This window comes from Rhipicephalus sanguineus, chromosome 6 (genome assembly GCF_013339695.2).
Source record: "Rhipicephalus sanguineus isolate Rsan-2018 chromosome 6, BIME_Rsan_1.4, whole genome shotgun sequence".
In the NCBI taxonomy this organism is placed as follows: domain Eukaryota; kingdom Metazoa; phylum Arthropoda; class Arachnida; order Ixodida; family Ixodidae; genus Rhipicephalus; species Rhipicephalus sanguineus.
Genome location: NC_051181.1, coordinates 134,375,388 through 134,489,211, shown reverse-complemented (window position 1 = coordinate 134,489,211; position 113,824 = coordinate 134,375,388). Strand labels below are relative to the sequence as shown.

Below are 113,824 nucleotides of genomic sequence, written 5' to 3'. Positions count from 1 at the left end.
GACATTGCAAGCTTTTTGCACCTCAGCTCGTTTTGTACAGCATTCGTGATCGGCCCCCCTTTGACCAAGCGACGATTTCAAGTGATGACTACATCACGGGACGTCACGTTATGAAATGTAATGATGACGTCACGAATTTCGGCTATCTGTGACGACATGATGGCGTCATATGGTGGCGTCATCACGTGATGTATTTTTGCATTACTCGTGTTGACGCCGACGCCGCGGGACGCTGTCGCCACCGCTGACGGTCAATTTTCGCACTTTATGAGGCATCTAATTCCTTCGCCCTAATGAAGCCCTGTGTTTTGAACCTATGCTCGGATACAAGCTAAGAATAAATGTAAGCTCCGCCAATAGCCGTTGCTGCGCAATGCCGGGAGAATTTGCATAAACGCCCCGTCCTATAGCAATTCTCAAGGCCAAACCCCATATGAGCGAAAATTTACACGACGGCGACGAGCGACGTGAAAAGTAAAAACTTCAAAAGTTGCCGCGACACCTCCTTCCTGAATTGTCTAGTTGAGTTGAGTTGAATAAACTTTATTTGCCCAACGGTTGATATTGTGCCCGGGGCTAGGCTGCCAGGGATCCACCATTCGAGGAACATCTTTCGAGGCCCTCGGCGACGGCCCTGGCCCGCTGGACGGCCCACTCGTTTCATCGTGGTCTAGTGACCACGATGAAACACGATACCATATACGACAGTGTGAATAAATCTGTCCGCTAGAATTGCCAGTACTTGCCTTTCTTGTTCAAGCGGAACACAACTCGTGAAATTAGGTATAGTAATTCTCGATGCGAATGGTATATCATCTCAATGTATTTAAGCTTGATTTCCCGACATAGATCTTCCCCTTCCATTGCGATAATTTTTTTTAAATTCGTAGGGATTTGTGAAACCTAAGGTGCGTTCCATTTTTGTTGTTGGGAGCATGTCTCAAATCGTTCGAATCTTTTCAAGACTTTTCGAGTTTGCCGAAATACGGTGGGCGTAATCGAAGATCTCTTAGAATCGATTACTGCCCCTTCACTTTTCCTTCAAATGGGGCAACTAGAGCTCAAATCTATTCACTTGTCAAGAAAAGGCAATCTAATCTTTTTTTTTCCCCTATAAAAAAAAAGAAGAAGCAGGCTTTTCTCCTCTTTATTGTCAGACGTTTGTAGGACTCAAATGCAATCAGAAAGCCATCACAATACAAGAACAGTGCTTCAATTAAGTCAGCAAGACTAATTCGCGCATTACAATGAAATATTGCACTTACCTGCAGAAATTACCAGTCGAGACGAATCTTCTTTTCGACCTGCCTTGAATAGGCTTTTTCTGTGTACCCAACTGATAAACTGAAGTAGTAAATGCTTTAAAAGTGTGATTGTTAAGGCGGCTTTGGCTGCCACGTTGAATACGTGCTTAGTCAATCGAGAAATTAAAGTATCAAGTTTACAAATCTACAACAGGACAAATTGAGCTCCCTGAAATCGAGCTAATTTACTTATTTCACTTTACCTTTATCTACACTGCTTTTTCTCTGTTTGCGTAGCGCACCAAGAAAGATTGGTGTCTTGTTGCTTCGCCACTTTCTCCCTTATCTCTGAATAACACACATTTCATGAAATGTTTTCTTCGCTTTCCATTTTTTCGAGACAGCCAGACAATCAGAATCTTCTCGTAAGCTTACAAGCGAATTGTTACTCAAGGCCTTACAGCTAAAGAAAAGAAAGATCATTGCCCGGCAACACACAACAAAGGACACACATGCGTTCTACTCCGTTTGCGAATCGGTGTGGTAGCAAATATTGAAAAGTACAGTTTTTTTTTTCTTTTTACACAACGTCAACGACACTTAACTCGGACCTAAATGCTGAGCAAGAAGCGAATCGCGGCAGTGATATCTTCGTCCTTCGACTTCACTACGATCTTTGTACAGCCTCAAAGGAAATCGCAGAACTACAATGCAGTATAAGCAGTGCAATTGAGCGCGTTCACACTGCGCGCGGCGATTGTTGGCTGTGGGAAGAACTCTCCTCCAACGCGCCGTTGAATAGATGATCAAGAGATGGTTTGACGAGCCTGGTGACCTGTCCTTCCTTGGGGTAGAAGTAGAGGAAGGAATCTGACAAATGCGCCTGCTCAACTGGGCCCGTATTCACAAAAAAACGCCTTAAGTTGAAAATTTTCAGTAAGAGAATATTTCAGCCAATCCCGATGTGGGACATATCATCAGCGAAGCCGGCAGGCCAATGGGCAAATGAACTTACGAAAGAGAAGTTTTGTGAATTCGGCCCCAGTTCTTGATGGGCAAGCTACAGGGAACTGTCACGCGCTCACACAATTTCGCAGCAATCATACTGTGCTTGTCACTTCCTCAATGGGTGTCATGGTCGACCGGAAGATGAGCGGTTCGTGCGAGCACCGCGCAACGTGCGTCTTCTTGGGCGAAACAATCACGGTTCGGTCTCTGGAACGCGCACACTCGCACAGCTGTCCCGCAGCCATCGCACCGCACACAGCGCACCCACCAGCCTCCGCAGGCGACCCTGTCATCCACGATGCGTTCAGAGAACTGCGGAGGCCCCATCCACGACGTCGGCCACTTCGTCTTCGAGGCATTCAGCGTCCAACGAGAGCGCGGCCAGCGCCGGTTGGTCGAGAAAGTCCACAGAAGTCGCCCACGACATTGTCCGCTGGTAGCACAGCAACGACCCGCGGCAGGTGCACGGCGTATTGTTGGCCACGACGACGTCGGCGGCGTCCGCCGTGGGACTGGCGCCCTCGAAGCTTCCTTTGTTTGGGCTTTCGTTGCCGGGGTGGTGGTGACGGTGCGCGCGACAGTAGTGGGCCGCCGGCGTAATACTCTGAGGGACGCTCGCCGCAGCAAGACGTGTCGTGCGAGTGGCTGCTGTCTTGACGCTGGCGCTGCTGCGCGGCGTGGTGGTGGCACAGCTGGGACTCGACCCTGGCGGCGTCCGGCAGGAAGAATAGGCTCGTGGCGCCGGCGAAAGTGCACGCGGCCGAGAAATAGAAGCCCGCCTTGGGGTCCTCCCGCGACTTGCTGATGTAACCTGCGTTTGCGTGGGCACCGTATCAGGCTCCGCGAATTATCGCAACTCGGCTCGAATTCGCTTTCTTTTGTGAGCTTCGACGTTGAACAAACAAAGCCGAGCACGTACGCCAAAGCACGAAGGCAACACTTACGAGACCACATCTCTCCTTTGGTTTTATTTGTTTTTGTGATCACTCGTGTCCACTTTCTTTCATTTTCTTTATAGAGAAGCTGTCTTAGACTAGTCTGTGCAGTACTACCACTACTGCTAGTACTACTACTACTAGTAGTAGTATTAGTAGTAGTAGTAGTAGTAGTAGTAGTAGTAGTAGTAGTAGTAGTAGTAGTAGGCCCGTAGCCAGGAATTTTTTCCGGGGGTGGGGGCACTTGCTGAAAGCCTTGACTATTTGAGAAAAACGCCTATTTTCATAATTACTTTCGATAAAACACCATGTGCCATCAAAATTTCGGCGAGGGGAGGGGGGCGGGCCCCCTGCCCCCCCCCCCCCCCCCGGCTACGGGCCTGAGTAGTACTAGTAGTAGTAATAGTAGTAGAAGTAGTAGTAGTAGTAGTAGTAGTAGTAGTAGTAGTAGTAGTAGTAGTAGTAGTAGTAGTAGTAGTAGTAGTCGGCTTCCGCAAAGAACTCCTAGCGGGTTCATTGGCTGAGTCATTGACGTAGTCTCGCTTTAACCAATCAGGAGTAAGCGCGCACATTTCTAATCTAGTGGCGAATTCACGATATCACGTGATCTCTCTAGCCAATCATATAGACACACGCGCGCCTTCCTAACTACAAGTGGTCTCGCTAGCCAATCGTATAGACTCGCGCGTATAGATGCACCGTGCCGAAGACACAGCGTTGCGAGCCCGTGAAGCGGAGGCCAAGCGCTAAAGGAGAGCCGATGACTCCGAAATGCGAACTCGTGAGCCGAGGCAACACGGCATCGAAGGGTTACCGCCACTATTGTGGGTAGGAAGGGTCGCTGCAAGGAATGCCGCAAGAGGATTGTCGCGCATAGAAAGCTTCGTTGCACGACCATCTTCACGGAGTGAATGCCCCGTAGATGTTTTTTTTTTTTTTTGTAAGCCAGGCTGGAGAACGTAATAGCTATATGATTATTTTTCTTGTTTGCCGATGAACGCACAATGTGAGACACTTGCACTATAAGCGAAACTGCGGACGATTTAGAACCCATCCACACTTGGGCAGCGCACAGCAATACAACACACGAGAGAGAACACTGGACTGTACATTGAATTGTCTCTTACGTACCCAGTTATTTTTTTGCTTTTTTTTTTGTAACCACATCTCCTCATGCAATGTTCCCGTGTTGTTGCTCTGAGGTCTACAAAACGAAATACAATAGATAGGAAAGCAATGTACCTGTAACGGGAACTCCTACGAGTACCGGCAGGCACTGCGCCCATTGGACGAAACCCCATGCGCGGCCAAAGTGCCTGGCCCTCAGCCGCTCGAAGACGAGCATGCTCAGCGCGTACGCCACTCCACCGGCACTGGCTCCGTACACGGCAGCAAACAGCGCGTAGCCAGCGAAGCCGTTCAGGGCTCCAAGTGCCAGCATGGCCAGGCCGGCACCAAGTAGAGACAGCTGGCAGAGGCAGCGCCGGCTGAGCATGCACTGCGTCGGATGCCGCACCAGCAGTAGTCCAGCTACACCAGCGCCACCCGCGGAGGCGAGGCCGAGGAGGGCCTGCAACGCCCATGCTCCTTGGACACCTTCGGCGGCGCTTAGGGGCACCTGATTAGTGAAAATAAACAAAGAAATTGCAATAACGACAAGAAAGAGGCTAGAAATCCCACACATTCATCTAAATAGACACGGTATCCGCGTCACGGAAAGCAAGCAGACACGATAACAGTATCCGCGTCACTTTACTGGAGCAACATAGGCGTACGCAGGCTTCCCAATTTAGGGGGGGGGTGCAAAGTTTCATCTTAGCGCCCCCTCCCCCTCTCTACGTTGGTCGTGGAGGAGGGGGGTGGGCGTGAGTATGTCGTTTGAGTCATTGAAATCCACATACAAGTAATCATAGTAGTGATGTTGTGCAGATGAATTGCTTAGAGGTCATCGTGACAATATGAAGATGACAGGCTGACAGGAGCCCAATGCACAGCGCGACAAGTCGATGACAAGGGATAAAGCTGGACATAGTCGAAAAGCGAAACAAAATAACGGTTGAGAAGCCTATAAGAACCGATACAGTGAGTAACTGCGTCCGCGACGTCTCCTTAAAGCTAACTATACGTGAGGCACAAGTTCTTACGAGGCAGAAGAAGGGGGTGTAGAGTCCGGCTGCAGCAAGAGCGGCGGTTACCATGACGACCCTCAGCGTGCGCGTACGCAGCGCGGCGAAGTCGAAGAAGGGCGGCTTTTCGGTGCGCGGTCTCTTCTCCTTGATTTTGCGCCGCTGGTTCTTGAGGTGCAGGATGGCACGGCGCTGCGGGTGGTACAGGGACGCCGACCGGTAGAAGGCACCGAGCAAGAAGTTCAGAGACACCAGGCCCGTTGCGGCCTGAAGACCGTGGCGCCAGCCCAGGGTCCTGCACTCCCAAGAGAAAGTACGAGCGCAGAACTATACTTTTCTGGGAAATATCACAATGTAACTTATAGGTAGGAATGTTAACCAGGACAAACACCCGGCTTGCTACGCTACACTGCGGGTGGGGTATGGGACTGGCATAACAAGAACGAAACGGAGGGAGATACGTACAGATCACGTGGGCACAAATTACTGCTTTTCACAGCATAGTATTACGCTTGACATCACTGTACAATAGCTCATGCAGGTTTGTTATTCGTAAGAACTGCAATACCGTATTCGGATAGCTCTTCTCTGTGACAGTTTCTGAAATTAAAAGAAATACTGAAGTTACTGCGGTACAGTAAAGTCGTCATGATCGCAAATGCACGATTTCAGAGCTCACCGCGATGTATTCAGTGCATGCGTCTGTGTCTTGCAGATTTCCATGATTCAGATATACATTCGTGTCAACGAATCCAACAATTATCTTTCTTGAAAATCGTTTCTGTGAGTAGTTGGAACAAGGATTTGAAACAAGGTTAACGATGCCCGACAACTCGGTAGCGCGAGAACTAGTGATCGAGCAATTTAAGTTCGCGAAAGATACCAAGGTGGATTAAGATGTCAGTTTGGGCGAGTAGGTTGAAGTCCACGGCGTACATGCCGAGCAAAGCACACCGTGATGATATGCAGGCGAACAACACAAGTGCTGTTTCTCTGCTCGTCAGTGCTCTGCGCTGCATTCATGCAACGACCGCAAGGTGAAAGCGACTTCATTAAAGGAAGAGCAATTTATTTACACGTAGTATCATGGACACTTACTCAAACGCCAAGATCACCTACTTTGTTTTGTTTTTTTTTTTTTTGTTCTGGAGGGGGGGGGGGGAGCGAACTCCTCGTTTCACCTTGATATGAATTCTGGTGAGCACTCTCACCAAGCGAACACCAGCATCAGGCGACGTGTTGTCATTTCAATTTACTAGCAAGGACAGAAAAGAGACGCCGCTCGCACAACAGAAATCTCAATGGTGAACACCCTGCGCAAACTAAAGCCCCACCCCAAACTGCTCTCGGCACGTATTTGATAAACATGCTTACCGGCTTACTAGAGTTCGCGCTGCAAATAAAAAAAAGCAAGGCTAGTAAAGTCTTGCTCGTAGCACGCATGTCCCAAATACCCAAGCCCGCCCTGTTAAACAATCCTAATCTCTCGCACGTGCGTGCGGAAGCCTTGTGGTTAGAATGAAGACGTATATTCCCTGTATACGGTGGCGTCCACCATTAATCAGTATACTCAGATGCTATCCCCTAACACCCTTTCTTCTAACGGCACACCTAGAGGCCCCTAGTAACTCGCTGAATGCACAAAACAACTAAGACAACAAAGAATAGTTCGAAATGAGCGCCTCCCTTGTGCTGCTCCGTTTAATGAACCCTTTCAAACCATTTCGCCTTGTGTATACGGTTTCAGCGATTTGCGGCGTTTACTTTTTTTAATACCGCTGCCGGCCCTGTGCCCGAGAGAATTCAGCGCTCGGGGAACCAGATAAGCGTTCTTCCCTGCCGACAGTCAACGAGCGGTCATTTTTAAAGCGCGCGGAAAGCGACGATTCCATTAGCGAGACTGCGACGTTCGTCCGTCCATCCGGTTGACGCCCACACGGCTGCTGCAACGTGCTGCTGAAAACGAATCTGATACGGCACAGCGGGTTCTCCTCAAACGCCGCATTATCTTTTTCTGTTTTTTTTTTTCAGCCTGAGGAAGAGTTTCTGAGTGATCACGTTAACAAGGCGAGCGCTGCCTCACGCGTCGTCACGCTCTGGAGCTCAAACAACGACCAGGCGACGTGTCCGGGCAGTACGTTGAAGTGCGGAAACCAATGTGACATGTTTCCAGCATCGCTCGCTTCGCCGCTGCGTAATAATATTATCTGGAATTTTATGTGCCGAAACCACGACATGATCGAGAGGCACGCCGTATTGGAGGGATCCGGAAATTTCGAACATCCGGTGTTCTTTAACGCCCACTGACATCGCACCGTACGCGAACCTCTGGCATTTCGCCTCCATCGAAATGAGACCGCCTCAGCCAGGATCGAACCTGCGACTTTCGGTTCAGCTGCCGAGCATCGTAACCCTTGTACCGCCGAGGCGGACGCTTGGCCGTTATGAACACCAGCAGACTACTCGGAGTCAGAAGGTTCGGAAGAGGTAACAACTCTAAGACGTCAGCTTAACAACTCAGCATTGTTAAAGTAGCTTCTTACTTATCTTTAAAAACACATTTTCTCTATCTCATTCTCACGCTCAGTTACCTCTCGCTGCAGTATTATAGGTCAACAGTGAAGCACGCATCATATTAATAATATTAGAGCAAATATGAATGGAGATGGATCTCATAAATTAAAGGTCACGTCACCGCACCCGAGCACCGAGTGAAAGAACGCCGCCATGGCCGCCGTTCCCAGTCCGGAACCGGCACAGGCGACCACCTCGGCGCAGTGGCGGCGTCGCTTGAAGTACTGGCCGAGCACCAGGCTTCCGGCGTCCCGCGCCATGCCCAGGCCCAGGCCGAGCACCAGGCCCTGGCTGAACAGGCCTTGGTGCAACTGCGACGCGAACGATGAGAAGAGGCAGCCCAGCGCGGCCACCAGGCCACCTAGGACTGCCGTGAGGACGGACGCTTTGCGTCGACACCAGGCCACCACCACTGGAGACACGAACAGCGAAGAGGCTAGTGACGCGGAACCCAGCCACGCTGCAGTGGAGAAGGCAAACGTGACAAGACAGTAAGGTACACCACCTTAGGCAGTCTATATGCAGCTGGCGCCAAAAATTGCAGTTGTCAGGCGAAAATCTTTGCGTCAGTGAGAGCACGATACACTTTTTTTTAACAGCGAAGCTGTTTAGCAAATCGTTCCTTGTCCGGCGAACCAAAAAACCCATCAACATAAGCGGGTATGTGCCACAGAAATTGGGCAAATCCAACTACTCACCACTGGTCCACTAAAAATGAAGAAGGCAACAGTTAGCCCAACAAATGGCTGCGAAGCGACGGCGGCGAGCCGAAGACCCCGAGTGCGTACACAACGAGGGAATACTAGGGAACGCGAAAGGCAACGGTGGCTGCGAGAAGACCCCGAAGCGATGGAAGGCCTTCGCCAACGACGACGTGCCCGTAGATCTATGAGAGGTGCGAGCGCTCGGTTTCAGCACGAGTTTCTGTCTCTGAAGTTTGGACAACCGTGTCGAGTATGTGACTGTGGCTTAAGTCGAACGTCCCTCCGCTGATAATCGACGTAGAAACAACCTAGCATCACCTAGCTAAAGCCTAGAAACAACCCAGAAGCAACCTAGAACCTGCATCACCTACAGCTGAGGCCTAGAAAAATCCTGTAGAGGCAATCAGATTAGTCTTCAGAATCGTCCAGTTTCGCGGTTTCAAGCCTTGCGCGGCTTAGTGCAAGCATCGCCAAATTTTATCAAACTTGCATTGATGCAGTTGGGTTTTTCCCGTATTGCCTCCCACCTTATGTAATGCCACGAAAGAGGGCTTCACCATTATGTCATACCACGAACCAGTACACTTCACTGTTCAAAAGAATATATATAGGAGTACATGAGAGCGCAGTTTAATAGAGAAATGTAACATAATACGCGAATTCATGCAAGCGCTCGAAACAGCCCTGAGTGCAAGCGTGGTTGTAAAGTAAGGCTAAAGAACGAAACACAAGAACAAGGAAGTGTTGTTCTTCCTGCCCTGTGTTTAGTTCTTTAACATTATTTTGCGCCATGCTTATTATGTATAATTATTGTGTGGTCACATTGCCATGAAATGAAGAACGGGAGCGAGATTGTTCCGACACAAGGGACTCATCTCGGCCGGAACAATAATAATGACAACAAAGCACACGTGTCAACATTCTACATTCATCATCAAACGAAAGCACTCCGTCGCTTGATGACAGCAACGCCACTCACAATAATCCCATTCCCTCATTCTTCAATATTATTCATTTTGTCAGAAAAGAAGTCCCTACTGTAATCTGCCGAAGCGAAACGAAGCTTTGGGCTTCAGCCGAGCCAACAAAAAACAATAATACAGTTTTGATGAAAAAGTGCTCTGGATGTCTTCTTATGCAAAATTTTTGATTTTCTTTTCTGAGGATACGTTTCCTCGGTGAAACAAAATGCTTGCTACTGTTGCAACGGAGACGTACTTGGCCAGGAAGGCTTGCGCAAACGAAAAACGTTTACGAGGAAACCACGACTTAACTATTCAGATGCTGACTCACTGAACGCACCTTCTTTATGTTAGTCGGCTAAGAGAGCACTTCAATAAGATTTGAGAAAAACCTTCTTACTATAATTCGCCTAGCTTTTTACACGACTGCGTTAAATAACGAAGCAACGATGTTATTTTTCTAGTCGTGACAGTTGAATGTCTTGTCGCCACTCGCATAGGTTCGCCAAGTAGGCAGTCTTTGCAGAATGAAGCCAGCAAAGTAACCACAGATTTCCCATGGTGTGCAAAGCAAATTCACGCTTGAAGGACTCCGTTTCTTCCGTTATTTTTATTGTTGACTCACGTCTATTTTAACCACAGCTAGCAAAACAGTTCACGGGTCATTTATGACAGCAAGCTCAAGAGAGGGTTTTTTTCTTTTGTTTGACAGGAATAACCAAAGCGAAATCAAAATACAAAGAAATCGTGCGCGTTCATAACGCTCTTGATTACGTCTTTCTTTCTTAGTTGTTTGTTAATTCAGTATCCTTTTCATTATTTTGGGACAGTCGGCTCTGAAAGCAGTCTACCTCCTCACGTTTTCACAATTAAGAAATAAAATAAGAAACTAGCGTTTAATGTTCTGCTAATGCTGTGCTTTCTGAAATGCAGAACTGCACATAACAAAGTTTCAAAATAAAAAAGACGCTGGGTCACGGTAAGTACAAGTGCAGTTTTCTTTCTTTCTTTCTTTCTTTCTTTCTTTCTTTCTTTCTTTCTTTCTTTCTTTCTTTCTTCTTTCTTTCTTCTTTCTTCTTTCTTTCTTTCTTCTTTCTTTCTTATCTCTTTCTTCTTTCTTTCTTTCTTCTTTTCTTTGTTTCTTTCTTTGTTCTTTCTTTCTTTCTTTCTTTCTTCTTTCTTTCTTTCTTTCTTTCTTTCTTTCTTTCTTTCTTTCTTTCTTTCTTTCTATGTCTCTGTATGGCTCGCTTCTTCTTTCTATCACTTCACGCAGTCTTTCCATTTCAAAGATTGATATGAACAGAATAGCACGGCTTGGACTTTACGAAGTGTTTAGTATAACAAAACGCATAGGTGCTGTGTCCTTCATCGGCTTCCGAGTACAAACCTAAGGCCATTTCTCTAAATATTGCAGCGTTGTTACCAAAGCTTCCCGCTCTCTTTAGAACAGTGACGCGAGGAAAGCGAGCCGAAATAAACCCAACGACGGTAAAAGAGGGCCTAGAAAGCCCATAGCCGATTGTAAGTACAGCTTATCAATGCGTGCACCGTCTTCATTGAATTACTGAGTGCCTATTCGTCGTCGCTATAGAGCGCACGCACAGCCAATCGGCATATTCAGCTTGTGCGTATACAGGGGTTTAACCTTCTCCGTTGAACGACACTCTTAAACAAAACACGAAATAGATGCTGGAACCCCAAGTTGTAAAGCACGCGCGAAGTGAATTTAGAGAGCTGCGTGAGTGGTGCCGCCGGAAAACGTCTCACTTGTCACTCGTTGGGCTCTTTCTACTGCTTCTTTTAAAAATAAAACTAGTTTAAAAAAAAAACATGAGTGATGTGCTGGTTTTTTATGGAGGCCATAAAAGAAAGCTCGTGAAAAACGTGTCTGGATTTTCTTCTTGCTTTTGTAAAACAATTTCTTATTCAACGTTTGCTTTTCTTTTCTTTTTTAAATATTTACTCGTTACAGTCTTCAACGAACACCTACTTCGGAAACGAGCTGTTGAAAGACATACGACATAATTTCTTTCTTGTCACGCGAATTCAGTCGGGGAAAGGCGTGCTGAGAAAAGGTTCATCGCTTCCTGAAAATTTATACTTTTCAGAATGTTTAATATTCCAGTCCAACGCTGATCTAGTGGGCTACAAATGAAAATAAAATACGAGGCTTCATGCGAGAGAAGCAGCGAAATAAAAGAATAACAGTTGGTGAATCTTTAAACTGGAGCACCGAAATAGATCTCAGTTCCGAGCGGTGCTTCTCTATAGCTACCGCCGCTTTAGTCTGTCGTCCTTTTGTGCGCGTCACATTGATAATGAACAGCCACCACCAATTCGTCCGATGTCCAGTCGTTTCGAGATATCACAAGGACAGTGCCTCTATCGAAGCCAATTTAGATCATGTTTATCTTGTGTCGAGTCAACATAGCGATGGTGTCAGGGAAGGCGTCATCTCGATCGAGTTACTGAATTTGGAAGCAACAAAACATCCTTCTTACATGCGTTGTCTTAAAGCATTGTGTACACCGTATACGGTGCTAGTTCAACCGTTATCTTTTTTACTAGCATGTTTCAGTTACTCGATAAGTTTCTTGTTCATTTCTCTCGTATGCATTCTACACTAAGTATATGGCTTGTGTTTAGCTTATACATTCATTGTGCACGTATATCAACTTCTCCTTGCATGTGCAATACTTATTTGTACATCACAAAACCTCCTTGAATTGCTTTGCTGCCTTCGGTAGAACACTTGCGCACGCATTGTGCCATTGCCGCGTCCGTTACACTGATCACCGATTCATGCAGATCGGCGCTGAGTGTCTATCCTTGCTTGTATGGGTCTGTTCATCTGACATGTTCATCGGTTTGTTCATCTGACAACCAAGCTTTGTGAAAAAATTCGGCAGATCCCACGTACCGTGGGAGTACCGTGGGAGTTCTATGCACGCGACCTTTCTCTTGTCGCATGCTAATTTTCCATGCTTTCTGGTGATACGAATTTCGGATGATACGAATATTTTTGGTGGTCCTGTGAGATTCGTATCACCGAGGTTTCACTGTACACAGCCGAGTGGCACGCGCAGGCGCACTGCACGTAGGTTACAGTCACAGTTACAATTGTTATGCTTATACTTGTCCGTTATTACGGAGAACGCACGCACGTTTCACGAACCCATGTGTATGTGTAGAAGGGGTTCTTGACAGTTCTTGAACAAGGTCATCGTCACCAGGATCAGTGTGCACCAGCAGCTGGACCGGACTTGTTAATCGGATTCGTTTGTGATCGCGGCTATGAGGAGGCAAGTGTAGTGAAGTACGAGGTATATACAGCGGATTACCAAAAAGATGGGGGTCGCGTACATAGAACTTCCAAAGGAATATTGGCGCTTAGGTGGTGCTTGTCAATGCCCTCTTTACGGACTCTCGGACCAAGTGAGAATAATGATTCAAACTATTCATCACTACACCGCCAGGCGCCATCATTCTCCGCCCCTCTTGTTTGTCTTCAGAAGAACGCGTCACGATATCGCCATACGAAGGACGGGGTGCGAAGAACAGGCTCTTCTTGCAGCATGACTGTATCCGTAAGTCAGTAGGGGTGAGATAAAGATAGCATTAGCGCAACATTTGTTGCTGCACACCTTCATGTATCGTCTTTCAGGAGGCCGTTTTGCATTAGTAAGTGATCGGTAGAGCAGTTCGCGGGTAGCTCTGGAATGCCCCCGAAAAAACCGGTTTCTAAAAAGACAACAGCCTCCTCCACGGTTGCTGTGGGTATGCATCAAATATCCAATAACGAAAATACCAAGACGATGTGAATGGAAGGCCCCAAGATGAACTTCTAAGTGGCGCAGTTCAGGAGGCGGAAAAAAAACTGCAAATAATTTGCGAGCACTTCCAGAATTTCTGCACTTTCATGCGTACACCTTGACGCAGAGGCTGAACGTTCTTGGTAAGACGCCGTTTGTCGGCAGACTTGCGGAACCAAGATATATAACTACACAAGTTGTTTATGATGTGCACGTCCACTTCAACAAATGCGACGAACCCATTCCATCGTTTTAACATGGATGTGAAGCCAGACATTGCTCTTTAACTTCCAAAGTACTGCTTTTTATAATTCTTTAATTACAAGGTAGGGTTGTCTCTAAACCAACACGGAAGACACAGACTTCAGTCATGCAGTCGTTTCTAACTTTTTTTTAAACCTTTTAAGCTGAGGGTAAGGAGGCAAGCCTCTTTGGCTCAACAAAGACCATTCACCTTGTAAGCCGTGTTTACAGAACGGTCCGCGCGCCTTCGCGCATTCGACTGTCGACGGCCGCCAACGCTTTTAAGCAAACACACCCGCGATGTAGGAACATGGATCCAGGGAACACTAGCGTGATTTACGAGGCATTTCGCGCGGCGACGCCACCACGCTACCCGTCTTCACGATGGGACGTGTTCTATCTCACCTTGCTTGCTATAAGAGCGGTTTGTGCTTGCTCTGCTCAAAGAAGCGACGAAAGATTGACGTAGAATGATGTCGGGCCAGAGCTCGATAGGAAGCTTCCTCCAGCGAGGAATGCGGTGGGGTTTGAGCTATTCCTGTAGCAACCATTAGAGGTTGTCGTTGGGAGACCGGCGATCCCGAAGCTTCGGCACACGTCACCCATAGACGCAAAGTGCACCGGGCACTTAACGAAAAGTTCGTCCTTGCGCAAATGCTCTGCGGGAGCGACGTGCTTCGTTGGTATGTTTATAACTTAAACACGGCCAACGCGGAAGAGAGCAGAGTGTTTCCGCTGTGCTTTGCCCCTTGAGTATGTAGTCAGGATAAGTAATCGCCGCACATAGTACACCGATATCATGCAATAACTGTATTATAACGCGTATGTTTACCGAAGTGCCTGGGTTTCCAATGTGATGGATATCTGCTACAGTTGACGTCATCGTGACGTCACATATTGGGAGCACTAAGAAGTGGTGAACAATAATAATCATTGCTATCGCTTTAACGAGCAGCATAAAATGAAGTCTAAGCGTAGACCAATAAATTAAATGTCAGCTCGAGTTGAACATTAAGTTGGTTCAGTTTAGGTGCCTAATCAGATGATTCCTAGGTATATATGACATGTACTTTAATGCAGAAAATGGTGTTGCGATCGACCTAAACATTGCTCATATTACTGTCTGATCTGTTTCTGCGCAGTTTTCCTGAACTAAGCAATTAATGGTGCCGTTTTTTTCTAAACTATTAACTATTAAATGCGAACAATAAGTTCTCACAGAAAGTCATTTTCTTTTTGCGTGATTACATCTTATAACTTGCTACAAGTTCTTTCTTTTTTATAAACCTTTATTTGTCGAGGAAGTAACCATAAAGAGCACAAAATGAAATTTGACCAGCTACCTTCCCATGCGAAGCATATTCGTTTGGAAAGAAATGTAAGCTGGCTGTTAATTAAACGAACCCCAACTGTGGTTCTGGAACGGTTTAAAAACTTAAGAAACCGGTTCTGTAGGGAAAACAATTTTTAGCGGACCGACGGTATACATCATACGAAACCTGATATCTCGCTCAACGGCCCCACCGAACAGAGCGCAAGAGGAGATTGTAAAAAATAAAAATTCGGCAGATCCCACGTACCGTGGGAGTCGATGTTATGCGAAGCATGCGGCGGGTAGGTGACTGTGGCGTAACTTTTTTTGCTGAGCGACACGTTACAAATTGACGCTAAAGTACGCACACATATATATGTTGAAGAGCCGCATATGTATTGTATAACCAGTTGTTTACGGTAGGTAACGCTGCCAATGGCAACGTGGTTATTACCAACACCAGAAGCGGTAAGCTGACATGTAGTGCTTATACGCGTCCTGAGAACGCACGCACGTTTCACGAACCCGCGTACATGTGTGCAAGAAGTTCTTGACAGTTCTTGAACAAGGGCATCATCACCGTGATTAGTCAGCACCAGCAGCTGGTCATGACTTGTTATAGGATCCGGTACTGATCGTGGTGACGAGGGGTCCATGTGCAGTGAAGTATGTGGTATAGTAGAGCTGTTGAAATTCAATGCCTCGGTCATTTCGTCGACAAATTGTGTGTCGACAGAGCCGGCGACATGTCGGAACCTGAAGCCATCCTTCGCGCTTGTGAGGTATAGGCCGTCGAGGCTGGTAGGCCTGGATAGTGCTACGTAGACCAACATCAGTGGATCGTGTTTGTCGTATTCCTAGACTGCCTGGGCTTATGTGGCCTACGGAGCCTAGTCTACAAAGCGGCTGTCAATCAATCTGGCATCATCCTCGGTCAGCATGAGGCCATCGCCCAGCCTCGTAAGAAATGAAGAGGACACTGCGTCGTTCTGGTGGACGAAGTGCACTTTACGGTGCGGTGATGTGGATATCATATGCAACTTTCGTTAATGTATTCCTCCGGGGTCGAGCAATGCTTCAATATAGCTTGCTGAATCATAGGAATACAAACGTAATGTTTATTAGACTGCTATAAAAGCGGAGCCAACACTGTAACCACAGACGTTAATCTGATATGACGCCTGTATCGTATGAGTATACGCATCGTAGGAGTATCATGTTGTGTTTATTGCGCTCTTGTAAAATTAGATAACCAGCACCACAACCCCAATTGACGTTGCATATTACGTTGCATATTACGTCTGTGTAGGCTCTTTTTCCAAACCAGTTTATAGACCTGGCGTGGCTCAGTGGTAGAATACCTGATTGCCACGCAGAATGCTTGGGTTCGATTCCTGCTGGGATCCTAATTTTCATTCGTTCCATGCGTTCAGTCAACGCTGCCGATGTTGGTTTTCCTTAACGCTGTAGCATTTAGGTTACAAATGTCTGTTCTCGCCGTTCCTGGGTAGATATAAACTGTCAATCACCTGTGGCGCATACCCGTACACCGCGGCCCGTGGTAAACGGGTATGTGCCACACGTGTCTAGTGGAAAGGGTTTGACGACATACGCGACAGGATTTCAACGTTATTCATGTCATGACCCGGCAATCATATTCGTCAAATCCTCTTACCCTCTCATGCAAATTTTGGTCTACAACAGGTTAAGGAGGCGATCGTGAAAGCACCCAGACGTAGGCGGCTAGATAGATAGATAGATAGATACGTAGATAGAAACGCTCAAAGTGCCAGAGGTTCGCTAAGAAATGCTTCGCATTTAAAAAAATGGTAATCCCGACAATTTTGATCTGCAGTAGCTATTTTATGCATACCTTGGCATAGAACTTTTTTTTTCACCTTGTGCAGTTCACACACCGAGCCTTCGCACACGAATGATGTAGGCAGCCCGGCTTCGTGTCACAGGACACCACCTTGCCGTAGAGTCCACCTTATGGCGTAACCTTCGAGATTATAGTTTAGGAGCGCAAAACGGGTCGCTACGCTTTACTACTTTCTCACCGCATTTGAGCTGCTGAAACGTCGGAGAACGAACTAAAAAACGAAGGAAAAGATGTTTTTGACCGCATTTTGGCAGAAAGTGCAGCCTCAGTTTGTCTCCTCGGTTACTATAGTTTCCGCTGGCTGCGCACCAAAGTGCTATCATAGTACTCAAAGCGTCTGCAATTCGACCGAAGCGCCGCTTATGTGCTGACTGCATAATATTTCGCTCTCTGGCAAGCAGAAAAAAAAATATTAAGCGTGAGGGCGATTGCTACCTTTTATTTTTTCTCTAGTTTGGAATACCTGCTTTCTTTCTTCGTTTTTATTGGTTTATTTTTCTAGCAACACCTGCGTCATCTTGAGGACGACAGGCTCGTGCAAACGCCTCTGACTAATGGTGGTGCAATCGCACACGCGTCAGTGAATTCCCTCCCGATTTCCTTCGTTCTCTCGATCCTTCCTCCCTCTCATCTTTCTATTATCCTTTCCCAGTCCCCCAGCCTACGGTAGGCAATGAGACCGTTTTCTAGCTAACATCCCTGCCTTCTGCCTTTCCGTTTCCATCTTCATCTTTAAAGGCAGCTAAGAGTTATCTTTACTGGTAATTTTCATCACTCATACATCATCAGTCGAATGAAATGAAGGAAGAAATTACCTGCAACCCCTCTGCTGATGCCCCAAGATAAATAGTTTATTCTTGTCTACAGCGCAGCCTCTGGTCACACCCAGGTAGCACACATTGTCTAGAAAACGTTTTTTTTTTGGGATAAATGGGATAAAACGGATTCTAAACCAATTTCGACGTTTTAAAAACGTCACATAAAATCCGTATTATATCCGTTTTTGATAACGTCTAGAAAACGCATTTTTTAAGACCATTTTGGTCTGAAATCTATATTTCAAGACGTTTGTTCGATTCTAAACCAATTTCGACGTTTTAAAAACGTCACAGAAAATCCGTATTATATCCGTTTTTGATAACGTCCAGAAAACGTATTTTTTAAGACCATTTGGTCTGGAACGTATATTTCAAGACGTTTGTTCGATTCTAAACCGATTTCGACGTTTTAAAAACGTCACAGAAAATCCGTATTATATCCGTTTTCGGTAACGTCTAGAAAAGGCATTTTTTGAGACCATTTTGGTATGGAACTAATATTTCAAAACGTTTCTTCGATCCTAAACCAATTTCGACGTTTTAAAAACGTCTTGTTCGTGACGTCTAGAAGACGCACTTTATAAGACGTTTTGTCGCCCAGCAGCGGAGTGCGCGCCACTTGGCCCATGCATGCATGGGCATGTATGAACCACCGCGAATTGAAATTTGAACTCGAGCCTGCGCACGCCATCTCTCATTGCGATAAAGAAAGTAACGCGCAAAAGGATAAAGGCGTATGGTGTCTACATTGCATCAGCAATAATGAAGACTTCAAAGTTCGTTAACCAGTAAACTTTACGTAATTTACTGTAATTTACTCGCAGCGATAACCGTCTAACTTCCGCACGAAGGCCTTAGCGCTGACTGTATCCATCCGCGCGGCCGTTGCTTCTGCAATGTCAGTTAAACTCGCCGATTTCGCATGGGCGGTCGAAGCTCACCGGTCATGCACTCTTTTGCTATATTTCGTGCTTGTGTCGTGGTTCGTGGAGGCTATAAACGCAGCTGTGAAGAAACTATACTTCGCTGCGTGTTAGACTTGTGGACCCGAATGCAAGTATGTCTGTTGGAGCGACTGTTACGCTGACTGACGGTTAGAGTCCCGTAAGATTCTCTGTGGAAAACTTCACTCATCAGCTTGCGCGCGGGACGCGCTCGCAACTTCCTTTCTTCTATGCTCGAGGGACGGGCGTGGTTACTTTGATGTGCGATTAGTTTTCTGTGGATTTGCGGATACTGTAAACCACGGGCTTCTGTCATTTTTGAAGGTAAGTTCATTTTTACTGCATTTGCGCTCAGTATTTGAGAACTATGACAAATGAAAAAGCGTGTTCCGTTGCATCACGGGCTGCATGTGTGACATGTTTCAGCAGTACGTGATTGCGGAATTTATTCAGCATACATGATAAGGCTGTCGAAACGTAAATGCACGTCATGGTTTCCGTCCATGTTCGAACGAACATGAGCGAAAACCGTATGTATATTTGTTAACCCAATTTCAGCACAATGACTATGTTTTTTTCTTCGCCGCTTGATGAGGTAGTTTCAGTATATACGTTAGCTTAAGCTACGTGTGCCGCGTAAGAAGCAGTTTTAGAATGGGGTACGCAAAGATAGCGTTCGTTGGGCGCATATGCTATTTCCGCCACTTAACGTGAGTACGCAAGAGGATGGCGTGCGACGCATGCGGAGTAGCCAGTTTTACAATGGGATACGCAGATAGCGTTTGTTATGTACGTAGCGTATAATGCATGCGCAATGGCGATGAACGAACGCAAAGCTTTGCGCACCCAATTTTAAAACTGCATTGTTGGAAGTTACGGCATGTGTCATCTGTTTTATTGTGTCACTGAAGTTTGTGGATGCGAGAATCTTTGCAGCGACAGCGTACTGGTTCATGGTTTCTTCCACAGTACTAGCTGCATGTAACGAGAGGCTGGTCACGCTTCTCCGTTAGTTGCGAATTTCTGAGGGCATTGAGTGTCAAAGACGCATTTCACGGGAGGAGTTCGGCATTTTTTCTCAGTGCTGCCTTGACTATCTCGATGCGCTTTCGGACTTCTGATTTATGTTTCCCCTACTCTGTTAACCTCCTCCTTTCTCGGTAAAGCCTGCAGCTCTTAGCAGAACCAAGAGGTTCTCTTGCGCGTCTTTTGTGCCTGGTTAAATATAGCAGGCTCGCTCTCTGTCGCCGTACGGTGTTATCGAGTTTTCAACTTTTCACACCGTCCTATAGGTATATTAACAAATAATGAAATGATCTTTTCTACTGTTTATTGCACATGGTACTTGCCCTAGATGTTTAGAAACAAAGGCTACACCAACTAAATTATTACTTTCTTCTTTTTGATGGACTGACTGACAGGTTTTAGTATGAAAAAAGATGGATGTAAAGAGATTGACATTTTCCTCTTTTCCTTGGAAGCTTTCAAAAACAAAAGGTCACAGTTTGTAAAGCAGTTAACTTTTTTGAGCGTCTTTGTTTGTCGGCATCTTCAAGAAACCGCACTAGGGCTATTGTGCTAAAATATATTTGACGTGGAACGCTGCCCTATGCTGCTAATGGCACAACAACTTTCGTGTGTATGCTATTTGTAGTGTTCTTTGCAGACTTCCGGATGTGCCTAGTGATTTCCACCAAGTACCTGTCATGAAGCCATGTGTTCAGTCTGACTTGCCACACATTGTGATATTTTGACACTGAGAAATGTGATGTACTAAGTGCAATACCCTGATCTGCCTCTGACAATACTGAGTTTACAGCTGTGTGCTTATTGAGTAAAAAATGGGGAAGAGTCCCAATTTCTTTAGCTGATGTGTCTTATAACATTAATTTGTTCTTTTAGCCTGACGTTTTCTAATACTGGGCATCATAAAAGAATCATGTTTTTTTTTTATCAGGCTGGTATTTTCATATTCCTAATTTTTATTTATTCATTTTAGTAAGTGGCTCATTCATTGTAATTTTTGCGGTCGTTTCGATTAGTTTTCTGTTCATACATTTTGTTTTCGCGCTACAGTTGGTTTAGTTGAACTTTTTGTTATATGTCGCTGTAATTTACAGTGCTCATATTTTCTGCTAGCCATGGCACATTTAAGATTAACTGTGTGCTCTCTAGGGATGTCAGACCATAATTTCTGTGATAAGTTTTGTACGCTGCATTTCGAAGCCTGAAGCCGTTACTTCTTTAGTGGGCACCGTTGAAACACGTACTGCATCCACAAATATTTTTAGCTAACGTCTAAAATGGCGCCTTTTGTTCCCAACGTCTATCTTACTTCTGTAATGATGCCAGAGCTTTTTCCAAAATTTTTTCAGTGAGAAATGTTCCAACAGAGGCATGTTGTAAGAACGTTCCTAAAAGTTTCATTTTGTGAGCAATACACTTCAGCAACAGTGATTTTGCAAGCAATTTACGTTCTTTTTTCATTACGCATTCTTGGCTCGGTGGGCCAAATATTATTTTGCAGTTTTGTTTAGTTCTTAGTGATTTCAACACATTGGAGACGATTTCCTTTAACTTTAAGTAGCGCTTAAGTAGTCTTAAGTAGCGCTACTGAACGATTGTTTTGAAACAAAGGGAGACACACACCAGGTGCTTGATGCATGCCTCCTTTCCTGCTTGGAATGCTGTGTTGGAGCAAGATGGCGAGTTGGGCCTGTTGGTTTACGTTCATGTTTGGAAAATTAGGTTGAAGCACACTGAAAAAAAAAAAACGTGGACAGTAGAAGTGGTCAGGAGTAAGTGCTGTCCTGTCCATTTCTACTGTCCATGTCTTTTTGTTGTGTTGCTGTGTTGGCTGTGGCTCGGTGTAGCGTCTTCTCATTCACCTATCCGATTGGTAGGGCAGATTCATCAATGTGTGATAACTGCAACTGCATAGAGACTATCGATCGTCATTTGCGCCGCTGTATGCTATTTCAAACACATCGCCGGACTCTCCAGTGTGCCTTCAGGAGACTTGACGGTCGGCCTTTTCCCGAAGGAAAGATCTTGGGAGTCTGTCTTCATAGCAGATCAGCCCAGAAAACCACACGAGCCCTCCTGCAGTACTTCAAGGCACCAAACTGAGTGACCACCTGTGATACACTCCTCTGTGAGTGTGTTGTGAAATGTGTCTCTTTCTCTCTATTTTTACTCCCTCATTCTCCTCCCATGAGTAGGGTAGCAAACTGGACGCTATTTAACCTCCCTGCCTATCCTCTGTTCCTTCTCTCTCTCTCTCTCCTTCCTACAAGAAAAAAGTTCAGCGGAAGATGAAGCGTTGAGGAAACGTTTCATCATGAATGCTTGTCTTCGTCAGGGCCCTGACGGCAGGGGCGTAGCCGAGGGGTTGGGTGGTTCAACCCCCCCCCCCCCGAAAATTTTCTATTTTGCTCGTGTTTATATACACGCACACATACAAACGCACGCACGAACATATATAAAGTATGGTTGAACCCGCCCCCCCCCCCCCCCAAAAAAAAAAAAAAATTTCTGGCTACGCCCCTGCCTGACGGAAACTAGCCCCCTTGTCGAGGCGTTGGCTTCAGCGACATTCCCTTTTCGACAATTTCTGTTCACTTCATCTTTGCGTTTGATTAAGTAAAGCTAATGAGTCGACGCTTACATATTGCAGAATGGCTGTGCCAGATCCTAAATTTTGTCATATTGCACTGTTAGTTGTTTGACAACAATTTTGCGAATGATGAATCATGCAACAAAAAGTGTTCTCGAAGGTTGGATACTATGTAGCTGCATTTTAATTACCGCGATATTTTGTATTCTTTTGCCGCTTCTGAATAATATTATATAGTCGCATGCTATATCTCATTTCGTGGTTTTTACGTTTCTATGCTGTACAGGAATCGTTGCTGTTTTACATAATAAATTATGACATGACGACTTTTGTCTGTGAATCTACTGAGCTCTCACTCTGTAATAGTAATTACGGAATAAAGTAACTGTAATTACTATACCAGAGGGGGCTTCCTAAAAACGTGCACTAATATAATTGCATGCGCAAAAACAAAATAGCTAAAAGAAAAGAGATCCTGCATGACGTCTTAAAAACGTTTAGAAAACGTCTTTTCGAAGACGATGCAATGGGATATTTTTATTTTTAAAATGGGATTTTTTGCGACGTTTTTAAAACGTTTTCTAGATCGTCTTAAAAACGTTTAGAAAACGTCTTTTCAAAGACGATGGAATGGGATATTTTTATCTGTTTTTAAAATGGGATTTTTTGCGACGTTTTTAAAACGTTTTTAAAACGTTTTCTAGAACGTCTTAAAAACGTTTTTTAGATCGTCTTAAAAACGTTTTCTAGATGGTCTTAAAAACGGATTCTAGCCGGACATTAGACGAGATATAAAACGTTTTCTAGACCTTTAGCTTCTATTCCGTGACGGTTTCTAAACGTTTTTATCGTCTCGGATAAACGTTTATAAAACGTCAATTATCCATTTTGTGCTACCTGGGCATATGCACCTGCGTGCTGCTGCATATCGCCCCCCCCCTCCTCCTCCTACTTCGCCACCAGATTGCCCTGCATGACTCTGCATAGCTTTTACGAAGAACGCAAAATAATACACTAGGATCTAACCCAAAATTTGCAAGATGAAAATGTCCCGATAGACAAATTCCGGCGTAATTCCTCGCAAACGCGCTATCACAAACACAGGCCCTGTATGTTCGATAACTCGTTAATGGCACGTAGTATACGCGTTCCTTGTCCGGCTGTTACCAAAACTTGCCTTACTATACGCAGACTTGGTAACGTCACTACTCATTAGCTCGGTCTCTGTGCTTATTCGGTATGCTAATTTCCAGACTAAGACATTTACTGAATCTCTCAACTAGTTTAATCTTCCTTTTTTTTCATTTTTCTTTTCTTGTTTTCGTCACTAATTAGACAGAATAGTTGACTGCTCCGTTATTTTATATTCAAATGAGTCCCCCCGCTCCGAACGTAAAGCGGTAATTTCCTTGGGAACATTATACGAATTCTATACGTGGAGTACAGCAGCTGAGTAAGCTCGTACGAGCAAGCGGGAAAAGAAGCGAAGTATAAGGAGAAACAGCATATCGTCAGCCTTCAAGTAGTGAAGCTGCGTACGCGTCTGTGTGTTTGTACCATTAAACCATATACAGCTATGCAAAACACTACAACCGAACCTCGCTATTTGTCGCGACCTGACCCGCCTTACACACCGTTTGGACGCGCCTGTAAACTAACCTGTCCCGATAGCATTCTCCACGCCGATGTCGCGGCGTCAGGGAGCGCTCTCCAAACTGTGCTAAGTATACAGCACGGAGTGCCATCAAGAAACCGAGCGCAAGAAATAATAAAAGGAAAGAGAAATCGATGCCGAGATTACACCCAAGGCGCCAAGATGATTAATGGCGACGGCCGTCAATGCCAGCCGGTCGGTTCGCCGACAACCGAGGCTTGCTCGGGAGTCGCTTCGCTTGACGAAAAATCTCGTAGGTTCCATCGTGAACGCGTAGATTGAACGTTGCAGCAGAAAGGTAGTGATGATAGTAAAAACATAAAATGACATTTGTAAGCTTCTGTGGGTCCCAAGGCCCGAACGGAATAATAAAGGTACACCTCTACCTCTCTGCGGGGGAAAGTGATGAAATACTTTTCTCTTTCTTAACTATTAGGAGTCATTTTCCCAACTTGGCCGGAGCCCTATGGCTGTGGCTTCAGCACTTGATAGGTCACAGAAAACTATGTCTTGGCGTAGGATTTCCATCTGAAATCCCGTTGGGCTAGTTTGCCTTGCATTATAACGAAGTCAAATTAGCGCTAATGAAAAAGTGTGTCCGTCATCATTTCGCTAATTCGACTGTCATATTGCTATGCTATGAAATCCCACACGCACAGTAATAGTCTTCAGAGAGTTATTTCTGGCTAACGCTCTGGAATCGCAAAATTTGCTAACGCGAGCGAACGGAGGTAAAGATAATCATTTACGCGTAGTTCTGTGAGGTAAACAGCAGCTTCTCAATAACAGAATTTTCAGCAACTTCAGAGCAAAAATAAACAAAAAAGAGAAAAAAAGAAAGAAAACTACTTTTGTGTATTTCGCACACACTCGAACCTTCGTTCCCTAATTTGCTATCGTTCCAAAACGAAGCGTCCAGTGTAATTCGAAATTTATCCTATAACAGATAAGCGGCATATTAATGTGAAACTCAAAAACTATGTGACTACGGATGTGGCACAAAAAAAGACGCACATTTCAGGATTGCGCAAGTGCCTATATATTAAGCAATCTTAGCTCGAGAGTTTATCATATCTGCAGGCTTCGCCGCAGAAAAAACTTGAGCTCCGTCGTTCCGCCTCAGCATAGAAGACACTAAAAACACCGCCAAGATACGTTGACCCCGAGGAAAGGTTTAATGTGAACAAAAATAAGATACAGTACTAAGGCCTCAGAGAGTTAGTAACGAGGTTCAAGTGACGCTCAATGTTCAACAAAGAAAACTGAGACCTGAGATGATACAAAAAGAACTGAGAAGTCACGGCCTGCCCCGTCTAGGTATCGCTAGTTTCCGTGGAAAGGACTACAGTAGGAACTCCAGCGCTGAATGTTGTTGCAAGGCTTTATAGGCGAGCATCGCACTACATCAGAAAAAAAAAATGTTTAATGTGAAAATTAAAATGAACCCTACTCCACCCACGCATACTTGGTTAAATATGATTAGCTAACAAGCTCTTCTTCTCTTGCCGGAGAACATTCCAGAAGCAAACAGATCGTGGCCGGCGCTGTTAAGAATTCTGATGTTGTTGAGTAACCAAAAGCACCAGCGACTTTTGCGGGCAGCGCCTCTGACATTGTCTAAACTATAGGATTTTTTTGCGCTTCCTGAACTAGATCAAGAAAGACTGCACTTTGGTATTCCTTGCGCACAGTGAAGCCACCGCGACAATTGCGTGTTCTCGAGAATTTCTCGTTCGATACTGTGCCAGAACTTCGTGCGAAGACTATACTTCACAGCTTTTCCAGCTCTTGCGAATGACCTAGTGCAGACGTGATGTATGGAAGATTCGGAGCGCATGATGCGAGTTAAACGCGCATAAATTCCACCAAATCGTATTTTATTGGGTTTTATCAACGGGAAATAAAGTTGGCTCCAACATTGGTGCAAGGTAGATTCGATGGCTGAGTTTTTAGAGACGGTCGAGCGCAGATAATCTTTAGATCTTAAGGCTTTTTATAGGAGCATCAAGCCCGTGCTCCGATGCCTTGCGCGCGTAAATATGAAGTTGTCGAACAACCTGTTTGGACAAGAAGCAAGAAACTACCACCTACGCCTGGCTCTGTAAGTTACTTTCTACTGATAATCAGCCTGATGGATACGATATCAGAAGTATACCAAAACCAAAAAGTACGCGCGCCAGCCGGCCTACGGCAGTTCAACATAAAATTACAATGTGCTGTCTCGAATTATTGAGAACGACGCCAGGCTTTCGCCAATTTCAAGCTCAGCTGCTGAAAACATTTATCTTTCTGTCCCCACTCTCTGTCGTACTTACGATTTATTTTGTTAGCCCAATGTGCATATCTTGGAGACATGAGGTCATTTGACATTAGGTAACGTTAGGGTTACGACCTTTGAATTTGTTTTATGAGCGACGAGACCTACAGCTCATTAATAACTACATAGGCTTTTTTTTTTTAGGAACATGCGCTTATCACACATGTGAGGCAAACTGAGCCACAGTCCGCACACTTGCCCAGTGTGAAGTTTAGATACCTTCGCATATTTGCCGTAATCTAAAACGGGGACCACTTGATCCTGACGCAAAGCCTACCTCTGGTATCTTTAAAAAAATCACAGTTTCGCCGCATGGGCGAAGCAATGAATGCGATAGCAGCAAATTGTATAGTTATACCAAGGAAGGCTAGCAGCTAACTCTTTTGGATCAGATCTCGCGTAACTCTACAATTTATGCGTGGCTTTAATTGACGTACGTCGTAGGGGCTAATTGACAGCGGAGCTGAGGGGACGCCTCAGCGGTGAAATGCAAAGTGATGCAAAGCTAGGCGAACATGGGCATGGTTTAGCACTGGAGGAACCTCCTCTCCGCTTGACCACCTGCATGTCTCTAACGTCCGGGCTTTAATAGCTCCACTGTAAAACGCTGGTGTAAGGGAATACGGCCGCACTAGGGAGTGAAGCGGCTTTCGTGTAGCCTGCGGCCTCAACGCGAAGCGGTGAGGGCACAGCGCGTAGAAGGGCATACGAGCCGTTTGGCAATACCTGCCGAGATAGCACGCGCGCCAGCGCTCGGGACCGCGCCTTTATGAGCAAAGTCCACACTTGCTGCTCGAGCAACCCAGCGCCTCTCCCCCCCACGTCTCCCCCGGCATCCATGCTGTTTCGTCCGAGGAAAGACGGGCGGGGCATTTCCTCTCTGCTTGAGGAGCAATCGACGGCAGGCCTTGCACGCGGCAGGCCTTGCGGGGCGATGCTATCGATTTGTACTTCATGCCGAACATGACGACGACGGCGACGGTGAATACCCGTTGAGAGTCCCCGTGTAACTGCTATCGCTATAAAAAAAACACAAGCGTCCCTTATATATTCGCCTAAGACGACTCGAAGGCGAAAGCCACCTACTTTTTTTCTCTCAGTCGATGTACTAATCCTCCTCCTCCCCCCCCCCCCCCCGCCTCCCGCCCGCCCAAAGCTTGCTGCACCTAACGTGCTTTCGCACTGCCTCCAGGATCCTAGGCAGTGCAAGCTTTCCGCATCCCACTTGATTTTTCACTGCCACCTGGATCGGACTACCTTTGACCAGGCAACGATGTCTTGTGATAACTTCATAAGGTGACGTCATCGCATGAGGATTTCTCGCACCATTCGTGTTGACGCCGACGCCACCGACGGTCAATTTTCGCGTTTGATGAGGCATCTAAGGCTCCCATCTTAATAATCAGGACCTTTAAAAGAAACTGTCGTCACTTTAGTTTCTTATATTTAGCGGTCATACCGTCGTCAGGCACAAAAGCACATAAGCTAAAGCACGTCAAAGCAAGACGGCGCGGCGACAATCCTTGCTCTTTCGCAGTGCGTTTCGTAGCTCGCATAGTTCTCCCCCTGAGATCAAAGAACGAATAGCCGCGCGTGTATCACAGATCGCTAGCTTCGTTTCATCAAATTCAAACAAGACTGGGCGATGTATTAGGACGCCGGTATGCAAGATACTCATCGACGCAGCAATTTTGCTCGCTAATTTCACGGGTGCTTGACAAAAACGGAGCGTGTATTTTTTTTTTTATTTCTTTATGATCCAGCCTGTGACATCTACGATGCGTGACCTGCATGCTGCTATCCAAGATGAAAAACTCAATTTTGCGCCCGAATGCCCCTCGTTTTTTTTTATCCTGCAAATCAGCATTCTCATTATTGCCCAGCACTTTGCTTCTAAAAACTACGCATAAGCGTGAGCTGCAGCCTCTCAAAAAATTTTCAAACACGCAACAAAAACTCGCAAACAGAGGGTATCGACAGAAAAGCCGTTCGTTGACGTCATCAATCCTCTGAAAAAAAAAAAAAACAAGAGACAATCTCAGCCCCCCTCACCCCTTTCCAGAGCGTGTACAACGCGCAATTAAATATCGCTACTTTGAACTTAGCTTCGTTGCCCTAACTTCGACTTAACATCTATATTAAAGAAGTATTGCTGATTGGGCAGGTGGGTGCACTATAACTGTTGCCTGTCGTTTCCTTCTTTGCTCGTTCCTTTATGCTCAAACTGAGCTGCGCTGCAGCAAAACGACCCCAAAGGAGTACTGACACCAATTTTCGAAGCTGATTTTACGCCGCTATACAAATCTCAAATATGAATAGCAGACGAGCCTATGCTAACTTCGTCCTTATCACTTTCAAAAGACTTTACAGTCTTTATCACGTTCAAAAAGATATTGCGTCATAAATCGCAAAATGCAATTTCCAGGTGCTACCGTTCGTGTGGTTTCTGGGAAATGTGCTTCGCCATTCTGTTATCGTTCATTGTTCATTTATTTACTTATTCTGACAATTATTTATTTATTATTACTATCTTGCGCATAAAAAGCCGATTCAAATACACGCGGTTGTGTGTAGCATGGCAAATTTAAGCGCATCTTATAAAACGAGCTACATAAATGCTTTTTAAAAACACGGCTGATTGCTCCATAAAGGCACGCAGATACGTGAACAAAAATATGATATAAACGCGCACAACTGATCACGAAAGAAAAATAAAAATTTGAGCGAACTTTCCATTCGCGAAACAAGCGCGGTAATCAATAAAAGCAGTTTGAGCAGATGCGCCCCAGAACTTTGGCCCGTTTTGTCCCGAATTCCGGAGCGATGAATATTATTTATGGCGACTCTTCTCGGTGAACCATTTACGACCATAAGTGAGAGAGAGAGAAAGAACAGCGACAGCTCGTTCAGCTTCCAGCGCCATCTATCGATTGTCGTCACGCTTGACGAGAAAAGCTTTTTCGTGATACGAACTCTCTTCAGCAGAAAGCAGAGCGTGTGATAAGGCAAAAAAGAGAGAGAGGGAGAGACACTAAATCACAACTTTGAGTTCTATGACGTGAAGGAAATTCGGCAAAAATATATACACTGTTGCGAAAAATTTAACATGCGGCCCCTTCGCTACGCTTTGAAGGGCAGGAGTGCGCGTAGTGCATACCCGCCCTGCATCGCGAGTTTTTTGGGGAAAAAAAGAAATTGTGATGTATGAACTTATCGGTATGAGTTTCCCGGAGCATTTGATGCGAGTCGCGAACTCCCGCGAAGCTCGCGGAGCACACGCGAACTCCTTGCGCGGTAGGTTAGTTCATTTGTGCGCTATAGTATTTATTGAATTGAAGAAGGTTCGACTGAATACCAGTCCTCAGCAGCGGGTATGCCTAGGAATGTTTTCAGCGACTAGAATTTGCATAGAGCTACTGTTTCTATATGTTTTTCACATGTTCCTTATTTTATTGATTTTCTCGTGTAGTAATCTCTCGCATTACAAAAAAAATCATTCCACGCCAAGGGAGTGCTGTTTGAATAAGGAAAATAGCGACACTGTTTTGCTTTTTTTTTTAAGCTTATTCGTTTACTTGGACTTTCTTGCAGCTAGTACTCTAGCTTTCAAGTGCACTTCTAAACTCAAGCAGTGGCTTCTAAGTGAGGCCATGCTATGTTGACGGCTTGACGGCACATAGTAAAGAAACTCCTTTGAATGCATTCGTGAGGACAGTCCATAGAAGCGAATGCAGCTACCACGGCCGGGAATCGAGCACGCTACCTCGTGCACGCTCTGCAACAGAATGTATTAGTCACTGAGGCAACGCTACGAGTAATTGATAAATAATTTTGCAATGTAACCTAAATATGACTGCCAACTATGCATTGGAACAGTCGGCTCTAATGTAGCCTACCTTCCCGTCTCTGCGGAGTTATTAAACAGGAGCAACGACGACGACAATGATGATGATGATGATGATGACAACTGTGCGTTTTTTATTTATTATCATCTTTGATCTAGCGGACGAAGCTTGTATACACGGCGTCGGCTACTGCTCTTAACCAGCAAGACATGCACAAAACGATGAGATTGTTTCACTTGTAGTTCTTGCATCCTCTAGCTTGCTTCGTGCAGCATCAGGGCTCGCCTATTGTAGGCGGTCTTTTGCGGTATGTGCGCAGTAATAACTAGGTGTATACTGGTCTCCGGTTAATTGGCTAGTGCTGTGCTGGAGGGTACACCTTGCCAGCAGCGCCACGCTGGAGACCTACCCACTTTGTGAAATTGCCTTAAACATTACCGTGATCTGCGCGACTTTTTCTCTTGCAGTTTCATTCATTATTTCTGCTTCTAACCCCAGTAATCTCCCAAAAACCCAGTGTGAGGAAACAGGCAGCCGGTCTCGACTAAAAGCCGCGCTGCGACATACCGCACTATTGCAGGCAGATACAGCACGCCGCCTGCGCGCAAGCGTTGCTTCGGGGTCTTATTTGTCAATTCGAGCCCATTAATATCGAAGAAAGCTGCAATTACCGCGGAACCGCACCGGCCTCCCGGTTAATTGTGACTTCTGCTGGGGCCCTAATCGACGGGCCGGCTCGATTTTTCACGGTGATCTACTGCCTCTAAAGCAGAATGAAAGGAACCGTTGGGCTTCCTTACAAAGTTGCCCGCTTAATACCCCGGCGGGACACGCTAATTAAATTGCTCCGGGCTATCGTGGCTACTTGGCAACCGGCGCTGATGTCTCTTTCAGCCAAACCATGATGATGCCTTTATGTTAATTTACCCTCCTCATTAGGGCAAATCAGGCAAAGAAAGCATAAGGAGATAACGAAGTAGAGAGACCATTACCGTCCTGTGAATTTATCGCTCTGAGCGTGGGCAGCTGTAGGCATACCGTAACCAGGTAAACCCGTAATAATACTCGCGCACAGTATCGAATCTCCCGCGGCCTAGATCAAAAGATTCGCAATAATCCGAAATTACGTACCTTTTAGGACGCGGTCGCAGATTACTGGTACCAGGAATTGACCTGTTTAATGCCATTGCTTCCTTCCTTTACGTTTCTCGAGTTCTCGAGCCTTAGGTGATACCTATAGCGGTAACACCGGTAATGCTGAAAGTGCCTTTCCAAGCTGAAGCGTTCCGTGCCTATAACCCACCAGCCATTCGCGCCGGTGCTGCGTCGGTTAATACAGTCGTGCTCAATATGACCAGCAGCACGGGAGCGCATGGCCTCACGAGCTCAGAGATCACCCGTGGCTACTACTTTCCTTTATTTCCGCAGTTCAACGCTGTTCTCTAACTTGGGGGGATCCCAAATAAGAAAGTATCATCTTTCTTTTTTTTTTGCACAATCTTAGCTTGTGAAGCCACGCGCTCGCGTGTTGCAAGTAATTTTGAGTGCGACTCTACCTCGCTGGATGTTCCGGTTTGTACAGCACGGAATCTTCGCTGACGAGATATCGGGACTAAGCGCCGCACCTACATGCAGTTCTGGTTAAAAAGCGTTAAATCTTCAACACCTTGCCACGGTGCAATACGAGCGGAGTGTCAGAGACGAAGGTCACGACGAGGTCAAGGAAGACGACGCAGCGTGCTGGTAGACAGTTTCAGCTGTACTGGCCGTACCAACGATACCTTTCATAGTAAATACGTTTTCATTAGTCTTTTGTATATCTCCCTTTCGATACAGTAACGAAAAACATTCTTTCTGAAATCACCAAACCTTGTGTTTCGATTCAGAAGAAAATATAGTTTTGCCATTGTGTTATCAGATACATGCCAGGTTTGTTATGAAAAGTAGAACCTGACGATATGTATGGCAGCATAGATTCTAGCTAATCCCAGCTAATCAAGCATTACGCAGGCATAACGTATGCAGAAAGGTTCTATGAATGAACGACTACACAATGGCACGTAAGTTCTAAGACAGGCAATTATCACGCTTGTTGCCCTTTTCTTTTTGTCAACGGGAAACACATTGTCACACCATATGACGTGAGGTGACAACGAAAGTGTGACGGAGTTCTAAAACAGGCAATTATCAGAGTTGTTGTCGTTCTTTTTCTTTCTTTCGTCAACGGGAAACACGTTTTCACACCGTATCAGGTGAAGTGACACACAGCGTGGTAGAAGCTGGGACAAGCTTTCGAGAAGATGACACGGCAATGTGCTCTTGCACACTGGCTAAGACTCCTGCGTCACGTGGTTCGTATACCACTACCACGTGCATGTACAGGATTCTTAAAACACCTCTGAGCTTCGATCCGGTCAGTTCAGGTAGCGCTCAGGTCACTCGCGGAAACGATGCAGATTGAGCGTTGCCCAGACAGAAAATTGGCCCGGAAATTGCGGGGCCAGGTGTGGCCGAGAGCTTGGAGCGGGTTTTTTGTCGTGTGTGCTGTTCTCCGGATGGGAGTGCGTACGTAAGCGAAACCACCTCTAAAACCTGCGCATTTGCACGCGACCCCATCCTACAGTGCTTGCGCTAACAATTCCCGGTGTTAATGCCAAACCCTGTGCACTGATGCATAAGCGCCTCTATGATAGAAAGGAAGCGATAATCAGCAAATACTGATTAATGTGCGACGTGCCTCTTTGGTTGCGTATCTAATTGATACGATACGCGGCGGTTCACAGGGCTACCACCCATTGAGCTTGGTAAGCACCTCGTCCTACTCATCAGCGGGCTTGGCGCATGAGAGGATTCACGACTTTGCTTGGATCGGCAGCAGAACAGGCCGCACCCAAATACGTACTGCCTTCAGCAGTGGAGTGCCGAGGATGCGTTGAATCACGCGCATATGCTTGCGTATTCCACGGGTTCGTTGTGTGAGGTGCGGCTGTGCTGTTAGGTATAGTGTATCGATGAATTGTTGATGATAATGAGGGCGGCTGTAATAGGAAATGAGCTTTATGGCTGCTCGATCGGTGCAGTGGCCATCTCTGTGCATAGCATCGAGGTTGCTTGCGTATATAGCCGGTTCTGTTTAGGTTTAAGTGGGCGCGAGATCAGAATTGAGTGCTCTTAGGGTCATTGCATGCACGCCATTACAACGAGCCCCTGAAGAGCTTCTAAGGAAGTATGGTGCCTGCTCATCAGTCTGGACAACAGTTCACGCCTATATTTTGCACTTAGGCCTCACAAATTCTGCCATCACTGACGAATTAAACCACCTCACGGGAAAGGACACATAATCAGACTCTCATTGCTGTGACGTCTCAGAGCTTCTGTAGAGCCCTTCGATTCCTTCGAGCACTCGCTCACGAGCACTTCGCAAGAAGATCAAAGGGTGGACGAGGTAACTTTGCCATTTCCATAAACGTGACTCTTTTATTACCAAAAGTTCTTCGCATTGCCCCGCTGGATGGAGATTGTCGTAAGGCGTTTTCCTGTGGAGATGGATGGATGGATGCAAAACTTCAATAAGGTCCTGAGAAACGCGACCTTCTATCGCGCAGTGGGCCGCTCCCACGTCGCGACGGGCAGGCCCACCCTGACCGCCACGTCATGGGCTCTCTGAACGGCCCAAAGCTAGACCTTCATGTCGGGACCGTGTAGAGCAGAGTCCCATCTTTCCTACCTGAGGTCCATGGTGTCCTTTAACGAGGGGCACCGCCCCAGCAAGTGCACGTTCCAAATCTGCTATGCCGTTGCAGAGAGTGCACGACTTGTTGTACGTGTCTGGGTGCAGTGTGTGTAATAAAAGCGTGCTTGTGTAAACCCCGGTTTGAAGGAGAAGAAACTGAATTTATTTTGATTAGCAGATCATTCCGACCAGCACTTGTATTTCATGCGAACAGAGGTTAGCAGAGAGAAGAACAATACGACATTCGCGCGTACACGCATAATCGCGCTTTTACTGCTCAGTCGCACGAATCTCCATTGTATAACGTTACAGACTATTCTGGTTAATATGTCTTGTCTTGTTGATACCTACATTACGTTCTCTGCGGAGAAAGGGGTAATTTCAGTTTCTTAAATCTCTTCGTTGCGATAGTAGCCGGCTCTCACCTACCCTACCCTATACCTACCTAAATAATCATTAAAGAGCAAAACGCTCTCGCGTGGGATCAGCTATCTTACACAGGTTATCGCAGTCCTTGGATACCACACAGAAAGACGGAATAAGCACGCTGAATCTGGCGAAGCCGATTTCGATTCACTCGAAACGATGAATGAGGGAGATGCAATGCGCGAGAAAACCGCTCCGGTGGACGCGCAACGGAGATTTGCGCCAACCAGCACGGTCAACCTGACTACAGGGCGGGATGCGGCGTAATTAGCGGCAAGCACCGTAAACGAACGCTTATTCATTACCGCGCTCTCGCTGCGTAGAACAGGTCCGGCGAGAATCCAATTAACGAGTAGCGCACATTTAGCGGTGCATTTCACGGAAAGTCGTTTCGAACCAGTACCGGGCAACGTAAGTGGCGAGTATTCAGAGGCTGTGTAACATTTGATCGCATGAGGTAAGCAGCCTCCATGCGTGACTGACCCGTTCATAGTCGGGCGCACAAAAACTGTTAATCCTCCAAAAAAAAAACCGCCAAGCCTGCGCTGAAACCGCAGCACAGTCACAGCGAAAGCTGGAAGAGCAGCGTTTCTAGAGCCCGTTAAGCTCTCTTGGGGCTACAAAACAAGTACACTAGAAAGGTACCCACTACGCCATAAATCACAATTTTTTTGTGAAGTTGGGAAGCACCTACTAAGCCATTATTCGTCATTCTGCGGAGAAGCGAGGCACCAGCTACACGTCAGTAAGGCATCATGTGCACTTTGTTGACGCGACGACTGATGACGATGAAGAATTATGGCTCAGACCTTTGTAATGGGTTGGAATCTTTAAACGGCCCACCATTTATGTAATTTGCATTGGGTGACGCCCGGTCACTATTTCCCTCTCCCGTCATGCTGTATAACATACGTTGACCTGGGAGAGAGACGGGGGGGGGGGGGCGAAGAACTTTACTGAGACCCCGAGGAAATGTATCATGCGCTTATGGGCTTCCTTGGCAACCAATACAAGTGCACTTGCGAGGAACCCACTACGCTATAAATCAGTGTAATTTTACTGAGACCCCGAGGAAGTGGATCATGCGCTTATGGGCTTCCTTGGCAACCAATACAAGTGCACTTGTGAGGAACCCACTACGCTATAAATCATTGTAATTTTTGAGAAGTAGGGCAGCAGGCACTGTGCCATTTTTCGTCATTCTACGGAGAGCGTTGGTACCTGCTATACGCATGTAAGGCATTATGCGCACTTTGTTGATGCTGTGCCTAATGACGATGAAGAATTATGGCAGAGTCCTTTGTAATGGGTTGGAAGCATTCAACAACCTACTCGTTGCGCAATTCGCATTGTGTGACGCCTGGTTACAGAATTCGCGTTGTGCGACGCTTGGTGCTTATTTTACTATTCTACCACGCTATATTGCATATGCTAATGTGGTTCCTTTCCGACATGAAGCCTGTATAGGACCTTTTTGCAAAGCAGTTTCAAGCACCGGCATGGCTCAGGGGTTGAATACTGGGCTCCCACGCAGAGGGCCCAGGTTCGAACCTCGTTCCATCCTGGAGTTTTTTCTTATTTCGTTTTTTTTCTTATTTCGATCGATACTGGTTACGGACACCGGCGGCGGCGGCGGCGGCGGCGGACAACTACGGCGCCAAAAACGGCCGGTGAAATGATCTCATAACAGCTTTCGCTGTAAAACATACAGGGGACAACAACTGGTGTTGTGTGCTCCAGCATGTGAATTTGGATTGTGCACTTATCCTAACCCGGCCTTTCTCTGTAAGCTTTATCCTGATGTGTGCTAAACTTATTTACCAAATGTGGCGGTTTGGCCACCTTACACCACGTGCTCTGGGAGTGCCCTTCGATACGTGGTACTGATACAGCATCGAACGGCAAGTGGAGCTCTGTTCTGAAGAGTCCGGACATATAGGAACCTTGTGCTGTCTATAGGGCCCACGATGCGGCGGTAAGTCTCGGCCTGGCTGTCCCGTCGTGGGAGAGGCCCCCCGGCTGCTAGGGAACACCCCTCCGGACTTTTATCAATGAAGTTTTTCCAAGCCAAACCAAGCCAAACTTGTAGCTCGTGTCACGACGTGCGAACTTTCACTCGCGGGAACTTGTTTACGAGTGTTTTCTTGTGATGCTCTGTTTTTCTCTGTGTTCCTGTTTCTTTTTTCCTGTTTTTTTTTTCGTTTTCATCGAAGCAGAAGAGTAGCAGGCGCCTTTACGAGGCGGCATCTTCTTACGCACAACTAATAAAAGAAGCAATCAAGTTAGCTTTATTCGCAGGTAATTTTAGTCATTCTGTAAAGATCTATAGGTTATCTTGTAAGACTTACCTGTTGTGTAGAATGTCCCCTAAATACCCGAATCCAAGTATACCCTCTTCTTCCAATATTTAGTCCATTTAGTAAGTGTGTCGGATCAATTTGAAGGAAGGGAATCTCAAAATGAGTTACAACGTAACTTAGGCCGAGTCGAGCTTGAGGAGCATCAAAATACGACGTCACATTTAGAAGTGACAATACACAACCTAGCTGCCGCAACCGCTATCTTGTCCTCCAGAAGTCGAGTGCGCTCGCTCATGGAGAGAAAATTAGCCTGACAACTTGCCCGAGCTTAAGCCGATGGTGTGCTAGCTTTATATTTTTCTAAAAGGAGATTTAGAACTCCCGTTGTAGTTTAAGAGTGAAAGAAGGGGTCAGCGCTAAGTAAACGCATATTCTTTTTTTTTTGTTCTAGCGGAATGGAGTAGTTTCTACAGTTTGAGGCTTTAGTTTATAAGCAGGTATAGAGACAGCGGCGCGCGATGAACGACGAGTCTGTGCGGAAGCTGGCCGAAATAGTGCAGTTGTCGATGCAGCTGCACCCTTCGCCGCTGTCGATGCTCCATATGCGTGTCCCCGTTGGCTTGGGAATACCACATAGAGCGGCCGTATGAAATGCAGCTTGAAATTCATCGACCGAAAGAAGAGAACTTACACTTCCTACTCATGGTGTCACTGATGGCCTGTCGTAAAATTTACAGCACCCAACCGGACGTGGCGCTCTGACAAACCGCTGCCACCAAACGTTTAGTAGTCGCCACTTATGCACCGTTGACTTCCTGATACCTAAGCCCGGCAAAAAAAGATCGAATTGTTCTATGCACGCCAATTTTAGCACAACATTTTTCGTTCATCTTAGTACATTCAGTGGCAATCATAAAAACCGTAGCCTCGGGGACTGTCTCGCGCGCGATAGCAGCTTGACATGACCTCAAGAGTCCCAAGCAATACTGTCCCGATGGCGTTGAAATCAGGGCTGGTATAATGCAAGGATTCTTTTCGCTCGATTTCATTATTTCCTCGTCACGCGCTATTCATTATACCGAATGATCCCAATGATAAACCGTGAGCAAACGCCGCTGCCACCACTGGCGTAGCTAGGTAAAGAAGAGCGTATGAATAAAGTCACTGAATTTTGCCAGCCTAGCATGCTCGCGACCCGTCGCTCTTTAGCGTTTTGCATAAGGATCAATACAACAAGTAATTCATACGCTCGTAAATGTTTTCTGCTCTTCTGATTTCGCGTTAAGCACCATTTTAAAAAATATTTTTTGTTATTTATCGTGGTATTCCTACATTATGTGCGAGAGCCCGAAACTGCTTGGTCCGAGAAATGCAAATTCAGCGCAATGCACGCTATATCAGCTAGTGTCGGTTTACAAGTCAAGACGACAAGGAAATAACAACGAAAGAGGCCCACGCACTTTCCTGCAACCGCTGCCGTCTTCAGGCGTACACACCTTAGAATCTGCTCGTGCTTTATACGCCCCATATTGCATATGTACATAGTGCTTCTGATTGTTTTTATTTTCATATTCTTTTATTCTTCCTAATTTTCTTGTGTTTGTGTATTTCTTCAATAATACTATCATGATGATGGGATAGCCGGCTCTAACGTAGCCTACCTTCCCATATTTTTTTCCTATATAAATAAAAAATATAATTTAAGAAATAGCATCACTTTGTTCTTGTTGTTGTTCTATATTGGTAAACGCCGAAGTAATGGATGAATTACGAAATTGCCCGAAAACGTAATTCATATAAGTAATTAATTGCACCGAACTCACTAGGCACAAGTCTGAGAACCGAAGCACCACAAGAACAGACGATTCAATTAGCTCGCTTTCTAAGTCCAAACTCGCCTTTTACCCGGGCAAACAGTTTGTTTTCTCTTTGAGCTAAATACGACAAACGGGGTCGTCACTTGTAGTAGTTCCATTCGTCTAGACGCATGCAGAGGCGCGGAACATCATTTGGCGGCTCGTGGACCATGGCTTGCCCAATGTAAGCAGCCGAAATGTGTACTGCAAACATACAAATGTCCTAGCCGGCCAAAGCAAAAAAACAGAGAGATAGAGAAAGAGAAAACAACTAAAGCCGTCAGGGTTGTATTGCCACGAAGTCCTTGCGCAGCTTGCTGAGTCGGCTTTAGCTGGAAATAATTGCAATCTAATTAGTCCCACGCGAAAGCTCGTTGCTGTAGCTCAGTAGCGTGGCTCGGGCCAGTGGCAGAGCGTGCATAGAAGCAGTGAACCTAGACCGCCACGGAACGCGTGGCGTGATAGCGTTATGGTGATGCATCATTGCACTTGGATGCCTATAGCTGCTTGCGACGGCAGAGCTATCCGCTATCATTAAGCGGTGTGGTTGTACACTTGTACCGGGAAATGATGCCAGTAGCATTCTGTTGAGCTTTCTGCAAACCAGTATGGCTATGTGTGGCTGTATTACGTACTGCTCGCATGAGTGTAGCCAATGCGTTGTGTTCATAGATTAACACTGCCTTTTAGAACACTAAAAATTCTCGTAGCATGACCAACATTAACTAATCCTCGTGAAACTGGACGAAAATGAGGACTGAAATAAAGTTCTGCGTGAGCAAACCTAACCTCATAGTAAAACAACTTCCCAGCAAAGGGAGAGAGAGAGCGTAAAAAGAAGGAGCGATCGGGTACTAATGCCACAACAACAACATAATAATAATTGTAGGGGTTTAACGTGCCAGAGCCACGATATGATTACGAGGAATGCCATAGTCGGAAACTGTATATTCATTTTGACCACCTCGGGTTTTTGACGCGCCCCTAAATCTAAGTGTACACGAGTGTCCTCGCATTTCACCCCTGCCGAAGTACGGCCGCCATGGCCAGGATACGAACCCACCTCCTCGAGGTAACTGGCATGACATCTTACTTGCTGATATACCACGGGCGGTTACTACAAAAAAACAAGAAAAACAAAATTTAGCATAGAATTCTTCATATAAGTTGAATATGCCGCGCTGCTATGCTCGAGGACGCGGGTTCGACACCCTGTCACGGCAACCGCATTTCAGTGGGGACGAAAGGAAAGAACACACGTGTACTTATATCCCCGGAGGTCAAAATCAATCTAAGGTACCCCACCACGGTGTTCCTCATAATGATGTCGTTGCTAAGGCACGTAAAATACCAGAAATATTTATCAATTCATCATTTAGCTTCTAGCCGTGTTTATTCAGCCGATAAAACGGCATCACGATGAAGAATCGCTTGTTCTCAGGCAGTGTTTATAGAGTTGAAGATACTTAAGTGTTATTCCAGCGGTTGTGTGGAATTAAAGAAGTCACTGACCTCCATAGCCCGCAAGCCTAGTTCGCGAACAGAGAAAAACACGCCCATTGTCCTGGCACACGCTAAGAATGTGGACTTCGCGATGCTGTTCCTTAACCCGGAAATAATGCAGTCGTGAATATACGCGGGAGCCTTCTTTCTTTGTGGGAACAGCAGTCTGTCCACGAACGTTATCGTTTGAGTGAATGTTTCAGTTTTTTTTTATCGGTTGATCGACTGTTTAGTTATCTGTCTCTGGTCGTGCATTCGTTTCGTATTCTTCTACTGTTGGTAACCAGTGGCTCACATTATGAAACATTCAAACTTCTCATCTCTGCAAGTACAACCGAAAGCAAGAAAAACACCTCTGGTGTTATGTGAGCAACAGATCGACGGCAGTTTCATTTCTTCAAAGTATCTTAAAAGGACGGTTATCAAGTGAGTAAAACACAAAGTACGCGCTCGTTTTCAGGAGGCGCAGTCGCCACGAGGAAGTCAGCGTATGGACTTCCTGAGAAAGAAGTATATTTGGATGCTGCCTTGCTGGCTTCGTGAGTGCGTTGCTATTATATTCCGTTTTTTTTTTCTTTTGTAAAGTGCATCACTAACTGCGGCTCATATGCATTTTTTTATTTTACTCCACTCTCGAAAAACGTCCTCCTGACAGCCCTGTCTCCCTAAACCATGACTGAAGTGCCATGAGGAGAGGTCAACAACAACAACAACAAGCTAATCACTATCTGATACCATCAGATCACTGATCACTGATCAGAGATGATCAGTGAAGTGAAGGGTTGTTGAATATAACTACATTGGCCACCAAAAATGGTGACCTAACTTGAATTCCAGGGGTCATATATGCCACTAATTGAGGTGCTCGTACCAAAAGCGTCTAATTACCTGTCACTCTCGATAGACTGAAACAAAGCATCAAATAAAAACGAGCAGCCTTCGCGGTATTCGCAGCATTGCGCATCTTTGTATGGCTAGCTTCACTCGCATTAAAAATGCAGAAAATTCACAGCCCCATGTCAAGCACATCTTACCCCGAAAAAGAAAACGAAAGCCTACATGCAAGAACAAATTGAACCCCTTTTCTTCAGAAAGAGAATTAATTCTTTAAGAAGACACCCTCCGATTCATGGCCTATCCCCCGAAGTGGGTTGCGCCAAGTGTCTAAAGAACAAAAACAACAACCGTTAAATTAGCAATAGCAGGATCACCTGCAAAGGCAGGAACGCACACTAGAAAAACTGATTAGAGAAGTGACAGGCCACGTGCGTAAGATTTTCAATGTATTCATCGTGTGCGCGTCATATGAACACGAAAAATAACCTAGACACGTGGATCCGCTATATGTTTTTATTATATAAGCGAAGCGCTGCACTTAACCATGCGCACTGTAGTCTCGACTTGGTATCATTCCATATAATGACTAAAGTCTAAGAAAGAAAATTCAGGACAGCCGAATATTTCAAACGCGGTCGTCGATCAACGTCCATCAATCTCCCACACGAGACGGAGCGGCCGCATGGGCCATCTGGCATTCCGTTTACACGCGAGGCAGCCGGCCGAGCCACGGCGCTTCAGAGACGTCGATCAGTATTGTATGACCAGGTGCGTCTGAGGCCATGATCGAGTAGACAGCCACAGCCCCCGTTGTTGCCGATGCAGCCACCGAACCTGACCTGTGGCCACTGAAGTCGCCGTACGAGCGCTGCGTCCCAGCACCCGAGCCGAATGCTTCTTGCTTGACCACCACTGGTAACCACTGCGTTGGCGTTTAGCACCATAGCGGTGACGTCGCTCCCGTAGCCGGCACAGCCGCATTATGGTGACTCGACCCACTCGCCGCGACGGCCACTGCTACCACAGCGGAATAGCGAGAGCCGCTCACGCTGATGCCACCAACAGCAGCAGGCTGGTCCCTGACGCCTCCTAGCTCGTCAGCGCCCACCTTAACACCGCCGAAGGACGACGCAATGTACTGGCGCATCTCTTCGGCGGAACGCTTCAGCCTGACGCAGTTGACGAAGGAGTACGTAAGCACGCAGGCGCATCCCGGGATGGAGACGCCCAGTACGGCGATGATCACGTACAGGCCTTCGGGGTTCGTCAAAACCACCGGCACGACGTTGACGTGAGCCCACAGCTCGGGATACATCGTGTTGCAAGTTCCGGTGAGGGACGTTGGTGAGTAGAAAGGTGCGGTTTGGACACGGTGGAGAAGGCTTGGACACGACCATTCCGCGTCAGGAAACTCGGTCGTCTCCAGTGCTGACCAGACGTCTTCGTTGCCGCCTCTCTGCTATAACCGGCATCTCGAATATTCGGCACTGCAGGCTGTTGTTGTTGTTGTTCCTCAGACACTTGGCGCAACCCACTTAGGGGGATAGGCCATGAATTGGACGGTGCCTTTCTAAAGAATGGATTCACTTTTTGGAGGAAACGGTTTTAAAAATTAATATTTTATGCGTTACACATAACCAGTACAACTTCATAAAGCTTAAAGGGGAAAAACGAAACGAAAGAAAAACGGCCATAAATACCTATATATACAGCTGTGATTAGAGAAAGCGATGCTCGTGCTCCCCGCCACGAGACTTTATCTTCTTCGCTAACGAATGTCTTTTTTTCTGTATATTGATTACGCCTTTACGGCGTGTTTATGCCGCTGTAAATAGCTTCGTATAAAGCTTGTATGAAATAACTTTGCAAAACCTTTGCGTAAGTCATTCGATTATTTTTATTTATTAGCGCATTTACTCTTCACTTTTTCAACTGTAAATATATATCGTGATGTGTCATAATCATGCACGTTTTGCTGTGTATTGCCAAAATTGCCAAAAGCTTTGCCTTTAAGAGTTGAACGCGATAGCGATATCAGGCCCCATCCTCATCGCGCTGTTGTTTTGCTTGCCATTATGTTGAGTCGCCCAGCCAGCCAGCCAGCCAGCCAGCCAGCCAGCCAGCCAGCCAGCCAGCCAGCCAGACAGCCTCCGTAACCGCAAGAGGTCTCCGTAACCGCAAGAGGGACGTCTCTCGCCTACAGTCACGTAGTGCGACTCCTAGTGTGAATAATCAGAGACCCACAATGTAGTTTGTCACTACCACACGCGGGCGAGTTTTTTACACGAATGAGAAAAAATAGTGTGCGTTTAATCAGATTCCAACCTGAAGTCTTACTTCGAATCATTTTCACAACAACGGAATCACTGCGAGCGCCAATTTATTTAAAATTTTGAGAACAGGAAGGCTATCATTTATGTACTGACGTAATGTCAAACAAGGTGGGACTCCCAACACTACTGAGCACCCATGCCGCCTTCTCAGATACGATACATTCCGCTTCTGAGATACGACACATTTCGGCCTCTAAACTTCAGCCTCTGCGTTCGGTGTCCACGGTAAAACAGTGGGACACAGTGGTTTACTGAAAAAAAAAAAGAACCCACTAAGTTTTCACATTAACACCACGATGCATTTGACCACGCACCTGATCGAGATGACATACCTCCTTCAAACAAACGACAACCAAAGTCAGCATAATCAACACTTTATGATAACCTAATATATTAAACGCTTCCATCGTTAAATCGTTCAATGAATATCAGTCTCTGCAAAATAATGCGACACCGACAGGCGACAGAGCGGCTGCACAGGTGCCCGTGAATTTGGTCTGTGCATCATACACTGCCGGCCTGTCTACGGAGCTTCGACGATTCAGTTCACGATAGCACTCACGGGAACGTTGGCGGCCGTGACGGTAGCAGGCAGCCACGGTTCCACGATTGTCAAAGTTGCCGTGTCCTCGTTGGAGCCGCCGTCTTGAACCACGTCCGGACGCTGCTTGCCGGACGCCCTCTGCCTTGCCAACACAGGGAAGGTGTCGCTGTTCGGCCGCGCCGAGGACACGTCGATCCTATTCCCGGCCCTACCATGCTGCGTCGCCAGACTCCTTGACCCGTTCACAGGACCAGTCGTTGCCGGGATGACGACGGTAGATGAGAGGGCGTCGCCTATCTTGTTGCCACCAGCAGCAGCAGGCTGGTCCCCCGCGCCAGTCTTCTGGTCAACGGCCACCTTGGCGACATCGGAGGACGCCGCGATGTACTGGCGTACCTCCTCGGCGTTGCGCTTCAACATGGCGTAGCTCGTGAAGGAGTACGTAAGGACACAGAAGCATCCCAGGATGGAGACGCCCAGCTCGGCGATGATCACGTACAGGCCCGCGTGGTTGATCAGCACCACGGGCACGTTGACGTGCGCCCGCAGGTCGGCATCCATGACGTTGCAAGTTCCCGAGAGTGATGCCGGTGAGTGGATATACGCCCGATGTGACTCGGTGAAGTCTGTCTCAACGCGACTGCTAGGCCAGCAACGTCAATCGTCTCCAGTACTGACCAAGACTGCTTCGCCACCACGTCGCTGATATAACCGGGCTCTCGAATGTTCGGAGTTGCGCGTGCAGCTCGCGTGCTCTCCGCACGGGGCTTCTTCGTCTTCTTCTTCAACGAGAACCTGCGAAAGGTGCTTCACGCGCTAAAATATCCAATGACTATTGGCTATAGTCAAGCGTTGCTCGACTACCGGTGGAATACACAGCCACCGGCGACCGCTACTAATACTACGCAAATTGGTGCACCGTTGTGCGCACATCGCTTCGCTAAAACGCGAGTTCTGTGCTGTAACGCCAGCGCCGACGTTCAGTTCGGCCACGAGTTACCAGCCAGTGTAGTCGATATGCCTGGTAAACCCGCCGATATACGCTCGAAGTACAGTTGTAACACATCGATCGATCTCGTAACGCTTGACTCAAAGCAAAGCAAAAGAAAAAAAATTACAGCAGCTTCGCACTGGTGCTGCCAAGCCTGAAGGAAGTGCGCAGCTGGGTTGCCTTTCTTGTTTCTCTTTATTTATTTAGGTCTTTTTTCTTTCCTTTCTTTCTCTTTCACTCTGTTTCATGTAGCTCTCTTTTGTATGTTTCTTTCTATTTCTTTCTTTCTTTCTATCTCTTTCTCTCTCTTTTTCTCTGTGTCTATGTTTTTCTGTATTTTTATCTTTTCATGTCTTTATTCCCTTTATTTTTCTCTATTTTCTCTTCCTCTTTCTTTTTATCTCTTTCTCTCTCTCTCTTGTTCACGTGTTCTTTTTCGTTTGACACTCGCACCTGCTGTACACGGTAGTGGGGCTTGCCCAATTCCTGTGGCGCATACCCACCTAAGGAGTTTTGCACGACGGAGCACAAATTACCGATAGCCTAAACAGAATCACTTTAAAGAGAATGAACAGAGCGCGTGCCGGTTCATGATGATGAAAAATAAACAGCTTAGCAGTTAAAATGACATAGGCTGCTTGCTGCTTGCTTGTCGCCGTGTACTTCACCCACTACTCGGCCAATCCCCTGTATTGGGTATGTACCACGGCCAAAGGGCCCCAACAAGAACAACAACACCGACTGCTTCGTATGAAATCGATTCCCACACTGCGTGGGATCTGTCGGAATTTTTGTTCCGTGCGCGCTTGATTTCTCAGCCCACATTTCTTTTCACGTTTATGCCGTTTTTGCGTTTGATTAGAATTCGCCGTCGAGCCACCGGTGACTCTTGGTCACGAAGGTCCGCGAGACACACTGAATATAAAATCATTAGGCTAGCCTAAACGTTTCCCTGTGGCCTCCAGAAAAACATCTAACCACCACATCTAACCACGCGCGGCCCATTAACGCGATAGCGTTAAAGAGCTCGTTTCGCAGAAATTCCGGTGTCCGCGTCAGTGTCGGCGTTGTTGGTTGTGAGCGAAAAATCGTAAAAAATGCAAATAAAATAAATAATAAAAAATATTCGGTTCGAGTGAGAATCGAACCCACGCTGTCTATTTATTTATTTATTTATTTATTTATTTATTTATTTATTTATTTATTTGATTTGCATACATAGATACACAAGGACACAGAAAAAAGAGGGAGAGAGCAAGCTGGCAACTGCCACCTAGAGGGGCACAACGCCTGCCTACTCTTCCGGGAGGAGGGAAGGAGGAGAGAAAGAGGAAAGAAGATAGGAAAGTAAAGAAACAAGATTGACGAAGACTTGGACAAAAATAGGTTAAACCACACACACACAAACAAAAAAAGTACGCCATCTCCCACTAATGGGAACCATGTGGGGATGCGAAGCAGCGCATGGGTGATTGCTGAGAGAGTGTAAGGGGGAGAGGCCACAACGTCTTACCCAGCCCCTTACACAGGCCCGAACGCGCTAGCGCGTGCCAGCACACCTGGTTCCCGAGCGGACTGTCGCCAAGGGACGGACGCAGGCCCGAGCACCAACTATATTCGCAGCTAAAAGAAACGCTTATAAACGGGTGGCCAGATCTGTTTGGTCCATAAAGGTTAGCAGAGCTCGATGGGCCTGGTCGCATCAAGAAACACAACCTCTCGGAAAGAGTCAATCGTCAATGGTCGCGCACTTAGATCCGCGGAACTTAATCAGCAAAGCCCGCTGCGTAACAAACGCGGGGCAGCGTAATATAAGATGCTCAAGCGCTTCACAGGAGCCACAAGCTGCACACAACGGACTGTTCACACGTCCTCGACGGTATAAGCGCTCGCGCACCAATACAGAGCCGACTCTTAGTTTATATAACAGTGCTCTGGAACGAGGAGGCAAGCCACGACCACAAACACGGGGAGGGAACGATCCGTTCGCGACACGCTGGTTGGGTGCTGCTTTAGGAGGTGGCCGCGTATAAGCAGACGAGCGTTGTCGATCCATCATAGAAAAAATTTCCGGGCAGTCACAGTCATCGCGGTTACAAGATGAAGCAAGGCGATCAGCCTCTTCATTTCCAGCAATGACCACGCGCGAAGGTATCCACCGGGCAGCTAGGGACACCCCAGGTGGCAAGCAGGTGCTCTACCACAGAGAAACGCCAATGCTTGGAACTGCACTGAAATTAACTTTCATGCTTCACAAACATACGCGTCCTGTGTACAAGTGTCACAGTACAAGACGTACTATCGCAGTAAAACGGGGTACAATCGTACATTGCAATCGGGCGTCACACCATGTGAATTGCATAACCAGTTTGTGGTTTAAAGCCGGCCACCTTATACAAAGGGCACACACATTACTGCGCGTATCCCCTTACGAACACGCCGTGGGTGCATCGCAACTCCGAAAAAGTATCACGCGCTTAACTACCGCTGGTTTAAAGCATGCCACCCATTACAAAGGGCATACACATTAGTGCGCGCATTCTTTTTCCCACACGTAGTGGGTGTACTGATGTCCTAAAAGTGCTGCTGAAAAGGGCGCAAAGCTTTACCTTTACTATAGTATAGGTATGTCATGTGTGTGCGTGTGTGTGGCTGGCTGGCTGGGCGACTGAACATAATGACAAGCGAAACAGAGCGCGATGAGGATGAGGCCGGAAATAGCTATCGCGTTCAAACCTTAAAGGCGAAGCTTAAGGGTCCCCCAATTTTTACAGCGAAAGCTGTTATGACATCACAACAAGGGCCGCTTTGGCGCTGTAGTTGTACGCCGCCGCCGCCGCCGCCGGTGTCCGTAACCACTATCGCTCGAAATAAGAAATAAAAACAAAATAAGAAAAAAATTTCAGGATGGAACGAGGTTCCAACCTGGGCCCTCTGCGTAGGAGCCAAGTATCCTACCCTCAGGGCCATGCCGGTGCTTGAAACTGCTTTGCAAAAAGACCGTATACAGGCTTCATGTCGGGAAGGAACCACATTAACATATGTAATAGAGCGTGGCAGAAGAGCAAAATAACAACCTAGCGTCACACAACGCGAATGCTGTAACCAGGCGTCAAACAATGCGAATTGCGCAACGAGCGAGTTGTTGAATGCTTCCAACCGATTACAAAGGGCTCTGCCATAATTCTTCATCGCCATCAACCACAGCATCAACAAAGTGCACATAATGCCTTACAGGTGTTTAGCAGGTACCGCCGTGCTCCGCAGAATGACGAAAAATTGCACAGTGGCTGCTTCCCTACTTCACAAAAATTATGATTTATAGCGTAGTGGGTTCCTCCCAAGCGCACTGCTATTGGTTACCAAGGAAGCCCATAAGGATCCCATGATCCATTTCCTCAGGGTCTCAATAAAGTTAATTCCCTCTCTCTATCTCTTTCTGACGTTAGCGTATGTTATAGAGCGTGGTGGGAGAGTGAAATAACGACCAGGCGTCACACAATGCAATTTATGAAACTAGTGGGTCCTTTGAAGCTTCCAACCCATTACAAAAGGCTCAGTCACAATTCATCGTCATCAACCGTCGCATCAACAAAGTACACATAATGCCTTACAGATGGCCCTCGCTTCTCCACAGAATGACGAATAATGTCGTGATGGGTGCTTCCCAACTTCACAAAAAATGCTGCAGTGGCTTAGCTCGGCTATGCGATAACGTAGCATTAGCAAATGTTCAGCTGATTGTTCTTAGCTTTCCTGATTGTCTAGGATTAGCTTGATTATCATGCTTACTGCTGCTCCAATGACACACACATGGTATACATATTATGTGGCACATGTATATTTACTTTGCCAGGCAACTACTTCGGGGTCCGATGAGTTAAGCTTCTCCGCTCTTCTGTGCCATTGAGCAGTATTTGCGCTCTCCTTCTCCATGGCTAAACCACACTGGCAAACGCCAGTCATAGGCGCTATCAAGCGGCTCCAGCGCAGTGTCAGACGGCGACTGCACAGCGAAGGCGAATAGCTGCGCGCGCGCCGGTGCCAGTACGTCTACCTCGGCTACGACGTCACTGGAAAGCGCAGACCGGCGGCAGCGAGTCCCGCGCGGCAGCGGCGGAGTGTGCGGGAGGTGCCGGCTCCGATGCGCCAGCTGTGTGACATCACTGATCCTCGCGCATGCGCAGCACAGCTCTTGAGGAGTCACGCGAAACTGGCTCGGCTAGGCCAGTGTAGCTAACGCTACAAAATTATGATTTGTGGCATAGTGGGTACGTTGCTAGTGTACTTGTATTAGTAACCACAAGAGAGTTTATAACGGGCTCGACAAGCACGACGGGGGAGCTAGGGGTTTAACCCCCCTTAATCAAATACCCATCACTATCCACAACAAAGACGGATACGACATCCCACGAGTTGATTCTATTAAGATCTTGGGTCTTGTGATAGATGCAAAAGGATGTAATGCCAGGGCCATAGCTCATCTAACCACTAAGACGGAAAACGTCATTAGGCTAATCATGAGTTTCCGGTAGGAAAGGTGGAATAGGGGAGGACATGCTGCTTAGGGTTCATCATGCCTTCCTTATGAGCCACGTCAACTACATAGTATCGGCTCTTAATTGGACAAAATCAGAAAATAGTAAGATACACTCATGCGCAAAAGTATCAAGAAAGTGCTCGGTATACCAATTACCAATTAAATACCAATCTGAGTACCAGTACGGAAGCTCTTATGAAGTTAGGGGTCCATAATACCATGGAGGAGCTAGCAGAAGCACAAAGGACGGCACAAATTATCAGATTATCTGTAACTAAAACAGGAAGGGACCTGCTACTTGCCGCAGGCCTGCAACCCGGCATTAACAAAGGCGAGGCTATTCAACTAGACAGTAAAGTCAGGGAATCCTTCATTGTTGACCCATTCCCAAGAAACGTCCATCCACAATTCAATAAGGGTCGAAGGCTTGCGAGGGCCAAAGCACTCCTGAAGAACCCAGTAGGTACAGAAGCCTTCGTAGACGCAGCCCGTCAAGAAAACGCTTGCAGATTTTCGGTCGCTATAGTCGACCACGAAGGAGACCTTCTCTCGTCAGCCTCACTTCGCACATCAATGGCAGAAGTAGCTGAACAAGTAGCTGTGGCTATGGCACTACTGGATCCGAAACGCACCACCGTTTACACTCACTCACGAGCTGCCGTCAGGGCTTTTCAGTCGGGTCTAATCTCAAGAGAGGCCGCGAGGGTCCTTAACGGCAGGCCCTTGCAGGACGTAATTCACCACATTGTCTGGTTCCCGGCTCACATGGGTCCGGACGTAATACCGGGCCAACCGAACCCCAACGAGATCGCTCATAATTGTGCGCGAGGATTCGTATGCCGCGGCGATGTGGGGCCCTCTAATGGTTCGCAACAGCTCGAGTTCGGCGATCCACTAGTCACCTTTCACGAGATTACCTCGCACTACAGGGGGATTAGACGGGTGTTTTCATCCCCTCACCACAAACTCGGTAGAGCACAATCTATCACGCTGAGAATGCTCCAAACGGATTCATATCCTTCAAGGAGCTTCATGAGTAGGATACATGCGGAGATAAATTCAACATGCCCAGACTGCGGTGACGTTAGCTCATTGGAACACATGCTCTGGCGATGCCCTGCGTTGCAGGACTACAGTCAAGAAGCCTGGTGGACCGCTGCTATCAACGACCCCAGCTACGACGTCCAGCTCATGGCTGTCCGGAAGGCCCGTGAGAGGGCGGAGAGGCTCGGTCTCCCTGTCCCGACATGGGACTAGCCATGAGTCGGATGTATAAACATCTCATACTCTTCCCTCCGGACCAAATAAATGTATTTGCTCTCTCTCTCTCTCTCTAGAAATACCGCTCTTCCAGCTTTCGCTGCGACTGTGCTTCGCTTTCCGCGCAGGCCTGGCGTTTGTTCTCATGTCTTCCGAGTTCGTATTATTTTCTCTCCATTGTACTCTTACCACGCATGACATAACCAAAATAAGCCTTTATCACGTGCCCTTAACTCATTAACATAGTTATGCTCTACCGCCAGTTATCTACAGCTTTACCGCCAGAAACTTACGTGCCAATTCTGTCTTAGCGGTATGCGCTCTAGCGCGGCGCCTCCCTGTCCATCAGCCTTTTCACTTTAACAGGTATGCTCAGGAAATATTCATCACAGGCTCATGACGCGATATATATCAAGACATGTACGCGCATGTAGATAGGTTGACCACACACTTGTCAACCTACACTACGTAAAAATCGACTAAGTGCTTTCGTCAATAATGGCACTTTCCAATGGACATGCGCATTGTCGACTTAGTATTCATTTTTCAAGAGGAAACGGTGATCAAGAGAAGAAGAATCAAACATTTATAACTGAACATACAAAACGTTGTCAGTGCTCAACGAATATACACTTAAAAATTGCGCGGCATCGACAGCATGCATAGCGGGTGCGCAGGCGACCAGGCATTACGCCGACGTGCTAAAGCGCAGGCCTGTCCACCAAGCTTCGGCGAAGCCGTTCAACGCGGAGTTCCCGGTCGCGTTGGCGGCCATGAAGAAGTAGACCGCCGCTGGTCCACGGTCTTCAGGTGGCCACGGCAGCTGAAGAATCGCCGTTGGAACTGTCATCCTGGATCACCCCAGGGTGACGCCCGCCCACCACTGCGACGAACGCCTGCTGCCTGGCCGACACCGGGAACGTCTCATCGGCGTTCCTTCCCAGCGAAGAGACTTCGCTCCTGCTGAGCCACGAAGCCTATACGTGAATAGCTCGCACGAACATCCGGCTCCTGTAACGCTTCCGCTGTACACGAGTGGGCGTCGGCCATCGCGAAGCCACCAGTAGCAGCAGGCTGGTCCCTGGAGCCCCCCAGCTCGTCAGCGCCCACCTCAGCACCGCCGAAGGACGACGCAATGTATTGGCGCATCTCTTCAGCGTTGCGCTTCAGCCTGGTGTTGTTGGCGAAGGAGTACGTAAGCACGCAGGCGCATACCGGGATGGGGACGCTCAGGACGGCGATGATCACGTAAAGGACCGCGCGGTTGATCAGCACCGCCGGCACGTTGACCTGCGCCCGCAGATCGGGATACATGATGTTGCCAGTTCCTGAGGGCGGAGTAGGCGAGTTGATAGGCATGGTGCGGACACGGTGAAGACGGCTCGAACACGACCGGCTGGTCCAAGAACCTCATTCGTCTCCAATATTGACTAGGCTGCGCTGCGACGCTGACACGTCGCGAATGTCACCATGGCGTCAAGTGTTCGGCGTTGCGCGTGCTGCTCGTGCTCTGGGTTGCGTGGCTTCTTCGTCTTCGTCTAAAATTGTCTATGAAATGCGTTTGAGCAACACGACCTATAGTCTGTCACAAACGAAGAATAAAGCTAAGCCTTCACTCCTAGCCACCGCTGTCCAACTCAGAAAGAATACGCATAGATGCCGCACCCAATTGCATTTTCTCCTTTAAGTGACGCAATTGAACCTCTTGTGAATTTCAGGTAAGTGACTTTCCCATACAAACCTATGTGCATGCCGCTGCGTTTCGGTCGAAAACTTGAACTTCTTGGCAAATTTGACCAAACATTCCGATATTATTGTTCAGCCAAACATAATATTTTAAGTAGGAGTGTCGAACTTTCGGTTCTCAATGTGTGTAGTATTTACATTAGAAGTGAACAAGTATACTCATGGTTAGAACACGGCTCTCTTGCGCAGATGAATGGCAAGCGCGCCTTTGTTTCTGTGGCCGGAACTTTTATTTATGTTTGGTTGTAACCGACTTTAGGTCGTGTTTTCTTGACACGTTCCATTATTCATTTGGTTAATCCAACTATGTCTAGATGACCCCAATAGAGCGCAGGTAGACACCACGCTCGGAAGGAACATTGAAAAAAAAAAAAAACGCCCCACTTTCCTTTACGTTATATATCTCATGTATTTCACTTTACCGTCACCATGGCGACATCACACGGTGGCAGTTTATTGGCACGGTGCGAGGACGGGCACATCGGAAATAGAAAGTACGGACGCGCAACAGCCACCGCAGTAAAACGACAGTCTTCGCTTCAGTCAGCAACGGCAGAGACATCGAGGCAGCCCAGCTCTGCAGTATCAATAAACTGCAAAACGCTTCCTAGTCGTTCTTACAAACGTGCGCCTTTTTTTTTTTGTTCATTGATAGTAGTCGACGAGAAAGCTACAGCACTCACAGCATTGCGACATCCGAAGCCCACTGCTGGCAGAATTCATTGAAAACTTAGCACTGTCGAGGCAACGGGGATGAATGAGTTTACTGCCCCGTCGAAAAGTGAAGGCAAAACAAAGCTAAAAAGGAATGGCCAAATGAACACGCTCAAATAACGTCGTCGAAAGACAGTAAACGCGAGAGCCGGTAAGCAGTACTCGGCAGACTGGCTCGCTCAAACGTGGGCGTCGAGCGTTGGTCAGGCCTTCATCTTGTCGTGTTTACGCTGTAAACAGTGTTTACTGCAAGCACTCCCTCCCCTCTTCACTGCAGCTCCGCATGCGACGCATACCGACGACGTCGGAAGCCCGAGCTGGGACCCGAGCTCATAATTCTTCTTGGTCAAGCTGCAACGTAAGCAAGAAATAAAGGAAAATACGGGACTTGTTTGTTCTTTATACGCGAGCTGCTTCGTCGTCGGTCGTCTATCGCCTCGTCGTTGAGTTGTGTCAACAAATAATCCGGCGATATTGCGCCTCGCCTCGCGGCGAACGCTTTTATTTACGGCGCTCACTTGACGTGACCTTACTCGAACGCTTATTTCTCGATAATTTACGGCGCGGCCAATCGAAATTGTATGCCCGATAACTCTCGCCAGTTTTCCGCAAACGGTATCTTTTTTTTTTTTTTGAACGGTGGTTTTTCATTGGCTTACGTTAAAGATATCATAAGCAGGCGGTACCGTGAAGATTCAGATATTTTGGGTCATTTTTTTTTTTAAAGGAATCTAGTTCAAGACGTTCATCATCATCAGCATCATCATCAGCCCTACTACGCCCACTGCAGGGCAATGCCCTCTCCCTTGTTTTGCCAGTCAACCCGGTCCTGTGCTTGCAGCGGCCGCGTTATCCCTGTAAAATTCTTAATCTCATCTGCCCCCCTGACTTGCTGCCTCCCCCTAGCAACATGCCCTGCCCATGTCCAATGTTGAATACATTAAACTTGCTCAAAAATTAATGCTTTGTTCAGTGGCACGCGAACCTTTGCATTACACTGCTTGGTCGATACTAAGTAGGACATCATAGGGTGTGCATACAACAATAAGTGGTGCATAATCATTGGCGGCAAACAGCCGTCTAAAATACTGCTGCACATTTAAGAGCGTGTACTTTTAAACGGTTGTCTGAAAACAGGTAATGTACAAACTTCATGAGACCACAAAAACAGTTTTAAGCTTATGTACGCATTTTTTCCAGGTCGCATTACGATAATGACCGACTTCTCAATGAAAAAGGAAATCTGAAAACAATTATATGAAAAATAAGCTAAGTACAGTAAAGGAAAAGAATGCATTTGTTTTTGTTTTTTTCAGCTTCGTCACTGATTATATGATGAACGAAATCGCCCGCCTCGGTGGTACAGCGGTTACGGTGCTCGGCTGCCGACATGAAGGCCGCGGCGCTCGCATTTCGGTGGAGCCGAAATGCTACAGGCACTTGTACTGTACGATGTCAGTGCATGTTAAAGAAGACCACATTGTCGAAATTACCAGAACCCTCCACTACGGCGTGCCTCATAATAATATCGCGGTTTTGGCATGTAAAACCCCAGATATCATTATTATGAAGGGAACAATCAGGTGGAAGCTTCCTTGCGATCTATTTCGCGAAGGCAATTTGTTGATGGCTGGCTACGAAGGGAGTCCGTCTTTGTTGGCATCATTTGATGCGTGTGCATCGATTTTATATCTGCCCCTGCCTCGGCTACGACAAATGCGACGTCTAGTGTTTCCCCGGATGCAGCTGCGCGATCGGCGTCGTGGTGACAAGATCCCGTTGCTTCGTACACATTGTGGAGATGTGACCTATAGATGCGAGTGGTTTATATGGTCATTGTGACGCCAAGAGAGGCTTCTCACGATGTAACAGCGCTCACGTGAATGAGCGTCGGGCCAGCAGAGTAATAACCACGTTGGGCTTTACGAGCCACAGAGTGCTGACGCAGAACACAGATAACTGTGCTATGAATTGATACAGAACTAAGAAAAGAAAAAAAAACGTTACGACATTGCTGACTCCTCGAGTTATTTTATACCTTTCGACGGCGGTATATAGAGAACGTATGTAGTACTTGAAGTTTGAACACCACAGAAGATTCGATATTTATTAAGGCGGAGGCCTTAGATGCCTCACCAAACGCGAAAATTGACCGGCGGCTTCAACACGAGTGATGCAAAAAATTATTTGATGACGTCATCATATGACGTCACACAACGTGACGTTACGTGACGACATCATCCCATGACATCGTCGTTAGTCAAAAGTAGATCGATACCGGCGGCACTGCGAAACACTGAGGTGCAGAAAGCTTGCAGTGCCTGCGGTCCCGGAGGCCGTGCAAATCCACATAAGGACCTGAAAGCTATCGGGGAGGGGGGGGGGTATAATCGAGTGAGATGAAAAAGAGGACGGCTTTGGCCTTCGAGTCGTCTTAGGCGAATGGATAAGGGACCCTGCGATTTTTTTTTTCTTTTCAAACGTCTCGACAAGGCAGGCATATTTAATAACGGCCAATTAACGAATGACGCACATTAAACTATTCGCATCTTTATACTTTCTTCCCGAAAAAAATGTTTCCATCTATTAATTTATATTTTCTGGAAAGTACAACAGAACAAAAAAAAACAGCTTTAGCACTAATCCTGTCCTGTAACTCTGTATCCCCGCGACAAAGTGCACGTCACAGAAGCAGTGTTATTAAATTATTCACAAGAAGTGCTTACACGAGCAGCAAATCGGCTTATCTTCTTAGCATAACATATTAGCACTCTCAATTAAGAGTCCACTTGAATCATACTTTCAACAAGACGCGAAACTGGGCTTAAAGCTCGGCCTTACTTCCAAAAGCGGCCTCAGTGCATATATGCATACTTTGAGCGTTTTGTGAGGACATTATTTCTGGAACTGTTACGCTCATTTCATGTAGGCCTAATATCTTTGTTTTTCATTACGTGACGGCTTCATAAATAACATTTCGCACACTACAAATGGCTTGGTACACGATCTTACAGGCTATTCTAATGTAGAACGAAGTACAAACTTTTTATTCTGTTAAAAGGAAACCAACGCTGCAATGCGATTTTCGTACGCCACCTATTCGACCCTTGTCTCGGAGATAGAGCAGTGCACCGGCGCTCGCACGGCGCCACTTATGATAGCGCTCGGCGTGATAGCGAGATAATCACCGCAATAGCACACACGTAGGGCAGGTTTCGCTAATGTGCGCGTTGATTTCCGAGTCTGGTAAATTGGCTGCACCCTGGTGGTTGTATAGCAATCACTGCAGATACCTCTTAAGCATGTACACCATGCATAAACAGCGGCGCGGAGATACCGTGATACTTCGCCCCAAGTCACCGGCAATATGCATGCACTCAAGTGCGGAAGATTGCTTCCTGGGTTGCCGCATTTCCGATAGAGCGCGCGCTTAATTCTCCCTGCCCACCCTGCGCACGCACCCGGTGACGTATTCATGAGACTGACTGGGTGGAGCAATGCAACCTAGACAAGGCCCGCACAGCGCAGCCTGTGTGAATCTCAACAGGCGACCCAGCCGCTCCTGTTAAAGATTGCGTTCGATTAGAACTCCCTAATTGCGCCGGCCTTGCCCCTGTCTTCTTCCTGGGCGCCCGATTGATGGCTGACTTCCAGGTGCCGTGTTCGACCGAGAACGCGCGCATGAATTCGCGGATAAGCCTTCCTCGCGAAGAGCAACGCGGGAGCTTCGCTCTAGAGGCCATATTATGCTGACTGGCAGAGGCACAGCACGCCTTCGTGAGTGGGAGCGACGGCAAAATTACCGAGCTTCACATAGATGAATTTTCGTGTGCTATATAGACGCATCTCATTCTTCGCCATGGCTACTTATTAAGGCGAAAGCCTTATATGCCTCATCAAACAAGAAAATTGACGATCGGCGGCGTCAACGCGAAGCGATGCACAAAAAGCATCATCATGCGACGATGTAATCATGAGGTCACAGGTCGACAAAATTTGTGCCGTCATTCGTGATGTCACATAAGGTAACGTCCTACGATGACGTCATTACACGACACAGTCGCTTGGTCAAACGTGGGCCGATCTCGGAGGCAGTGTTGCAAAACCACGTGAAGTGCAGAAACCTCGTTAGGTGCACAAAGCTTTCGGGGATGGGGGGATGGATGAATACGATCAACTGAGAAGAAGAAGGAAGAGGAGGCTTTCGTCTTCAAGTCGTCTTAGGCGAATGCATAGGGGACCGTGCGACTTTTTTCCATAGACATTTCGGAGAAAGAAGCGAAAAGACTTAAGTCGTTAATCCTTATCGGTCTTGATTCCTAGTGGATTTATATACTTTCACCAAACGGTATTTCGTACGTTAGACGTAGCGGCATACCAAGGACAAACAGACGGGAAGAGATTAAGACACGTTGAAACGCTTCGGGGAGATCGTTCCTGCCGTCCATCGATCGCACATCTCTTAAGTAAAGCATCGTTGCCAAATGACTCCCGGTGTTCGCGCACAGAAAGCGCAGTGCTCCCAAGATATTTAGCGCTCGAAACAAAGATGAAGAAAAGAATGGTCAAGAATGGACATGTGTGCGCGGCCTCTGACATAAAATGCGTCGTGTGTGCAAACGTGCGCACACACACTGCTGCTTTGTTTTACTTCGGAGTCTGCTACTCTCTTTCTCTCTCTCTCTCTCTCTCTCTCTCTGGCTGTCAACCTTGACACAATAAACGAGTGAGTCGAAGATCTTTTCGTCCCTGGAGGTCATGGCAACTTAAAGTGAAAAGTCACCCACTGCTACGCGACGGACTTCCGCGACATGTCTGCGAAAAGGGGGCAATCGAAGACGAAGAAAAAACGGCCATCTCTCCGGCGCCGCGTCGCGCATCGGTGAGTTTATATGAGTTCATCGATGTTTATCAGAAGTGCTCGCGAGGATCTAGAACGGGGACAGCTCCGATCGTGGTTAGACTTTACAATGAGTCCCCGTCCGGCCGATTCACAACAAATAAACTTATAGGAAACTAGACAGCTGATAACGAACACATGGAGAACACCGAGACTTGAGAAGATAACTATAAATGAACGCAAAACAAAATCGTACAGGAATGAAGCTTCGAAGGCGTTCTAATTTTTCGCAACTACTATCTGTATACGGTGATTTTATCGCTTCGATGCGAGCGACAACAAAAGAAGAGTGTACTCTGCTTTCTACATCGCGGCACGAAGGAGGTTGAAGTATCGGATAGCGCTTACTGGTAAGCGCATATCAAATTGACACATTGCAAAACAGCTACTGCGCATGGACGAGCAACATTGCTATTCGCACGAACAGCCTCGATCACAGAATAGCAGACAAACAATTTTTTTTTCACTCAACATTCGTCCCTGCCTTTCCTTTCTTTCGTTTATCCCTTTCTATCTGTACACTACAGAGTTTACTATGAAGCGTGACATTCAAGCAGTAATCTTTGAAAAGCCTGTGTGTGGTGCTCACGCTTAGAGTGAGAAAAGCAGTCTGGGAAAGAGAAATTTGGTGTGGAATATATTGTTGCAGGAAAGCCAACTTACAGATCAGAGGAGTAGCCAGAAATTTCTTTCAGGAGGGAGGGGTTGGGGGGAAGGGATTCAACCATTTGTGGTTTCTTGACTTCTCTCTTGTGTCCGTGTTTGCACGCCCTGTCTCCTTAACATGGTTAAAGCATACTTCATGTAGGTTCGTGCTTGCGTTTGTATGTGCGCGTGCATATATACACTGGATACGGAAAGTAGAAGAGTAGGTCTGAAAATTAATATGCATAAAACTAAAGTAATGTGGAACAATCTTGGCAGAGAACATCGCTTTGCGATAGGTGGCGAGACACTGGAAGTTGTAAAGGAGTACGTCTACTTAGGACAGGTAGTAACCGCGGAGCCGAACCATGAGAGTGAAATAACTAGAAGAATAAGGATGGGTTGGGGCTCATTCGGCAAGCATTATCAAATCATGAATGGTAATCTACCACTATCGCTCAAGAGGAAGGTATATAACAGCTGCATCTTACCGGTACTTACCTACGGAGCAGAAACCTGGAGACTTACAAAGAGGGTTCAACTTAAATTGAGGACGACGCAGCGAGCGATGGAAAGGAAAATGATAGGTGTAACCTTAAGAGACAGGAAGAGAGCAGAGTGGGTCAGGGAACAAACGGGGGTTAAGGACATCATAGTTGAAATCAAGAAGAAGAAATGGATATGGGCCGGGCACGTAGCACGTCGGCAGGATAACCGGTGGTCATTAAGGGTAACTGACTGGATTCCAAGAGATGGCAAACGCGTGAGGGGGAGACAGAAAATTAGGTGGGTAGATGAGATTAAGAAGTTTGCAGGTATTACGTGGCAGCAGAAAGCACAGGACCGGGTTGATTGGCGGAACATGGGAGAGGCCTTTGCCCTGCAGTGGGCGTAGACAGGCTGATGATGATATATACACATGTAAATTTGAAAATTTTCGAAGTAGGTTGGAACCACCCCCTACCAGGCTACGCGTTACAGATGTTGCAAAGATTGCGCTAAGAGGCGCTCCCTATTTTGCGAAATGTCGATTCGGTGTCAAGGTATATCATCAAATCTTACTCTCTTTGTTTCTTACTTCTAGACGCCTAGAGTAAGCTACTCAAGCTTGCCCTTGTAGCTAACTCACGTATTTACCGTGTAACAAAATTTATGTTTTCGTAAATCTTCGCATCGCACAACCCGTTGACTTCCTCGTCACACAACGGTGCGTTGCTTGCGCGGCCAACGGTCAATAAAAACGCTTCCGTGGCACGCCTCGCTCTACTACAAGGGCCACGCAGGAACAGCTTCAAGGCACAAGCCCCCTCTCAAAGCTACTTTCTGACTTCTTCCGGAGGGGAGCAGCCCGTGGGCCAGTGCCCGTTGCCATAAAAGGCAGCTCATCAGCCTAAGCACTTCCGTGTCAACAGCCCATGAAAATGGCTCTTGCCTCGCCTTTACACACATCCCTGCTATATTCCTTCTTCCAGGTTTTTCTGTTATGAAATTATTGGCCGTGCGTACTCTATTCTCCCTTTGTGAAGGAGCCTACTTGCACAGGAACTTGCGTGATGACTTCAACACAGCTGAAAGTGAAAGCCAACAAGATCAAGGCAAGCGAATTAGCGGGCTCGTTTCATGGTGAGTGGAGGAAGCGAAAGCCTTGTTAAGATTGTATCTTTCGAGGTAGTAGGAGGTCCAGCATATTGGGGGCTGTAAGTGCAAGGGGAGCGTGCTGTGCATATACTGAATAAAACAAAAAACCCGGGTGAGGGAGCAATACTATAACACCTGTGTGTGATTGAATGGCTTTGAAAGAGCTATAGAAACGAACACAGACAAGTGAACAAATAAATAAACTAATACCTTCATGATTCAAAATGTCAGCGCAGGAACTTATACCGAAGTGCACATCGAACACTAGAAGCAATATTTCCAAGAATCAATGCTGACCTTCATCGCGTAAGCAAAATAACAGCTATAACGGAAGAAATATTAAAGTATGTGGGAGACACCAATGGAAGAAAGCGGTAAACTTCGCATGGAGATGTCCATGAAGAAAGACGTGAAAGCTTATGTGCAGGGCTTTACTAGGTTACGTGAAGATCCAACCTTCGGTCCACTTTACCCACATACGTGAAACGGTTGTTGACGAACAAAGTAGAAAATTATTCTCATCTGAAGCAACGCACTACCACAGGCACCAGTAATAACATTAACGCACGCCTTAGCATTTGTGATGCACGTATGGGCTCGAAGATTCGCGGCGTTCTTCCTTTTCTACGCTGCTCCTGATTTCAACGTCTTCGTCATTACGACCTTCCTGAATCAGAACTATAGCGGTTCGCTATGGCTCAGAGAACTACCATGTGAACAAATTGGGTATCATTCCAGGTTTTTCTTGTCGCGATCATCGTTGCCTACGCGTTCTTCAAGCTTGGCTTCAAGAAACCACCTTCTCCTAGGTGCTTTCAGGTCCTCTATCCCTTTTCCTATGCAGATAATCATACAGGTACCTACACAAGTGCCAGAAGAAATGTCTGTTCTTCGACGAAACCCTTTCGTTCTCCCATAAGATCATCACTTAATCTACGTATGCAGGCCGACATAGCGCACAGCATCAGGACAAGTTAAAGAGATTAAGTAGTTCTTTGTCGGAGCCAAACGCGACGATGGAGGGTTTCCGGATCTCCTTCGTGGTCGAGAAATCGAGAACAGCCATCAATGAAACCCAGCCCACGCGTTAAGAAAAGAAGTGAAGGCATCGACACGTTAACACAAGCAGCAGCAGAACAAGAGCTGGAGGAGGAGTTGTTGAAGAGGCCGCGCGTGTACAAGAGATATACGCAAAAGACGGAATGTCCAGTCGCGTCCTTTACAAAACAAGACAGTGACAAGCGCGAACGCTGCGACCTTCGTTAACGCATACAGCTGGCTGGTGAGTGCTCTAGCACACGCAGCGTGGCACGAAAGGCCCGTACCAAGATTCAAGATTGGGGAGAGAACAGAGGCGCGTCCCTATTTCGCTCATCGAATAAGCAGCAAGCGTCGGTCTCGAATCCAGAAGTCAGGGCTGTTCGATGCCTGCAGCGTCATTGTGAGCGAGCTGCGGGGGCCTCGCAAGCACTCATTTCCTTTCGCCGCTTTCACCAGTGACTAATGTGCGGTCGGTCGAACAAGCCCTAGAGGGAGAGAGAGAAAGAGAGAGTGAACCACGTACTGTGTGAAGCCAGAGGAAATGAACGCCATCAACGGCAGGAAAGATGCGGCGAGTGAATATACGAATCACCACGCTGAATGCGAGAGCAAGCCAGATGAGGTCGACAGACAGACAGAGTAGTGGCTAGATGGGAAGAAAGAAGGTTGGACGAGGAGTAGGTAATGGAGCCAACGGGAAACACGGTCAGACGTCGCGATGAGAGCGAGAGGCGAATGATACGGCAGAGGCAGAGAGAGAGGGAAAGCATTAAGGAATGGTTCGCAGTTAATGGCCAATGAGACAGAATGGGACGAGACGTCATCACTCACGCGGCCACAACTGCCGGCACGGTCTGGTCACGAGCCCGAAAGTGTGCCTGCTGCCGTCTTTCGTACATCGGGCCGTTGATCGATTGAAGAAGATCGAAGGAAGCTGGCCGGCTCACTGTAAGGTGCCTCTTCCGGTCAAGAAGAAGAAGAGGCGCCGCGAGCGTTGTGTGCACTTGCGGTGATCCGTGAAAGCCAAAAGACCTCGCCGCGTATAAACTGCTGATGTAAACGAAGGAGACTTGAAGAAGAAGGAGAGAGCTGTGCTGTGCTGCCCGCGTGTCGGTGGCTGACCACTTCAAAGTGAGTGCGCTGGCCATCAACGCCATTAACGCTTTTGCAGTAATTGACGGGACAACGCAATGTGATACAAACGACGGATCGGTATACAGGGCAAAGAAGTCTGGGAAATGCACAAGCACGTGGCTCTGACATCAACAGCGTTGGCTCAGTGGCAATGAAAGTCATGCGCGCCCAATCACGTGCGCCACTGCACCGTCGTGCAACAGCCATGGAATACTTCGCTAAAAAGCATGCTGGTGTTACTTACAGAGATATTCAATGAACCAATGTACAACCAGGTGCATACTACAAGTCGGGGTATACTGGGTCCCGCATCGGATGTGTAAATATAGTAACGTCATGATTTTCAGGGCTCATTCATTATGCACTAAGAATCTGTCATGTGTACATGAGGTAATATTATTTTAGTACTTGCAAGATGTCTCTAATTTATTTGTTCACAGAATTAATGACTCGATGTACGAGTAATCGTGGTACTGCACCCATTGCAAGAAAGAACCGCGGTTTCCTTGCGCAAGCTTGTACTTCAGCGCTGCCACGACATATCACCGTGTGAGATCTGCATGCATGGGCAATAGACGCGCAGCACTTAGCGCGCACGGTTACACCTAACGATCATTACAAGAGTTGCGCAAGAATGCTTACGGGTCCGCAAAAACGCTCGTCTTCCGTGACGACAGTAATAAATTCTCATATTCACTAACATGTATTTTGGCCGCAATAGATTGGTAAGTTTTACGCGCGATAAGATTAGATCTATACATGTCACATTGCTAATCTCAACTCACTTCCTCAGACTGCTGCAGTTAGTAAGATTCTTGCTTGTTTCGGCTGTTCGACATCACAACCACGCACTGCTTTTCGCTCACTTTGATGACTAGCAATTCGTGTAAGCGCTTCTATGTCAGCTCAAAGCAACTCCAAAGCTAATTCACCTGGAATGCTTGGACATCACAATTTGGGACTCATTCACAAAGAGTCGGACCTGTAATTTCGCAGCGGATGGTGATATTTAAGATGAGTCAGAACTCCAGTTACATCCGAAGTTTCATGCTCGCTCCTCTCGAGGCTAAATAAGGGCAATAACGCCAGGTCTTGAAGGAACCGCGATAATTACACCAGCATTATCGCGCATTACAGTGGCCGCTAAGAAATGCCCACGTCGTGCACAGATGCTCACACGACGGCAGTTGCCAACATGTTAACGAAGCTGACTCAAGCCGATAATCAGTCTGTGTAGTAGGCGAGGTGTCTTGAGATAAACCACGCACAGTCGATGTTTTATGAAGGCGAGCTTATCAGTCGCATCTCTCGACACGCGTTGAACATGTGCGTAAACATTTTCCTCTTGGGTATGTAAAGCAAAAGAGCACGCAAGCGAAGGCGCAACGATACCTGGTGCGGAAGAAGAATTCGCATGACGTAGTGGAATCTTTTTTTTCCCTCTTGTAAAACGGCGCCTTTTATTTAATTAAGGGCACAGGGTAGGCCCTACACCTCCCATGTTTTTTAAGGCTTCCTTAAGACCCATTTTCTCAGGAACTACTACATGTGCAGCGTTAGAATTTGTTTCATTTTATTTGTTGGCGTCTTTTCTCGCAATTGAACTAGAATTACAATTGCATTTTAAGTGATGACATTTTTACAATTTTTTTAGCAAAGCAGGTAGTTCTTGTCATTTTTTAAATAAAACTGCCAAAAAAGTGAAACCTATTCTGCATACGTACACCCCTCTAATTGATATTTCGTTTATTGTGTTTACAAATCAGTCTTCTGGTTCTTCTAGTTGTTTTGATAATGGGGCAATGTAACAAAAAGTTGATTTCGAGATATTGTTAGTTAAAGAGGAAAAACAAGTTTATTTCATGCTTTGTTCAAAAAGATGATGTGCTGAACAATTTAATTAATAGCAACGTGCCATACAGTCATCAGACGAATCACCTTTTTGCTTCTTTTCTTGGTTTCCTGGCTTGTTTTGTCATACCTTCTGTGTCTCTATTGGCCAAATACTGTCGGTGGCAGTCGATCCCATCCAACCATATCACAGTGCTGCGCCTCGGTGATATGAAACGGCGTTGAGAAAATTTACTCGGGTCATGTATGCCTTTTTGAAAGTCAGAACGGTTTCATGGGTGGCAGTTCTAAGCGTTTCCATTCCAAGGAACATAATCCATTGTGTTCTCTACGAGTCCCAAGGCTCCTCCGCATTCTGTGCAGACACAGTTACTCGTAATCGCAGTTTGTAGAAGATCCACATAAATCAAAGCGTAGCCATTGTCACTACAGGTAACATTTTGTCCTTGCGGCGACGTGGAATGAGGACAACGCTTACTTGCTGAAGTGCTCGCACGACTGCTCCCGGTCTCGTTTCTGTTAGTAGCCGAGGCGTATCGATTTCCAATTATACCGCGCGTTATAAACAGTTTCTTTGATTTGTCAACACGAGACTATCTTTTGCCGCCGCAACAAAATCAACAAAGGCGCGACTAAGCTCAAAATAAATGCACAGAACCCCGTCTCCATGCGGGTCTCACACACACAAGGCAAGTGGACTCGGTAAATCCCACGCGTGTTAAAAAAAACTGCACCCTGTGCCTTTAGGTAGACGGAATACTTTTTTATAAACCTCCTAAGCTCAGAGAAACCAGTTTCAATTTTTCAAAAGTTTTCTTGAGACACAAAGCTCGGGTTGTGCACGGTCTGAGAAAATGGGGCTTGGCTGCTCGTCAGTTGGCCTCGAAAATCTGGTCATTTTGGCTCAATCAAAACATGCAAAAATGTGTGGGGCACTGGATTTTGTTAAGGAAGTCCTTATCATTCCAAACAACCAGAAAACCAAATTTCGATTTTTTTATAGTACCTGTGTCTTTAAATATTAACAAGTTCTTTTCTTTCTTCCCCCTCAAATGCAAGGATAATCTAGTGTTGTTGAAATTAGGTAAGAAATAGCAGCCCGTAAAACATTCTTTTCGTCCCTAAATAATTATCTTTCTCGCTGATTCTTTCTGAAAATTCTGTCTGGTCCTTACTGTAATATTGAGGTGCACAATTTCACTTTTAACAATTTAAGGCAGAGCGTCCAACTCGCCCAACAGACCACCCTTCTGAACTCCAATCAGAGTCTGTGACATATTTCGTGCCGCCAGTTGTCAAGTATTTTAAGAAGAAAGGTCAAAAGACGTCTACACAACATCTCTATGACGTCGGAAATTCTAGTAAATAATCATTGTTTGGGTTTTACGCCCAAAAAGCACGGTGTGATTATTAGGGACGCTGTAGTGTAAGACTCCAAAAATTTTGACCATTTGATGTTCTTTATTGTGCACCTAAATCTAAGTACACAGGCCCCTAGCATTTCACCTCCATCGAAATGCGGCCGCCGCGGCCGGGATTCGCTCCCGCTACCTTCGGGTCAGCAGTCAAGCACCATAACCGTTAGACCACCGTGGTGGTTCCTTCATCTCATTTCTGAAAATCCTGTCTTTACCTCGCTGTAATACTGAGATGCAAAATTTCACTTTTAAAAATTTAACGCGGAACATCCAACTCGCCCAGCAGACCCAATTTTCTTGACTCAAATGTCTGCGACAGATTTCGTGCCACCATTGTCAAGTATTTCAATAACAACGGTCCAAAGGCCTCTTCATAGCTTCTCTAACTCTGACGTCACGAATTCTAGTAGCAAGCAAAGTTCAATCATTGAAATAACAAGAAGTGAGATACATATGCACTCAGCAACTCACGGGCTTCGTCGGCGCTCTCCTCGCCGAACTGCTGGACGGCCGCGGCGTGCATGACTCCGTAGTTGAGCTGCATGCCCCAGCTGAGGGCGTTGACGAGGCACACGCAGACGCACACCACCCATCCCCAGCCGCCCTCCGGGTAGTAGTGTTGCCGGATTGTTGCCGCGATGCGCTGCTCGGCGCTGCTCAGCGGGCGCGGTGGATCGGATCGCGACGAAGGCCTGTCCGGGCGTCCGAAGCTGTCCGCTCTTCCTTGAGGACGATGCTGACCTTTGGCGTCGTCGCCGTCGGGTGTCGCGCACTCTCTCCCGTCACCTGCGTCTTCAACTTCAGGCTCGGTCTCCGCCTTTATCTCGTCGCAAAGCTGGGACTTTGCAGGAAACGTGATCGTCCTCGACTCCGGCGAAACGACGGGCTTGGACGCTGTAGAAGACGCGCTGGCCATGCTTCCTACAGTCTTCGTTCCCATCGAACCAAGTATTTCTGGACGCCCTCTAAACCGGATATCAATCGTCACGCCAGAATTTATCTATCGATCACGGAACATCTGTAAAGGCTTGTGCAAATTGGCCTGCTTCTGATGTAGCTGGGTCGGGGGCAAGACATACCTTCGCTGCCAAAACGCGCGTTCAGTTGGTTAATGTTTTAGGGTGGCAGTAGACGCTCGAGTCGACACACCGCGTTCTGGCTTGGAGCCGGTGACGTTTGCAACGTTATGTTTTCTTGCAGTACAAGCGACGCGTGCGTTGCAGGCTGCCGTTGGTATGGGTGAACGCTGAAAACCTGCGCCGGATTCACTTCAGTTTCCACTTCCCTCACTCGTGTGCGCACATGACAAAGTCGTCCAGCGACAACGTTTCAGATTTCTCACTCACACTTTGCGTACGAGGACAAGAAATGAAACGGCCATAGATAACTTGTGCCACAAACGCAGCGACGTCAGCTTCACATATTCGCCTAACTAGTTGTCTAGCTTTTAAGTACGGTAACGATGGTCGCTGTGTAACGTTATAGCTATGAAAACGTGCTTTGACGTCACGACATAACACGTGGACTAGTTGCGAAACTAAACGTCACGCGATGATTACCAGATACCACGCTACTATTACGAGCAGGATTGCTTACAATGAACACAGTGAAGTGGCATTTGACACGGCGGCGTGTCAGTTTATCGGCACCTTTCGGAGTGTCTTAAGTTCACGCATGTAAACATACATTACTCAATGCAATCTCTAAGGTATATCCTTGCAGCTCCGTATCCCTTACACGTTAAACAGTGGTTTAACGAGCACATCTTAAACTTCCTTTTGTACTACGCGGATATGGTGCATGATGGAAGTAGAGAACGCTTTTTTTTATTAATAAATAAAACGTTCAGCGCATATACTTTACTTGTGACGTTATTTTGCGCCAATCCATACACAGCACACGAAGATAATAATCTGTACAGCCTGAGACAGATAGCACGTCGTCCACGTCAAATTGTAGCAAAGAAAGTATGTTACACGTTTTCTACGAAGATGCCACTTGGCGCAAAGAAGGCCAGTAAATTGCACTGAGGCTGCAAGACTAACCGTGTCAGTATGCATATCACCTGAACACTACCTTGCGAATAATCCGTAAGGTATTCTTCGAAAAGATTAACCTTCCTTCCTTGTCAAGTAATCCAGGGCACCATTCCGATAATGCGGAGATAGTGCGCCGGCTAGAGTCCGGTGGGTCGAACCAATGCCAATAAATATTACAGGTGCTGCTATACGGAAACACCTGTACTATATTAAACTGCACGAACGGCAGCCGTCTTCTCTGAAAAGTGCGATAACATTTGAAAACGACGCATTTGAAAAGAGCTAGCCGTCTTATAATCAGTAACACTGGTGATGCGCGACAAGCTCATTGGCAATGAACACGCTTGAAGTTTCGCGTTGGCTACAATTCGTTCTGAACTCGCTTTTTGATCAAGACGTTGAAAAGATTCATTGCCGCTTTGTTTAGTTTCGGCATGTAGCAATTCTGGCAAGGTGACCATGCTGCTGACTGTTTCCCTCATTTGCTAAGAGCAAGACTACATTTTAGCCAGAAGCGTCAGTGATGGTTCGAAATATGAATTAACGCTTGATTCCCAAACGCATTTAGTCGTGTAAATGTGAAATGTGTTTTTTTTTTTTTGTTCACACGCCTTTCGACTTTCTTATTTTTGTGAGGCTGGCAATATTCTTTCGGGCGTTCGACAGTGACGTAGTCTTCTTCAGTTCAGCTCACCTGAAGCTGTTCACTGACTTTGTCGCTGCTAAGAACTTCAAACTCACACCAACACTATAAACACACACGCACACACGTTTAAGGGTCGCGTGCAGCATCGATACCTCATCACAGGAAACAACGCTGGCAGCAATTTTGGTTCCAAGATATCATCGGTGCTCGACCGACAAGTGCTACAAACTGCCTTGTTGCCGAAGATACGCAACACCGCACAAACACACGCGCACACTACACAGATGAAAATTCGTGTCTTTCCGTTGAACGTGGACAGTATTACGCTTTCGAAAAAGAAAAAAAAATATATATATATATAGGTCGTGGAGAGTCAAGAAGAACAGCACTGGCGATTAGCGGACCACAAAGTGCAGTTTCGAGAAATGCGCTTCAACAGGGGGTGCTCGTCTTTCAGCGAACACAGTTACAGGCACACAAACACAGAGTGCAGTGACCTTTTGAGCCTGCAGGAAACCTTATATCTTTGTACCTTCGGGACTTTGCCGCAGTGATCTTTTCGTCTTGCGATCCTATAAAAATAGAAAATCAGTTCCGTTTGAAGGGTCACGTTTCTCTTAGAGTTACCGGAGCAAGCTTCTCAATCTCCCAGGCACGCAGGCAGGTTAAACCCCGTCGCAGTTTATGCAGACACCGACGAGACTACGAGAACTTCAGGAAATGCTCGGCTCGCGAGCCCCGTACACGTTCCCCAGTTCGCCTCTATACCGCGCTGCATAAAAAAACACGTGTCTGTTGGACAAGCGTAGCCGTCGCCCACGGTATTGTTCCAGGCCGCATCACCTCTCCACGCCAGCTGCGCATCTCTTCCTCACTGGACGGATAGACACTTGCGGGCTTCTTTTCAAAATCCTCAGACACTGCTCGACGCACAGGTTACGGAGCCGGCACCACGCCGCGGCGTCTTGCGGCGAAGTTTCGTACGTACTTGGCGAAGTTGTAGTGGGCGCGTTCCTCTAACTTGCCCGGGACGCCGAAGAAGTCCGAGTGGTGGCCGGATACCCCTTCGACCGCCCCAGCCGGGTAGGACGATCCTCTCGCGCCGCTGCCGGAGCGCAACTGATGTCGGCCGCCGTTGCCAGCGCTGCGCTTGCTCCTCGGAGCCGCGGCAGCGTAGAGCTGCGCAAGCGCGCGCGCCTGCTACCGCGCCCGGCTCTGGACCGCCGCCACTGCTGCGCTGCTTGCCGCGTAGCACGTGGTTGTTCTCCCGCTTACTAGATGCGGCTAAAATCGGCCGAACGTCGCGTTTTTTGTAGCACTGTGGCACGTATTATACATTAAAGCCCATTGTGACGTTGTGTATGTGTGTGCGCTCTCTCTATCGCGCGTGTTCTTTACTCTTGTATCTTTCAAACTCCCCCATCCCTTTCCCTAATGTAGGACAGCATAAAGATTATTCAAAAGCGGTTAACATTCCTGCCTTTCCACTCTCTCGTGTTTTCCTTCTTTCCTTCTCGCAAACTTCGTAGCAATAACAGCAACAGGGGTGCACAACTCAAGAAACCTGCCGGTTTGTTATGAGTTTCCTTAACTTTCCTACTACTTCGTGCAGCGATTGATTGATTGATTGATTGATTGATTGATTGATTGATTGATTGATTGATTGATTGATTGATTGATTGATTGATTGATTGATTGATTGATTGATTGATTGATTGATTGATTGATTGATTGATTGATTGAAGGGAGAAGCCGTGGTGGAGGGAACCGGACTGTTCTTGATATTGGACTATTGTCCAGCGCCAAAATGCACAAGCGTGCTCGCGTTTAGCACGGGAATCGAACTCACGACGTAGCGACCTGCAGCAAGATGTCATAGGGCACTGACCCACTGCGGTGAGGGCGTCATGAGGACAGTTGGTTCGTTGATCTCAAATAGAGACTGAGAGAGGGAGAAGCAAAGAAAGGCATTGGGGTTAACCACACGCACGTCCAGTTTGCTACCCTGCAACGGGGGAAAGCGATAAGGGAACGAAAAGAGGGTTATGCGGGGGGGAAAGGAATGCAAGTAAAATTATATAATTCATTACGGCGTATAGCAAATGTCACGGATGAAGCGATGACATCGTGTGGGAGCTTGTTTTATTTGCTACCATTACCATCTTCATTCTCCCGAATGAAACGCTATCAGCCCCATGCAATGGTGCAAGCAGTTTACTGGACCGATCCCGAATGTTGTGAACACGTCTTACGCGCGAAGAAGGCCGGAAAAAAAGAAATTTAATGAAGACCCTACAATGGGTGCAACGAAAAGAAGTCACATGTCCCAACCCGATAATGTCCAAAAGCCACTCGTAAAAGTATGAGTCGGAGCGCCGTTCTTAGTGCTGGTTTGTCTCAAGCGCAGTGAACGCACACGCTGCTTGCAACTGCCCCAACCATACCGAAATTAATTTATCCTGTCCTTGCGAGCAGTTTTATTGGGTGGGGTGTGGCGTATTATGAAACGCAATGCTTCTAGACAGGACTACAGAGATCGGAATATGCGTGAAAAACATCGTATAAATGGTTAACTTCCGTGTAACGTGCGACAACGTCCCCGATTGTATTCTGCAGGAAGATCGCGTGATGTATTACTGCGGGACAACGAGAAGGCGACAACACAGCCTCAGCGCAGTCGTCTTCTAGTCCCGTATTATTGTCCGCGCTGTTCTATACGCTAATGTATAACTAACTAGCCAAGTTAGCGCTCTTGTAACGAAAGAGTAAACCCTGCAAACGCAAAGGAGATTATGATTTCAGCAGCCCATTCATCCCTCAGTCGGCAATGACTCTGCCACCACCCCTCCCCCTCCCCTCTCCCCCCTCTTACTTCCATTTCTCTCTCGTGAAACCCCTACTTTCTGCAGAGTTAGCAATGCTAGCAGCAGCACATGTGCGGCCTCAGTGCATGTTGCATACGCTCGAATGCCAACAGGTTTCTGCCGTGCCGTTACCTATTTTCTGTTGCGTTTCCGTCGTGCTCGCAGCATTGTTTTTTGTTTTTGTTTTGCGCTCTCTTTGCTGAGTGCGATCTTTTGTTTTTTACTTGGCGATTGAATATAGATCTCCGTTGGTTCTGGTTTCCGGGGGTAAGTCGGTCAGACGGTCTGCCGAACGTCCTCTATTGTTCGTTCTAGGGTTCCACGCGGATGTCACCTGAACAGCCACCGTCAGCATGTACACGATGACAGTCACTCGATTGCTTGATCATCGCTTTCATAGGCGGATCGTTCGATTGTCCATTCGTTCGCACACCACTCATAACGTAAGGTGGGCTGACGACTAAATATTTACGAAAACAAGAGAACAAACTAACATGCCTCGCTACGGCAAGGGAACTTCTCGTTGTTCAGACATATTATGCAATTCATTCAATCGTCTCTTGGTGAGTCTACAAACGCAAATGTCTACGAAGCATAAATTCTGTCGTCAAATGGGTACAGCTCTCAATGACAGCGTAGGTCAGGACTATATGCCCCACTCTTAAACGCGGGATGAGCTCAAAGCACTCAAAGCATCTTTGAATAAGGACGCCTCCGACCTATACCTATCTCGAAAGCTTCTTTCTGAAAAGAAAATAATTAATCTCTCTTTCTCTCTCTTACAGGTGAAAGCCGTCACCTTGCTAAAGTTTACCCTCGCCTACACTTGTGACGCATCGCTCGGTGCCATTCGGCCATGGTTTTCTCGGCAAAACGCGAATTTGGAAGGAAAACAAACGCATGGAACGCATTGCTAGCGACCCGCGTGTTTCGTCAAAACATTGCAACCACTGAAGCGCGTTTCCTGCGCTCCCGCATAACGCGATGCATACGACCTGGACACGCAAAAAAGTCTCGCTGTCGCGTCCTTCCCGAAGCGAACGTCGTTAAAGAGCAGCAGGTCGCGGCTAATTGCTTTCTAAGTGTGGCCTGCGATTGAGTTATGGCGTTTCAACGGCTTCTTTTTTTTTTCCCCTCTGTGTTTCTGCTCAAAGCCTGCGGCCATGTCTCGTTTCTGAAGACACGGTCGGCAGTAACGCGGCACGCTTCTTCACGGGCATCGTCATTCCCCCTTGTTGGTCCTTCGCTCTTTTATTTTGACGTAAACTAACCTAAGCATTTGTCTGGAGTCTGTGCCGTGAGTGAAAAAGAAATCGTGACCCTAATCTTCTTTCTTGACAGTACTTATTTAGACAGTGTACGGACGTTCGTGCCCTCCTTTTGCTGTTGTAGCTCGGCTGTTCTAATAATATCTGGGGTTTAACGTCCCAAAACCACGATATGATTATGAGGGACGCCGTAGTGTAGGGCTCCGGAAATTTCGACCACCTGGGGTTCTTAACGTGCAGCTAAATCTAGGTACACAGGCCTCAAACATTTTCGCCTACATCGAAAATGCAGCCTCCGTGGCCTGGATTCGATCCCGCGACCTTCGGGTAGCCCGGCTGTTCTAGCTCAGCATTCTGTCTTCGCCGAGCTGTTCTAACGTGGCGCGAAATGTGTGGTCGTACACGAAAACTATTATCATCATGAACGTGTATGTGCCACACAATTTCAGCAAATCCCGATACTCACCTCTACAACGTAGCCTGTAATGAACCTAATGGGTGAGCGAACGAGTACAGAGAGAGAGTGAAAGAAACAGAGAGACGGAAAGAAAGATATAAAGAAAGAGAAAAAAAATTTCTTCACGAGGCGGGATTCGAACCCGCGTACCCTCGATCCGAAGGCGAGCGTCCTAACCCCTCGGCTATCGAGGCACGAGAGCAAGGCATAGTAGAGCCTTATATAGTATAGTGTAGCAAGGGGTGGGAAAGGGAAGTGAGCGTGAGAAGGAGAGATGCGATGGTTAGAAGGAGGGAAAGGAGGAGGGGAGAGGGTAAAGCGTAGCACAGAAAGAATGAGAAGGAGAGAAACAGAGAGAAACAAATGCAGAAAGAAAAAGACAGAGAGAAAGACAGACCAACAACGAAAGAAGAGAAAGAAAAGGAGAAATAAGAACGATAGAAAGAAAGAGGAAGCAAGCATCCCGTTGTCTAGCTACCAGATACCGCACCACCTGGTCAACCCGCGCGTGCGCAGTAGCTAAGTCACGCCCACCGACGGAGACATCGCGCGCAACCTCTATAGTGCGTAGCCTGGCTGCGCCCGATCGTGTCCAGAGAGTCACGGGGCGTCCTAAGAAAGTGCGCACTCCCGAGGAGAAAGCAGCGCATCTCGAAGCTAGACGTGTCGGTCGATGGGGGGTACGAGTGGCGACGGGCCCGTGCCTCGCTCTGCCAAGCTTTGCGCGACTTAGTGCAAACTGCCCACATTTTTTTTTCACGAATACCGCGGAAGATTTTTTAGTCGAACTTCAAATACAAACAACCCGGCTAATTCAGTGAAAAAAAAAAAAAACAGGATGTCAGAACGAGAGAGGTGCCCTGTTAGTCAGCCTACAGAGGGACTTCTGTATAACTAGCACCTCCAAGTGTGCCAGTTCACCTTATCATATACCATATATACTGTATACCATATCACAAATATATTCCAGTATATTATATACAATTATACTAGTGACCATATAACATATACCAGTATACCATGTACAAATATACCTTAACCAACTCACGACACGGCATAAGAAAAAAGCAATATCTATAGGTCGCTCCTCAGCGCTATAGTGAAATAAAGAACAGGAACCAAGAGTCACGCTTGAGGTGCTTCGGTGGCAGTAATTGTAGCGGTCGCTTAGATACGTAAAGGGATGTCACCGTCGCTTCAGTTCCGGTCGACAGCGTAATTACGGCACGGGCGTCAAAAGGCGTCAAGTCAAGAGCAGGGACCCGCGCAAGAGCGTAAACAAGAGCGTCCATACTCGGAGCAAAGCTGGCGAAACGTAAAGAACGACGGACGCGAGAGACTCGAGACGAACGCGAAAGAACCTTACGCGCGGTTTTGCTGTTGCCGCGGGGATGGCAATCGGGTATGGTCGGAAGGTTATCCCTTTTCTATATCCCTTCCGTCCAACGGTCATAGGGGTCAACGTTCGCGGAGGTGTACGGATTAGGGATTGCACACGCCTTACACGCACGACGTGAAGAACTCGAATATATAAAAAAGGACAAATATGTGACGTAATCGCTGTAGGAAAAGATGCTGCCGCCACACGACTCGATGTTCATTTCCCTTCACTTCCGCAGTGAGCTTTCCTCGAGCAACAAATCGATGCCTTCGCGAAATCTTCCCGAAATCTGTTGCGGCCGTAGGCCCTCATTTATTTGGAGCAGTGATTCCGAGCAAGCGTCCTCGTGGAATGATAGGCCTTCGCTTTGGAAGAAGCGTCCGCAACTTGTCATTCGTGTGTACGTCTGCAGAGACGGGAAGGCGTAGTCTTCACACTTGTGTAAGTTGCTTATGTCTAAATATTAATGAGAACTAACAGACAATAATGCCCTTAAAAGCCATCCTCTTTCCTTTACGTCTAAATGTCATTTGCGCGGCTCTTCAACGCGAAGTGTGCTGAAAAAGCAACCCCAAAAAGTAGGCAGACAACGAGAGCAGGTCACAAAGCAACGCGCGTTTTAAGCAAAATTACAGGAACTCGGACGACGCTTCTCCCCGCTCTCCTAATTACCGTACTAAGTGCGTAATGGTGGCTGTGCAACATGTTTACACCCTGATAACGGAATCCTTTTTACGGCGTCGTTTAACGTATTTCCCAATAAATTACGTATTTATGGACCAAAGCTGTGATTTACCGACGCCCTCAAGCACATTCCGGCTAATTACCGAACATTTTTATGAAGGAATAAGCAGTACACGAAAGTTGTATCTTCCTGCCACTCTTCGGGTCGTTAGAAGCTCGTGTGAAAGAGATTTAGCCTCACAATGTTTGGGCGTCTAAATGTAATTAATTAAATGTTAGCAAGGAGACACTTGGAGGCAAAAAACTGATTCGTTACTGACGATAGAAGATAGACTGAGTGTCGCCGAATGAACTGCAAGTGAAAAAGTGCGATCACCCGGTCCCGTCGTCGCAAAATATATTAACCACCACTGGTATTCCAGAGACAAAGCGGAACAGAACTCACATTCTTTTTGGTGATGGGTTCGTATCAGTAGCAGTAGCGTAGCCAGAAATTGTTTTCGGAAGGTGCGAGCGGGGGGGGGGGGGGGTTCAATCATGCTTTATGTATGTTCGTGCGTGAGTTTCTATGTGTGTGTCTACATATACACATGCGAAATTGAAAAATATCGGGTGGGGGGAGGGGATTGAACCCCCCCCCCACCTGGCTACGCCAGTGATCACTAGGGTTGTATTATAGCCTAATATTGATTTCTTTATTACGATAATCTGTTCTATTCGATCATTCACCGGCTGACACTCCACATTGCCTTTACGAAATACTTCAAGCACAAAATCAGGCAGTCGGACTCGCCTACGTGCACTACATGTAATACTCGGAAAGATTGAAAGATTTAAAAGACGTCCTCTGAGACTGTTCCCGTTACGACGCAGAACGACAGATTCTGAAGGCAGCAATTCATTTGCAACGCGGTTTGAGTTTGGAGCTCCAGCACCTTCTCGGCCCGTCGCAAGACAGCGGTTGCGAGATGCGCAACACAAAAGCGCTGTTGGTTTTTTTCAGGAACATTCGACTTAACAAGTTGGTGAACGACTCTTTTGTGTATATATGTGTGTTTGTGACTGTACGTACTATTTGTATGAATATGCGATCATTGTATATATCATAGCAACCATCCGACACCAGGAGTAGCAAGCCAGGCGATAAACCAGGCTAACATCTCCGGGAATTTTATTAAAGATTAAAATCTCTCTCTATCTCTCATTGCGATCAACTGATCAACGACCATTCTGAACAACGATCATGGTGATCAATGATCAATGTGCTCATTGTGAATCATTAGCGCAATAAAATCTATTCGATCATTGCGATCTATTGTTGTGGTTAGATGTTGTTGTTGTTGTTGTTGTTGTTGTTGTTGTTGTTGTTGTTGTTGTTGTTGTTGTTGTTGCTGTTGTTGTTTAGATGTCGACAAATGGGAAAGTATCTGCGTTAGAGACGGCTATACCAACCTCATGAATATCGAATCAATAAACAAACGAGAAAAGGAAAAAAGTAAAGGGGAAAAATGGTGGAAGGTGGTGGTTGTTCTAGTCCCAGATAGCTGTAGCGACGCGCGCGCTCACGTCCACAGTTATTAGCGCGCAAGGTAAAACCCATAATTTATTTCGATTTCATTCCTTCCGCAGCAGAAGAACAATTATGAACGGACGAGTGTGGAGGAGGACAAGACGCAACTGTTCGCTGCACACAACTATATGGATTTGAAGACGAGACGAGGCAGCGTACTTCGCACGGAATCGGCATCGCGCTCGCTCATTTCTCCGAAAAAAAACGCAAAAATTAAGCTAGCAGCACCGGCATTCTGCCTCGAGTCATCTTTAGAATTCGTTGCGTGTGATGAGGGGTGACTTGTCCTTTGCTGGTCGTTGTCTGCAATGCCAAGTGACGTGAACGAGTGTTGGTGCGCCGCCGCACCAAGGGCAGCAGTCAGCGTAATCAGACGGCCGCATTTCGCTGAGAGTGTGTATGTCGAGATACGTGTTAGTTTGTAGGCGTCTCCAGTAAATGTATATCCGGCGTGTGAGTTTAGGATGGGGTGACGTCATTGTCTGCCGGGCACGTCTTTGCCTCACGGCAGGACCTGGGAAGCGAGCTGGCAACCTTGGACCAGTCCGTGCGAGCCGCTCGAGCCAGTGGGCCCCTGGGATAGGGGATCCACCCACGAGAACCTCAGTGTGCTGTTTGAATAAAATGTTTGTTCCTCCTCCTTGGGGCATCTGCTGCTAGTCCTACGACCACGCACACCGAGGCGTCCTTCTCAACCCTCGTCGCTTTCTTCAAGCGATGTTTACCGGAGGGGACGTGGCGGCCCTCATAGCGTGTCTAATCGCTCATGTTTGCCTTCAAGTGTTTATGCGGGGAAGAAGCGCCGACGTCTAATAGGCGTCCCGCGGGCGGTCCGCGGCTGCCGCGGTCGGTCGGCGATCGTAAATCTCAACCGAGCGCCCAAGTCACGCTGCCGCGGCGGAATCTCGCGCCGCCGGCCCGTAACACGCCTGTGGCGTGGCGACGACCTCAGGGACGCCCTCGGGGGCGAAGGAAAGCGGCTGTACCCAGAAGGAAGCCCGAGGAAGGAAGAATTCACAAGGTCCCTTATGCATTCGCCTAAGACGACTCGAAGGGGAAAGCCATCTTCTTCTTTTTCTTCTCAGTGGACGTATTGATCCTGCGACGATGAACCAAGCGACGATGTCGTGTGAGGACGTCACAAATTTCAGTGATCTGTGACGTCGTGATGACATCATATAGTGACGTCATTAGGTGATGGTGATGGTGAACTGACTGGATTCCAAGAGAAGGCAAACACGCGCGGGGGAGACAGAAAGTTAGATGGTCAGATTAGATTAAGAAGTTCGCGGGTATAACGTGTCAGCAGCAAGCACAGGACCGGGTTGATTGGCGGAGCATGGGAGTGGCCTTTACACTGCAGTGGGCGTAGTCAGGCTGGTGATGATGATGAATTTTTGCGTCGCTCGTGTATGCACCGCCGACGGTCAATTTTCGCGTTCTTCGCCTTAATACAATTCGAAACACTAGGAAGGAAGGAAGGGAGGAAGCAGAAAGACAGAAGGCAGGAAGGTTATAACCAGAAAAGCTTCCGGTTCGCTACTGTGCACCGGTGACTGGAGAAGGGGAATAGAAAGATGGGAGAGAGAGAGAGAGAAGGGGTAAAGAGACAGTGAATTCACTGTCGTGTGTCATAGTCAAGTTATATGAAATGTAGTGAACTCACTGACATATGTCAAAGTCATGTTCTATGTAAGTGCATGTAAAAATATATCTGTACGGACTCTACCCGCGGTAACTTGTGTGACCACCCTGCGTGTATTGGTATCTGCCCTTAGAGATATTCTTTATACATCAGATGTCGCATGGACACATAGTACTTCCGATTATCTCTTTTTCCTTTTCTTATTATTTTATTCTTTCTTACTTTTCCTGGTTTTGTGCTAGTTTTTTTATCATTATTATCATGATGATGGGATAGGCGGCTCTAACGTAGCCTACCTTCTCATGTTTTGCGTAAATAAAAAATAAACAAAAACACAGTATAGTTTGAGAAGAACCGTATTATACTATACGGTGTTGCAGTTGTATTTTAGAGGCGTGCCGCCGTGCGAGGCACTGCTACCGGCAGTCTCGATTCCAGAAGATTGCGGGGAACCGCTGGCGCGTACGGAAATTGCTCGCCGACCCCGTTACAGGGCGAAAGTGAGCGCTGGATGACACTGCGCCTTTTTGAAACGACCGTAGCATGCAGCAGCTGGCTGAAATAGACCCCGTAGCAACTGCAGCAAAAAAAAAAAGAGAGATAGAGTGAGAGGGAAATAAGAAAGTAGAAAAACGTTTAACTTGCAAACAGTGTGCTTAAGGGGAGGAATATCAGAGAAGGAAAAAATAGTGGCGTGAGTGAACAATGCAAGTAACATACTAGTTGACACAGTGCGTTGTTATAGCAACGCAACAAGAGAGAGGATAACAGAATAAGGAAAATTTAGTACAGGAAAAGGGCGCTATCCTTGCACTAAAAAACCAACAACAACAACAATAAAACTGTGAATCTATCATACGTTCGTGGGCCTCCAAAACGTGGTGGCGATAAAAACGAGTAGAGAACAAAAGCAGAAGGTTGTCGTCGTTGTTGTTTACGCTAAAATTAACTAAGAGCAGACTTTATTGTTTAGTCTGAATTATTTCTCAGAGATTTTCACTACAGAAGAGTACAAGCAACAGTCGCAAGATAATTCATTGACAACGTATGCTTTTTTAGCTGCAAAATGTTATAGAAAAAAGTTGCAAAACAGTGTTACGGCTCACAACATAAATGCTATGTAAATTAACGAAGTATTGTGTTCCTACTTGAGTAAATAATTACCGACTTTGACATAGCCAGCTGCAACGCAATTTGCCTTTCTTCAGTTTTCTTATATCTAAAGAAACAATATAATACGAATAATTTCTTGAGTTTTACCCGCCAAAACCACGATGTGATGATGAGGCACGCTGTACTGAAGGACTGTGCATAATTTCGACCACCTGTGGCTCTTTAACGTGCACTGACATCGTACAGGACACGGTCCTCTGGGACTTCGCCTCCAGGGCGAAGTCCCAAAGGACCGTGTCCTGTACGATGACCAAGGGGCGGGTTGGGGGGTTCAAGTTGGGGTTCAACCCCCCCCCCCCGCCCCGAAACTTTTCAATTTTGCTTGCGTATATATACACGCACACATACAAACGCACGCACGAACGTACATAAATTATGGTTGAACACCCCCCCCTCCCGAAAAAAATTTCTGGCTGTGCCTCCATCGAAATGCGACCGCCAGGGCCGGGATCGAACTCGCGTCTTTCGGGTCAGCAGCCGAGCAACCAAACCACGCGCCAGCGCTGCTGCCAGATCTACCGCTGTGGCCAGATCTAAAGGAACTAAAAAAGGTCTTTCATGGCTTCTTAAGTACCACTGCAAAAAATATCTCGCGTAAGTAAATCAGCAGATGACCCCCGCTACGATTCAGCAAGACGTGTTGACGACAGCTCGTCAATAATTACAGCGGCGCCTATTTGGTGCCCTAACCACCGTGAACATTATTCATTGGTTATGCGCCTATAGCTTTATCGTTATTTCAGCATCTCAATCCGCCGACTAAGTTCTTTCTTTTTCTCGCCTTTTAAGAGGTGCTACGATAACATCTGTACGTCAGAAACTACGCCGGGAAAGTGGTCGTTTTGCCAAGTTTGAAGATGAACGAAATAAGCGTAGGCGATGTGATCAGGAATCAGGCTGCCTCACTGTAACCACCAGCTTTTACGAGGAGCGCACCCGTTACTCATCTCCAATCATCGAGTCACCCTAAACAACCGTTCGAGCTGCTGGCTTTTGGAAGGCTATTTATAGGTGGAGAAATTCATGTGGAGTAAAATGCACTGTGATTACTTCCATGATGCTTTCTTTCTTTCTTCTGTACTTTTCTAACATTTTTTTCTACCAATTTAGAGTAAGATGCCAAAGTCAAACTCTTTATTGACGACTATATTACACTGCACCCAATTTTTTCTTATATGCGATAAATTGGGCATGTAGACTGTGTTAGAGCCGGCTTTCAAGAAATCGTGATATTGATGCTGAAGAAACAGCGGATAAAAAAAAGAAATAAATAACCATAAGCATTATGCACACATGTGGATAAAAATTGGTCTGTCTTGCTTGAGTCCAAAACATATAGAACGGGCAACTGCGAATCCATACGAATCCATACAAGATGACCATGAAATCAGTCCGCTAACCGCACAGTGTAATGCATAGAAAGACTTGTAATAAATGCAATAAAAGCTTGTATACATCTCTCACTTTTTTTACTAACATGCATACAGTGTCGAGTTTAAAGAATGATTTTAATTTTTTTCCTTATTTTACGGGCTTTGCATTTCATTGATTGTAATGGTATCATCGTCATCCTTCTCAGGATCTCATTCCTTAATATGTTCGACAAATGTTTTTACTAACCCTGATATCAGTGACAGCAACTAAATTACTTTGTTTCTCATTAATTTGTTCCGCTGTTCAATACTGCATTCGTGTCATGACCATAGGTCGGCAGTAAAAGGTGGAGCTCACTCAGACTCACTCAGGAAATACATTTTGCGCTTTGAGATCACTCGGACTCGGACTCGGACTCGGACTCACCACTATCTTCCTCAACCGGGCTCACTCGCATTCACATTCACTAAAATTTTCCACAGCCGGGCTCACTCGGATTCAAACTCATCAAGATATTACTCATCCGGACTTACTCAAACTCAGACTCACGGCCCGACCTGAGTCTGAGTGAGTCTGAGTGAGTCAACTCATGACTGAGTTTGCCGACGTATGGTCATGAAATGTCCTTTGTACACCCTCCCCCCCCCCCTTTGTAAGGCCTTTAAAGGTACAGTAAATGACGAATGATGATGAAACAGTAATGTCGGTTACAAACAGTTCAAAAGGCTTGCGTTTGCTAAAAAAAAAATCGCAGAGGGCACTAACTACGCCCCTCTGCATTTAACGGCATAGCCATATAGGCCAAGCACTTGGATAAGTGTGAGAGGTCCTCTATTGAGGATGTTCAACTAATCCCGCAGCCGAATGCGCTGTTCTTCGTGTTGCGGGTACTCTATTGAGACATGTTCTATTGATGTGCCGGAATTATCACAGTGATTGCACTGTGTAGGCGTTCTTCGTTTCACACGACACAAGTGTGTGGGCTACGTGCATGTAAGCGTAGACGATGTTGTAGTGTTTCAAATGTTCCATCGACCTACTGATTCGGGCATAACTGTAGAGACAAATACACTCTGTACAAGAGTGGAGATATTGTACTTTCAGTGAACCCCGCGTCATTTAATAACTTGTAACGCAGTATTGAAAGAACATTCTTGGCTTTTGAAAGAGTAAAACATCGCGAGTTCCAAGACACGATATCGTTGACTTGTTTTTCTCTCTCCTGCATTGCTTTTGGGGTAGGCTACGTAAGAGCCGGCTATCCCATCCACATGATATCAGTATTGAAGAAGCACACGGAAAAAAAAGCTATAACGAATAAAAGAATAAGAAAAGAGAGAAATAATCAGAAGCAGTATGTACGTATACGATATGTGACATGTTCATGATATACATACGCGTAAACATGCAGCAGCACTTAGGTTTCTTCTGAAAGCAAGAAAGTAGTGATAAAAGCTGACTTTTCTTTTTACAAGCTCCCTTATTGTCGCATTGGCTGTACAGCCAGTCTAAAATATTTTTTAAAGAAAGTTTCATTGTTGATGCGTCAATTTAGTTCTTTCTATGCTGTGCAGTGCGCATTACGTGATCGTGAGCACCATATATATAGGTTGTTCCGGTAACAAAACCCTCATAGTGTTTAAGCCAAGTCATAAACGCGAACTTTGATTCGGCAAACAGGAGGTTAAATTTCGGATCCTACTACAGACTTTGCATGTGGTCAGAAAAGTAATATTCCGTAATTTGATGCAATAGCCTACCAAGCGGTGTAAGAGCCTTCCCGCGTGCGAACAAGCCGAGCCTACCAGCTATTTGCATGAAACGATTATTCCTCGCAAGTGCTTATTCAATAATTGACCCTAGCTTCCATTTTAAGACACCTCCTTGAAACAAATTTACCTACGAACGGCGCACAAAGCAACTTTCGTCAGCCCAACTCGCAATAAACAAACAAAGCGTGTTCGGCGAACTGTTCTAAATTCCGACGATTCGGCAGTGTCTTCATTTCTCATATCAATCGAGCGACGATAAAAACAGCAAACCCCGAGGTGCACAAGAATGCACTCAGGTTGGCTAAACCTATAGCGTGGGTGAGGTTGTGCTGGCGGGAACTTCCGCCCTTTCAGTTTAAGGTTAATGAAGCCGGCGGGCTCAGCCTAATGACCCTGCGAGGCACGATTGAACAGTCCAAAAATTAAAAAAGAGAGAGAAAGAAAGCGAAGAGGGTGATTGCGGTCTTTTGTTCTCGGGGGCTGGCGGGGCCTCAACTCTCCATGAGGCACAAAGATCCTGGAGACCCAGCCTACACTGTGTAGAGGTTCGGGAGACCGCGCCGCTTAGGCGAGGAGGGCGCAGATGTTTGCGCCCAGCACAATGCAAACTTTGGCTGGCGTGTGAGTCATCCTGAAGAGATTAAGAACAATGCCGGGAATGCCGGCGATGAGGAGAGAAAAGAGAGGTGATTATTTATTTCTCGAAGAATATTCGTTGCTGTTGTTCACGCTTCCGCCCTTCGCCGGATGCGAGGGCGGTCGCACCAAACAGGAAGACGAGGTCGTGTCGCTTCCCCCTGAACAAACTTCGTGTACAAGGGTTGCGTTGAAAGGTGATGACCTGAGCCTCACGAGCTTCGAAAACTGGGCCGACTGCTTGTAACTACTTACGATCGCTGCACGCACTGCCTGATTACTGCTGAAGGTTTAAGCGACCTTCTATAAGATTAACTTAAATGTCCTGAGACCTTAAGTATACTATGTGTATTACGTCGGTGCATTTTCCTTAATGCAATGCCGTCATCACCATGGAGTATATAGAGAAAGCGCCTCGTGAGTAACCCAAGTGTGCGCATAAAAGAGACAACTCACTTAATGAATCCATAATACTATAGCGAGTGTGTGTTCGCTAGCTATCATGGATTCATTAAGCCACTACCAACTAGCCCAGCTAAATGCAATCCTGAGTTACTCACTGCCTCGTCGAGCTGCAGTCAACTAACCGGTTGTCGCCACGAAGTAACCCACAGAAAAAAATACAAGCATCATGTAGAATAGAGGCCGTGTTTCTGACGAATCCATTTCGGTGTTATGAATTTCGATAGCAAGAGAAGGAAGGAACGAAGGAAACAGAAAGGCGAAAGGCAGGGAGGTATCCAGAAAAGCATCTGATTGGCTACCCTAGGTTGGGAAAAGGAATAGTATTGGTAGAAAGGAATCGAAGTATTAGAGAAGGGGGGGGGGGTGGATAGTGAGTTTGCTGACGCGTGGAGGACTTAAGCATCAATTATGATTAGCAGAATAAAAGTGGCACACTTTTCTGCACGGCTTGGCGCCACAGGGAAAGGGTAAGGGAATAATCTAATAGATGAGAGGGGAGATGGAAGATTTGAACCAACGTGCGAAGCAGGCGTCCGCGACCTCCATCGCCCAAGCGACGAAGTTGACTTTGAAAACGTTATGATTAGCTAAGCCATTGATACCACGCATGTCACTCCAGTAGGAAATGCTTACCATCACGTCGCTTTAGACACATATGTCAAACTATTCCCTACAGCTTTCAACCGAGTATACGAGTACAGGCCTGACGCACTAAAAGGCCTTCCTCCTGATTTGTGTGAATAGTATAGATATATAACGGCAAAAGGCATTGTCCTCGTTCCCGTTTCGGAGTCATATCTTATTCCTCATTATCGTCACAGCAGGCACGAAAGTCCACAAACGCCTCTGCCGCCGGCAATAAATTCACCGTCGTTTCGCCTGTTCACCGCCATGCGCCTGTTCAAGGACACCCACGTGCCCTCGGCAACTCGGAGTAAAATTAATTCCATCCGCCATTGGTCAGGTCGGCCCAAGTATTCGAGCCATTCGACACCCCTGTCAGCACTGAATGTATGCGTAGTCGAGGTTTGAGGCGCGTCTCTTCACAGGCCACGCGGCAGCAGGAAAACTGTTATATTTTGTTTCTTCGACGTCAGTCGTAGCGGTTGACCAGTTAAGCTCCAAATATCCATGACATCTATGGAGGCGCGTTGGGCTCTACTCTCCTACCTCGTCATGTGTGCAATTACGGGCGTCCCAAGCTGCAAACAGTTCCGGACCTGTGAGTTTCCAGATAAGATATCCTCAGGTTCTAGTGACCGACAAAAATCTTCACTATATCGGTATCTTCGCTATAGACCTGACCATTCGCCGAGCCATTAGCGCCGCGTCACTGGGAGTTAATGACTGTTAGAGATCCTTGAATTGTAGGTAGACACAAGCCAGTGAGGAACGCGGCAAAACTGTGACGAACCAGGACGCCGGTTCGAGTACCGGCCAACACGAAGGCCACGTTGTGAAGGAGCGAAGTGCAAAAAACGCTTATGCATGTAGATTTAGGTAAACGCTAAACAACTTCAGGTGCTCAAATGTAACCTGCCGCCTTCCACAACGGCGCCTATAAAAGGTTGCTTTTGGCCATTTAAATCTATGAATTAACCGGTAAACAGAGAATAACTAATCATGTGGCTACGAAAAGTAACGCGTCACAAGCACTCCATTGCGGCGTGACTCTCGCTTTTTCTTTCCCTCAAAAAAAAAAAAAAAAGAAAACGATTAAGAGCCAAAATTATCTAGGTGATTAATCATGTTAAACATTTCGTGTTACCGAAAGGACCTCATCTCTTAGTATTTACGACGCTTTCAACGCCGTATGTTACAGTGTCGGGAAAGCGTGCGCTGGAAGCGAAGGCCTACTTCGGTAAAGCCATGAGGGACTGCAGTAAAGAACTCGCAAAAATGGCTTCGTTCACACCAAAAAACAACGTTGCCCAGGTATGGCAATCTGAAGGACTTGTAGTTTGTCTCGCAGATCGACTGTCCGAATATTGTTGGCTTATAACATACGATTCTCTTCAAACCTTGTTACATTCAAGCAATAGTAATTCAATGTGCCGCTATATATAGAATATAATTACGGAAGGAAGGAAGGAAGACAGGGAGGTTAGCCAGTACTTAGACCGGCTGGCTACCCTGTGTTGGGAGAAGGGGGATAAAAGATACGAAATGTTACTAAACTTATGACTAAAACAGATGGAAAACTCGACCATTTCTAATGCAGCATCACTGAAATTTATTCTGCAGAATAGCACATGGTGCTATTAAAAATGGTTCTGTTTTCTGTGATTATGCTTTCTTCTAGACGTGAAAATTGTGTTTAGGGACTACCGTGGCCCCTGATGGGCTGCAATATGTAGAAATAAATAAAGTAAACGAAAATGAATAAATTCGATGAAATTGATGACTCACGTCTGCTATCTCTCAGTGCAAGGTTAAGCATAGCTTATCAGTTAATAGAACCGTTTAGGGACTACCGTGGCCCCTGATGGGCTGCAGTATGTAGAAATAAACAAAACAAATGAAAATGAATAAATTCGATGAAATCGATTACTCGCGTCTGCTTGGCTTATCAAGGAGAACCGTATGGTCGCACTCTTGGCGGGACTGTGTAACGAAGGGCGCGTGCAGCTTCTAATATTAACTCCGTTTGTTCCTATTCTGAAACCACTCAGACGGCATCAGTTTATTGCGCCGCATACGAGAGCTGCGCTCGTGAAATGAACGAGAGGATAAAAGAAGGCGTCCAGCAGAAGCCTCAGCAAATGGTAAGCGGTCCACATATACCGTAGTACTCAGCAATGATCGACCGATGAGAAATAACGCACGAGACTTCAAAAGTTATTAACAGAAAACGCATGCCTTACCGGCTATAGTGTCGAGATAGCGGCAACAAAATTGATAAAGCAAGCACGCGGTTTCGGACCCAACACTTCTTCAAGCAAAGCTTGTATTGCCTAACAAAACGCCGTTGTAGGTGTCACCTCAAAACAAAAAAATAAGAAAACAGCGCCCGCCAGCGTATACAGAAATGCAGGTGTACACAAATGAGGCCCTCGCGGCTTCGCCGGTCACTCGCGAATTTGCACGCGCCGTTTTTCAATAATTGATGCTTTCTCAATCGTGGGCTTGCCGGCGACCAGCCGTGTCTGATGCGGCAGTCTGACCTTTTATCCAGGTTATCGAGGTGACTTGTCTTTTCTCGTTGGCGCATTTCATTGTCGCCTGTGTATGAACGCACGACCGTCGTTGTTGCCGGTAGAAACTGAAGTGTTGCACCACTAAGTACGTGAATGAAGGTCCTATTCCCGGCATGGAGGTAGGAAACAGTTAGGAGGAAGCACTGCGCGATGCGAAAGAAAGAAAGAAAGAAAGAAAGAAAGAAAGAAAGAAAGAAAGAAAGAAAGAAAGAAAGAAAGAAAGAAAGAAAGAAAGAAAGAAAGAAAGAAAGAAAGAAAGAAAGAAAGAAAGAAAGAAAGAAAGAAAGAAAGAAAGAAAGAAAGAAAGAAAGAAAGAAAGAAAGAAAAAAAAGTAGTTGAGGCACGCACACCTCCAAGCTTCGCTTGTCCCCATTTTTCGATAAGGCGAGGGCTCCTGAATTTTCTCTCGGAAGAATTCGCGAAGTACGGATCCAATCGTTACGAGTTTTTGTGCTCTGTTGGGTTCTAAATGAGAATCTCAACCAGTTCATGTTGCCTGCTACCCCTCTGTACTGTCCTGACCAGCATTTCGTGTTCCCGCAGCTTCTCGACTGCGGAGTGAGGACCGCACAAAACAAGGTAAGTCGCGGACGGCCTTTCAAGTGTACAAAAACAGCAATAAATGAAAACACAGCAAAAGCAGTGTACACGCGCAATTCTAAGCTGCCCGCAAAAGCTGACGTAATCGCATGGTCTCTTCAGAGTTCAGAGTTCTACACAAAGCTCGGAGACGTCGAGAAACTGATGAACGGCGTGCAAGAGGCACTGGCAAGTACTTTCCGAAAAGCCTATTTTTCCAGAAACTAATTGTTATTATCGACTGTTGGCTTCCGTGTGGAAGTCGCAACTCTAAAGTAAATATATTTTCACATTGGTCGGCATGTTTCGAAGTTTTCACCAATGTTTCATCCCGACCAGACGAGATTTCGTCAGACCCTTGACCTCGCCAAACTTCTGTTTTTTTTTTTACTAACATGAACTCAGAGCTTTCTTTTCTTATAAATCCACGGGATTCTTTTTTTTTTTTTTTGTATCACGTCGCTTTCGGGTAGATGGTGGGTTTCCACTTCAAGCGGATTCGACAGCCCGCCTTGAAGGAGAGGGTTTCCACGACAGCAGGAAAAGCGTATAAGAACGGGAAGTTAAATTTTGGCTTCGGCTAACGGAAAGTAGTAGTAGTAGTAATAATAATAATAATAATAATAATAATAATAATAATAATAATAATAATAATAATAATAATAATAATAATAATAATAATAATAATAATAACAGTAATAATAATAATAATAATAATAATAATAATAATAATAATAATAATAATAATATCTGGGGTTTAACGTCCCAAAACCACGATATGATTATGAGGGACGCCGTAGTGGAGGGCTCCGGAAATTTCAACCACCTGGGGTTCTTCAACGTGCACTTAAATCTAAGTACACGGGCCTCAAACATTTTCGCCTCTATCGAAAATGCAGCAGCCGTGGCCGGGATTCGGTCCCGCGACCGGTTCGGGTCAGCAGTCGAGCGCCATAACCACTAGACCACCGCGGCGGGGCGGCTAACGGAAAGTCTAGCGCACTATAACGATCGGTATGCAGGGAATCAGTCGTACATAGGGCAACTGCCCTATTGTGATGCATTCATTTAGAGCATCAGTCAAAAGAGCTGGGGCGTTGCCACTTAAAACCCGGGTCATTCTCAGGCTCATCCACTCTCCCTTGCAGGTGTGCTTCAATCGGACAGGAATAATGGATTTGCCGTTGGAGACAATCGACGACATCGTCACCACAACGAAGCGGTTCTTCCTAACTTTCGGTTGAAATATAGAAGTGAAAGAAAGTGGTTCACCACCCCTTTCTCTGGTGTTCAAGAATCATTTACTACTATCAAGGACGACCACCGAGAGATAACTACAGGATCGACATTCTCTTCTGTTCACAAACTGTTTATAAACACGCCTTCACTTAACGCGCCTCTCTGTCTACGCCCAAGCGGGTATTAGCATGGTGGTCACGTGCTGCGGATCAATGAGGATTATCGTAGTAATTCCAGAGCTACAGTTTCGTAAGCTCACACACACTTTCAGCGTTTGTGAAACCGCGTATATTAGAACGAAGCCACGAACTTATATCTGAAGTATTCAGCCTCTCTTTTTTTTCCACTGTAATACAGAAATAATAAGAAATCAGTGAGAAGGAAGTGGACGTAAGTACACACTGCTACTGGTGCGAGCCACGCCTAGCATTGGGTTGTAAGGGCCTGAATATTGCCATAGACCACGGGTTACTTGTTCTATACTATATACTATACTCACTGCACGGACAATACTATACTATGTTGTACTGTACATTATACTATACTATACTATACTATACTATACTATACTATACTATACTATACTATACTATACTATACTATACTATACTATACTATACTATACTATACTATACTATACTATACTATACTATACTATACTCACGCTCCCTGATTTACGAAAGCACTGTAGCAGGCGTGCATCTGATAGAAAGGATCCAATTACTAAAGGAGTTCAAAATCGACTTTGCTATTCTCTCGCACGCCACTTTCTTGCGAAGAAGTGATTATAATAATTGTTGGAGTTTTACGCCCCAAAACCGCGATATGATTATAGGAGACGCCGTAGTGGAGGACTACGGAAATTTCGACCATCCGGGGTTCTTTAACGTGCACCTAAATCAAAGTACACGGGCATTTATCATTCCGCCTCCATCGAAATGCGGCCGCCGTGGCCGGAATTCGATCCCGCGACCTTCGGTTCCACATTCGAGCACCATGACCACTACAGCACCGCGGTGGGTTTCTCGCGAAGAAGAACGGTGACTCATGAAAGGCACCGTCCTCCATACTGTCATCTACTCAGCTGCCCAAGAGCGTGAGGGAAAAAAAATAGATCAGGAGGTGCTCCCAAGTTGTGTGCCACCGCGCCCGAGACGTAAACGGGGAGGCACGTGCTCGCACGACACAGCGTGGGAGGAGCCACTGTCCACGCGAGTTGCGCTGGAACAGAGCCCCCCCCCCCTCTCCCCCTTCACTACCAGCGCCGAGATTTGGCGCCCAACTCGAGATGGATGACCCCGCTGATTAAGAACTGCGCCTGGTACGCGGACGCGTGGCCCGAAAGAGCTAGCGTGGTCATTGTGTTCCGGAAAGCAAGGCATTTCTTGGCGGTCAGCGTAGGCACCGTGACCTCTCGTGACCTTTCTGTTGTTGCACGAGTAGCTTCCAGATTTGCTCTGTTTCAGCCACTATGTCAGTAGGACACTGTGTACTTCACTACGCTGTGTCAGCGCGTGCAGTGTATCTTGCTGAGTGAAAGTAACGCGGATTAGATTACTAAGGGTTTGTGAATAACCGTAAATGTTAAATACGAAACGGCATCTGCTTTAACGCAATATGAACTTAAGTTCCAAGATTTCGACCAGATTTTTTTTTAATATCAGATAATTTCCGACCATACAGGCCTCTCTGACTATTCAGGCTTACTCCACAACGGTTGTTTCAAGTATCGGTTATCGTATAATCAGGAACAGCGGTGACTCGACTTTTTTTAGTCGGACGAAGAAGTTTACTTGAACAGACTTATTACACCGTCGGGTATCTTTCGTGACATTTATCCTGCGTTTCTCATTCATTTCCTACTTGTCGAAGAAAAATACCACTTGGTGTCCTGTTCTAAGTTTGAGACCTGCACCATTTGAACATGCTTATGTTATGGGGCTTCATCGTTTGTATACTTTAACACTCCAACGAACACCCCTAAGCTCTAAGAAAAATATAGACTATGTGTTACTATTTTCGATCAGTTCAGACTTGTCACGCATATGACTGTCTTTAAGGAGACACCTGAACTCTCTTTGCAAATCATTTTACTCTCGTCGGTGAACCGTGAGACCCAAAATAGAGTGAACGCGCCTTTTTCAAAGAGAGTCATATACGTGGCAGGTCAGTACTCACTGAAAATAGTAACAGATACTCTATTTGTTTAGAGTGTACATATTTGTAATCTTCTATATTGAGGTTTAATGGGCCAACCTCCGTCCTGCAATTCACATAAAAAAGACAGATGATTATGACTTGCAATCTCTATCTGTGCACGCGTACGTCTCAACATATTAGCAGACTGCTCGGTCGATTACGCTGACCTTATCAATATGCATACTTGATTATAAGAGTAGTCATATTGTCTCTTTGTTGTCTGCAGCTAGTACTTGCGAAGACGTGTAACCTAAAACGTAAAAATACAGGCTGCATAAAAAAGGTTGTTACTGCACGGCCTCTCTAAGGAAGGGTGAGAAAGGAAAGGCAGGCGGCGAGGAGCCGCATCATTGCGTGCTCGCACCGAGATTTAGCGCCTGCCCAAGATGGATGACCCCGCTGATTAAGAACGGCACATCCAGTGGAGAAAGGAAGTCGGGGCAACGGGGCCAGCCGTGTCATCGGAAGAAAGACCGCCTCACGCACGGAGCGGGAAGGGGAAGAGGGGCAGCACTGTTTCCTCGAGTCTCTGCGATTGTCAGACTCATACAGAGAAAAGTCATTTTTGACGGTTTCCCATTATGTGCTTCGGCTCGACTAATTGTTTCCGCTTTCTCCCGCGACACGAAGGCAGCACTCGTCTTCGCTGGCCGGGACAAGAATGAACATCGCATGCGAGCTTAAATGAGATGCTCTCCTGGCGGTTCTCTTCTGCAGATGCCGTGCTGCTCACCTGTGCTCGAATTTTTGAGTGATTGAAAGCTTATTGAGGAAATTAAGCGGAAACGTACCATCTCACACGAAAGCGTTAAGGATCTGAGATTTGCGGTAAGGCTGAATCCTCGCTTTGTATGAGAACATAGCCTCTAATTAAATGTTTCACCCTGCAGTATAACTGCTACTATCTGCACACTTTTCCGTGAAATTAGAGGGGTAGGAAGAAATCTACGTTTATCGTGGACACTTTTGTCAGCGGGAGTACATGTTGAGTACTTCGTTAAGCAATAAAACAAAAAGCAATGTACTATCGCAACATTTGTGCGCACATGAAGGGTTAGGAAAGTGAGTGAGTGAGTGAGTGAGTGAGTGAGTGAGTGAGTGAGTGAGTGAGTGAGTGAGTGAGTGAGTGAGTGAGTGAGTGAGTGAGTGAGTGAGTGAGTGAGTGAGTGAGTGAGTGAGTGAGTGAGTGAGTGAGTGAGTGAGTGAGTGAGTGAGTGAGTGAGTGAGTGAGTGAGTGAGTGAGTGAGTGAGTGCGTGCGTGCGTGCGTGCGTGCGTGAGTGAGTGAGTGAGTGAGTGAGTGAGTGAGTGAGTGAGTGAGTGAGTGAGTGAGTGAGTGAGTGAGTGAGTGAGTGAGTGAGTCAGTCAGTCAGTCAGTCAGTCAGTCAGTCAATCAGTTAGTTAGTTAGTTAGTTAGTTAGTTAGTTAGTTAGTTAGTTAGTTAGTTAGTTAGTTAGTTAGTTAGTTAGTTAGTTAGTTAGTTAGTTAGTTAGTTAGTTAGTTAGTTAGTTAGTTAGTTAGTTAGTTAGTTAGTTAGTTAGTTAGTTAGTTAGTTAGTTCGCCCTCAGGTCAAAAAAGGAATAGTGTGATCAAAACGTCTTCCACTAGACGAGCGTTAGGATCGGCCTTGACGATAAGGCCAATATAGGATTGTTTGAGCGCAATTACAGCAAAGTCTGAAGTACGCGTACAAAGGAGTTTGCTGTGCTGAGCAGCTTGGTCAGTGCTACGCAACAGCGGTAAAGGCGGGGCGGAAAGTACACATCAGTCACCGCGTTGTGTCTGTCTTCTATAAACGTTTTCCCATCATTTGTGCTATTCGATACCCCGCATATGCACAAAAGCGCTAGCGAGTACTTGCGATTGTCCACTTGCTTGTCCTGTTCGGTCATTGCACTTAAACTTTCTTAACAAGGGCGTATCCAGTGAGTTAGAACAACCCCCCCGCCCGCGGTTACGTGCGTGTTTCTTAACTATGTTTTTCTGCAGCGCACGCTCTAAAACTTGTTTCCAGCCTTCTTGCCGGTAGCGTACATCACACAATGTGTCTTGTAATTCGAAAAAAAAAGGATAGAAGTTCTGCAAGCGTTATTTTCGTTTTGGCGTTATACTTTCTCCGTACTACCGCATCCCACAAACCCTCTCTTTTGTTTATTTTTCTACAATCAGATTGTGGTTTTCAAACCTGAGATCGATTCTATACGCGCGCGGCGTAACACATTCGGAACCAACTCCCCGAGCGGGCACGCTAATTTATTGTGGCCGTGTTTTTGTTGGGAAAAGGGGACAAGAACAACGCGGTGAAGTGTTCTCGCATGGAAGGAGCAGAGTAGTTGCTTTCGAAGAACGCTTTCGCAATCGTCGTCGAGTGCCGTTGACCTCGGCTTTGACAATGACGATAGTCGCTGGTCTTGAGCAATCGCTCAAGCCTCGTCTCGAGGTCTCCAACTTTCGGGAGAGCTGTGCGAGACCACCCTCGAAGTCGCGTTGCGTTCTATAACTCGCCGAGATTTGATCGATTGTGCGGTGTGCAATGAGCGCGCCCGACAGTGAAGAAACGCCCTGTACGATGAGATCTTTCAGGCTGTATTTATAACAAAGCCGTAACAGGACCAAAACTCGGCGTACACGTTGAGTGCGACGACTGGGAACCAGCGATTGATAGTAGAGCAGACCGTTTGTCAAGGAAGAAAGTGGACACCGATCATTCAAGCCCTACAGAAGCAAAGCAAAAGCCTTAACGGGACGCTCAACACAAAGGCTAGGTTAGTTTAAACTGATAAAGTATTGTATGAAAACGCGCTTGTCATTGATATCACTGTGATAGGTTTGTTATTAGAAGAGAAAAAGAAGGTCAATGTTAATAAGAACTTGTTGTTGGGCGAGTTGGTGAGCGCTAAACCACGATGTTAACATCGTGGTTTAGCGCTAAAGAAAGACAGACACAAGTGAGAGACAGGACAGGCGCTACTAACAACTGGTTTATTGCAAGGGTTGCAATGGAATAAATACCACACTGGTGCGCAAACCCGCGGACTATTGTCCGCGGGTTTCCCTGGACCGGTCTTGGTGGCGGTGGCTGAGGCCCTACTCCGAAAACTGAAGGGCAGCGCCAAGCGAAAAACAGCGGATGAGGGAGCACCGGGGAAGAAACCTGAAGTTGTGCGGTATGTGCACAAGGTTTCGCACAACCTGAACAACATTGCCAATAGGCATGGGGTCCCGCTTGTTTTTTCGGCACCCAACAAGCTTGCACAGCTGTGCCCTCGCACAACAAAGGTGGGCTGCAAGAATAAAGGGTGCTCAAAGAAGCATGCCTCGCCTTTTGTGAAATGCGTGCAAGGAGTGGTCTATGACATACCGCTGTGTTGCGGTAAGTCGTACATAGGGCAAACAGGCCGATGCCTTAATGACCGGTTAAGGGAGCATGCGCAAAATCTAAAGAAAGTAGATGGGGCCCATCTTTCGTCCCACTGCCGAAAATGCATGTGTGAGCCGATATTTCGAGAGGCTAAGATTCTAGGAAGAAGCTGGAACAAATCAGCCCGTGAACTCTGGGAAGCGTATCATATAAAGAAAAAAGGTACTAACTGTGTTAGCGACACATCTATCTGCTTGTATAGAAATGAGATTAGGCTTTTTGATGCCACATGCCTGTAGCCTGATAAGTCGTGACGTCTTGTTACGCGTTCGTCACGTCTGCGCACCAGTGTGGTATTTATTCCATTGCAACCCTTGTAATAAACCAGTTGTTAGTAGCGCCTGTCCTGTCTCTCACATGTGTCCGTCTTTCTTTAGCGCTAAACCACGATGTTAAGGTCAATGTTGTACATTTCGAGTCGTAACCACACCACCGATACGTCATTGTGACGTCATACGAGGTTATAACTAGAATCTAGTTAAATATTCATAAGCGAATAAAAGGAAACATTTTCAAGCAATAAGTTGCAAGGAGAAGTACACTTGACGCCTTTTATGGCTTGCCAAGAGTCATCTTAATGTAAGAGTTGTGTTTGTGGTATTGTGCAAGAATAATTTAATAACGGGTAAAGTCCTGGTCCTCTTTAATGTAACCTCAATTAGATTGACGGGATTCGTTTAGTACGCGTTTTCTTACGCAAAGGTGAGACGAACAAAGCGACGGTTTTCAAAACCATTCTAACAAGCCTTTACAATGATTGGGCGGACTAATTTTTACAGCGAAAGCTGTTGCCTGCCTGCCGCCGCCACCGGTGTCCGTAACCGCTTTCGCGCACAATGAGGAAAAAAATATCAAGGATCGAGCGGGATTTTAACCCAGGCCCTCTGCGTGGCAGCCGAGCGTTCCACCATAGAGCCACGCTCGGAAACAAAAAAACAATAAAGGCGTCATGTCGGGCAAGGAGTCGCGTTAACAAATGTAATATAGCGTGGTAGACGAGTGAAATAGCAACCAGGGGTCACATAATGCGAATTTCGTAACGAGCGAGCGGTTTAAAGCTTCTCACCCATTAGAAAGGGCTTAGCCGTAATTCTTCATCGTCATCAGCCTCAAAGTGCACACAGTGCCTCACAGATAGCGGGTACCTCGCTTCTCCGCAGAATGATTAATAATGACATAGTGGGTGCTTGCCTACTTCGAAAAATCACAATTTACCGCGTCGTGCGTATTTTGCAACTGTACTTGTAGTGGTCATCCCAGAAGTGTTTACAACGGGCTCTTAAAAAGCCGCTCCTCTAGCTTTTGCTGTGACTGTGCTGCGTGTTCCGCGCAAGCCTGGCGTTTCTTTGTTTGTTTGTTTGTTTTGTAGTTTGCTTGCTTACTTATCTGCCTGGTTGTTCATGTGTTTTGATTTGATTTGTTTTTTTTCTTTATTTGTCGGAAGGCAACATCCCGAACTGTATCATTATCTAACAGATATAAGGCGAAGGCACACGGCAAAATGCTATAAATGCAGTACGGTGGTGCAGAACAACTTTCAGCCACGATATCTTATCATTCTGAAGCGCCCGTGTTATGGCTTTGCCGAAGAAGCCGACCTGCGACAAAACTTTATTACGTCGTTGCTTCCACACATCTTTAGAGTTCCTTCTTACATTTTTTTTCTCTTTCCTGGTGAACGGTTGTTAACTTGTGGAACACAGTTTGAAGGCTTACGGCAATGAGCGTCTCTGTTGAAATCGCCTCAAATCTATAACAGAAAAAGAAAGACAAGAAAATTGAAAGAAGACATCTCCACGTCGTTTGCTCGGCAAACGTTATCGTTACGCTCGCTCGTTCGCAAACTCTTTTGAAGCGACGTGACCGAGCTACCGTTCAGGAAAGCCACATAACAAGCCTTACAAGCAGCAGCAGCAGCGTTCCTCACCATTTCAACTATCGACGCGCAACGCCAATAAAATGATGACACAACCCGATATTCTTGGTGCTCTAAATCCTCGTAATCCTCAAAGCACATAACGTCCTGCGAAAAAAAAATAAAAAGAGAGGTTTTGTAGCCGGAAGGTGAACGAGGGGGCGCTAGTGTATGTACTTTTATTTTGATGTACAGTCGCCGTCGAAAGTTTAGAGACTACTAGGTCTTAGAAAACATTGAATTTATCAGCACTTTGCGAGTGTATTCGGTCGAACTGCACTGTATATGTTGTTAGCGCGCTTTGGAACAGGCGCAAATCTAAATTCAAGGCTGCCTGCCGAAGAAGCGGGAATATTGAGCTCTTTCTTGGGTCTCGTGGTCTCTAAAGTTTTGACGCCGACTGTAGGATAAGGAAACCAGTGTAGTCGTAATACGACGCGTCTCATATGACGACCTTTAAAAAGCCCGAGTGCTTTTTTTTCCTTTTTTAAAGCTAAACCGTACATTGCGCGCAACACTTTAAATTCCATAGAGCCCATGCATGTGTAACCTACGGTAAACGATGCTTGTTTCGATCCTTTCAATTAAACGCCGTGGAAGGGGAAAGATAATGAGCACAACTTTATTTTCTGCCCATGTAAATATTTACACTTGTGCGGCCGCGAAACCTGCTCCTTCCCTTACAAAAATATATGTAGACAGTCTATAGACTGTCTAAAAATGGGTTCTTGTAAGGATCCGTTTTTGTAAGGGTTCGACCATATGCTCTGGATGTGCCCATTTAACGTGGGCTCCACTCTCCACGACGCGACCAGCCGAGATGAGCCACTGCGCAGTCCCGATCTCACGCATCGACTCCAGGCCGTCCAGAGGGCTCGTGTTGTTGCCGATAGTCACCATCTTCCGGTGCCGACGTGGGTGGAGCCATCGACTTGACTAAGGAGGTATCTTCGCCTCTTTTAATCGTGTCCCTCGGGACTGCAATAAAGTTCTTTGTACGTATGTATATCTGCTGAGAGGCATTCGCACAATTTCATGGTATGCAACATCAATGTCGCGAGGACATGCAAACTAATGCGACATACGACAAGTTGTGAAGGACAACATGGCCAGCATATGTGCAGAATGTGTGTGTGTCGCGGAAGGTATTCTGCCATGTGGAATTTTCCGCGCGAAGCAAGCTTACCTAATTAATGTGTCGGTTGACGTCAACGCACATGCTCGCGCGCACACGTATGCACATATATTATGCACACAGCTGTCAAAGACCTCGTTCACGGCGTCGCTAGCGCGCTACTTCGGTCGTATCGCCCAAAGGCTCCATCGGGGAGGCACAGCTTCTCTCCGTAAACATAGTAACGTTTATTCATATTACCTCGTAAGAATGTCAGGTTATACAAATTCAGCTTATTTACTCTACACGATGTAAGTGCATTCAGCTATACCCAAATGCGTAAGTCCGCAAACGCATCGTAATACTCATGAGCGTACGTCATGAGGCAGCGTTTTGTTGCGGATTTGGCAAAAACGAGACAGCAATGCGACTACGCTCTTATAATTGCTTGTAACGTCGTGTGCGCAGCGTTTAACCTTGACAGAAAGTAAAGTCTTCATGGACGCGGGTGCTGCGACAAATCTATGGCTGGGACGCTGACGCCGCGTCTCACGTCTGCGTGAAGCGAAATTAAGCAGAGAGCACCACTTCCGACACAGACAGAAAAACTTTATTAGCAAGTGTGTTTGGACCCCCCCCCCCCGGGTCCCTGGACCACTGCGTGGTCCTACACCACGTCTACACGGTCATTCCTCTCACCGCGATGACATGGCGTCTACAGCTCTTATGGACGAGTGAAACACGTGAAAATTGCAACGCAGAGGCTTCTAACTTTAGCTCTGCTAAGTGATATAACCAGCGCCTCCATTAACATAACGCACATGCGCGGCTTCTACTGCTCACTTGGAGAGACTGCAACCAGCATGGAAGTAAACATCCCGATAAAATCGCACGCGATATTGTGTGACATGCCAATCTTTAAAAAAAATGCATCTGTGCCAACATGCCGATGCACTTTCCTTTAATGACATCGAGCAGCACTACAAGCAAGCGCAATAAGAAGCGCGAAAAACAGCGCGCGTAGCATTCAACACGTTAATAAAGGAACATTGCACATGTAAATAAAGACAAAAGTAAGAAAAATGTGCAAATTAATGAAAGGTCACCGGAACGAGTGTTTATTTTATCGATAGCTGGTATCATATGGCATACCAACGTAGTTGTTCACCGCAGCACGCCAGCGTTCAAATCGTAAACATCACGTCCGCGTACTTTAGTTATGGGCGCTCAAGTCCATGCAGGCCTGGTATCCCTCCGCAAATAAATCAAACACATAAGCGTTTAACAAGCGTTCTTCGGCACCATTAGTGAAACTGTCACTTCATCGGATCTCCACAAATCAAGAGGCACAGCTACAGGTCGCTGCCTTCCACCAATTCTGTTCATCAAGTTGCGTCACGTCTTTCTAATCGAATTGAAAAAGCTGTCTGCAGTTCCTCTGCAAAACACCCTACCCGATAGGAAGCTTGAACTTTCCCGAAGGACGATACCGAAGAGCAATAGATCAACGCTCACTTGGTTTCTATCGCAACTAATAATTCGCGACAAGCAAAGATGTGTACGTTAAGCGACGTTCCAGATCGACGCTAACTTGGTTTCCATCCAAAAAAAAAAAAAAAAAATACGCGACAAATCAAAGATCATATCTACGTTCCATATAAACGCTAACCAGGTTTCCATCTCGTCAAATACGCGAACCATCACGAAGGCCGATACCAAACAGCGAGATGAACGCAGACTTTCTACCCCAACAAATAATTCGCGACAAATAAAATATCTACGTTAAACAACGTTCCAGATCAACGCTGACCTGGTTTCCATCTCAACGAATAATAAGCGACAAAAATAACATATCTACGTTTAACAACGTTATACGTCTAATTGCGGAAAATGCTCTATGAGCGATCAATCGAATACGCACATAAACGTCTCCATTACGCGCGCGTAAGACAACCGAGCACTAGCAAAAGCCCACCCCGCACAGCATTCCACCGACGCTTTAAAAAGCCGACCGGTTAAGTCGGCTTCAGCGAAATAGTTCGGCTTTGTGCTCCTGCGTCAGTTCTCCTCCGAGCTTTAGTGGGCCGCCAAGGCGTCTACAGAGCTGGCTTCAGCCGATGCAGCCGCTGCCTCATCACATTCCTCGTCATCTTGAGACGCATTCGCCGCAGCGCCAGACGCCTACCGCCAGGAAACCACCGACAGGGTGTCGAAGCCACATCGACTCTCGGTGGAGACGTCGCATCTTCTTCCGTCACGCTCCTCACTGCCTTCGCAAGTCCGCGCCGACTTTGCTCCCAGTATTCACCAGGTCAATGGAGCTCGATACCGACGAGACTACGCCGCCGGCCGTCCTAGAACCATAAGCTCCAGAAGTCTGCCAGGAGAAACCGGCGTTCCTCTGGTCAGTGGACACGTTGACGCCACCGAAGAACGCGCCGCAACGTATTGGCGCATCTCTTCAGCGTTACGCTTCAGCCTGTTGTAGTTGGCGAAGGAGTACGTAAGCACGCAGGCGCATCCAGGCAGGGAGACGTCCAGCACGGCGACGATGACGTATAGGCCCTCGCGGTTCATCAGCACCACCGGCAGGTTCTGCGCCGGCAGACCGGTATCCACGACGTCGCAGGTTCCTCGGAGTGAGGTCGGCGAGTGAACAGCCGCGGTATAAAGACGGCGAAGACACCTTGTACACGACGACACGGGCCAGGAAGCTGCAGGTGCCGTTCCGAGTGCCGGGCGTCGCCCTTCGTGATGCCACCAGCAGCAGCAGCGGGCTGTTCTATGGCACGCAGGTCATTGGCCGTCTTGGCGTTGCCGTAGGACGCGGCAGTGCATTGGCGCGTCTCCTCAGCGTTCCGGTTCGGCACGCCGTCATCGGTGTAGTACGTACGGACGCAGATGCACCCCGTATCGGAGACGACCAGCGCGACGACGATGACGTACAGGTCTTCGCGGTTCATCAGCACCACCTGCGGCCGTTGACCTGCGGCCGCAGCTCGGGGTACTCGACGTCGCAAGTTCCGACGGCAGAGGCTGGGGAGTAGACAGGTGCCCTGTCACACGGTGAAGACGCCTCGAGCACCGTGGATGTTTCAAGCTCGATCATCTGAAGCGCCGCTAGTACTTCGAGAGTGCCACGCTGCTACTGAACGGCAGTCTCGAACGTTCGACGGTGCGCGTGCTTCACGTGCTCTGCTGGCTCTGCGCGCCAGGAGACTTCTTTGTCTTCAGCTCAAGCTGCTACTCAAGCGCCCTCTCGCGTGAATTATTGCGTTGCGAGCGGCGCCAACAACAGGATCCAGTAACGTTGAGCGGCGCACCGTGGCCTGTGCAATCGTCGCAGGTGCGCAGGCGGATGATCACAGAGGCAGCGGGTGGACGTCAGTCCACGGCAGGCTCGACTCGACTCACACATTTAGATGCGAAGTATCTTATGGCGGAGCTCAATCCGGTGGTGGTGGTGTGCGGCGTGACCACCCTTACTGCGCATGCGCATACACACTAAACATTTTTACACCCTTAAGGGTGTAAAAAGGGTGTTAATGACATTAACACCCTTTTTTCCATTGTACAACACCTTTTTTTCTTTATATACACCCTAAGAGAAGGGTGTGCGCGGAAAAAGGGTGTTATTGTCTTTCATAAGGGTGTTAATGGAAGAAGTGAAGGGTGCACATTGAAGCAGTAAGCTGCATCCATGCACGCATATTAAAATCGCGTGCATTGCGCAATGCGTCTGTTGTTGTACTGCCTTTTATAACGTTACGATGTCAGTGACATTACGGAAACAAGTAACTGGTGGAGCCATTGGCACAATGTTAATTCTCGTGATATTTTATTTTCACATACGGTCCCTACGTGGGAGCAGCCCGCTGCCTGTTGAGACACGCCCTGCAGGACCTCAATCAAGTTTACCATACCATACCATAGACAAATGACGAAGTATCATTGCTTCACAAAATACTGCAAGACTCGAGAAAATGTACAAGAAAATCAGCAAACACTTTTTTTTTGCACAGGCTCGAGGTGTGCCTTACCGTTTCATATTTTCCAGTATACATATCAACCGCATGAACATTTATACGAGGGCGCATATACAAATGTAGAAGCAATTTAGAACAGAAGTTGAAATCATTACAAAACCTTTCTGGGTATAAAGCTGTAAGTGGGACAGAGAACTTCCCGCCTGCATGAACACTTTACAAGTTTTGGTATGAACACTTTTAATTGTTCACTTAGCCAATAAGACAGACAAAAAAGAATTACTTTGAACAGGCCAAGATATAGGCTAATATAGTACAATTGTACATGTGGAATGTATACAACATAGAGCACGCAATTCTGACTTACGTAATTATGCATACATTACACACTCATGCATAAAGTTTCACGACCCACTTGTTTACGTGCGTGCAGTGGAAAATGTATCTGTGGTATGAATTTTTCGTCCACAAACATTAGAGTAAGCCGAGGCCTCACTGAGGTTCATTAAACAAGATGGGATACAATGACACTTGCCTTGTGGTACTAATTAGGCAGCTTATGTAAACATTACGGAAGCTAACACTTCAACACCCGAATTCGTACCACTCATCCATGCAAGGGAAACCTGCAGGGAAATCATTATCGGTTCCGTATAACCAAGCCAAAAACTTGCTGCACAATTTCTCCACGTTAATGATTTCCGCACAGAAGCACTTGGAAAAGGTAAGCAAAGACTGGGAAGGAAATTAATGTCACCTTAAGGGGACACACATGAGTAACAATAATGTTAGCACCTCGCTACCGAACAAGGAAAATGAGAACATAGGCGTGCTCAGATTTCTCCATCAGGGGGGAGGGGCAAGTCTCACTGCAGCACCCCCCCCCCCCTTTTGCACTTTGTCGAGTCCGAAAGGAACAAAACAAGCTCAACCATGGATGAACCATGGACGCAAAAATGAAAATGAAGCGATGGCGTGCTTCTCCCGACGGCCACCAGGGGTAAAAAGGTTGGAGGTAAATTGCACTTCGTATTCACCATCGAAGGTCCTCCGTTGACATTATTGTCGAAGAGCATGCGCAGCCATAACCCTGCGCATTAAAGATGACTCGAGAGGTTCGACAGAGTAAATGTATGGGGCAGAATTGGCGCCCCCTTACAGTTTACTTGAGAAAGCGGCCGCCCCCCTTCCCCCTCCCTGCGCTCACCTTTGCATGAGAGAGTTCCTAGGACACACGAACTCCATGCATGTATACATGTCGCCTCACATGCTGCGCCGATTTAGCGCAGCGCATGCATGACCGCGCATGCTCGTAAAACTTACGGCATGACAATAAGTGCAAGTCATATGCTGTAAACCCGATGATGGCTGGATGCACGGCACGGCGCACGCACTGCCAACTCCCATCCCACTGCTCAAGGGTGAGAAAAGACGAAGACTACGGCAACTGCGGGAGGGAGCGAGAACTACGCACGCTATGACATCGTACTTGAAGTGTAAGGTACCATGGTAAGGTACACACACAGAGCGCCACTTTCAACAATGTTTACTTCGAAAACAGCACAGTTTATATGCCCATCACGTGCTGTCACAAGCGTGTGCGTACTGTCCGTCGTCGTTACCGCGCCTTACACTTCAAATATGCTAAACCGACACGCCCAGTCTGCCATTCTTACAAACTACGCCGTCGCCTCCGAGATAGCGCACCTTCCATCTCGGAAGCCATGGAAGCCAAGGCTCCTAGCGCTCCTGGCGATGAAAACAGTCGGCAGTCACGTGATAGCGCGCAGAATCACGTGGGGTGCTCTTAGCCTGGAAGCCAGAGGAAGCCGCGCCGGCCGCGCTGGCTGTGCTTCGTTCTCGCTTGGCTGTGGTTGTGCGTCGTCGTGCGGTATAGTTTGGTTTTTGTTCGCGTACAGCGATGTGTTAACTTATATGTTGTGCAGCTGTGATTGATATGCGCGTGGTGTGATCTAAGATGTCGCCCCTACGTTGTGCGTTAGCCATGCGTCTTCTCAGGGAAAGTAGGGAAAGTGGCTGTACGCTGTCGAAAATGGATACGTCTAGATTCAGCCGTGCCATTGTGACGCCATTGTTGGCAGTATGGGATCTTATCATCACGAATGTTCCAGGCGAGTACCTGCTTTCTCTTTTATGTTGTTGTGCTTAGCGTTTGTGTCTTGTTTGAGATGTCATTGTATGTACAGAGCGGTTCACTGCTGAATGGAACAGGGAAGCTTGGCGGCCGCTGCCGCCTGCGACGAATTTCGCGCAGGCGCAGCACCCGTTGTTCTGAACTCTTTCGTCCTTTCGTTGTTTGCTGGCGCGCCGGCCGCGCTTCGAATCCGCGCCTTGTTCTCTGCCTTCGTGAAGCGAATCGTTTCAGCGTCGAAAGTGCGCCGTCCGCGGTGTCGGGCAGCGGCTATTACGCGCTTCATGTTACATTTGGCTGTGGACCGCTGCGCACAGCCATTTTGTCACTATACCTCAAAGCGCGTGTGTAATACTCGGATGTAAGTGAATGTCTGCCTGAGCTCGTACAATGCGGCGGGACACCTACCTAGGTTATATAATGCAACAGGGTCGACAGTTTGGCTACTTGGGGACTCAGTACGCCCGCGTTAAGCTGCACACAAAACAAGAAAAATACGAAAAAACTTAAGTAAGCGAAACACTCGCTGCTGCTGCTGTGCTGTTTCGGGTGTCGCTTCCCCCCCCCCCCCCCCCCACACACACACACACACACACATCTTTGACACGTGCAGTTTCACGTTTTCCAACCGGTTGATCCTCCCCTTTCGGCCTCTATCGCGCGCGGCGTAACTTATTTTGATGACCCATGTACTCAGCGTTATGGACGGTTTGCAGTCAAAGCAAACGAATTCGTGGAACGAACAATAACGTGCAAAACTGGAATAGAAATCACGTTTGTGTTTAGCACGCATCTCCTGAGGCTGCAATTTACAAACAATCGTTGTAATGCCAACCGCAAGCAATTTTTGTTCTTATCTAAACCCCATTTGAGGTCAGAACTGCCATGTCGGCCTTCAGATATAGGTAGTGAAAAGAGGAGGGGGGGAGAGGGCCTGACGTTGTGTGGGGGCCACATAATGCTGCCCCGCGGGCTTCAGTTGGCCGGCCCCCTCTTGTAGAATATTCTTCGTACCTGCTCCTCTCCTATCAGAGCGCAGGTGCCGCGTTTAAGTAAGGTATCACTAACACGTAATCGTTCTAAGCCTGCTAAGGTTAAAACGGAATTGCGACGAATCGCCCCTGTCGTAGTAGCTGGCCATATGCCTACCGGTTGGCGCATGCCGCGATCACGATTTGTCGCGGAAAAATTAACCGCGTCCCTCAACTCGTGATATGGCCGACGCCACGCAAAAGGTATTTCGTCCTTTGGGAAAGCGAAAGGCCTATCAATAAGTCTGACTTCAGCGCGAATGCATGCGGCAACGCCGTTACAGATAAACACCGGAAAGCACGAAAAACGCGGTTACGGCCACCTATGAACTTGCCAGTACGGCACAGCCCTATAACCATAAGAAAGTGAAGCCATCTGCCACAGCGCTGTTGTATGCGTGCTGCGCGGCGTAAATAGGTGACGAGCAAAACGCGCCTGGCCGACATTGGCTGTCGTTCCTTGAGATGAACCGCGAAGTGCGCGTCCGTCGCGGAAACTAAAACAGCTAGCCCTCGCAAGGCCTTTCGCTTTCCCAAAGGACGAAAGACCTTTTGCGTGGCGTCGGCCATATCACGAGTTGAGGGACGCGGTTAATCTTTCCGCGAGAAATCGTGATAGCGGCATGCGCCAACCGGTAGGCATATGGCCAGCCACTACGACAGGGGCGATTCGTCGCAATTACGTTTTAACCTTAGCAGGCTTAGAACGATTACGTGTTAGTGATATCTTACTTGAAAGACATGAATGCGTAGCACTCAAGTGTTCATTTGTTCGAATTTGTCCGAATGTTCCAAAAAGCGTGATTTCACACTTTTTAGCCCAATATGCTAATTAATATACATGGCTTGCACGTGACGTCAAAGACTCACAACATGGCTCCAACATGGCGGATTTGATGACGTCAAAGCAGTATAATCACGCGGCGATTAACCTGCTTCAGTGTGATAACGACGTCGCTGGAACGTCATTGGGCATCTGTGTTTGAATAACGAAGGAACCAGCATGCGAGGTACTGATAACGCAAACGTGACGTCACCGAGTTCAAGTCCCGTTATGTTGGTGCTCCAACCTGACTGTCTCATTGACGTCAGTGCAAGCCATCTATATTATCGAAGTACTCGATTCGTATTCGAAATTCTGAATACATGCTCACACCTATGTACTACCGATCAAGTACACAACTATGATTGTTATTAAAGGAAAGTAGTTGTTCGAGGGCTAGTTTCTTTGTTAGACAGAGCTTAATATTGTCTGTTGGTTTCATTTGTTGCGTATATGACAGTTATTACAGCACAATATTTCGCCCAGGTTGATCACAGAGCTAGTAGGTGCACATTTATTAACAATTTTTTCCATCTTGTAGAACAGAAGCAGCTGTAGAAAAGGTTCATCACTGTGTGCGCCTTCTTCTTTTAATGCACAGGGAGACCAGTAGCGCACATAGCATCAGCTTTGTTCCCTTTGCCGTTTGTTCCCTGCGCAACTAATCATGCATGCCATTACACTGGCACTAAATTTTCTGCAGTGTACAGGACAATAATGAACAATATACTGTAGCAAAAGGGTCTGGGGAAGTAGGTGTGTATTCACGTTGTATTAGTGCTCGAACACACAATGACACAATAAATAGCGGGAACGTGTTTACGATTGTGTTTGCGCTGTAGTATGAGGTGTATATGCAGTACACACTCACAATGAATATTATTTTTCAATGCAGGGTGACATTCTTGCAATCCCTTGTGCTCCATCTACTGACAGTGGTATTTCAGAGGTGCCATATGCTGCATCATCTAGACAGTGGTGTTCCAGTGGTTCCAAGTGCATCTACTTGTGGTTTTGCGGATTTCCCCTACCTCGAGGTCAAACATGAACATTTCCTGTTAAGGACAATGAAACGACTTGCTGTCGAACGAAAGCGCCCGTTTCAGTTTTGCAATTTTTAGTACAACGGGCGAATTTCGGGATCTGTTTGCTTGAATTATATTTTTAGTGTTGATATAATAAAAGGTCTGTTGTTAGTTTTCGAGCACAGTAAGAACGTTTTATATTTTTTGACTATTCAAGATATCTTAATAAGGAATTCATTATTTTAATTTAACAAATCATTTTCAAGTTTCAGGCACCCTCATTGGCAGGTTCGATCAGCTTATGTTTGTTGCCAAAGTGAACATAACACGCAAATTTTCTTCTACGTAAAAAAAAGTGTGATCATTACCCATACCTGTTCTTTCCCAATTTTCATACCTTTCTGTATCACAGCATACAATAAATATTTTAGATTTTTTTGAAAATCAAGTGTTATGTTTTGCAGACCAGTTTGACTGGATGTGGAAACCATATGAAGCATTGCTTTGTATGTACATATGCTCGTACATGATGTTGTATATACATATTTATATGTGTGCACTACTTCTGATTTCATTTCATGATCCTTACTATGCAGCACAAGTGGGTGATGACCGAATTTGAAGCTTCAGATGAACACACGAGGCTTACGCATGGATCACTGCAGATTTCACTAATTCGGGGTGTCTTTCCAACCAAGCCCTCCTTATGCGAACACGACCTTTGCCAAACCAATATGAAGACGCGTTTGTGGAATTTCGGTAGTACACCCCGAATTAATGACATCTGCAGGAACACATGCATGACGCCCTTTGTGACCACCTAAAGCTTCTGTTTCGGCCATTACACATGACGCGAAATGAATGGTGTACACCCTTCCAACACCCACACGAAAGGGTGTTAATACGAGCTAACACCCTAACACCCCATAAAATTTTTGCTGAACACCCTTTCTTTAGGGTGTTAAATTGACACCCTAATTGAAGGGTGTAGTCAATAACACCCTAAGGGTGTCCGTCTGGCGACAAACTGATTTACACCCTTAAGGGTGTAAAAATGTTTAGTGTGTACCCTCCCCACTCACCCTCTCCCCTCCGCCTCCCCTCCCCCTCTCCCATTTCACATCTCCACTTCCCCTCCTCCACTCCCCCTCTCCACCTTCCCTCTCCCCTCCCCCTCACCCCTCCCCCTTTCCACTCGTCCTCTGAAACGCGGGCTAGACCAATGCCTAGAGGCGTGGCGTTGCTAGAGGGCGCTGGCTAGACATGCCGAAATTCTCTCCTGCGCGACGCCGCCATGATCACCAGCGCATGCGCGTCCCCTCCCCCTCTCTCTCCTCTCCTACGCTGCCCCTCTCTCGCACGCCTGCCGACCGCGTTCCCCGCTCGCCCTGTGAGAATTAAGAGCCAGGCTAGAGGGAAGACAAGACGCGCGTAGCGTTCCTCTTCGCGTTCCACGACGCGAGGTCGGTAGCATGCCCAAAAAACGCCAACGGAACGCGATCGCGCAAGTGGTCCGGCTTCGCATCGCCTCATGGTCCCCTTTAGCGGGAAATGGTGTAATTTTATTATCTTCGATGGATTCTGATCAAGTTTCAAATGCGTAGGCAGTTCTTTCTACGCCGACTCAACGAAAGAAGTCCGTCTCTCTCTCACGTAAGATGAATCGCTCTAAAAAATAAATGTATAAAATAAATAAGTTTTCTTGGCGGTTCTGGGCTTCGAAACCGTATAAGGCCACACGCTCCGAAGTCGAGAGGGTCTTACCAACTGGAATAAACACCCACTTTTAAGATTCAGGCAAGAACAACACCACCAAGCATTAAGCTTACTGCAGCGGCTTCCACTAAGCCATCCCCATGTGGCGCACGCCTGCAGTATGTGAATATATCTGAACCATATGAACGCGTTGTACCAGCGATAAAGAAAGACATTAGAAATTACGAGGCCAACACTTTCTTTCAAGGCATTGTTGAAATATTTCGTGATGCTGGAACAAAGTCCTCTGTAGGACAATACGTAAAGCCGACAGGGAGCACTGTACATATAAGAAAAATTCAGATTTTGCGATAACTAATGCCAAACACGCGTTTCGATGGCGCGGGATGGGCTAGCAAGAATATCGAAGACGCCGCGCCAATGTCACCTCCGAAGAACTTTCCATGTAAGGCAGCATTTCAGCGTTGTAACGACGCAAATAATGGTTTTAAATATTAAAAATAAGCAAGTAAATTTAGCATACACACACAAAAAAAGAAGAGGCTGACTGGGTTACTCTGGAAGCCTCGTTCCCGGAACAGCAACGAAAAAAAAAGTGAAAGCCAACAAAAATCTACAAAACCTAAAAATAAAAAAAAATAAAAACAACGAATAAAAAATTGCAAGTTAGAACAAAGCGTTGTCTGTAACTGCCATTCGCTCTTCTGAAACAGGACATAAAGAAATAACAACAAAAATGACGAAACAACCGAAATTAAGTCATCAAACAAGACATAAGATAGATATTTAAAAAACTAAGAGCACTTAGTAACCGTACGTAAATACACTTCTCTCTTAGAATTTATTTTGCCTCCTTAGATCGACAAATGAGCATACGCGTACAGATGCGCTCACGTTTCGAGTTAGCTTTCGAGTTAGCTTGTGGCGACTTGAAAGGTCAACCATACGGTCCACAGATTAAAAAAAAATACTGTCATGTGACATCCAGCAACACAGGGGCGTAGCCAGAAATTTTTTTCGGGGGGGGGGGGGCACCAGCTTGATCTGAAGTGGGAGTCAGGCAGGCATATGTGATCGAGTGTCATTTTGGGCTCTGTACGCCATGACAAAAAAATTTCGGTGTGCCCCCCCCCCCCCCCCCGGCTATGCCACTGCAACAACACTGCCTGCGTTGAAGCGACGAAGCGCCGGTGACATGGGCGTCGGTGAGAGCTCGCAGCATTACGCGTCGGCAGAGCCGAAGGAGGTTTGAAAAATACACAGAACTGAAAGCTCCCGTAATTTCTTGCAAGAAAAAATAAATTGAGCCTTCTCAGCTAGCGCCAGCTTACAGTTTTCTGTAGAGCTACTTATAAACGAGGGAACCCAGGGTTGTTCCAGGCAAAGCTAATGGGCAGTTTTAGAAAAGGGTAGGCAAAGTTTTGCGTTAGCGTTTGTTGCCACTGTGCATGCGTCATAGGTAAACCTCCTGGGTATTACTCCTCGGTAACCTACTGGGTGTTACACAGGTCTTTTTCAGACAATACAGAGCGCAAGAACTGCACGTTCACAAACTTGCTGCGGCGTTGAATGACATTCATCCCAGCTAAGCCGTAGATAAAGCCAGACTAGAAGCATGAATCAGAGAAAGCGAAACGCAGAAATCAACGCCTTAAAACAATATAAACTGAACAACAATTTATTGCCAGTCAGAAAAAAAGGAAAATAACAGAATACGAACAAAGCGATAAGCCCCTAGATGTTGCTCGTCCAGTGGTATCGCACAAACACAATCATAGAACCTGGTCCTGGAAGTCCAAAGCCACCATCACGATTCGTTTAATAGCGCAAACGCGCCCATGTCAGAGGGAGGCCTTCGGAATGCGTCGCTGGAAACATGGCAACTTCGACTCGTACCTAAAGCCAAGATCCTTCAATAATTTTAAACTACTGAAGGACACTGCTAACAATGTGACGTCCTCATCATCATCCTGCGGACAGCACAGCGCGACATCCGCACGAAGCACCGTACGCTGCATCACCACGGTGTCCAGCAGCTGCCTTCCAAAAACATGTTGCTTTCGCCCGTCAGAGAGGCAGGAGCGCCACTCCTGACATACATGTGGCCGGAAGTGTCGGCGTAGACTTGGACCTCTTGCTGGAAGGGTTCCGTGCGTGTGCCTCGATGTAAGCAGCCTGCAGCTTCGGCGAGTCACTTGGGTACTGAGCAAGCCCCGGTTGGTACATATTCGCTAACACGAACGGACATGACGGAACTCCTCCGTTTTCTTCGCAAGTCTTCACAGCGTCAACTCCAGACACGTCAAAGCTGTGAAACGCGCCCGTTGCAGGTTCAGACGCTTCCATTCTAGCCACAACCGGTTATGCGTCGCTTTGGCCAATAGAGGAGACGTCGCTTCTGCTCCCGTCTGCTGCGTGCTGCATTCCGAAGTCCAACATGATCTCGTACGAAGCAGCCAACAGATCCTTGATGTTCCCGGTCAACGAGAGGGCGTCGCAAATCCTGCAGCCATCAGTGTCAAAGGACGCTTGCTGGAGCCGTCGCTCTTCCGGGCAGGGACGACTCGGGCGACGCCGGAGGACGCCGAGATGTATTGGCGCGTCTCATCAGCGTTTCGCATTCGGAATGCTGTCACTTGCGAAGTAGCACGTAAAGGCATGGGTGCAACCCGTTTTGGAGACGACCAGCGCCAAGACGATCACGTACAAGGTCTTCGCGGTCCATCAGCGACACCGGCCCCTTAACCTCCAGCCCCTGCTCAGGATACTCGACGTTGCAGCTTCCTGCGGCTGAGACCGGCGAGTAGGCAGGCGCCCTGCACGGCGAAGATGCCTCTAACGTCATGGATGTTCCAAGAACCTCGGTCTTCTGGATTACAACCAGCGTTTCGAGAGTGCCACGTTGCTACTGAGCGAGGGTCTCGAATGTTCGACAGTGCGCGTTCTGCTCGTGCTCTGCGCGCTACGCGACTTCTTCGTCTTCAGCACGAGCTTCTACTCACGCGCCCTCTCACGTGAAACGTGGCGTTGCGAGCGGTGCCGCATGTCCTCCGTGGTCGTCGGCGGCGCTCCTCGGTGAATGATCCCGGAAGCCGCGGGTGTACTTCACGGCTATAGTGAACTAGAAGACTACATTCACGGCAGACCGGCTTGCCGCTTACATTATTATGTTCGATGGATTCTGATTGAACCTATTTATATTCAACCCATTAAAGCATTCTCCTGCGGTGAAGAAGGCCGCCTGAGGCGGCGGCCTGTGGCGGCGTTGACGGTGAATGTATTATATCACGGTGCTGAAAGCACTCAGTGGCGACGAGGCTGAAGCGATATTGAGGCGAAACCCTTAGATGCCTCACCATACGCGAAAATTGACCTTCGGCATCAACACGAGTGATGCAAAAAGTGATCATCACGGGATGGCGTCGCAGATCGCCAAAATTCGACTGAGGAGAAAAAGAAGTTGGCTTTCGCCTTCGGGTCGTTTTAGGCGAATGCATAAGGGACTGTGTGATTTTTTTTTTCATTCGCAAAAGCCGCATTGAAGAGAGAAGATCATCCTCAAAACCACGGCCACCACCACCGCCACCATCATCATCATCACTATTCGTTTCACCTCACTGCTATGATTAGAGCGTACTACTCTACTATGGCAGCACCTCTCTACCCACCATATCACTACCTCACTCTTCACCGTTTCGTACACGTGTACAGCGCTGTGAACGTTACCGAGACTTCTTGTAGTAGCTGTGCTATCAAGAAGGAACCTTTGCTATTTTTACCAGCAAATATGTGAAATTCTTTTTTTAACGTGAGCAATAATTGTTAAGAAGGCATGCTCCTTAAATATAAACAGGGTTATACAGTTGTCAGCGCTTTGTTTTTGAATATTGTGTCTCTCGTTGGTTGCTTTGGTCAAACTTTATTGGTAGTCTCTCGTTGCTTTTTTTTTCTTTAGGCTTGAATGCAAAAGCCTTCAATGTCTATGTTTCAAGGTGGTGAGAGGTCCAAAAAATATGCGTCTAAAAAAAGTCAGTGCGCCAGCAGCCAGCTGATCGTGCACGTCGTCGACTTCATCTTTCCGGCGTCTCGCGACTACGGAAACCAAACATTAAAACTCAAGAAAGCTATTATTTTATTCATGGCCACAAAAAGGAATATAAGATACTATCAATGTGTTAGCCCCTGGATATGAGTAGTCCAGTGGAATCACGCCAATGACGTCATTTTACCTGCACGGTACCAAAGGTCCAAGGCAATCATCGCGTTTAATTTAATAACGTCACCACGTCCACGCCCTCGAGAGGCGTTCAGAATGCTTTGCTGCTATATCGGCCAAATGCGAGGCCCTTGATCACCTTCAAGAGCATAGCCCTGCCCTCCTCCATGTGTTCGGATTCCCAGCAATTGACAGACAAAGAGAACCTCACGTTTCATAAATTTATTGATCGTATGCTGCATTGTACCGATGGTCACGCAACCTGCTTCCTAAAAGAAAACGTCGCTGCCGCTCGTCAAAGAGGCTGGAGCGCCACTTCTGACATGCACGTGGCCATAAGTGCCGGTGTCTACCTGAAGCTTTTCGCTAGACGGCTTCCACGCGTATCGGTTGAAGGAAGCAGTCCTGAATTGCACGGTGTCTTTCGCACACTTCGATAACACGATTGCTACGTGGACGCCAACATAAACGGCCTTGCTGGAACTCCCTCACTCGTTATGCAAGCTCTGGCAGCCGCCAGCACTTGTAGAATGCATGGGGGACACTGCAGTTGACGCGTCATTGTCTTCAGGAGGTTCTGTCGCTGCGTCAGACGCCTCCATCCTGGCCACAACCGGGAACACGTCGTTTGAGCCAACCGAGGAGACGTCGCTTCTGCTCCCGTAGGCTGCGCGTTGCGTTCCTAGGTTGAGCCTGATGTTGTTCCTAGCAGCCAACAGGTCCTTGATGCTCACGGTCAACAGGAGGCCATCGCAAATCCTGCAGCCGTCGGTTGTCAAAGAATGCTCGCTGAAGCCGTCGCTATCCCGAACAGAGACAACTTCGACGACGCCGGTGGACGCCGAGGTGTACTGGCGCGTCTCTTCTGCATTCCGCTTCAGCATCGTGTTACTGGCGAAGTGCGTAAGCGCGCAGGTGCACCCTGTATGAGAGACGAACCGCGCCACGACGATTACGTTCAGTTCCTCGCTGTTCGTTACCAACAACGGCTTGTTGACCTGCGGCCGCAGCTCGGGATACTCGACGTTGAAGTTTCCTGCGGCTGAGGCCCGCGAGTAGGCAGGCGCTCTATTACACAGTGAGGATGCCTCGAGCACCATGGATGTTCCAAGAATCTCGGTCTTCTGAATTACCGCCAGTGCTTCGAGAGTGACACGTTGCTACTGAACGAGGGTCTCGAATGTTCGGCAGTGCGCGTGCTGCTCGTGCTCTGCCAGCGTCCTCTAGAATTTTTTTTTCTAGGTGGCGTTGGCTCTGCGCGCTACGCGACTACTTTGTCTTCAGCAAGCTTCTACTCGCGCGCTCTCTCACGTGAAACATTGCGTTGCGACCGCTGCAGCGCGGCCTCCGTTGTCGTCGCCGGCGCTCTTCGGTGAGTGATCACGGAGGCCGCGGGTGTATTTCTGTTTACGGCGGCCAGGATTGCGGCGTTGTTGGTCAGTCTGATCTACAACAATGTATTATACAACGGTGCTAACAGCACTTACCGGGGATGAAGCTGAGCAGCTTTTTTTCATTCGCAATAGCCATACTGAAGGGAAACCTTCATCATCATCACCATCAGCAGCACGATCATCATCCTCATTCGCTTCAGTACACTCTAGCTTCACCTCACTACAATGTTACTGTAACCTCACTTTTATCCGTTTCACAGACAATACGTGTGCAGCGCTGCAGACGCGAGCGAGACTTGTTGTAATAGCTGCCATGGTAGCTGCGCTCGCAAGGAGAAACCTTCCGTTGTTTTTACCAACATATACTCGGAATTGTTATTCTCTCAACCATACCAATAAGTGAAAAGGTATCCTCCTTAAAAACAGAAAAGGGAAACGG

The 113,824-nt window shown here is 46.9% G+C and overlaps 1 protein-coding gene across 1 annotated transcript; it reads right to left on the bottom strand.

Moving 5' to 3' along the window:
• Positions 1 to 2,496: 2,496 nt before the first annotated feature.
• On the bottom strand, positions 2,497 to 69,324 carry LOC119396486 (monocarboxylate transporter 8). The gene is made up of 5 exons (XM_037663729.2): positions 65,878 to 69,324; positions 8,014 to 8,347; positions 5,332 to 5,608; positions 4,430 to 4,805; positions 2,497 to 3,063 (listed from the first exon to the last, which is right to left on the bottom strand). Exons 1-5 carry the CDS (start codon positions 66,344 to 66,346, stop codon positions 2,612 to 2,614), a joined length of 1,908 nt encoding a protein of 635 aa, XP_037519657.1. The 5' UTR covers positions 66,347 to 69,324; the 3' UTR covers positions 2,497 to 2,611.
• Between the last annotated feature and the right edge of the window lie 44,500 nt (positions 69,325 to 113,824).

Bases quoted from the DNA above. Each gene is read 5' to 3' on its own strand.
- LOC119396486 (XM_037663729.2), bottom strand. From the start codon at position 66,346: ATGGGAACGAAGACTGTAGGAAGCATGGCCAGCGCGTCTTCTACAGCG. The intron at 4,806-5,331 runs GTAAGAACTTGT...TTCACTAATCAG, and splicing joins ACACCCCCTTCTTCTGCCTC to GTGCCCCTAAGCGCCGCCGA. The intron at 3,064-4,429 runs GTACATTGCTTT...ACGCAAACGCAG, and splicing joins CGTAGGAGTTCCCGTTACAG to GTTACATCAGCAAGTCGCGG.